General features: G+C 36.2%; 3 protein-coding genes and 1 long non-coding RNA gene across 8 annotated transcripts; 1 reads left to right on the top strand and 3 right to left on the bottom strand.

Moving 5' to 3' along the window:
• Positions 1 to 8,771: 8,771 nt before the first annotated feature.
• On the bottom strand, positions 8,772 to 12,333 carry LOC104883507 (uncharacterized). Its single transcript, XM_057393358.1, has 5 exons — positions 12,133 to 12,333; positions 10,578 to 12,009; positions 10,227 to 10,482; positions 8,951 to 9,275; positions 8,772 to 8,843 (listed from the first exon to the last, which is right to left on the bottom strand). The coding sequence occupies exons 1-5, from the start codon at positions 12,331 to 12,333 to the stop codon at positions 8,772 to 8,774; spliced, it is 2,286 nt and encodes a 761-aa protein (XP_057249341.1).
• A 54,959-nt stretch (positions 12,334 to 67,292) lies between these two features.
• LOC125495879 (uncharacterized) lies at positions 67,293 to 68,584 on the bottom strand. 2 transcript variants are annotated; one of them, XM_057393261.1, is made up of 2 exons: positions 68,474 to 68,584; positions 67,293 to 68,353 (listed from the first exon to the last, which is right to left on the bottom strand). In XM_057393261.1, exons 1-2 carry the CDS (start codon positions 68,508 to 68,510, stop codon positions 67,446 to 67,448), a joined length of 945 nt encoding a protein of 314 aa, XP_057249244.1. In that variant the 5' UTR covers positions 68,511 to 68,584; the 3' UTR covers positions 67,293 to 67,445. The 2 variants fall into 2 exon arrangements, with proteins under 2 accessions (XP_057249244.1, XP_048496628.2); XM_048640671.2 differs by having other exon boundaries at positions 67,293 to 68,054; positions 68,154 to 68,533.
• Positions 68,585 to 69,346: 762 nt separating this feature from the next.
• On the bottom strand, positions 69,347 to 69,594 carry LOC125495878 (uncharacterized). The gene is made up of 2 exons (XR_007272281.2): positions 69,548 to 69,594; positions 69,347 to 69,465 (listed from the first exon to the last, which is right to left on the bottom strand). It is a non-coding gene; the product is annotated as an uncharacterized LOC125495878 (long non-coding RNA).
• Positions 69,595 to 74,209: 4,615 nt separating this feature from the next.
• Positions 74,210 to 114,595, top strand: LOC104883497 (sugar transporter ERD6-like 16). Of its 4 annotated transcripts, XR_788569.4 has the most exons (18): positions 74,210 to 74,603; positions 75,327 to 75,389; positions 75,487 to 75,576; positions 75,960 to 76,019; positions 99,862 to 99,927; positions 100,084 to 100,149; positions 100,275 to 100,350; positions 100,464 to 100,528; positions 100,623 to 100,715; positions 100,829 to 100,909; positions 100,992 to 101,186; positions 101,289 to 101,348; positions 101,443 to 101,496; positions 105,941 to 106,000; positions 107,771 to 107,885; positions 107,973 to 108,157; positions 113,502 to 113,569; positions 114,319 to 114,595. XR_788569.4 is itself a non-coding variant. In XM_010668027.4 (16 exons), exons 1-16 carry the CDS (start codon positions 74,394 to 74,396, stop codon positions 108,104 to 108,106), a joined length of 1,488 nt encoding a protein of 495 aa, XP_010666329.2. In that variant the 5' UTR covers positions 74,210 to 74,393; the 3' UTR covers positions 108,107 to 108,388. The 4 variants fall into 4 exon arrangements, 1 of the variants encoding a protein (XP_010666329.2); XR_002038844.3 differs by lacking the exon at positions 105,941 to 106,000; XR_788570.4 differs by lacking the exon at positions 113,502 to 113,569.
• Positions 114,596 to 142,500: the final 27,905 nt, after the last annotated feature.

Genomic DNA, 142,500 nt, shown 5'->3' with positions numbered 1-142,500 from the left:
AATAAGAAAGCTAAAACACTCGAATCACTAGTAGACAAAGGACGATTTTGCGTCCCCTCAAGTGCGTCTCACAAAAAGGGAAACGACTCAGAAAAGCGATTTGAGTCGCATGTGGGAAGTTGTACGATGCAAGTCACAGCATTCTCTCCACCTGGTGCACGCTATATGCGTCGCACCCTCCTCACATATGGGTATCACGTTGGGAGGGTGGATGTATATAGCATGCACCTGGTGGAAAGAATGTTGGACCAATGTGCGTCGCACACTATAAAGCATGCGTTGCAAATGACTAATGTGCGTCGGACCCCCTTTTCCCGTCCGACGCAAATCACTTCTAAATGTCTTTAGTATATTTCCTAACGGAGTTCTTTTTTCGAGCCCTAACTCAAAACAAACCCCTACTCTCCCTTTCTCTTTCCTGCGATGCTCACACTCGCTCATTCACTCACCGGCGCTCCTTCTTCTCACTTCTCTGTCGACTTTCATTATTGCAGATTCGCACCCTCTCTGTCTCTCATTCACGGTACTTCTCCGCCCCAACTCTCATGATTGTCATATCTTGATGCAACGTTTATTACCTGTTGCAATACGAGGAATTTTGCCTTCCCAAGTAAGATATACGATAACAAAGTTGTGTTTCTTCTTCAGAACTATCTCTAGCAAGGTGATTGATCCTAACACTCTAGATAATTTGCAAGCCGATGTAATAGAGAATATGTGCCGATTCGAAATGTACTTTCCACCATCGTTCTTTGACATGTAAGTCAGTATTTAGCACGTGCACAAGCAATTGGTTTGCCAAAATCTTGACATGAAGGAAGGCTTGATGCGCTACTACATAAATGCATAAAGAGACCCCCTAAAAAACACGTTAGAGACCAATTTAGAGGTGGTCTCTAGCTCAGTGGTCTCTCAGGATAAAAGACCACTTATTATAGGTGGTTTGTTATATTGAAAGAAGATACCACTTTTTTTAAATAAGTGGTTTTTTTATGTATCGTAGTAGGAAAAAATAAGAAGGATAAGGAACCACATAAAAAACAAAGGTGGTCCCTTTCATCGTACTAAAAACCCACTTATATTTTATAGGTGGTCTCTTTATCTTTCTCAAAAAAATCACTTAGATAGAAAGGTGGTCTCTTTCGTCTACCTAAGTACTATATTTCATTTGATATGAGAGGCCATACATTAGAACAAATGGTGTCTTTGCCTCAATTTTTTCACGACAAAATTCTAGCTTGTGGCTTTATTTAATTTACCTATAATTTTTATTTGATATATATTTCCTACAAAATCGCGGGCCACTTGACAAAATTCGAATTATTATATAACTTCACGAAAATATAACTTGACAAAAATTTCATTGATGCAATACCATAATTCATTACAAAATAATATCAATATATGAAGATTCAAAAAATCAACTTATCAAAAGATACCTAAAGTAGCCATTATTTCTTTCAACTGATATGCAGAGTAAATTAATCAACTCATTGTTCTAACTAATTACCTATCTAATCCCGCTTAACACCTAATCAAAATCGACACTTTCTTCAGATTCCTCTTCTTCCGCTTGTTTATATTCCTCCACGTATTTGATCCATAAGTCTCTCAACTCGTCAAGTTTATGTTGAGGAAATTCAGTTGTAACTCCGCCAAAGTACTACAAAGCATTAATAAAATTATTTAAAGATAATTTTTGATATGAAATATGTTGTTAATTGATATGAGAAATAAGCAAGTGAATGGTGTTTGAAAGAATTGATACCTTATCAGGAATCACTTGTCGCCTTTTCTCTATAGTCTCGAGCATATATCGACATATATAATATCCCCAGTCCAGAGATTCTTGGGATTGACGAGGACACTTGTTCATAAAGGTAATTATACAATTAGTCATATTTCATATTAATTTTAATAAGCATCAATATAAATGCATCAAAAGAATAAAAAATTAGAATAACATACCTCAGGTTTTTTCCACTTGATTGTCGGATTCTTTTTCATTTTCTTAATGTCCTTTCGATATACGAGACTAAATTTTATGATTCCCTTAAAAAATTGTCAAGTAAAAATTAGATGATTACTTCAATATTATGAGTTGAATATATAATGTACTTTGTATACATACTCATTTATGGTCCTTTGAGCAAATTCAGGAATATCATTTTCCGCTCTAGTAGGATCAAGCCAAAACACCACTCCATTCCACGGACTAATGACCGCTAGCATCCAATGTCGACTGCACATCCGCAAATGTTAGTGTGTGCATAGCAGTTAACATCTTCCCATCCTTTTAATAATTAATTTAATAATTCATACTTACTTCTCATAATAAGGTGCAAAGAATAGTTGATTAACATTATTCACTTCATTTTGGCCAAAGATACGAGCTAGATAGTCGACTTGCTCTTCTTTATTGGTTTGTGTCATAGGAGATAAATAATTTGAGTCACAGAATCCATACATCCCACATACACCACCTTGTTGTCACTTTTCGCTCATGTATCTTGCACATTAATTTGGATATATATATATATATATAATAAGTTCTATAGTGTAATGAAATTAGGAAAGAACAACTAAAAACACAATTGAACTTAACTTACTTCATGAAAATGGACAAGTGAGTCACTCCGATCTCTCTTTGGAAGCACCAATCAAGCATCGCTTCATAATCAAGGGTAAGTGTCTCCTCATGACCATACACAGTTGCCGGTATTCTAATTGATATGCATGCACCACTTGATTTCATTCCCATGGCTTGATTCTTGAAAGTTCGCAATGAAGTAGTTGTCAACTTGGCAAGATCCTTATCATTGATCACATATTTTCGATTGTTTGATGCTTGTGATGACGGCATTTGTGGGGATGGAGCAGCCAATGATTTTGTTGCTTGTGCATCGGCCTTTATAATGAGATGGCTCAAAATCAACATTCAAACAAACAAAAAAAATTATCAAGCAATTAATTCAATTTAGTTGTTTTAGGTCGGAAAGAAGGGCCCAAGTAATAAAATACAAAAGAAATATACATGAACAAATAATTCTTATTCTTATGAAATATTCCTTATTCATGATTCTCTCTTCCCAAAATTTCTTATAATTCAAGTGACCATATTCTATTAGGAAAACTGTTTTTGGAATTTACATTTTTGATCAAATTGTTTTGCATCCCCTCAAAAGATTTACGAGTATTTTAAAGAAAAGGGTACTGAAGGATGGAAATGGGAAGCATTTGTTCACATATAAAATGGTTGAAGTAGGCTATCTAAGGTGATAAATGAATTTAGGGTATTTTTTTTTCAACTGAATTTGACTGATATGGACTTCCTTATTAACATAACACACCCTTAGGAGCACAAGAATATCTATAATAGATCATCTGATATAAGGCACTGAATCAAATTGTTTTGAAGACTGTCATTGTTTGCATGGAAGTATGGGATGCTTCATATGATTTTTGTTATTCAATGTAAGTTTCTCAGGTAATGTACCACTATTACCAAACAGTTATTTTTCCTTCTTCATTTTCGATATTACAAGACGTCGATTGCATTCTCCAACAAATGCTTCCTGATTTAAAAAGTTTTCAGCAAGTTTTCCATTAATTTTGTTGTGGAATATATCATATCACTGTATGTGCAATTATGTATATTGAGATAAGATGACTATCAGGAGGACTCGAGAAGTAAATTATAGAAGACTAGTTCTTTCTCTGTGTTTGTTGGACTTAGGCATAGCCCATCCTAATGATTGATACTCATATTTTTCACAATAGAATGAAAGGAAAAAGAGAGAGGTTCAAGGACTTGGCATCTGAATCGAATTTTCCTGCAAGCAGTGGATTACCATCTGATGCAAGAGATGATCTTCCAATGTATGCCCTTCAGAAAGAAAAAATTACCAGACACTAGCTGACTCAGTCATACTCATATATACAATGATTGTACGAAGAGCTAAGTTGCCTCTATTTTACAAACACTATTAGATTACTTGGTGTGTGAGGCTCCAAAATGACGGTATACATGATCTAATTGCTTAACCCCCAGACATTGAAGAAATTATTAAAATATTGAAATGGAGAAGAAATTATTTATGTTACCTTTGCTTTTGGAAAAATCAAGTGAACTGGCCATGGAGCAAAACTATGCTTAGCCTGACAAAAGTAAGCGAATTCATCCGTAGTACATGACAAGGGTGCAGAGGGAACTAAATCTTGAAGAACCTTAACTCGTCGAAGATCATTCGTCAAACGAACATTATGTACGCGTATCACTTCTGATGCATCTGCTACCTCAACCTCTCCAATTGCAACAATTTCGACTCCTTTGTTCTTTTCAATTGCCAAAGAACATTCACTCCAACCCTAATCGGATACATGCAAAGAGTTAACATCAGCATGCATAACAATAGAAAATAAAGCTACTAAGATGCATCCAGTACGTACCTTGGGAAAAGTATAATCATGATTGTTAGGCTCAAGCTGTGTGTTAGGAAAATGATCACAATTTATCTCGGGGATTTGAACATGGTTAGGATGGAATTGCTGAGGCCAAGGAACATGGTATGGTTTTATCTCCTCATGAGATGGCTCAGAATCAACATTCAAACAAACACCTCCCTTCCTAAGGCCAGTGGAAGTAGGAAAGTTATTACCACCAAACTCATGGCCACTAGATGCACCATTTTTGCCACTACTTCGACTTAAATTGCCACGGGAACCACCAAGCTCTTCATCAAAAGCACTCAACTGGGCACCAACAGAACCTTCGACACCATTACCACAAAGAAGTTGAGTGAAACTATTAAATGGGCCATTTCCTATCCCTTGACCACCAATTTGTATGTCAACCCCACCACGTTGTGTACTAAAATCGCCAAATTTGGCACCAGCGCCTAACCCTTGACTAATAGGACCACTCAATTGGGCACCAACACCAAACCCTTGATTAATAGGACCACTCAATTGGGGACCACCTGAGGGTTGACTAATAGGACCACTAAACTGGCTACCACCTCACATAATAAAAGACATCATTATAGTTTGGTTGTTTCTCATGTTTTCCATCTCTAATTTCATACGAACAATTTCTGCACGGAATTGGTTAGGAGGCGTTGGTTGATTGAACCCAAAGTACTCCTTGTTAGTAACCCCCGATCCAACACCCCGAACACGACCACCTTGCTCAGATTTGTTTATTACTTTTGCCAGTATATCATACCGATCATTGGCTATAATTTCACCTCTTTTGGGATTGAGCATCCAACACTTTCTGACAACAAATAAGAAGGCAATGTAATAAACAGATATGGAAAAAGAATAAATTGTGTTTACATGGCTTATAATTCATAAAGTAAAAATTAAGATGGCTTCTTATACTCACACTTTAAGAGAGCAAAACACACAATAAGTCAATAACTAGCAAATGTTGATGTCAATGTAAAGTTTCAAGTTAATTGTTTATATAAGCTATGTTAAACAACTATCATGCACAAAGGCCAATTTCGGTACAATGTAGATGGTCCACATGACCTTCGTTTAAAATGACAATAGGAGTAGTAATAATAGTGCATGTCTATTTTCTAAATGAAGGTCCAAAATAAGTTCCATCATATCTGTCTCTGAGGAAATGACCACATTTGTCATTGTGTTTTCCACTGTGCTACTGTTTGCTTCTATTTAATTGCCTTTGAAGATCACAACTTTCAATAACTGAGCAGATAGTGTGAACAAGATTCCCCCTAGCATGAATCTACTACAGAATCTTGCTACTTAACACATGCATCTCTGAAACATCCATACACAAAGAATTGGATGTTGAAAAGATGGCATTAGACAGAAGGATAAACAAGGCTAGAGTAGACAACAATAACGAGAGAAAATGAAGGGGGGAGTTCTAGACTTCTGGAACTAGTTTCAGCAATACCTATATGTTGCTTAGTAAAATTAACTAGTATCAGCAACACCTAAATTTAACACAGCCATACTAAGTAATGCACACATTGTTCATCTAGTAGTGAAGTTCTGAAGTCTAGACCATGCCCTGAATGATGCGGTGAAAAGTTTGCAGTAGAAATAATTCAAAAGATGCCAAGCTCTCTGAACAAAGTATTGAAACAATATGCAAATACAAAATACCATACACACATCTCTAAGCATTGAACATGTAGATATGAAAGGAAAAAGGTCAATGTTCAGCAATTTTGCATCTACATGTCATTCCTTGAAAAACAGAATAGTCGACTGCACTTATCATTGAAGAACTCTACAACAAGTATACCTTGATTGGAATGATAGCTTCATACAGCAATAGAACATCCCTTGCAGCATGATAGAATTCCAGTTCTACTCGTGGGGACGACAAACAAACATCCTAAATGAGTGTAACTAAGTGTAAAATGTAAGAGTATGGAGAATTACATAGAAGGGGGACTAAAATCTAAACAAAAGAATGAGTCCAAGGTGGCCTATAACAAAGATTTCTCACCTTGCAGAGGCAAAAAAAAGTATGAGTTTTACAATGGCCAAATATGTGAATCCAAACATCTTTACCACCAAATTCACAGAGACTCTGCACGCAATTCAGAAAAGCAGACCAACCAATACAAGCAAGTAGATAACATAAACAAACTAGTTTCATCCCCATACAAACAAAAGGCTAATCTCCTAAAAGCATCTAATCTTAATGTTAAAGGCTACATATGCTAATCGCCAAATTCATTTTCAGGTGATACATCACAGTATCAAGGAAAAGAGTGCCAAGAGGCTAATTACTAAGGTTGTCCAACAGAGACACAATCATCAAAATACTTCTATGCCATCTTGCTTGATATATGGATATGTGACCTGGAGCCAGCTCTAGGGAACTACTAGTTGTCTGTCAAGTTAATTTACTGCAGCACATTTTGACTAACACTCTATTAATTTATTCTAAAGGCTAAGAAGTTAAGAAGAGTGTAGATTCTTACAATTGCTTCTGCGATTTCCAAATCGGCGGGATTCTCAAACATCATCGCTCATTCCTTTTCGGTTGAATGAGCTCTTAGCCAAACTAAATGTCGAGGCACCTGAGTCACATGAATCCCCTGCTTTTGAAGTTACTTTGTCTGAAATTATACCATGCAAAAATATTACAAGCCAGTGTTATATAGTTATAAATGTAATTAGTAGTTACTCTAAGTCAATTTATCAAAACTTACAATCTCTTCCTCAAAGTATATGTATCCTCGTCGGCCTCCTCGATAGCTTGTGTTCTTTTTCAATGACCTTTCTCGATTCTTTTTACTTTGCTCCTACATATATTAAATTTCTCTTTCTTAGAAAACACAAATATTGTTATTAAAAAAATAACCAAAACAATGAAATACCACCTCAAACTCGGGACTAGTACAATAGTTTGTGAAACTGTCCAAATCTACTTGAGTTATCCAATTATATTTCCAATGTTTTGTTTGCCTTATCTTTCCAGATGATCTGTACAACCACACCTTTCTCAATCTTGTCTTGAAAGCCCTCCACCGATTGGAGGCTCTACCTAAGACCCATGCTTTACGTTTCTCTGGCACTTCAAACCCTTTCTGCATATATTTATTTGGATTAGTACAACATATATTGAAAGTGCAAGTGACACTCAAGAGGGGGGGTGAATTGAGTGTTTGTCCGAATGTTGTAGATTTTTCGATTATAGTAAGAATAGTAAAGGAACAGTTCTCTAGCAGCGGAAATAAAAGCAATGAATAAACAACACCGGGATTTAACGAGGTTCGACTTCTAATAAGTCTACGTCCTCCACTCACTCTTTTATTAATCAACTCAGAATAACAAAAAAATTACACTCAAGCACTTATGCACCTATGCACAAGATGATTCCCCAACTTCCACCTATGGAAGTTCGACCCAACCACCAACTATGATGGTTCAAATGAAGTTGATCCCCGATCAACTTCCCCAGCAAACTGAACTCACAGAATGCACAAATACAACCAGTTTTTCTCTCAGAAACAAACAACCTAAATACGCTTAGAATGTGAGTAGTTTAAGATCTATGTGGTATTAGGGTTTATGCTAGGTTTGAGAGCTTGAGAGGGAATGCTTTTGCTTAGAGTATTCTGAAAATATGCGTGCAAAAGCCCCCACGTTTGTGTGCTAGTAGAACTCCTTAAATAAGCCTTTGGTAAGTAAATGTTACATAATATTATGAGAGTATATTTTCCTCGGAAATATGGAAATTATTCCAAGGAAAATATACTCACTGATTTTATTTGATATCAAATAAAATCAATATAATATCATATAACACACTTACCATACTTAAGAAATCTTGGTCACACAACAAACCATGCATCCATGTATTTTGAAAATCAATTTTACGCGGAAAGAAAACTTTCCTAAAATACGAATGCATGAAATAAACCCTAGAGGATTGGTTCAGATCTGTTCCCAGACTGTTCCAATCAACCAAGTTTACTTGTAGTTGTGTATGACAAGTAACCGAGGTTTCTTGTCATCCACAACTAACTCATCTCTCTAGTTTCAAACCTTTATAGTGCATCAACACCTTTATACCACTTACATTGCATCTAAGACCTAAATGTGCTACAACATGATCTTGGTCTTCATGCAATTCTTCAAGACTTGGCTTCACAAGCTTCGTCTTTCTATCCATTGAACTCGTACTTTGGCACCTACACATGCAAACAGAAACATGCATGCAATATAATAGTTCAATGTGGTTTGTCATCACTCAAAACATGGAACTCAACATATATTTACTTTAGCATATATTCAGAATTCCAAAGTAACAAATTCACTGCATAAAGTTGCATCAAACTAATGCCAACCTTTTTGTTTCACTATCCCAAATGTTCAGCCAAATAGACACTGGGAGAGTAGTGCGATATATATAACCTTGCTACAATTTATAATAGTTATATTAAAATTTACTTACCATGATGAATTCGCACACCTCATTCTTCATTTCTTTTGGAACATCACTCCATTTCTTATAATTTATGCTTACACGTTCCCGAACAATTACACCAATGTAAGTGGAAAGAGTAATGCGATTATCCCCTCTTGGTACATTACGTGTCGGGTGCCATTCCACCGGGATTTTGGTTCCACTGTGAATCGCCTTTCCCACCTTTGCAAGTACAGTGTGACCTCTCTCATCTTCACGTCTAATCTTTTTAGCATCGAATGCCTCATCTTCTGGATCAGAGGCTAAGTTGTCTTCCGATTGGCTTCTTTGCTTTCTTTTTTTAGCCATTAACCTACAAAAGGGAAGAGCAAAGCATCATCAACACCCACCTTTCAGAGAATTACAGCAGATTAACAATCAAAAGATGCATTCCTATGCTATACTATAATGAATTCAGCAGCTAGCAATAAGTAATTTTGATGGAATCAAGAGAAAATAGAACAATGATAAGGAAAGAGAGATATAATATTAATGGAGGTAAAACCTTGATAAGAAAAAGAAAAGCAAAAAGCTTTCAAGTGGCCTTCACTTTCCTACTGCAGCTTAACAATCCAAAAGTTCTAAATGAATTTTTTATTCTCCCAGTGTTGTACTTATACTACTAGATAATACTATTTTTCTCTCTACTAGAAAATACTAAATGTTAAAGGTTGATAATTTGTAAATTGGGAATTAGTTATGATTATGTTTTCTAGTTTAGATTAGTCTAAGTTTGGTTATTGATTATTGATGTTATTGTGAGGTGGTTGTTGGAGGATGGCTATATAGACATATATAATTCAAGATGATATGGGAAATCAAGTTATGATGCTTGGAGGATGGCTAAATGTTATGATGCTTGCAGCTTAACAATCCAAAAGTCCTAAATGAATTTTTTATTCTCCCAGTGTTGTACTTATACTACTAGATAATACTATTTTTCTCTCTACAAGTTTATTTCTCTCTCTCTTTTGTGCTACTGTCAACATTTTGTTGCACTGTCATCTAATGATGTGTCACTGGTGTGCTTCCATTTACTGCCTCAGCAATTATCATCACCCAATCATTACCAAATCAGGTGAGATTACCTGTTTACCTTGTAGAAGGAATAGCGAGTAAGTAAATGTATAGGGGATGCAAAATCAAAGATAAAATTTCTGTATTCTAAACATATTTGACAAAAACACACCTCATTTATGTCAAAGTCTTTGATTTACGACGACGCTTGCGCGGTTTCCCCTCACGAATATATTCATCCACATACATCCCTTCACCATGGTCATTTCGTACATAAGTAGAAGATTCATCATTATCATCAATCTCGAGTTGTACCTTTCTTATAAGAGACTCTTCCTCCATCGCAATATCTCCTTCATGATCATCAATTATATGGCGAGAACCTGGTGATATAACTACAGACATTCTCTTATCAGATGGGTCAGTCACATAAAACACTTGTTTAGCTTGACTAGCCAATATGAAAGGATCTTTCTTATGGCCAATTTTGTTAAGATTGACCACTGTAAATCGTAAGTCATCAATGGAAACACCGGTGTTGTTGTCAACCCATTTGCAACCAAAACAGGAACTGAGAAATCATGATAATGCAACTCACATGTCTCTTCAATGACACCATAATAATGCATTTTACAGTAAACAGGATGCTTATCTTTAGCACTAGCAAAATGCAAAGCTTCGGCTTCCAAAGTTACTCCACTATTATGCATAGTACTATGTTCATCTTGCTCCCTTGTGTAAAATGTACAACCATTAATGACAAATCCCGAGTATAAGGAGGCACTGAAATTTGGTCCATAGGACAAGCTCTTAAGTCGATCAGAAATGCATTTTGATGCATCTTTGAGATCTTCCATCACTTGTTTTTTAAACCAAGTACTGAATGTCTTATTATGTTCATTTGCTAGTGACTTTTCATGGGCCTTCCGATTATTCTTCCTTAAGTAAGTCATGTGTTGCTTGACATAAGGTGCAACTTCTTCCTGATTATGAAGAATATAGGTGTGGGCCAAAATCCACTTGTCATAAGACAAGTTAACTACTTTATGACCAATGGTGCCCTTCCCGTCCATTCTATCACTGTGACGAGATGTGGGAAGCCCTATCATCTTCACATTTCCAAGGTACTCACTACAAAATGACATAACATTCTCATACAATACTCGTTCCGCTATACAACCTTCAGGCCGCCTATGATTCTTCACATACCCCTTGTAAGTTTTCATTTGCCTCTCGAAAGGGTATTGATTTCTCAAATACATAGGCCCATAATATCTTGCCTCTCTCACCAAATGTACTGTCAAATGGATCATGACATCAAAAAATGATGGAGGGAAGTACATTTCCAATTGGCACAAAATCACAACAATTTCACTTTCTAAATCATCCAAGTCTTTTGGATCAATGACTTTGTTGTAGATTGCATGAAAAAAAGAACACAATCTTGTAATGGAAACTCTGACATTTTTAGGCAAAATACCACGAAGAGCCACTGGTAACAGGTGTTGCATTAGAACATGGCAATCATGAGACTTAAGACCCACAAGCTTTAGGTTTTCCATAGAAACAAGGCTATGAATGTTCGAAGAGTAACCCTGCGGCACTTTCACTCCGGCCAAACACTCACAAAACTGTTTTTTCTCCTTTCTTGACAATGTATAAGCAGCCGGAGGCAAAAAATTTCTATCTTCTTTCTTTACGGGATGAAGTTCGGTTCTGATTTTCATTTGCTTGAGGTCATCTCTAGCATTAGGGTCGTCCTTTGTCTTTCCAGGGATATTCAACAATGTACCAATAAGACTATCACACACATTCTTCTCGATATGCATTATATCCAAAGAATGTCTAACAAACAAGAGTCTCCAATAAGGCAACCTCCACAAATTAGAACACTTTTTATAGCCTTGTGTAGGAAGATCTTTTTTGTTTCTTTTCCCAAATGTGATTTGAAAATCTTTTATCTTTGCAAACACCTCTTCACCCGTTGAGATTTTTGGATGTCTTTCAAACACTTGCTCCCCATCAAAGGCCTTCTTTCGCCAACGACATAAATGATCACTTGGCAAAAAAGGACGATGTCCAAAAAGAACATTCTTTTTTTATGCTTTTAATCTTCTTCCCCTGAAACCATCCTCGCATAAGGGACAAGGTGCCTTCCCTTTCACTGTATACCCTGAAAGATTTCCATATGCTGGATAATCTTGGATTGTGCAGAACAACATTGCCCTCAAATTGAACTTTTCTTGGCGATGTGCATCAAAAACCTCAACACCTTTTTCCCACATAATCTTCAAGTCATCAATAAGAGGTTGCAAATAAATGTCAATGTCATTTCCATGTGGTTGTGGTACCATTGGGAGAAAAATATTGTGTCTTGATGGAGAGTTGAAAAGAAAAGCAGAATTGATTATGTTATAAAATCTGAAACAAGTTCATCCTTACTTAGATGAGCACATGATTGTGCTTAGCATTCAGTATCCATTGAAGAATGAACGTGAGTTGATGGTTGAGCATGATCAGACGTTAGTTGAATGGTTTAAAGAACGAGTTATGAACCAATTATCTGATACTCCTAACAATGTATCGAATACGTTAAAATCGTTGGCATATGGGTTAAAGATGCAAGTACTTTTCTATAAAGGGTATGACATCAATGGTTATACATTTTACACTAAGCGACAATATGACAAATCCACAATGCAAAACAGTGGTGTTATGATGGGGGCTTTGTCATCAGAGTATAATAGTAAAAGAAATAGAACGATTATTAAGACAATGAAGTCTTACTATGGGTTCATTGAAGAGATGTTAGAACTTGACTATGTTGACTTCAAAAATCCGCTCTTCGAATGCAAGTGGGTTGATATTCGTCATGGTGTAAAGAAGGATGAACCTGACTTTTTTTCATTAGTCAATTTCAGCCGGTTAGGACATCATGAAGATAACTTGTAACAGCCCGATTCCTGAGCTTCTAGCTAAACACACTTAAGATTCACTAATCACAATCAATGCTAAATAAGCCTCGAATTAAATATTTACTCGCAGTGGAAACATAACCTATAAAACGATCTTGAACCTGTGGGTTATTTGCCAACAAAACATAATCCTTTATAAAAGACTTCAATTACACCAATAACTCCACCATAATTCCCAAAAGTTATATACAAAAGAACAATAAATAATTATTCTCAAATACACTATCTCGAAACAAACTCAATCCAGAAGCTATGACGATATCTTTATCTTGCTCCACTTCCAATTCCGAGCTCACAATACCAAACCTGCAACAATGTTTGACTCTGCCACCCGCCAAGTGATAGGCCATAAAAATGACAACACTATCAGCAAAGCTGAGTACACATTGTGTAGTAGAAAATACAAGTTTAGGTGTATTTTGAAAACTAAGACATAACTATAATAACAAATAATCACATCCAACTTAGTTAATATAGTTTCACAAGATCAAATCGTTTGGCATGAACGCGAATGGAGAAGGGTACCACGCAATACCAACTGTCTCCAAACTATGGAGGGTCGTCACCCCACCTTTTACTGTTCTGCTTGCAAGACTTAACCGGACATGTCTTATAACGCCAGGAATTTGCCCTTCCTGGAAGGCAACAGTTACGGACTCTACGCGTCCTAACTTAGGTGCATGTTTATGCCTCACTTTCATATTTATAATATAAGATATTTAATGATTCATACTTTAATCCTCAATACTCATAACATAACACAATATTCGACCTTATCTGGTCTTAACTCATATCTGAATCATTTCCTCATTATCATACCAAATCATATTTTAAGAAACATAGTATTTTCGAATGATTCCGATAATTGAGCAAAAAGTTACTTTTATAACAATCCAATAGCAATGCACAACTAACTCATAAAGATGCATCTCTAATCATGGCCATTACAATAAATGATATATGATATCTAAAATTCAATATAATGCACACAGAGCATTTAAATATATTTTGCTGAACATAAAGGTTACCTTAACTCTATAATAATTATATGAAACCTCCAAGCATCATAACTTGATTTCCCATATCATCTTGAATTGTATACATCTATATAGCCATCCTCCAACAACCACCTCACAATAACATCAATAATCAATAACCAAACTTAGACTAATCTAAACTAGAAAACATAATCATAACTAATTCCCAATTTACAAATTATCAACCTTTAACATTCTAATTTCCTTAATCCTTAATTAATATTTATAACTTCTATGATATTAGCTACATCAACTAGCATCCCAATTCATAATCATAATTCTAAATTATATAACTAAACCAACTAAACATAACTCACAACCTTACCTAAATCAAGAACATAATTTGGCTACCAACAAATATATTGGGAATATAAAGCTAACTCAACACATAAATAAACCTCAATAAACTGATTTCTATCTTGCACTCAAATCCTTAACCAACCGAATGACAATTCCAACAATACAACCTCCTTCATAATTCCGAATGATACTCCATTCCAGAATCATCCTCCAATAATCACCTCATAACAATAACAATAATCAACAACCAATCTTAACTATTCTAATTAGCTTATTCTAGCGCAACCACCATGCTAATCAAACTAAATCCCACAAATAGAAATTAACAAAGTCAATCCCATAACTCATAACTCGACTTCATACATATCAACTCCAACTACAATAATTATAACAGACTCCCAATTCTAAGACCATGACTTCCCTCGCATCATTAATAACGACTATCCAATAAGAACGATACAACAACAACAACAACAACAACAACAAATAGTAGTTACAAACCCCCCAAGAAGAACTGGATAATATCACCAACAACATCAACCACCACAACGACAACCACCACAACAACGCATCAACACCACCAACAATCCCAAACAACAACAACAATACAACAACGACAACAACATAATAACAACAGCACAACAACAATAATACCACCTCCACCACCAACAATAACACCAACACCAACAACACAACATTAAGCACAATAACATAACAACAACAACAACAATACAACAGCACAACCAACAAAAACCACCACAAAAGCAACCACCATAACAATAGTATAACAACAACCAACAGGAATAACAACAACGACCAGCAACCACAAAGCATCATCAATAATAGCGCATCACCACCACCACTAAAACGACACAACAACAAAAACAACAACGTAACAATGACAACAACAACCCAACAACATCCACCATAACCACCACAACAGTTCTACAACATCCAATAACAACAAACAATAACAACATCAACAACGAACAAACAATAGTAATAAACAGTAACAACAACAATAAATAACAACTTGGGGCTTGGATCACTAATTCCATAATCTGAAATCTTAAGAAAAAAAGGTAAGAGGTGTGTACCTCTGCTCTATTTGAGCAGGGACGAAACAAATCACAGAAGGGGAGCTGAGCTCCGGCGGTTCGTCGCGGCAAAGGACAGCAGCAACACAGCAGCGACGACGACGACACTTCGCTCGTGGTAGGAAACAAAGAAGGGGAAAGCGTGGCGGGATCTCCGGCAACCTCAGAAACGCCGGCGAGGAGCGATGCAGGAGAGCGAGAGAAACCGAAGGTTCACGGGGAGGAGAGAGAGAAACAAGGCTGCAACAAACACCAGCGGTGTGGTGGCTTGCGAGCAGCACCACACGCACAGCAAGAACACCGGCGAGGCAATCGGATTCCGACGAGACCAAAAGTAGGGGATGAGAGAGAGGAATTTGAGGATTTGGGGTAACTCACTGGAAGAGAGAGAGAATGAGGGATGGGTTTGGGGTCTTTTTTGAGTTTTATTTGCTTAGTGGACCGACATAAGGAGTGTTGGGGTTTTTGGGTTTATCCAACCAAGCAAGGAAAATGGGGAGGTAAATTGCTTTTGGTATTTTGCACAATAACCGACAAAGGGTTTTGGGTTTTGGTTTCTATTTTAGGCAAATACAACTCAACTAGTTGCACATAGAACTCAAATATTTTTTATAATAATAATAACCTCGTAAAATTAAACAAATAAATATATTACAAACACGACAAATATAAATCATATTCCACAAATCTAATAAAATAAGAATTTTTGAAACATAATTAACTTAATAAATATATTTAACGTTTAAATAAAGGTTCTTAAATCAGGGCTATTACATAACTTAATATTGGTATCACAAGCAAAACAAGTATTCTACATGGTTGACCCTGCCGATTCAAAATGGTTTGTTGTAATCGAAGGAAAAAGGAGAATACATGGAATTGATGATGTACACGCGATCAAGAAGATTATGATGCACAATTCAATGAAGTCATTGCTTCGTCATTATTTATTCCAAGTACATTAGGGGAAGATCTAGACACAAATTACATTCGTCGATACCACAATGAGGGATTTTACATTCGCAAAGAAATAGCTGATTAATAGGTAAATTATGTAATATTAATACAAGTACTAATGTTTATAGTCTTTGATTATTTATTTTCTGGTTTGCATGTTGAAATAATTGTGTATTACTTTATTTATTATAACATGTACATGGTTTCAAGGTAGTGATGGAAGGTGAGATAATGCATGATGCATCTGATGAGCCCCAAATTACTAATGGAGCTGCTAGGAAGAAGAAAGTGATGGCGACCCAGCCCCATCATTGCTCATTAACGAAGCTCATGATCTCATTGCCTTAGTAAGTGAAGCCATGTTCGAGTACAAGTCCATGTCCATGAATCATTCGAAGGAGATAGATGCTATTGTTAGTATAGTTTCTAATTAGTGTTGAATGTATTTCCCTTTGATTCATTTACTTCGATTAAATCTTGAGTAAGTTTGTTTTGAGTTGTATTTTCAATTCCCTAAAATTTTACTACTAAGTATCATTGAGTTGTAATGAGCTTAAGTTACGTACAAAGAGTCTTAGTGTCCTTAGGACTATGCCATTGAGTGTGCCATTGAGCTTATAAGAGTCCTAGTGTTAGTAGGAGTTATTTGGAGTACTACATGTGCGAGTGATGCTGATGATTTATGGACGTTGCAAATGCTGAAGGTTGTTAGAGAGAGTGAGGCGTGAAGATGCTTAAAAATAGGAAGTTACTAACCACTCCAAGTCGGCGTTAAACATGAAGCGAGGAAGGAGGAAGTTAGTTCCACAAATCAAGGCTTTTCGCCTTAGTGGTGTTGTTACACGACTATCCCCACTATGTTACAATGAAGACATCCAAGCACGATTCCCATGTTCAAGTTTATGGATTTAGTTGTTATTTTCTTTATTTTTTTATTTTAGAAAATTAGAAAACTAGAACATGACTCTTGTATTAATATTGACAGATTATCATTGAGAAGGATAGGAAGTTTTATGCCTAATCAACCGAGTTTATCTCATTATTGAATTATTCTTGTTTCTTGGATTTGGAAACTTAGAGTGATTTTCCTTTGCTTAATTAGTCCAGCGAGACTAATTTATGATCTTAGGAAACTTTAATTAACTAAGGTTGTGTGACTGTATCCTTAGAAGATTAAAGGTAGCTAAATTATCCTTAAACACCATGCCAAGGCACAATGCTATTCTCTGTGCTGTTGTTGTTCGGATTTTGAAACTTGTATACTTCGAGTATTACTCCAAGTCTACAACATCTTGGTATCAGAGCTGGAGGTTGAAGAAGACACCTTTAACCAATCCTAAAACCCCCAAACACACGTCTCAAATACAATCCACAACCCACCCAAAAACCACAAACCAAAAACCGCCTAAGTATGGAGTTTGGTGAACCTTCTGATCCACCAATCAATTGGAGAGCAACCATGAAGTTGTTGGAAGATGAAAGGAAGGAGAATGAGGATATAATACAGCTATTAAAAGTGCAAGTGAGGCAATAGACATTAAGGTTGCAAACACAAAGAGGAGATAGAGAAGGAGACGATCACTCTGAGCGAGAGAGTGATGAGACCTTCATGGCCTCCACAACAATCCCAACGCCATAACAATGATGTTAAGGTTGATATCCCTGATTATGATGGCAAGTTGGATGCTGATGAATTCATAGAATGGATGAGAACAGTGGAGATAGTATTTGATTACAAGCAAATACCCAATAAGAACAAACGAGAAAAGTTAGTAGCTCTTAAGTTGATGAAGTACGCCTCTACTTGGTGGGCTAGTGTGTGTGCTAAAAGGGAGAGAGCTGGAAAAAGAAAAGGTGCGTACTTGGGAGAAGATGATAAAGTTACTCAAGCATAAGTTCTTACCAACTACTATGTACAAGAGAACTTTGCTAAGCTCCATAATATTCAACAATGCTCGAGGAGTGTTGAAGAGTATGCAAGGGAGTTCGAGTCTGTAACAGCCCAAACCTCCACTAATCTTAATCAACATCGTTTAATCACAACGGAAGCGTTATCACACTAAGATTTGGACTATTACCATGACATTCTCAAATTATAAGGAAGAGAATATCGAATTACCTCAAAAACATACTTTATACATTACTTAATGCATACAAAGCTGTCCTCATAAGAGCTCTTAGGTTACATACACCAAAAACTAACTAAAGTTCAGTAGTCTATCACTTGCTTAACTATGTAAACATATGTATATAGAGTCATTACTTAATTTACATTATTGAAAGTCTATTACAAAAGTAAACACCTTCATCACATATCCTCGTACCAACCTGCATCAAAATCAAACTCTGCCACCCACCGAGTGACAGGCCACAGAAATGACAAAACAATCAGCAAAGCTGAGTACACACTGTATAATAGAAAATACAAGTTTAGGTGTATTTTGAAAACTAACACATAGTTATAATAACAGATAATCACCCTTAACTTAGTTACTATGGTTTCACAAAATCAATCGTTTGGCATGAACGCGAGTGGAGAGGGGTACCACGCAGTACCAGCTGTCTCCAAACTAGTGAGGGTCGTCACCCAGCCTTTTATTGTTATGCTTGCAAGACTTACCCGGACATGTCCTATAACGCCAGGATTAGCCCCTCCTGGAAGGCAACAGCTAGGGACTCTACCCGCCCTAACTCGGGGTGCCTATTCATGCCTCACTTTCATATTTATAAAATAAGATATTTAATGGTTTATACTTTAAACCTCAATACTCAAAATCCTATCAACTCATCCTAATATCAGAACTCTTATCAACTCCTTTCAATTACCCTTACTTTGATAGTTGAGAAGATTTAGGGTTTTCATACTTAAAACTAGTTTTTAACATAATAACTTTGATAGAACTTAACCAATTATGTCTTAGGGACTTAAATAATACTCAACATCTATTTCATCAAGAGATTACCAATTATCAATTACTATATAAGTTCATGTACTAAGCACATCCCATTTAGAAGCATAATCGTAATGACTTAGTGTATAAGTGTTGTTTAAGTCAATTGAAACATCTCTAATGAACCTTAGCATGTTATACTTATGTAATATACTCAATATACACATAATAATACACATATCATACATAAATTCATTTCATAAACATCTTTACACAAGAAAGAAACAATCACTTAACTATAAGAGTGGAAAATCTCTAGGTTAAACCAAACTAAGTGTGTACCTTAGCTAAGGATGCTTAAAGCTCACGAAATTCCTTAATTCACTTGGTTATCTACTCCTACAGCTTCCCCTGAATGTATAAAATGCTAAAGATTAGTTTCAACAAGCTTATAGATATGAAAAACTAAGCTTAAATACAAGAGATGTAAACTGTTGAACTTACAGCAACTTATGTGATCTTTGAACAAGGTTTTCTATATGATTTTATGGTCTAAAGGTTGGAAACAAAGGTTGTACAACTCTGTATGGATGTTTAGAAGAGTTCTATGTAGAGAAAAGTGGGTGTCAAAGAGGAGAAAATATGAGAAAGGAGACGAAAACCCAGAACAGCCTTTTATAGCCTGTTCTGGCGGTACCCAAGGAGGAGGGAAAAGTGATCTGGGCAACGTCGGTTTCTTGGAGTTTCTGGGTGATTCTTGCTTGAGGTGTTAGCCTTTGGTGTTGGCTATCATGCATTCAAAGGGCTTTGAGAGATCGACACTTGAGTAGCTGCTAAGCAGCTTTCTTTGAGGATAGGTCTGAGCTGTAATTCCAGCTGGCCAGGTTTTACTATGTAAGCAATTTACCTTATTAAGCCACGTAATTCTTGGGCTTAAATGACCATTTTAACCTTAAGACATCTTAAGCATGTCATATCAAGTTTGGTTAGGTTTTAGCTCGATTCAATCCCGAAAGGCTCTTTAACTGGAAGGTCATCGTTACCCGATAAAAAATCTCCATACGATTTTCACAATCTTAATGTTTAAGGCTCTCAAGGACTTTTCAACTTATCTATTGGTTTCCAAAGTCTTCTTATCCAATAAGAATGGTAGATCTTACCTACTTTTGCCCTCGTATGGTGTTGGAGAGTATTCTAATCTACTTTAAGCACTACAACCAATGAAACTTAGCATAACTGATAGTTTCAAGTAACTAACTTCCACCTAGAACCTTAAAATCCTATAACTTTATATGAAGTAGTCAATTAACTTACGTAAAACATATAAGTTAACTAATTAAACATAATATCCTAGGAAATACATAGTTAGACTGCTCTGTAGTTACTTTAATACGATCTCATGCTTTAGCACATAATCAGGGTTTTGAGTTAGGGCTTCTTAGGGCTATTACAGAGTCTTTCTTGATAAAATGTGAATTACAAGAGGATGGAACTCAAACTCTTGATAGATTCCTGGGAGGATTAGATTCTAAGTTTGCTAATGTAGTGGAACTCCACCATTACTCAACTCTCGAAGAACTTGTCATCTTGGCTCACAAGGTGGATAAGCAACAAAAGACCAAGGATAAATGGGATTCATCTCGACTCTTTGCTACAACCACACCCTATACTAAGCCGAACACATTCACCCCTAAGCTTAACCCCACGAACACTTCTAAAACACCCTTCAAAAACCCGAGAACAACACAATATAAACCAAGGCTCCTAGAAGATGTTTTAGGTGCCAAGGATTAGGACACTTTGCATCTGAGTGCCCTAATATGAAAGTGGTGACCTTAATGGAGTATGAAGCTTTAGAAGAAGAACATGAAGTGGAAGAGTATGAAGAAGAAGGTGAGGAGGAGGAAAAAGTACTCGGCCGTGATGAAGGGGAGTGCTTGGTTATTCGAAGAGCTCTTAGTGGTATGGTTGTCCAAGAGGAGCAGCTACGAAGGGAATCCATATTTCACACCCGTTGCACTATTAAAGCTATGTACTTTGATAATTGATGGTGGAAGTTGTAATAATGTCGCCTCTCAAACCCTCATAACCAAGCTTAACCTAAACACAACCCCACAGCCTAAACCTTAAGTCATTCAATGGTTAAATCAAGGTAAAGGAATACATGTGTGTAATCGTGTATTGCTTAACTTTAGCATTGGGAAAATATATGAAGAGGAGATTTGGTGTGATGTAATTCCCATGAATGCGTGCCATGTGTTGCTTGGGAGACCTTGGATGTTTGATAGGAGAGTAATCCGTGATGGATACAAAAACACTTATACTTTCATGAAGATCCACAAAAAAGATTGTCCTTGCTCCCCTTATACCCAAGTCGGAAGAAAACCAAAACCTTCAATCCAAAAGGAAGATAACATTAACCACATTGATGAAAGCCGAATACCATGAATATACACCAATCAAGGAACTAATTCTTAGTGGCCTTGATGACTCCCCACCTCCACAAAACAACCAATATCCTTTACTCACTCCTTTGCTTGAGAAATATGTTCACACTTTTCCACAAGAAATACCCTCCGGCTTACCCGCTAAGCGTGACATACAACACAAAATAGACCTCATACCTAGAGCTAGCCTACCTAACAAGCCTCCTTATCGTACTAACCTTAGAGAAACCGAAGAAATAAGAAGGCAAGTTGAGGAGTTGAAGTCTAAAGGGCTAATCAGAGAGTCCTAAGTCCATGTGCAGTACATACACTGTTGGTGTCAAAGAAGAATGGTGAGTGGCGTATGTGTGTTGATAGTAGAGCCATCAACAAGATCACCATAAAATATCGATTTCCCATCCCTAGATTGAATGATCTCCTTGATGATTTTCATGGTTCTAAAGTCTTCTCTAAGATTGATCTTAGGAGTGGCTATCACCAAATTAGAATCCATGAGGGGGATGAGTGGAAAACTGTCTTCAAGACAAAGGAGGGATTGTACGAATGGCTTGTCATGCTATTTGGTTTGTCGAATTCACCCAGCACATTCATTAGGCTTATGAACCAAACACTTCGACCCTTGAAAGATTTGTTGTAGTTTATTTTCATGACATTCTTGTTTATAGCAAGGATGAGGAGGAACATGCTTCATATTTAGAGCAAGTGTTCGAAGTATTGGAAAAGGAAATGCTCTATGCAAACCTAGAAAAGTGTCACTTCTTCTCTAATCAAGTGATCTTTCTCCGATTCCTAGTCTCTAATGAAGATATCAAGGTTGATAATAAGAAGGTACAAGCAATAAGAGATTGGCCTACCCCTACATCCATCCAACAAATCCGAAGTTTCCATGCCCTAGCTTCATTCTATAGGCGTTTTGTGAGAGACTTTAGCACCCTCATGGTACCCCTAACTGAACTCACCAAGCTTAAACACTTCCAATGGAACCCCCAAGCCCAATTAGCCTTCGAAGAAGTGAAGAGGAGACTAACCACAACCCCCATCCTAGCCCTACCTAGCTTCGAAGAAGTATTTGAAGTGGAATGTGATGCATCTGGTGTGGGAATAGGTGTTGCCCTTTCTCAAAATGGTCTTCCCTTGGCCTATTTTAGTGAGAAGCTCAATGAAGCTAAGCGTAAGTACTCAACATATGTAAAAGAGTTTTATGCTTTGGTTCGTTCATTGGATCATTGGCGCCATTATCCCATTGCTAAGGAGTTTATCCTACATTCTGACCATGAGGCTTGGAAGTATTTGGAAAGCCAACAAAAGTTGAAATCGACGCATGCTAAGTGGGTTGAATTCCTACAAGCTTTTCACTTTGTTATCAAGCACAAATCCGACAAAATGAATAAAGGGGCAAATGCTTTCTCAAGGCAGTATGTTTTGTTGAACTCATTAAGAAGTCAAGTCATTGGACTTGAAATATTGAAGGAGAACCACAAAGATGATCCGGATTTTGATGATATGTTCATACAGTGCCACGCTCATGCTCAAGGGGAATATCATCTCTTCGATGGTTTCCTTTTCAAAAAAACCAACTATGTGTACCTAGGCACAGTGTACGAGAGTTCCTCATCAAAGAATTTCATGAAGGAGGATTAGCTGGTCATTTTGGGATAGAGAAAACTACAAGCATGGTAAGTGACTACTTTTATTGGCCGAGATTAAAGAGAGATGTGGAGTACTTGATCAAGCGTTGCAATGCGTGTCAAAAGGCAAAAGATCACTCCGTACCTCAAGGCCTTCACATGCCTTTGCCTACGCCACAAGCCCCATGGGAGGATGTGAGTCTTGACTTCATTACTGGATTACCACGCTCAACACCATAAGGATGCTATAATGGTTGTTGTTGATCGATTCTCAAAGATGGCCCACTTCGTTGCAAGCAACACCACTCATGATGTTGTCCAAACTGCCTTATTGTACTTCAAAGAGGTAGTTAAATTACATGATGTTCCAAGGTCCATGGTCAGTGATCGAGATTCTAACTTTTTGAGTCACTTTTGGCTCACTTTGTGGAAGAAAATGGGAACAAAGCTGAAGTTTAGCACCTCTAGCCATCCACAAACCGACGGCCAAACTGAAGTTTTGAGTAGAACTTTAGGCACCTTGCTTACAGCTCTAGCAACCAAGGGTCCGAGACAATGGGAAGAGATGCTTCCTCATGCTGAGTTCGCCTACGATCGTGTCCCTCATACGGTAATTGGCCTAAGTCCTTTCGAGATTGTCTATGATCTTAATCCATGTATCCCTCTTAATCTTGCACCCCTTCCAATCCAAAGCAAGTTTAGTATGGAAGCTGATGAAAGAGCACAAGACATCAAGAAGTTACATGAACTTGTTCGAGCTAGAATCATGAAAGCTAATGAAAAACCCAAGCTACACCTAGACAAAAAGAAAAGAGATGTTCAATTTATACCGAGAGATCTAGTATGGATCCATTGGAGGAAGGAACGTTTCCTTTCCCAGAGACGTTCTAAGTTGAGTCCAAGGTAAAATGGATCATTCAAGGTACTTGAACAAATCAATCCTAATGCATATAAGATCGAACGTTCAGGAGATTATGGAGTTTCAGCTACGTTTAATGTTTCGGATCATAGTCCTTTTCATGAGGATTTTGGTGCTATTTGAAGTTTGAGGGAAAACTCTTCTCAACAAGGGCATGATGATGGTGACCCATCCCCATCATTGCTCATTAACAAAGCTCATGATCTCATTCCTTAGTAAGTGAAGCCATGTTCGAGTACAAGTCCATGTCCATGAATCATTCGAAGGAGTTAGATGCTATTATTAGTATAGTTTCTAATAAGTGTCGAATGTATTTGCCTTTGATTCATTTACTTCGCTTAAATCTTGTGTTAGTTTGTTTTTAGTTTGTATTTTCAATTCCCAAAGATTATACTACTAAGTATCATTGAGTTGTAATGATCTTAAGTTACATACAAAGAGTCTTAGTGTCCTTAGGACTGTGCCATTGAGTATGCCATTGAGCACTTAAGAGTCCTAGTGTTAGTAGGAGTTATTTGGAGTACTACATATGTGAGTCATGCTGATGATTTATGGACGTTGCAAATGCTGAAGGTTGTTAGAGAGAGTGAGGCGTGAAGATGCATAAAAATAGGAAGTTACTAACCACTCCAAGTCGGCGTCAAACATGAAGCAAGGAAGGAGGAAGTTAGTTCCACAAATCAAGGCTTCTAGCCTTAGTGGTGTTGTTACACAGCTATCCCCACTATGCTACAATGAAGACATGTCCAAGCACGATTCCCATGTTCAAGTTTATGGATTTAGTTGTTATTTTCTTTATTTTTTTAAAAAAATTAGAAAATCATAATACTAGGACATAACTCTTGTGTAAATATGGACGGATTATCAATGAGAAGGATAAGAAGTTTTATGTTTAATCAACCGAGTTTATCTTATTATCGAATTATTCTTGTTTCTTGGATTTGGAAACTTAGAGTGATTTTCCTTTGCTTAATTAGTCTAGCTAGGCTAATTTGTGATCTTAGGGAATTTTAGTTAACTAAGGTGGTGTGACTGTATCCTTAAAAGATTAAAGATAGCTAAATTATATATCCTTAAACACCCGTCAAGGCACAATGATATTCTCTATGCTGTTGTTGTTCGAATTTTGAAACTTGTATACTTCGAGTGTTACTCCAAGTCTACAACAGAAAGGGAGCAGGCCAAGAGGTCCTACAAAAGGGATACGTTCCAAACCCGGCTTTCAAAGAGTTCTTCTGTGGGGTGAGTTGATACATCCGATTGGGGAATTTGTTGGTGCGTACAAGACATATTGCGGGGAAATCAGTAGAAGTCATGTGTCTATATCGTAAGAAAGTTGGGAAGATGTTCCAGAAGCCATAAAAGAGACTTTGTGGGAAGATGTTAAAGTAAGTAACCTTATTCTTTTAATACACTAATTGAGATTATGTTTATTATACTAATTATGTATTATTAATTGGTTTATTTTTGTATATTGAAGAGAGATCTAATTATACACAATTAGTTGATAAGTCATATTTATATATAGTTTTTAGGTGCATTTAGGTTACATTTTAGAGCATTTAGTTTCATATTTAGGTTCATTATTGCATTATATTCTTAAGTTAATTTTTCTACTCCTATTCGGTATGTTTTCTTGTTTTTGATGAATTTCAGGCATTGAGGACATATTTGGAGTATGATTAATTAAGCTTGAGGATTAGGAGCACTTGGAAAGGAACTACAATGCATAAGGATCGTCATAGATATTTTATAGTACGAATTTGAGCGAAAACGAAGCGGAAAATCATTAGAAGAAATGTGAAAAAGGAGTCAGTTACTCTTCTGATCATAACTTTATGTGCTTTTAGAATCGAGTAATTCCACAGATTTGGAAACTAGACTTGAAGATCTTTCCAACGATAGGTGGCACGCCCCGAGGAGACTTTAGTCAAGGAGTTATGCCTTTGGAAGATTGCACTGATTCTGCTGGAATCTGCCACGCGTACGCGCGGATCACTAATCCGCTATTAATGATTTATTTAAGATTTTCTTATCTTGTAAATTACTTTCCAAGTCATATTAGGTTATTGAATATTTATTTAGATAGGTTTTCATTTTTTTCTCTCTCCTCCTCCCTCTCACGTTATTCTTTTGAGTTTTAGGTTTTAGTTCTCCTCTCTTTTCTCTCTAGTTTTTAGTGTAAACCCTAGTTTTTATTCTTTTTCATTAATTCATGAGTTCTATTAGTTTCTTTCATTGATTTCTTTATTATGTTTTCTTTATAGTTTTAGATTTCATTATTTATTTCATGATAGAGTAGTTTCTTTTATCTATGGTTAAGTTAACACCCTAGTATGATTTAATTCATGATTGTTTCTTTAAATTCTCATATTAATTGTTAATTGTTCTTGCTTAATTGATTGTGCATATTCCAATACTAGATTAGGGATAACTAGTATTGTTATGATTCCATTGTCTTGATCACAACGGGAGTTGGATTTTGACGGATTTGAGTATTTCAATTAAGGCATGAAGTTCTCCACGGGAGTAGGTAGAATGGATTGTTAGGAAGTTAAAGTGTCGTGTTTAATGTCTTTAATTTGCATGATTCCACGGGAGTAGGCTTGAATGCATATTAGAGAAGCCATAGATACTCGGGAGAGGTTTATGGTACTTTATAGGGTGTACTTTTCCTTGTGAACATTTAATTTATTAGTTTGGGGTAGAAATTATTTTGTATTATTTCGTGCTAGTGGGGATACTTAACTGTAGAGTCTTTTATTTATATATTGATTAGTATAGTTAATTCACCATTATTCTTGATATTAATCTTCCTTAGTCTTACCATTATTTAAGGACTAATCATAGAACAACTTTCTCTGTGTGGGATCGACCTTGACTTACCCTACTACATAGTTAGGAGGATTAGTTAGGTTATTTATTTTTGTTAGGTGCGCGACACGCCTATCAAATTTTGGCGCCGTTGCCGGGGAGACGGTATTGTTTTATTTAGTTTTTATTGTTGGTGAGACTAAATTGTATATATTTTTTCCCCTTTTTGTGAGTATTTTTTATTTATTTTTATTTAATTTTTTTTTTGTATCATGGAGTCATGCTATTTTGATGATATGGATAATTATTTTGCTAGGCAACATAGTAATAATTTTTGGAATTCTCATGTTTACAGTTTTGATGCATCATATCAAAATCCTCCAATTTTTCATGAGTTCTCCTGAATTACCTCATATGTTATGTGAATCCCATGTATATGCTAGTAATTCTAGAGCAATTTTTTCTTTTCCTCAATATGAGAATGAATTGTTTTGGAAATACTATCACAGACTTGGTGATTTTATAGGTCCTAATCATGGAATTGAATTATGGGATATGTGCCTAGTGATTTATGAGGGTTAAATGAAGAAACTAGGATGGTGGGAATCTACGTGTGATGGAGGATTTCTATTCCAATCGCCTGATTATTGTTGGGATTTAATTGAGTGGTTGGCTAGAGATACTTATGAGTGGGAGATGTCTTCATCTGCTCTTTCACCCCAAACTTACATGTCACCACCCCTTATTGTCTAATTGTCAGTCTACTTCTCATGATTTTTCTTCTTGTATGTGACATTAATAGATGGTTTCGACCCCTCTTCCCAATTTGAATGTCAATCTGCTCAGAATTCTAGCCCCATCCGTTTATTTATGATGATAATGAGGGGTGGATAATAAATGAGAGCTATTGGGATGATGAAAAGATTGAAAGAACGACTAATGTGATGGATGTTTTGCAGGAGGAAGAAGCCATGGTTGAAATTTCCTCTTTGGAGGAAAGTCAAGTTGAGCGTGAGGTGATTTATGAGTCTTTATCGGTACCACCTACTGTTTTTGAGTCTCATGTTCCATTCTCTAGAAACTTGATATTATATCTTCTTCCCCTATATTATATCCTCCATTGTTCCTTCTTTCTCCCTTTTTGAATGACTTTCATGGTAATGTAAATAATGTACACTTCGTTTCTTTTCCTTCTTTTGAGTCATGTAAAAAGACTAACGATTTTTCTTTTTCTTCTTGTAAATATAATCTTTCGTTTGATTTTTCTTTTTGTAGTTTTAATAATTTTTAGTATAATTTTTTCATTTTTCCTTTTCACTGTTATATAATATGCTCTGAGATGTTTGCAGGAACATATGATAAGCTTCTTCGAGCATTGAACTATTATGCATGGTCTACTAATCTTAAACGGTCATGCAAGACCTTAAATTTGCGCTTTTCGGGAGGCAACCAAGTTTTAACTTAGTTTATTTTTTCTTTTCTTTCTTTTTTATTTTTTATTTTTTTTTTCATTCTTTGTGTGTGAAATTTGGTGTGTTGTTGGTTCTTGTGATTGTAGGTGGAAATTGAAAAGAATTTTAAAGAAAACAAAAAAAAAAAAAAATTCTCAGCAGATTGCCCAGCACGCAATTCTTGTTTCTCAGGCACCCCGCCATCACCGTCACCTTTACCGGCGCACTACCACCGGACTTATCGCCGGCGTCCATACCACACACGACCCTTCTCTTTTCGAGCCCCTCTTCCCCTGTTTTACTCCGTCGTCCTCCCTGCTTCAGTCAACACCAACCCTTCATCTTCTCCACCATCCCCGACCACCACTGCCAGACCACCGGCCTTTCTCCTATCCGCGTATCGCCACCACCAACGAGTCTCCCTCCTTTCTCGTCTTCTCCCAATACCAACCCCTGCGTCCTGTCTCCTCTTCACAACCCACCACGGCCCTACAACCGACCACCACATCGCAACGACAGTCCTACCGCCCTTCTGCTATCCACCGGCCGACACCCCCCACGCTCCCACCTCCCTCGCATCTCCTGCCCGCACAGCCGTACCCTATCTCCGCGCAGCATCGCCGTCGGCCTACCACCCTCCATACGGCCTGTCTTCTCATGGCACTGCCGCACCTTCTTTTTTTTTTTTTTTTTTATCAGGAGAGAAAGCTAGGAGGTGTCTACAACAAGAGACACCCCCTAAAACATCCCGAAGGATGGTTACAAGGAACAACGTTACAAACATCAAGGTAAACAAGAAGAAGAAAAAGGAGCACAAAGGAACACTTGTGGAAGCTCCGCCGCGACTAACACCTTCACCCAGGGTCCAATAGTGAAACCCGTCACGGGGGGCGAGACAAACACCACAACAGTTGAGAAAGCTCCAAAACCTTCACAAAGTGACCACCATACCTTGAAACGTCGCCAACCACGGAGACCGGCGACGTGAAAACTCAAGAACCACCACGAACGAACTGCACCCACACCACAAACAACCATTTCCAAATCGACTGATTTTAGAAATGGCGAAAGCAAAGAAAGAGGCTAGAAAACCAAGAGTCCGACTGAGGACAAAAAAAAATTGGGCTAGTAGACAAAGCTAAGCCATAACAATGACTATATCTAGGAGGAAGAGAAGAAAGAGGAGGCTAGGGTTTCAAATTCTAAAGAAATTGATTTGGGGGTTAGGGTTTTTAAGGTTTTCTTTTGGGAAGCTAAGGGGTTTTTTCTAGAGAGAAGGCAGAGCCTCTCTCTCTAGAAAAAACTGTACTCCTTTCCCACTGCCACACCTTCTTATTTCTCCTTTCTTTCTTTCTTTCTTTCATCTTCTTATTCTGTTCTTTTGTAAATCATTTAATCTGTTTCTTTTTTTTTTTCTTTTCTTCCTTTCTTTTCTTTTCAATTTTCTTTAATTATTACTTTTCTCCCATGAGTTTCTAATTTTTTGTTTTTATCAATGATTGTTATAGGATTCTATTCAAACGGCTCCAAATTGATTCAAGTTCACCTTCGTGAAGCATTACGACATAATTTTTGAGAATATGTGAGTCTTCTCCCAATTAATTGGGTCGTACGCATCTTTTCTCACCTATAATTGTTGTTAATGTTCATCTCAGATTTTTGCTTGGATTTTTGTTTTGATGCCATCTTGTTGAGAATCTTGTACATTAATTAATTTTTAGTTTGCCAGATTTTCGGGGCTTGTGTGTGATCTTGGTGGTGTGTTGTGGCTTTTGGTGGGCGTTTTTGGTGATTTGGTGATCTAGGGGTTGGTTTTCGTTCCTTTTCTGAACTGGTTTATGCAGTGAGGACACTGCAAATTCTAGCTTGGGGGAGGAATATTCTATCTTTTACTGCTTTTTAGTGTAGATTTTATTGCTTTTGTAGGATGTTGCACGATTTGTACTGCTTATTAGGAGTGGGAGTTTACGTGTAACCAAAAAAATTGTACTGCTTTCTTAGTTGCATTAGCATATTTCATCTCATATTAAATTTCATCTCATATTAGATTTCATCTCATTTTAGTTGCATCTATGGGACTACTACTAAAACTTGTTGAGAACCTTGTTGATATTTTACTACATTTGTTGAGTGTCACTCATCTTGTTCATGATACTTCATAGCACGATTGTTTCGCAACTGATTGTTTGTGGTAAGATTGATTGATCTCTTTCTGGCTCGATTTAACATTACTATGCAGACACCTTAACCTAAGTGAGCTTCTGTGCCTATAAACTGACTTATCTGTGTCAGTTATGTTCTTTCATGTGTGATTAGTTCCTCGTTGTTGCATTGATCTTGACTTTGACTTGGTACTCCTTGATATTTGATAGTGCATACATTTTGATATGATTGAGGCGTTTCATTTGATGATCTTAGCTCCAGAGTTATTCTTGTTTTCATATTATCCTTCTTTTAGCCCCACTGAGCCTTTTCCGACTTTGTTTGATTGTTAACTACATTATAAACCTTGGCCTCATTTGATTCTTGTCCCAAGGCTAGCTTGGGGGAGCGAGTATTAGTTTTGGTTTAGTTTATATTGAATTGAAGTGCTCGATTTGCGGTTTAGAAGGATGGAAAAGTATGTTTAGTGAGCTTTGAAATTGAATTGAAAGTGTGAAAAAAAAAAATGTGAAAAATGAAATGAAAAAAAGAAGTGAAAAAGAGTTTTGAATAAAGTGAAATAAAAAAGGGTTATGATTGAATTTCTTGAGTGAAAAAGGTGGTTGCTTATATTTGGAGATTGCTGGTTGTTGCACGGAGTTGTTGTGATCATTTATGGTCATGTTTTCAGTTATATGATGCTCCCCTTCTTTGTTTTTCCACCACAATTCCCAAATTATTTCCATACCTTTAACCTCAGCCCCATTACAACCCCTAAAAGTCCTCTTGATCGTTATGTATTGTATTGTTGAGTATTAAGTGACTCAAAAAGTCAAAGTTAAAGAGTATTTGCTTCATCTGAGTCGACTTGTTTAGGTTGAGAGTCATTGTTTAACCCTTAAACACATGAGAGATTTGAGTGCACATAACTATAGTGAGGTCTGTCAGGTTTGGTTAAATCCAGTTTGGGAGAGATGGTTTGTGGTTTGATTGGAGAGTCGATTGCGATACATGACATGCTATGCGGCTTTGTTCGAGCTTGTTTCGATGCTTGGCTTATGTAGTGATTATATCTCTTGTGTTTTCAATTGAGTGTTTCGCCCTGTTGTAGTCCTATATTGTAGGTTGTCTAACTTTTCCGATTTCTATGTCTTATTGCTTGAGGACAAGCAATGGTTTAGCTCGGGGGAGTTTGATAAGTCATATTTATATATAGTTTTTAGGTGCATTTAGGTTACATTTTAGAGCATTTAGTTTCATATTTAGGTTCATTATTGCATTATATTCTTAAGTTAAATTTTTCTACTCCTATTCGGTATGTTTTCTTGTTTTTGATGAATATCAGGCATTGAGGACATATTTGGAGTATGATTAATTAAGTTTGAGGATTAGGAGCACTTGAAAGGAAACTACAATGCATAAGGATCGTCATAGATATTTTATAGTACGAATTTGAGCGAAAACGAAGCGGAAAATCATTAGAAGAAATGTGAAAAAGGAGTCACGTATACTCTTCTGATCATAACTTCTAATGTGCTTATTAGAATCGAGTAATTCCACCAGATTTGGAAACTAGACTTGAAGATCTTTCCAACGATAGGTGGCACGCCCCGAGGAGACTTCTATCAGAAGTTATGCCTTTTGAAGATTGCACTGTTTCTGCTGGAATCTGCACGCGTACGCGCGGATCACTAATCCGCCTATTAATGATTTATTTAAGACTTTCCTTATCTTGTAAATTACTTTCCAAGTCATATTAGGTTATTGAATATTTATTTAGATAGGTTTTCATTTTTTTCTCTCTCCTCCTCCCTCTCACGTTATTCTTTTTAGGTTTACGTTTTAGTTCTCCTCTCTTTTCTCTCTAGTTTTTAGTGTAAACCCTAGTTTTTATTCTTTTTCATTAATTCATGAGTTCTATTAGTTTCTTTTATTGATTTCTTTAATTATGTTTTCTTTCATAGTTTTAGATTTCATTATTTATTTCATGATAGAGTAGTTTCTTTTATCTATGGTTAAGTTAAACCCTAGTATGATTTAATTCATGATTGTTTCTTTAAATTCTCATATTAATTGTTAATTGTTCTTCTTAATTGATTGTGCATATTCCAATACTAGATTAGGGATAACTAGTATTGTTATGATTCCATTGTCTTGATCACAACGGGAGTTGGATTTTGACGGATTTGAGTATTTCAATTAAGGCATGAAGTTCTCCACGGGAGTAGGTAGAATGGATTGTTAGGAAGTTAAAGTGCCTGTTTAATGTCTTTAATTTGCATGATTCCACGGGAGTAGGCTTGAATGCATATTAGAGAAGCCATAGATACTCGGGAGAGGTTTATGGTACTTTATAGGGTGACTTTCCTTGTGAACATTTAATTTATTAGTTTGGGGTAGAAATTATTTTGTATTATTTCGTGCTAGTGGGGATACTTAACTGTAGAGTTTTTATTTATATATTATTAGTATAGTTTAATTCCACATTATTCTTGATATTAATCTCCCTTAGTCTTACCATTATTTAAGGACTAATCATAGAACAACTTTCTCTCTGTGGGATCGACCTTGACTTACCCTACTACATAGTTAGGAGGATTAGTTAGGTTATTTATTGTTATTAGGTGCGCGACACGCCTATCATTAGTATAATAAACCAAGATAAATGATTGAATGACCCCCTTGTGTACTGTTTCTCTTTCATCTCTCATATGCTGAAGGCCTACAGCCTAAACCCGACCTGACTGACCAATCTGCCATGTCGAATATCATTCTTTACGCCCATTCAAAGTTTCTTGTTCAAACTCTTTTCTCTCTCTTGGATAATATCATACTCTTATCCGTGCTCAACTTTTATTGGCTGGCCTGGGTGAGGTAAATGAAATATGTGTTTAACTGTATTCTGAGAAGAATTCTCATCTTATGGTTCATGTTATATATTCTTTGACTCATAGAAGTTGTAAATGAGGTTGGCTAATATTGATCATGGTGTCGCAAAAGGGGATTGAGGTTATGATAGGAGTGCAGCTGACAGCATGGTGTGGTGATGGTGATGGTGGAGATGAGAATATGAATGTGGACTATTGAAGATTAGAGATCTAGAGGGTAGTATCAAGTATCAAGATGGACTACATGAACTTAAAAAATACTACTAATTGAATAAACTGCAGATTTTCATTGCTCTGGTAGTTTGTCTTCAAGAAGATCTTTTCTCTCTTTCCTTATATACCGACACAACTACTTTAGATTTCCTTATGTATTCATAAATCACAGCAAAGTAATATGCTGACTTGCTTAGAACACACTACTTTGAATTGATAGCTGTCTGTGACTGACTCTCTGAGACACTCAAATTTCGTATATTCATACAGCATTGTGTACATGTGTCTTTTATAAACAGGAAAAGAAATGAAGCTGTTAAACTGCTCTGACTGAATAGTCATTTCAGCATAATTAATTGTCTTTTCCTGGATATTCCCCTCAAATGAATTCTCCTAAAAGTAGAACCTGTCGAATTACTTTTTTTGATTGCATCATATCTTTTTACACATGTAAAGTACATATTCTCATTGCCTTTAATTTTCTCTTCACTCTTACAGCAGCATCAGTAATGATTTCATAGAAAGAAATCTTGCCGTCTGTTAGGGAGATTCAAATGTTTGCAATTGTAGGCCTACCCAAATTTGAGTAAAGAAGAAGCTGTTTATTATACTAGTGGAAAAAACTGCTTTTGCTACTTATCAAATGCTCCGGTTGACTAATCAACCCAAGCATTTGTAAAAATTTTAATTAAAAAAAATTCACAAATGCTCGGGTTGATTAATCCTGTAATAGCCCTGTTCTTAAGAACCTTATTTAAAAGCTAAAAGTGGATAAGACCATCATTCTTAATGGTTAAGAAAGCTTGTGGATAAGCATTATCATTCTTAATGGTTAAGAAAGCTTGTGGATAAGCATCATCATTCTTAATGGTTAAGAAAGCTTGTGGATAAGCATCATCATTCTTAATGGTTAAGAAAGCTTGTGGATAAGCATCATCATTCTTAATGGTTAAGAAAGCTTGTGGATAAGCATTATCATTCTTAAGGGTTAAGAAAGCTTGTGGATAAGTACTATCTTTCTTAATGGTTAAGAAAGGTCAAAGAGGATAAGAACCATCATTCTTAGTAGCTAAGAAGGCTTTGGAAACCAATAGATAAGTTAGAAATTCCTTGAGAGCCTTAAACATTAAGATTATGAAAATCGTTTGGAGATTGTTTTATCGGGTCGCGATGAACTTCTAGTTAAAGAGCCTTTCGAGGTTGAATCCGAGCTCAGAACCTAACCAAACTTGATATAGGACATGCTTGGGATGTCTTAAGGTTAAAATGGTCATTTATCCCCAAGAATTACGTGGCTCAATAAGGTAAATTGCTTACATAGTAAAACCTGGCCAGCTGAAATTACAGCTCAGACCTATCCTCAAAGAAAGCTGCTTAGCAGCTCTTAAGTGTCGATCTCTCAAAGCCTTTTTATGCATGAAAGCAACACCTTAGGCTAACACCTCAAGCAAGAATCACCCAAAAACTCCAAGAAACCGACCTTGCCCAGAAGAGGTTTCCCTCCCCTGGGGGTACCGCCAGAACAGACTATAAAAGCCTGTTCTGGATTTTCGTCTCTTTTCTTATTTCTTCCTCTTGGACACCCATTTTTCCTTACATATAACTCTTCTAGACATCCATACAAAGTAGTTCAAGCTTTGGTTCCAATCTTTAGACCTTAAACTCATATAGAAAACCTTGCTGAAAGATCACATAAGTTGCTGTAAGTTCAACAGTTTACACCTCTTGTATTTAAGCTTAGTTTTTCATATCTATAAGCTTGTTGAAACTAATCTTTAGCATTTTATACATTCAGGGGAAGCTGTAGGAGTAGTTAACCAAGTGGATTAAGGAATTTCGTGGCTTTAAGCATCCTTAGTTAAGGTACACACTTAGTTTGGTTTTACCCTAGAGATTTCCATACCTATAGTTAGGTGATTGTTTCTTTCTAGTGTAAAGCATGTCTATGAAATGAATTTACTTATGATGTGTATTTTATTATGTGTATATTGAGTATATTACATGAGTATAACATGCTAAGGTTCATTAGAGATGTTTTATTTGACCTAAACAACACTTATACACTAAGTGATTACGATTATGCTTCTTAATGGAATGTGTTTAGTACATGGACTTGTGGAGTAATTATGATGATATTAAGGTGGAGTTGTTATGTTATTGTTGTTGAGTTGTTGTGGTGGTTGTGGTGAAGTTGTTGTGGAGTTGCTATTGTTGTTGTTGCTCTGTTGTAGTAGTGTTGTTGGGTTATTGTTGTTCTGTCATTGTGGTTGTGGTGGAGTTGTTGTTAAGCTGTTGTTGTATCGCTCTTATTGGATAGTCGTTGTTGATGATGCGAGGGAAGTCCTAATCTTAGAATTGGGAAACTGTTATAATTATTGTAGTTGGAGTTGATATGTATGAAGTCGAGTTATGAGTTATGGGAATGACTTCATTAATTTATTTGCGGGATTCAGTTTTATTAGCATAATGGTTGCGTTAGAAGAAGATAATTAGAATAGTTAAGATTGGTTGTTGATTATTGTTATTGTTATGAGGTGATTATTGGAGATGATTTTGGAATGGAGTATCATTCGGAATTATGAAGGAGATTATAATGTTGGAATTGATATATTGGTTAAGGATTTGAGTGCAACATAGAAATCAGTTTATTGAGGTTTATTTACGAGTCGAGCTAGCTTTATATTCTCAATATAATTGTTGGTAGCACAATTAGGTGCTTGATTTAGGTACAGTTGTGAGTTATGTTTAGTTTGTTTAGTTATATAATTTGGAATTATGATTATGAATTGGGATGCAAGTCGATGTAGCTAATATCATGAAGTTATAGATATTAATTAAGGAGTAAGGAAATTAGAATGTTAAAGGTTGATAATTTGTAAATTGGGAATTAGTTTAAGTTTGGTTATTGATTATTGATGTTATCGTGAGATGGTTGTTGGAGAATGGCTATGTAGACGTATATAATTCAAGATGATATGGGAAATCAAGTTATGATGCTTGGAGGTTTCGTATAATTGTTATAGAGTTGAGGTAACCTTTGGGTTCAGCAAAATATATTTAAATGCTCCCGTGGGCGTTATATTGAATTTTGGATATCATATATGTTTTGTGGTAATGGCCATGATTATAGATACATCTCTGTGAGTTAGTTGTGAATTGCTATTGGATTGTTATAAAAGTATCATTTTGTTCAATTATCGAAATCGTTCGAAAATACTATATTTCTCAAAATATGATTTGGTATGATAATGAGGAAATGATTCAGATATGAGTTAAGACCAGATAAGGTCGAATATGGTGTTATGTTATGAGTATTGAGGATTCAAGTATGAATCATTAAATATCTTATTTTATAAATATGAAAGTGAGGCATGAATAGGCACCCCGAGTTAGGGCGGTTAGAGTCCCTAGCTGTTGCCTTCCAGGAGGGGCGAATTCCTGGCGTTATAGGACATGTCCGGGTAAGTCTTGCAAGCATAACAATAAAAGGCTGGGTGACGACCCTCAATAGTTTGGAGACAGCTGGTACTGCGTGGTACCCCTCTCCACTCGCGTTCATGCCGAACGATCTGATTTTGTGAAAATATATCAACTAATTTGAGTGTGATTATCTGCTACTATAACTACGTGTTAGTTTTCAAAATACACCTAAACTTGTATTTTCTATTACACAGTGTGTACTCAGCTTTGCTAATGGTGTTGTCATTTCTGTGGCCTGTAACTTGGTGGGTGGCAGAGTCAAACATTGTTGCAGGTTTGGTGTTGTAAGCTCAGGATTCTGAAGTGAAGCAATATAAAGATGTCGTCGTAGCTTATGAATTGAGTTTGTATTTTAGATAGTCAATTATGGAATAGTCTCTGATATATTTCATTGTATATAATATTTGGGAATATTAGTCGAGATATCGTGTAATTGAAGGCTTATATAAAGGATTTTGTTTTGTGGGCCAATAACCCACAGGTTCAGGATTGTTTTGTAGGTTATGTTTCCGCTCCGAGTAAATGTTTAATTCGAGGTTTATTGAGCATTAATTGTGATTAGTGAATCTTAAGTGTGTTTACCTAGTAGCTCGGGAAAACGGGCTGTTACAAGTCCACCGGAGCATTCTATGTCAAATGCTCCGGTGGACTAATCAACCCGAGCATTTGGAAAAAAGGGCTCCGGTTGCCTAAAACGAGCATTTGGTTGTTTTCCCTCGTAATTAGAACCCCCTCAAAAAAAAACCTCCTCATTTTCTCTCATTTTCCCTCTCCTCTCTCGTACTCAACCTGCACCTCATGTCCTTCGATCGCATTTCCTTTCATTCTCTCTCCTTTCTTGCTTACAACTCTTATCTGATGCTTCTCTCTCTTGTCCGTCTCTCCTACTCTGATCCCTCTTTTCTATCTATGGAAAGCATAACTTATATTTCCTTGTCCTTAATTCCTCTTCTTGATTTGATTTTAGGGTTTTGAATTTCGACTATTTGTTTTTGTTTAATCTCGTGTGTTTGCTTGATTTTGTTCTTAATTGTTCTTCGGTCCAGGTACGTATCATTAGAGCTTCCGATCTTGAATTGTTTTATGAAAGTTTATCTTGTTGTTGAACCCTAATTTCTTCTAAAGGTAACACATTTCTTCATTTTCTTGTGCTTAATTTCGCCGCATTTTTTGTTGTCTCGTGCTTTCTTTAATTCCTTAATGAATTTGGCTGGTTTTATGTTCATTTTGCATATTAAATTAGGGTTTTATGTTCATACATTTTGGAAAATCTACAACACAATTGAGTTTTAATTCCATTAATGAATGTAGCCAATGGAGGTTCTCTTATCTACCTATTATATGCTCTCTATCTTATATGTGTATATTTATTTTTTCGCTAATAGAAAACATGTCGTGATTGGTTCTAAACTTGTAAGTGCTCATGTTCTCGCAATAAGAGATTAAATATGTTGGCTCACTAACTTGTGAACTTTGTTTTGGAATACATTCATCATGGCTTCCTGCCCGTTTCACCTACAGCAGGACGGTATCAAAGTAATTGTTAATATGGGCATCTTCTAGGAGATTAATTATGTTATTTGTGCTGATAGATTTGATGAGTCATGAGTAGCTTGCTATATAGACTTATAGAGAGAGAGAGGTAAATTGCTGAGGTGTAAGAAGGGCATCTTTCTGTTGAAAGATAGCTTTATAAATAGTGGATTAGCTGTATGTATGAAGGCAACCAGAAATTAGCCAAGTCCTTTGTATTTGGAGAGAAGTCTGCCTCTGAAATGCAGATAGTTATCCTCACCCATTTTAAGATTATCAATGTACTGCTGTTATAAGCTTTCCCCTATTTTTCTTATTACTTACATTGATCAGTAGGTGGGTTCACCACATTTTAAGTATAATAATTTCTCTTTCCTATCTTATTACTAGTCCAGGTTTCTCGTATAGCCGTAGCAGTTGTTTGTCTTCTTTGGATCTTATCTCTCAAAAATTGTGGTATTGACGTTTTGATACAAGTCATCCTGTGTCAAATTAGTTTTGTATAACAAATTGGCTTTTGTTTTCGACTTTTCCCCATTTCTTGTCTATAATCACTATATATTGACCTCACCAATAGAAATTGCTGACTTTTTTTTAACATAAAGGATCTAGTCATGCCTCTAGTTATCTGAATTGAAAAAGTGATGAGCTTATATGCCATGAATAACAGCGGACGCGGTTAGTGGTGTCAAAACAGGTTAGTAAACAGGTTCTGGGTATACCCACGGCGAACCAGGTCATACCCGGACAGGTCAGGATTCTGATTGTCAGTGCCCCAGGTCATGACTGGTCAGGTTTTGTTCAACTGGGTCGAACACATTTGAATCATTGGATTCCCTGGTGCCGGACAGGTCTGAACGTTCCGTTTACAAGTCGATCCATTCTCGGGTATAATTGCCCTTTGACATTTTTTAAGCCGGGTTTGCGAATATCGTATTTAGGTTCCATGTGCGGTTGAGTTAAGTGAAATGTACTCGGGTTGAATTAGTAATGATCTTACTCATCTTAGTTCGATTATTGTGAAACATCGGGTCCATTCGCTGTTGAACGCCAATTCAACTTCGGGTAACTCCTGATCGGGTCATCTTGATTTTGTTATGTATTTTGTAAATATCATATTAATAAAAGTATTAAGATCGATATATAATATATATATTATACAATATGTGTGTGGCGATAAATATAAGGATGACAACGAAAAATCAATAAAAACACTATATTGATTACCGTGATGTTTAATGTAGTCTTTTAGTCAACTCTTATTTATCAACTGCGTAAAACGACTCTAATGAGTAAAGGAGTAGAACGACTATTCGTATGTTTTAATATTATATATTATAACCAACAACAATAATAACGAGTATACGATCAATTCCAAACTTTATATAAATGATTTATTATTATAAGCATTATGATTGATATATAAGTTTGTAAATAGCTATGATGGTAATGAGAACAATACTACAAATAAACATCAAATGAAAATGATAATAGTTAATCATAAGAACATGTAACAAGTAACAACCATAAGTTAAGTAAAATAGTTAATCATAACTTATTAAACAAGTAATATATTGTTTAATACTAGTATAAGATTAACAACAATAACACTCCCTTGTCTTTATAAGCTATAATATTATTTAAGTTAATTGTTTTTATGTTATACTATAGTTTAATACACTAGTAGAAAAATGACGATTTGCGTCCCCTGATTTGCGTCGCACAGAAACGGAAATGACGCAAAAGGGTCATTTGCGTCGCACGTGAAGAAGAGTGCGACGCACATCATATGTAAGTGAGCACCAGTATGAGCTATATGCGTCGCATATACCATAGGAGCGTTGCAAGAACCCAATGTGCGTCGGACCTGCAGGCACATTCGACGCAAATCGAGAACCTAATGTGCGTCGCATGTTACTTTAGCGCGTTGCAAAAGCCCAATTTGCGTCGGACATCATGACCCGTCCGACGCAGATCAGCGACCCATTACCGCGTGTTTCGCCACTCTCACTCACTACCTATTAAACCTAAAATCAGCCGTTTCTTTCATTTATCAATTAACCCTAAATCCCTCCTCCTCTCTCTCTCTCTCTCTCTCTCCCCCACCCCCTCACTCACTCCATTTCTTTCATTTATCAGCCGCGGCTCTCTCTCTTCTCTCCCTCCCTCACTCACTCCATTTCTTTCATTTATTTCGTTAAATTTCGTTCATTCGCACTGCAAGACTACTGATTTCGTTCATTCGCACTGCAAGAGTACTGATTTCGTTCATTTCCTTCGTTCGTTCGTGAATTGCAATCGTTTTTGTTTTATGAGTCTACTGATTTCGTTCTTCGCACTAGACTAAGGTAACTTGTTTATTTTTCCTTTTTTCTTCTTTTTTGCATGTCTTAATTTTTAGTTATTTGACATTTTTTTCAGATCTGTTTGAAGACCGTATTTTTTTCGACATTTCTTCGCTTTTCCAGTTCGAATTTCCAGAAATTTCACAAAGAACAACTGCGGAAGAGCCATAAATTCCAGAAATTTCGTGACTTCCAGTTCGAACATTTCTTCGTTTGTTTAGATCTGATTTTGTTGATTTTTAGGTTCAATTTTTTATCTTAGTTTTGGAATTTTTAGATCTGACAAAGAACAAAATTGAAGAAGGATAATATTTTATTTTCGTTCAATTTTTAGATTCAATTTAGTTTTATTTTTGTTCAATTTTTAGATCTAGTTGGTGTTTTATTTAGATCTTATGTTTTATTTTTGTTTAGTTTTATTTTCGTTCAGTTTTATTTTCGTTCGTATGTTGCTTTTATTTTCGTTCGTATGTTGTTTTATTTTCGTTCATATGTTGTTTTATTTTCGTTCAGTTTTATTTTCTTCATGAACATTTCGTGATCTGGTGGTGAAAATAAAGTTTTAGAATCACTACCTATTAAAACTGAACATTTCGTGATCTGGTGGTGAAATAAATTTTTGTTTTTTTTTTTTATAATTGAGCCATTTGCGTCGGATGTGGCCCTCCATCCGACGCAAAGCCTAATTTTTTTTTTAAAAGATGAGGCATATGCGTCGCACATGGCCAATGGTGCGACGCAGATGCTTGCTTGATTTGGGCTGGGATTGATAATGTGCGTCGCACCGTATATAGGTGCGACGCAAATAGCGCAACTATTTGCGTCGCTCGTCATACGACGCAAATCATGTCTGGGCTATCTGCGTCGAGCCCTTTGGCGTCGGACCAATGTGCGACGCAAATAGGCGCCTCATATCCGACGCAAATTGCCCTTTCTGTACTAGTGATACTAGTATAATATTTGTGGTCTTTTCTTAACTTTGTATATATATGTAAACGAATCGTATTAATAAAAGTATTAAGATCAACATATACATACATATGTGTGTGTGCGATTAATATGTGGATAATAACGAAAAACCAATAAAAACACTATATTGATTATCGTGATGTTAGTGTATTCTCTTAGTCAACTCTTATTTCGACTAATCAACTGTGTAAAACCACCCTAATGAGTAAAGGAGTAGAGGCGACTCTTCATATGTTTTAATATTATATATCATAATTCATAACCAACGACAATAATAACGAGTACAAGATCAGTTTCAAATTTCATATAAAGGATTTATTATTATAGTAATACAAATACGAAGAGGAATAATAACAATAACAATAACAATAACAATAACAATAACAATAACAATAACAATAACAATAACAATAACAATAACAATAACAATAACAATAACAATAACAATAACAATAACAATAACAATAACAATAACAATAACAATAACAATAACAATAACAATAACAATAACAATAACAATAACAATAAAAATAAAAATAACAATAACAATAACAATAACAATAACAATAACAATAATAATAACAATAACAATAACAATAACAATAACAATAACAATAACAATAACAATAACAATAACAATAACAATAAATAGTATAACAAATGATAATCATACATTCATAGATTTACAACGACGGTTCATATGACTATATGAGGTCTACCGCCTACGTGATTATAACGCGGGTTCATATGTTGCACAATACTAATAATAGTAAATTATATCCCTATATCATTACCCCATATAAAAGCTAAACACTATATTGATTATCATGATGTTTAGTGTATTCTCTTAGACTCTTAGTCAACTCTTATTTCGAATAATCAACTCCATAAAACCACTCTAATGAGTGAAGGGGTAGAACGACTCTTCATATGTTTTAATATTATATATTATAACCAAAGACAATAATAACGAGTAGACGATTAATTCCAAACTTTATATAAATGATTTATTATTATAAGCATTATGATTGATATTTAAGTTTGAAAATAACTATTATAAGCATTATGATTTTCATAGGTAGAGTATGTTTACATGATGACTGATTGTGCTAATGAAGCTTCAATCAACTTATTCAACTACAAACTTAATTACACAAAATTTTGCATTATGATCTTAATTACACAAACTTATTCAATCATAGGTAGAGTAATTAAGTTTGTAGTTGAACGTCAATTCAACTTCGGGTAACTCATGCTCGGGCCATCTTGATTTTGTTATGGATTTTGAAAACAAAACATATTAATAAGAGTATTAAGATCGACATATATATACATATGTGTGTGTTCGATAAATATATGGATGACAACGAAAAACCAATAAAAACACTATATTGATTACCGTGATGTTTAGTGTATTCTCTTAGTCAAATCTTATTTCGAATAATCAACTGCAGTAAAACCACTCTAATGAGTAGAGGAGTAGAACGACTCTTCATATGTTTATTAAATATTATAACAAATGACAATAATAACGAGTAGACAATCATAACTTTATATACATGATTTATTATTATAAGCATTATGATTTATATATAAGTTTGTAAATAGTTATGATGGTAATGAGAATAATTATACTAATAAACTTGTTCCTCGATAGTTGAAGAAGTTGTCACTATATAAGATTAATGAATGTATCAATATAGATTATAAGCTAATTCAAGAGAATAGTACACTATTTTATCTAATTAAGATAATAATATATTTTAGATAGTAGTCTTCATGTTAAATGCATTTTGAAACTAAAAAGATAATAGTACATATTTTAGATATTAGTCTTATGTTAAATTTAGAAATAATTATTCTAATTAAATAATAATAATAATAATATGCTAATTAATAAATGATAGTTATAGCTTAAATACTAATCATAATAATTTCAATAAAAATAACCAAAATTTCAAATTAAAGTTAATAAGTTACTAAACCAAGACAATAATTAGAAAGATTATAACTTATAATTAAATAAAAATTAAACTAATATAATAATTTCAATAAAAATAATTAAACTAAAAATAATAATTTCAATAAAAATAACCAAAATTTCAAATTAATAAAATAATTGACTAATTATTAAAGTTTGAAGTTACTAAACCAAGACAAGAATTAGTAAGAATATAAAAAATATAAGATTGTGACAAGTCATCAATCCATGTGCTAATCATTCTCTTTTCCTATTAGCCAAAGATTAATGTCATGGATCATAAATTATAACCCTTGATTTTGAAAAGTATCAAATCTAACCATCAATCTCTCCAACACTCAAACTCAACTCCCATCTCTTTTTCATCTCTCCTTTCTAAAACCCTAATCCCCATCCCTCTCTCATCCAACCACCCTTTATTCCTTCTGTCATTCTCTCTCCTCAGCCTGCCACCCTCTCAACCACCCCACGGCACTACCTCCTCCCACTCCTCGTCGCCGGTCTTCGCTCCTCGTCGCCGGTCTTCGTTCGTCATCGCCTGTCTTCGCTCGGCGTCCCTGTCTTCGCTCGTCGCCGTCGCTCGTCGTCGTCTTCGCCTGTCTTCGCTCGTCGTCGCCTGTCTTCGCTCGTCGTCGCCGGTCGTCGTCGTTGCCTGTCGTCGTCGTCGTCTTCGCTCATCGTCGTCGCTCGGTCCGGCCAGATCTAGTTCTGTTCAAGATTTTTTTTTTTCCATTTTTTATAGTTTAATTTGTTAACTTTTGTGTTGATTAATTTTGTTTTTGTGTAATATCGTTCAATATTATCCCCAGATTTATTGACTTTTGTGTAATTTCATATAATTTCATATTTATATAATTTCACATTTATTCTTTTTGTGTGATTTTTATGTAATTTCACTAAATTTTGGTTTTTTTTGTATAATTTATTATAATTGCAGATTTATTATAGCATCATATGTTGTTGTTTAGTATAGTGTTATGAGTATTTGAGGTATTATTTGGTAGAATATTAAAATATGGATAATTTTGTAGAAAAAATGAGGAAAATTAGTAGAATATTAAATTGGGATAATAAATTTGGAGTATAAGATTTAATAAGATATTTTTTAATATTATTTGAGAATGGGACATTATATAATTATAGAAAATATAAACAAGTAAATGATATTTCAAGTTTAACTCTTAAATTAAATTAAATTTATTTTTTTATTTAATTAATTATTAAATATAAGAAAATTTATAAATTTAAATGATTTTATAGATATAAAAAAATAATTAAATTTTAGTAATATCTAGTTAAGTACGGTCGAGTTTGAGTTTTGATGCAGGTCTGTCTGAACAGGTCAGGATATAATCCTGCCAGGTGCCGGTCAGGTCTGGGTAATCACAGGTCAGGTTTCGGTCAGGTTTGGGGACTGACCCTCACAGGTCGAACTAGGTTCAAGTCAAGTCAGAATCAGGTTGACCCAACGGTCAGATCTGTTTCTGACACCACTAGACGCGGTGACATTCATGGTAGTGGTAGGGTAGTCCAAAATGTTAATAGTCATACCTATTCTTTATACTTGAAGCATCTGAAATTCAGGGGTTGTGTAGTCCAGTTCCAAGTTTTTGAGGCTCCTCTTGGGAATGATGATAAAAATAATTAGAAATTAGGACTATTGACATGTATAGGTTTGGTCATATTCTAGGAAGCTCAGACTCAGCCAGTCACCCGTGTTCTGTGTCGACATGACACGACCCGGTGCCGACACGGAATCCAGATTTGATGCGTGGAAGAAAAAGTGGACGCAGCATTTTCTGAGCATAGAGTGTCAGTCGAGCTTTTGTTAGCCATGGAGTGGTTATTGAAGAGCTCGATAGTGGGAAAGCAGGGATGCAAGTAAAAAGGGGATGGAGGGGTTGTATTATAAAGTTATGTTTATTTGTCTAGGTATGACAGATATAAATGGAGATATGGAAAGTGTATCTGTGTATGTGCAGACGTTCGTGAAGAACTAGCCCATGTCTATTTTCCTGAAGTAAATAACATAATGTCTGTTGGTATCATATGTTATAAATCACATCAGATTGCAGTCTAAATATTTTGTTTGGACTATCCTTTGCTGACATTGCCTAACTGTATCTTCTTGATTCATAACTCAAATTTTGCAGGTTATTGCTGAAAACCTTTTTGAGGAGGAGATTGCTGGCCTAAAATAAATGTTTAAAATGATTGACGCTGATAATAGTGGACATATCACCCTTGAGGAGCTAAATAAGGGCTTAGAAAAAGTTGGTGCCAATCTCAAGGATTCTGAAATTGTTGGGTTGATGCAAGCAGTAAGTTGTGATAACTCCATATTTTATATAGATGCAGCTCTTGTAGTGCTTTTCCTTCTTTACTCATTCTTGTTGGTGCTGTTATGTAAAGATTTCCATTTTCTGCTACAACTGTTTTCTATGGCAGCTATTATCCTTATTCATTGCATTCCCTTATGCATATAAACTAAAGGCTATTATAGCAAGTTGAAATAGCATTTAAGGGAAACTTATAAGTTACATATAACAAATCACTTATGTGACTGAGAAATGCTTTTTAATTAGTAATTTGCAAGTAGGGTTCTGTTTGTGAATGTCATGCAGGGTTAAAGTCTATTTGGAGGTATGTGGTTGAAACTGACCTTTTGCATTGAGCGTTTATCACATCACCTACCAAGTCCTCATTGATCCCACTAGCAAAGCTTTTTAAAAATCTTGAAATAGTTATTCTACAATAAGGCACATATCTCTTGGTTTATTTGACAATTGACATAAGTCAAGATGTTATAAAAAAATTAACATCAGTGACAAGACACGTTTTCATCTTTATAGTTCAGCAACACGTATAAATATATTGACATGAAAGAAAGTTGAATTAGTATTTGTGTTTTTTTGCCAAGATAAATGATTGAATGACCCCCTTGTGTACTGTTTCTCTTTCATCTCTCATCTGCTGAAGACCTACAGCCTAAACCCGACCTGACTGACCAATGTGCCATGTCGAATATCATTCTTTACGCCCATTCAAAGTTTCTTGTTTAAACTCTTTTCTCTCTCTTGGATAATATCATACTCTTATCCGTGCTCAACTTTTATTAGATGGCCTGGGTGAGGTAAATGAAATATGTGTTTAACTGTATTATGAGAATAATTCTCATCTTATGGTTCATGTTATATATTCTTTGACTCATAGAAGTTGTAAATGAGGTTGGCTAATATTGATCATGGTATCGCAAAAGGGGATTGAGGTTATGATAGGAATGCAGCTGACAGCATGGTGTGGTGATGGTGATGGTGGAGATGAGAATATGACTGTGGACTATTGAAGATTAGAGATCTAGAGGGTAGTATCAAGTATCAAGATGGACTACATGAACTTAAAAAATACTACTAATTGAATAAACTGCAGATTTTCATTGCTCTAGTAGTTTGTCTTCAGGAAGATCTTTTCTCTCTTTCCTTATATACTGGCACAACTACTTTAGATTTCCTTATGTATTCATAAATCACAGCAAAGTAATATGCTGACTTGTAACACACTACTTTGAATTGATAGTTGTCTGTGACTGACTCTCTTAGACACTCAAATTTCGTATATTCATACAGCATTGTGTACATGTGTCTTTTATAAACAGGAAAAGAAATGAAGCTGTTAAACTGCTCTGACTGAATAGTCATTTAAGCATAATTAATTGTCTTTCCCTCGATATTCCCCTCAAATGAATTCTCCTAAAAGTAGAACCTGTCGAATTACTTTTTTTGACTGTATCATATCTTTTTACACATGTAAAGTACATATTCTCATTGCCTTTAATTTTCTCTTCACTCTTACAGCAGCATCAGTAATGATTTCATAGAAAGAAATCTTGCCATCTGTTAGGGAGATTCAAATGTTTGCAATTGTAGGCCTACCCAAATTTGAGTAAAGAAGAAGCTGTTTAGTAATTTGACATGTTTTACTTTCTTGTGCCGCCGTTCATGCTACGACTGTATTCAGAAAAATGTTGGTTTATTGAAGTTCATAGACGTAACTTTTAGTTGGATGCTCTTTCATATTCTGGATGACTAAATTTAGATTGAGGTTAGTGTACGTTCTCATATGTTGATGTTTAAGGTACCTGTTTATGCTTGTGTAAGTAATACTAAATACTTGACCTTTATAGGTGCGATGATGTTGTTGCTGCTGTTGATATTGACATCTCCAATCAGTTGATACCTGCTTTGGTCTTGAAGGAAATTAGGTGAAACAGAATGCTATGTTTGTCTTCAGACCAAGCTCATTTATACAGTGTGAGTCTGTGAGAAGAATATAAAGTGGTTACATTGTTTTATTTTCTCCAAGAAAGCTTGGTTGTGAGTTGTGAGTTGTGACTAGTTTCACTGATTATTAAGTTTTGGTGCATGGGATTCTAGAAAATCTGATGTCCTTATAACATTTATTTGTACTATATCTTGTAGTTTACCTTATGTTAATTGTTATTTATTTGTACTATATCTTGTATTTATGAACAAAAATATTAGAAATGAAACTTTTATCTACATGTAAATGATTGTCCATCAATTTAGGATAAAAAAAGGCCAAAAAAATTTATGTTTTTTAAAAATTTTTAGGGGCTCAAATGCTCCGGTTGTATCTTAAAAACCGGAGCATTTGTAACATAAATGCTCCGGTTTTTAAGATTAAACCGGAGCATTTGTGTTACAAATGCTCCTGTTACAACCGGAGCATTTGTAAAAGTCTCAAATGCTCGGGCGACGTCTGCTACGCGTCAAATATGGAGCATTTGTGGCTTAAAAACCAGAGCATTTGAGGTTTATTATACTATATAAGCGATGGAGAGATTTCAAGTCAAGATTGGTGACTAGATGGATCACGGAAACGAGGAAGGGGCCTAACAATGATAGGCCACCGTGCGTGTTGTATCCTTTCATCACACGAGAGATCTGGGACAAGTTTGTAGAAAAATGAAGCTTTAAGGAGTTTCAGGTATGTAATATATACGTTACAATCATATGAAATAATATTATCATTAGATTCTTCAATATTGACTATTTACTAAATCTTATATTAGGCTAAAAGTGAAAAAGCAAGAATCTCTCAGGCTACTAACAAGCATCCTCATTTTTTGGGTCAAAAATCATATGCGGAGATGATTCCCATTTGGAAATGCAAAGGGTATATCCCTTCATCCTCTAAAGCATCATCTGTTGACTCCTCTACATCATCAGTGATTTCCACCCTGCGGATCGAACATTGCCATGGCTTCTCGCGAGATCGAAAAAAGATAAGGATGGAAATTTCTTCTTCCCTAATGAAGAAACACAAAAGATAAAAGAGTCCATTGTAAGCATTGTTCAAAGTTTATAACATTTTCTTGTCTAATTACTCGTATTCTACTAATAATATGATTTTTTTTAACTTGGACGCATGATGATTGGAAAAGGAAAGAAATTGAAGGAGAGTTGGTTCCAAGTCGGATGGATGATGCTTTATCACGTGCTCTGCAGAGGAAAGACCGACCTAGGCGTGTGTTAACAGTGTCGCGTAGCATTGGAATTACATCTGTTTGGGGAGATCCTGATCGGAGTAGTACTGCTCGCAAGGGTAGGGGCATGGATGATGAGGAGATGCAGGCGTTAGAGGCTAGAGTGAGCCAAAGAGTTAGAGACTAGACGATGGAAGAGATGAACTCGAAGATAGAATCAATAGTTCAAGAAAGGTTGATGGCTTTTGCGGCGCACTTAGGTTTTCAAGTACCAACTCCTCACACTCCAGTCGCTCCTAGTAGCTGTCAATCGGGGAGCAATGATCCATTTGTGAACTTGCAGGTATATTTCAATTTTATATATGTTCTAATTATTATATTATGATTCTAAAACACTTAATTGTTGACATTCTCTCTCATTGGATGTTAAGAGTCAAGTTCCATGTCGTTTGGCAATAACGAATGTCTCGGGACCGATCATTGTAGCTGAGGGTACCGTTCATCCACGACATGAGTCATCATCACATTCTACGACCACCGTGAAAGTGACTGTTGATGATTTTTATGCGGATTATGCAGATGCTTCAGTTCCACTCCCTACTCCATTCATCACGAAACTCAGTCAAGCTGAGGGTTTTGTCATAGAATGACCGAAAGAGTTGGTATTTTTAATCTAAGATAATCAGATAACTTATGTTTAGTATTATGATTTAATATAATAAGAAATCTAAATGTATATACTTAGAAATCTTGATTTATATATATACCAAATAATCTTTATTTTATAGATAATATGAATTAAAAAGAAGTCGATTTGAATTAGGAACATATACCTAAAGAAGGTGTGACGAACAAGAAGAAAAAGAAATTAGCTGCTAATGATCATTGCACCGATGAGTCTGCACATAGAAACGTAGATCCATTGATTGACTTGTCACTTGAGGATATGTCTGATATTGTCAAGGACATGCATCAAATATTTTGCAAAAAACCCGCAGATGAGCCTTTTAGTATCGAAGTTAGTTGGGGTTCCTACTTCGACTATACTACTGATCAGATTATCATTCTCTCCCGACAAGATGTTTTCCAATTTCTGACGGGAGAATAGCTTAATGCATCCATTTTGCAAGTATTTATGATGTGAGATTTCTCAAACTCTAAACTAATTAAAATTAATATTTATTATTATTATTGTTTATCTAACTATAAGTTTATGGAGTGTAGGTACTTGTCAGATGAGAATGAGGTGAATGGAGATGCAAATATTGGTTTCATGTGTCCTAGTTTGATTTCGGAGACCATGCCACGTAATGAACCAGATGACGTGACCAACTACATGGCAAGGTCAATGAAAGTGAATCGACAAATGAGATACATCATATGTCCATACATTAAAGAGTATGTTAGTTAAACTAATTTTTACTTTGTTTTATCTTTATATATAAACTTGTAGTTAAAGTATATGTTGAACATCACATTTTGTTGCATGCTTTAGGGAACATTGGCTTCTTCTCGTCCTTTCTCTATAAAAAACAAACCGTATATGTATTTGATTCGCTTAGGAGAGATAGATCCTTAGCTATCAAGACCCCAATGCATACGTAAGTTAATAATTCTTATAATTAATACATGTATTTTATGATATTTTAAATAATTTATAAAAGGTTGTAGTAATCCTTTTTATTGTTAAAATTTTTTTGTACTTAGTGCCTTGAGGTTCCAAAATGCAACAAAATTGTCTTGGATACATATGCGGGTAAATCTCTAATGGTTTTGTATTTGATATACATTTTATAATTCTATTTAATATTCTTTTTCGATTCTAATATATGTATTAAATTTGGTGTAGTGTGCTCAACAAACGGGAGGAGATGAATGCGGTTATTTCGTGATGAGATACATATTATTAATCGTCCACTTTCTCTTTGAGTCAAATGATTTGAATGAGGTATATATATGTTGCAAATTCGTTAATTACTTATTAAAGTTTATTACCTAAGTTAACATTTTATAGGATTTTCCTTCAAGCACTGAGCCATAGTCCATAGATGATATGAACGAACTCAAAGACAATTTTGTGCTATACTTTGTGATACGGCTCAAATAAAGAAGAAAGGGTCAAGTAACTTGTTAGTGTTTGTAGTAGTTGTACATTATTGGTTGAATTGGTTGAGTATTGCAACATTGGTTGCTGGCTTGAGATGGTTTGAGATATATTGAAACAGGTTTTGTTTATTATATATATATAACTTTTTCCCAACGATTTCTTGGGTTATCCAAATTACAAAGGAGACTCTGCCGAATTTTTCGCTCACAATTGTTAATATAAATGCTTGTTCAGTTATCAATCATCAGATTAAGTAATATGTAAACAAACCAACAAAAAAAGCTGAAAAAAACGAAAAAAAAAACCCAACATTTGCGTCGCACATGGCAAAGGGTGCGACATAGATGATAGGCAATGTGTGTCGCATATAGCCCAAGGTGCGACGCAGATCGATGATTTGCGTCGCACCATGGGCTATGTGCGACGCACATTGCCCTCCCCAGCCTCAGCCCCATCCTGGATAGCAGGGACTGTGCGTCGCACATAGTCCATATTGCGAGGCAAGTCATCAATCTGCGTCACACCTTGGGCTATGTGCGACGCACATTGCCATGGGGCTGGGGAGGGAATTGTGGGTCACACAATATTAAACTTGCGACGCAAATGCTTCATCTTCGATGGGCTGTGCGGAGCCATCTGCGTCGCACCGTATACAACGTGCGACGCAAATAGCTAAACAATATGCGTTGTTTCCGCCTACGACGCTGATCAATTTTAGGTCATCTGCGTCGAGACCTGTGCCGTCGAACCCAAGTCCGACGCAAATAGGGGTCCAGGATCCGACGCAAATCGCCTTTTTCTAGTAGTTAATCTCGCGTGTAATTGTTCAAAGATTTGAACTTTATATGAAATAGGGCATAAAGATTGATTCTTTTTATTGGATAGGTTGTATTGTTCCCTCGAAAACTATAGGATCTCTCACTAACCTCGATTAGGAGATGCACACAAACTGCAATTTGTATGTTCTTGGTACGACAAAAAATGATTCGATGCAACGCACTCGAATTATCAAATTAAAACACACACACACCGCATTTTTATTACTGATAAAACGTGCATATATATGTATTACACAACTGATATGATTGCGCGAACGGAATCCGCTTAGCTTCGAATAACCTTCACTCAGTTCATCTCCACTAAGGGTTATGATTCACTTTTAGGGCTTCACTCACCTTAAACTTGAATTAGGAAAGGATTTGAGATTCATTTATTAGCTTCACTCACTAACTCACGAAAATCTCGCTTAGTTTTAGGTTTCACTCGCCTAAATCTAATGTTCTTGTATTTAGATTCACTCTCTAAAATCAATGAAATCTTGGAATTAAGTACGTCTAAAATCAGTCATAAACTTACATTTACTCTTAAACAATAAAAACAACTCTCTTTATTCATATGGCCAAAATCTTATATATATAGTACAAGACTCCTAAACCTATTAAAACTAGTAAAGCTTAAAGGATAAAGATAAATAACAACTACAAACTTATCTATCTTTGTCTTAAAGGATAAAGATAAATAGCTAACTAACTTATCTACTAACAAACTTATCTATCTTTATCTTAAATGAGAAAGATAAATAACAAACTAACTAATCTATCTATCCACACGCCTAGGATAAGAATTACTACACTTAGGATAAGAATTACCATATTCTAGCTTATTTAGACTCCTCACAAGACTCAATGACAAGGAATTAGACTCCTAAATATAATAGGATTCCTTCATCACTTAAATACCTAAAAAAAAGACTTATATGTAAATAAAATACATAGTCTCCTAACAGAACAAGGATACTACTTCCGAATCCGAACAGAACTAGGACTCCTGGACAGTGGCTAAAACAATCTTGCTAACAGTGACCCTCACTATCTTGTAGACCATCTCCCATGTATATCATCCTCTCCCTCTTGAAAACGAACTTTTCCTCAAGTTCCATAGTCATAACATGGAACCAAATCAGCAGCACTCAAGGATGCACACACGCCATCCCAAAGCAAGACTTGGAACGTATCATAATTCTCCCTATGCACAACCTTGAACGGACCTTCTTCAATAGGCTCGGTTTTCCCCTTTGCCATGCTTGCAACACATGCTGCTCCTTTTCTTTTCCTTGCGTTGCTTGCGGTTCATGCCTTTCATAGTGATAATGGCTTCAAATTCACCCGTTTTCCCTCATGCTTCACCGAAACCACATTCTTTTTAGCCAAGTAAACCATGTAACGATCAAACTACCATGGTCTCCCAAGTAAGATAACACACGCATGCATAGGCACCACATCACACCAAACCTCATCCTTAAACTCGCCAATAGAAAAATTAACGAGAGCTTGCTTAGCAACCGCCACTCCTTCATTGTTGGTCAACCAATTCAGTTTGTAGGGATGAGCTTGTGGTCGTGTTTCTAAAGCTAATGTATCCACCATCTTCTTTGAGCACACATTTGTAACAGCCGGTAAATAATGAGGGTTTAGTATGTGATTAAGTAATTTAAGTCATGGAATTTAAATGTGATCGTACGTAGATAATACGTATGATAAGTTGTATGTGAAAAAAATTGTGCTTACGTGTAATTATTGCATAGAAGAAATTTTATAATAATAATAATATCATTAGCTAAATGAGAATATGAATAATGTTTATCTGGGTGCTAGGACCGACATATTATTTCAAGAAGTTGAAATTGTGAGAGTTGATAATTATAGAAAGATAGGAATTATGTTTCAACTATTAAGCAAATTAACGGGTATGCTTAATAGAATGGACTTTGGAGTTCTTTTTAATAAATGGGCTTAGGTAAATCAAGGAAATCGATGTTAAGGATATTTGGGGTGCAATAATCATCTTGTGGGAAGTTAGACCACTATCATGTAATATAATATAAAATTAAGGATTAGGTTAATGCAAAAGAAGAGCAGAAAATTTCTGTAAAGGATCAAGTATGAATAGAGACCCCATTTAACTTATTGGAGGGCAAATCACGTGAAATAAAAACCTCCAAACAAAGTTCACATGTAACCTGTAATACTCCGTATTTTGGAGTTAATTCCTTAGAATTAAGAAAGTATAAAGAAGATAATTAAAAGGGTATTTTAGTATTATTTACAGAATAATAATAATAGAATAATAATATGGTTAGGTTTAGTTCATTTTGGAATTTTAAAAGACTAAACCGAGTTTATTTATACCTAGTTATGCTATACTACAAATAGAAGAGAAAAAAAATTCAAAAACCCTAATCTTCTCTCTCAGCCGTCACTCCTAATTCCTCTCTCTCAGTCGTTTCTCTCTAACCCCCTCTTTCCTTTCTTCGTCTCCCTCGTCGTGTTCCTTCTCAGAACCTCGTTGAGGTGTGCGAGTGGCGCTGCAGTGTGTGCGAGTGAGAGTACAGGCTGCACGAGACGAGCGATGGGTGGTGCGAGTGTGTGTGCAAGTCGAGTGTTGTGCGTTTTGTGCGAGGATCGTGTGCGAAACGAGCGAGTGACGGACGACGAGTTGTGCGTGCTGTTGGTGCGAGAGGGCTGGTGCGATTGTGTGTGCGATGGTGCGAAGCAGCGACGCGAGTGCAGGGCGTCAGTGTGTGGGAGGGCGAAACCTCGAGTGTGGGGTGCGAAATGTTCGACGTGGTGGTTCGTTGCAAGGGCTGTGCGCGAGCGTGCGAAGTCGCGAGCGGTTGAGTGTTGTGGTCGCGCGAGTAGGCGACGTGAGGTGTGCGTCGTCGCCGGCGAAATTCAGTGGTATAAAACCTAATATGTATATAATATTATATTAATTTAATATTATTTTCTGTTTTTATAATTATGTTAAGTTGAAATTAATTAATTTGTACTTCAAGTTAATTAGCAACTAATTAGGCTGTATAATTACTTTAATTTATTAAGCTGATTTAAGTTGTGAATCTGGTTTAGGATTGTAATTAAGTAAGATGGGAAGTAGAAAAAATTATATTACTGTTATTAGTTGGAAGTATAATCTTAATATGCGAAACTGACTTTTGGACATAAGACTTGGTTGGACATAAGACTGGATTGGACATAAGACTGGATTGGACATAAGACTTGTTCGGACATAAGACTTGGTTGGACACATAACTTGATTGGTTTGGTAAAGGTGGTGGACTATTACACTAACTAAGATCAGTTTGCTCACTAACTTTGACTCCTAAAAAACGCTAAACTCATTAGAATAGAAAAGAAACGGAAGTTCATGAACAATGAGTTTAGCTATCGTTTATTTCGAATTACTAGATCGTTATAGTTTTAGTTACGTATTAGTTGATAATGTTATCAAGGATGTAGCACTAAAGTATTTACTTAACCGTTTAGGTCTGATATTTCATAGAGAGCTTGCATGTCAAAAGTAAGATGGAAGTACATGTTGCTTAAGATTCTGATAACCAGACAGTAAATCATGCATAAAGATATTGCCATTTGTCCGCTCGTCCAGCAGTACCATGCTTGCAACAACAGCTCGAACATGGCTGAGACACAAGAAGTCATATGAAATGGCTGATTCTCACAAACATAAACCAAATCATGTCTTGCTTATGCTAGAAGATTACCTATTTAGACTCTCTAAAACTGCTTCCCCTGCTTCTGCCACAGCATTTCAGAGTTTAGACTTCGAAATAGATACTTAGCAACTGTCAAATTCTGCTCGAGTATTAATCAGGTCAAATAATTTCTCATCCTCAAGCTTACATATTTTACACCAGACTTCATTCTATTGCTTGTAATCTCGTTTCATATTAGACTAGATATATATATTGAGAAGCAAGGGTTCAAAGATGTTAAAGGCATTGAAATTGAAGAAGTCATTGGCACTAAAATTCCCATAACAATTGAAATTGAAAACATACCTTTTGAAGCTCGACTGATAATCCGAATTTTGGCCTCTTTGCTTGGGTTTTCTTGAATAATTTCACATATCTGCTGCATTGAAGACTTGAATTTTGCAGATATTCGTGGGTTATGGAAGAATTTCGAAATAATATTGAAAGAAATCATGAACATACCTTTTCCTCTTCATGAAATCTAAATTCTTCCTCTTCCTTTGTTTTGCAGATACTCGTGAATTTAGGAATTCATGAACATACCTTTTGAATTGTAATATTAAGAATCTCGTGAATTCCTAAATTCCTCTTCCTCTTAGTAGATAATCACAATTCTCATACCTTAAACAGTTGAGAGATTTGGGAAATTGGAAAATTTTCAAGTAGATATTCTTAGGATTTCTTAGTACTTCGATCAGTTACAGTGTGAATGGTTTTTTTCCCTTGTTTTACGAAAATTTAAGGTATTAAATTAGAAGTCTGTTTTTGTAAAGGTTTTGAAATTTCGTGAAAAAAAGAGAGGGAAAGATCATTGTTGCCAGAATTAATATCTTATGCGACAACCTTTAATTATGTTGATGTATAATTCCATCTAATGCAACGACAATAAGCAAGTCGCTGCGATAGATATACCTAATGCAACATTCATTATGAAGCCGTTGCAGTAGCTCAATCCATGAATCTAAATTGAAATGGACCGTTGCAATAGATGCTCCTACTGTAACGGTGTAAAAAACAATCGTCGCATTAGCTAATTTTAGCCATTGCTTTTGATTAAAAATGTAGTTGTGAAAATAAACTCAAAGCAAGAACAAACACTAAGAGAATGAAATAAAAAATGAAACTTCAAATTAAATTCAATGAAAAGTACCTTCAATGTTAACGGAATCACAAACTATGATTAATGATCTCAATTCTCAATCAAAACTCAAGTGTTTTCTATCTAGTATAAACCCTAAAATACTCTCTAAAAAAACTAGAATAAAGCATCCTCAAAACATCAAACAAAACCCTCATTTTTAACCAGCCTCGAGTAATTTTCTTTTTCGGATTCGAGTGGTGCGGGCGAACCAGAACCTTCTGATCTGATCGGATAGTTCAACTTAAAACGAGCATAACTTCTTTGTTTTATATTCAAATCAAGCTTATGACCAGTCGTTGGAAATATATCGAAACGAGCTTTCGCCTCCAACTAGATTTACCTTCATTAGATTTGTGGTTTGAAAGTTGTGTCCATTATTTGAAATTCGACATACAAGATTTTAAGGCATTATGTGCTCCTTTGTGCTAGCGGACATGGGGCACGGTGCAAGCACACCATTTCTCAACGCGTGCTCTATTTTAATTGCTTCATTTTGCAAACTCTATAACTCATATCCATCTTAGGTAGTTCCACCTATATTTAGAATATAAAACAGGGTGAAAGCAAATGTACTATAAAGTCGGTCAAAAATAACTGAAAATCTAGCAAAATATCACTATGACCAAGAATGATCAAAAGAATGAAATAGAAGGGGAAATGGAGAAGAAAGATGGAAGAATTGGGAGAAAGAGGGTCAAAATGAGCTAAAAAAAGTCCATAAAGTGCGTTAAAAACGCACTTATCATATATCTTTATAAAATAATGTATGAGTATACTTTTTATCAAATTCTTATATTATCGTATGTAAAACTAAATTTAATATGTATTATCCAATGGGTTTTCGATGATTATTTATTCAAGTTTATAATCTATATAAACATTCTCCTTTTTACCATAAATGGCACAGTTTTGAAATTGAATCACACTCATTTTAAATGTTCAATATTTTACTCAAAAATTGTAAGTACTACTAATATGGTAATATAATTTTCCAAATTTCTAAAGAACGCGATCCTTGGAGCTCAGAAAGAATGATTTTCAAGAGTAAGTAAATTGGAACATTATACAGCGATTGAGGTAACAACTACTGCTAGTATGCTCAATTCCTTGGAATGTGTTTATGAAACTATAATATATATGAAATGATAGACATTTTATGAATTTATGTTTATGACTTGCAGGATTATTATTACTATGGTTTATATATGATTTGATTAAGTATTATGAGAGTTATAAGATGAAACATGATAATCGCTGATCACTGAAAATGATACTATCTTTTGAGATATTAATAAAAGACTGAAAGTTACTAAATAACTAAAGTAGACTTATCACTATTCAAGTAAAAGAACCGTAACATGATAAGTTAAAGTTGTTGGATGTATTTAAAGACTGGCCGAATGTCATGCATGTATCGTATTGGTAGTAGGAAACTATCCCATTACTATTTATAGGGGCACTCGCCCACTACTATATACTAGTGTAGGTCGGGTAATGCCTGGGGTTCAACCATTGTATGGTAATGCATTTGCATACTAAGAGACATCTTAACACCGACTGATGTGCAACAACTATAGTAAAAACTGATAAATTGAAATCATAGGTTATTAAAGTGAATATGAATAAATGTTATGTTCTGTAAATGTTTGATTATTCTTTCTCATTGTCTGCAACTAAACTAAAATGAAATAAATTGATGTTAATGGAGTAGTTTGAAAATGAGTCTCGACTCTACGTTTTGCTTTCCTGGTTTAGGTATGATCATCTTATTGCAACACCACTATTAAAGGGATTTCGCTAATGAATGTTAGGTAATATCGGTTATCGTAAGTATTGAGAGTTATACGACACTTTTAGGAATGTCCCTATTACTCGAGAAGTGTTAAATTGATCTTCTTAACGTAAGTAAGAGACGGATTCAAGAGGAATTCTGTAGATGGATCTTGTTTAATGTATTTCGCATTTTGGAGGCAAAAAAGATTATCATTATGGCCATTATTCGTAAGTGATATGAATTTGTATAATCTAAAGGACTATTCAAGACTATTATTAGTGGACCCGTAACCTGCATGTTTAAGATGAGTTTCCGCTGTCATTTAAGGGTAATTAAGATTATGAATTTTTGGAGCGTTACATTTTGTGAGGAAAGATATATCGGTTTACCGCAATCAGTTATTGCATACTAGAATGCTTGGTTATTTAGTCAATTTGTATCTTCTTATATTACTCTATGCCTTCCAAAACCTTCTAAATATTGATGTAGATAAGAAGTGTTAGTTATGTAGAATTCTAGTTTTATTAGAATTTTATGTAATTTAGGGTTTTAATTTCTGGTTTGTTAAGTATTTCATTTGCATTAGGATTTTATTTTAATTAGAGTTGGATTTTGTGTTAGGAGTGATAATCACATTAGGTGTGTGGATTTATGCATAGCCGTGTAATTTAGATAAGTATGTTAGTTTGTTATTTTTAGTTATCCTTTATGCTTTACTAGTTCTAATAAGTTTAGGTTTCTTTGTAACCTATAAATGTTGCCATTCGGCCATAATAAGAAAGGAAGTTGTGTTTTAAGTTAATTCATGTGAATTATAAGTGTTGTAGCCTAAAAAATCAACGGCTCTGGTACTGACACGTGGCCTCATCTGAGCCCTACATGTGGCATATATGCAGGGGAATAAAAGTACAAAAGGGCCTGAAGGTGACAGGCCTAAAAGTACGTTTCTCTGAAAGCGTACTAAAAAGACCTTCTTCTGGCCCCAAAAATTGTACTTAGGCCCAGTAAGTATGATTTACACCTTTATATGAAAGTGAGGTGTACTGACCAATTAACAGCTGCCACGTGTCCCAAAACTTTGATTAGCCAATCAGATGCTCCAAATTAGGGTGACATCAAGGCACAGCAGTCATTTCAAACAGTATAAATAGTCCTTGATTTCAGGGTGAAAGGTACGTTTTTCAGAGCATAGTACTGTTACTCTGTCATAAATTCTTCTCTCTCTCTCTCTACTTTCTCTCTCTAAAAGTTCCTTTACATCCCTGATATCTGACTTAGATCGGAGGGGGAAATACCACCCAAACCTCCAGGGTGGGTCCCTTTTTTGCAGGTTGCTGGTCAGGAGTTTGCTTCGGGATTTGAACCAATCATTGTTGCACAAGTCTCCAGTTCTTAGAACCCATCTTTGGGAGTTGTGATATAAATTGCTAGTGTCACTCTACATAACATTTGGCGCCGTCTGTGGGGAGACGCAACAATGACGGACTGTCACTCTTCGAATGTGGCAAGGAACAGAAGTTTTAGAGTTCAGGTGGATGATACCGTTGATGACGAGAGGCCACCTCGAGGCAGGGATCAGGGCCATGCTGCCGTTCACCTCGAGGGTAGGACTGTAACTCCAGTCATCCAAGAAAATCTTGACCGTCCAGTGACTGCTGGTCATTTGGAAAAGTGTATTAAATGACTTCCAGGCCAGGATGGCCGCTGTTATGGAAGAGCAGATTAAGAACAACATGCTATTTTTTCAGATGAGTCCGAGAGAAGAGGCAGCTGCGCCACTTAAAGGGCGATCCCAAGAGGGTCGTCCAGGACCTAGTCGGCCACCTCGGCCAGAATTGACTAAGCCGCTTCCAAAGGAAAGCAGCCGGCAGTCAGTGATTCTAGGAGGAAGATGGACTGGAAGCTGGTGGTCCGTCCAGCAGATAATATCCCTCCTACTGGTCACATGATGGAGACTGATGCCCGGGAGTACTTGGAGGCCAAGAGGGCGGCAGCACAGCAGCGTTCAGCCTCTGGCTCCACGCCATATATGAAGGATCCGTCCTTAAGGCTCCCGTCCAGAACAGTGGTGCGAAGCCGTGGTCCATCCGCTTTCCAGCCCAGGCAAGAGAAGACAGTTTTGCAGCCTATGGTGTACAGGCGTCAGCCTTAGCTAACACCTCATCTAATCCGGTTTTAAAAGAGTACCGTCAGGAGCACATACCCATTGAGGGGCAGGTGGCGGCACTCCAGATCAATTGGCCCACTCCTTTCTCGGTCAGGATCATGGAGTCCCCTCCTTTCCCAAAGGTTAAGCTCCCAACCATTGATCCTTTTGACGGAACTACTGATCCGGACGATCACCTATCAGCTTACAAGCATCAGATGTATGTCCAAGGGGTGGACGATGCTACTTGGTGTAAGAATTTCCCAGCTACTTTGAAAGGAGTAGCGCAAAAATGGTTCAACAACTTGCCGCCTAATTCAGTGAATAATTTTACTGAACTTAGTATTCTATTCACCAGTCACTTTGTGGCTAATCGGCAAGAACAGAAAACAAGCATGCACCTGGGTAAAGTCATCCAAGGTCCTAAGGAAGCCTTGAGAGGTTATGTGAAGAGGTTTAATCTGGAGGCGTTGCAGATCCAAGATCTGAATGCGGGTGTGGCGTTTGACGCCTTCATCAGAGGTCTAAGACCAGGAAGTTTTAAGTTTGATTTGGTGAAGAAGAAAATCACTACTTTGACGGAAGCACTGAGGGAGGCTGAAGCATTCATTCATGCCACAGAGGTCTGTGCTGAAGCAAAACAGCCAGAAGTGAAGAAAGTTGAAGAAGCTGTTCAGCCAAAAAAGAATCCGCCCAAGAAGGCTGAGACTTGGGCCATGACTTCTATGACCACTTCGTCCAAGAGAAGTAGGCGGTCAGAGCCGGCGGCCTCAGTTGAACCAATAGAGTTCAACAAAGATCAATATTCCATTTTGATGGAAATAAAAGATCAGCATGAACTAAAGGCGCCGGCCGAGATGAAGACGCCTTACCTAACAGGGACAAGAGCAAGTATTGTCACTTTCACAAAGATTGTGGACATGAAACCAATGAATGCAAGCATTTGAAGCGAGCACTAGAAGAGTTGGCTCGAAAAGGAAAGATGAACAATTACCTACCCTCGTCAGGAAGGAAGTTTCAGAAAAGGGATAACCGTCAAGGAAGAAAGATGGACGGAGATAGCACGGATGATGATGTGTGATGGTCATCTCAGGAGGATTTGCAGCTGGAGGTCCGACAAATCGCGGCCACAAAAATATTTGAGGGAACTCAGCCAGGTTATGCTCACCAACCAGGCCGAGTCTGATCCTTTTCCAAAAATAGTGGTCAGCGAGTTGGACCGGGGAATATTAGGACGCCTCATGATGATCCGCTGGTTGTGGAAATGAAGATTGCCAATCTAAGGGTTAGGCGAATTTTGATTGATACTGGAAGCTCAACTGACATCATCAGTGCTGATTGTTTGTCTCGTTTAAAGTTTGACAAAAACGATTTGATGCCGGTCAATCATCCTATAATTGGTTTTGGCGGCGGGGTCATACACCCTATGGGAACCGTCACCTTGCCCGTCAGAGTTGGAGAAAAAGATGCGGCCAGGACGCTTTTTGTGAAATTTTTGGTAGTACGAGACTTGACAGCTTATAACTCATTCTCGGGCGACCTACCTTAAATCACATCAAGGCCTCATTGTGACCCATTTAATGCTGATGAAGTTTGAATGTGATGGTGGGAAGATTGGATCTCTTTATGGAGACCAGCAAGCTGCCAGAGAATGCTATCTCACCACACTCAAACCATCATCTTGGAAGGAAAAAGCAGAGTGTCCAAGGGCACAAGGAGATGATTCGGCCAAAAAAGTTAAAGGCCAGATTGGTGAGCTTAAGGAGGAAATTGAGAAGGTTCAGGAGTCGCCTCTTCCTGAAAGCAATCCGTCCATGCTTTTGCCTAGCAAGAAGAGAAAGTGTTTGGCTATTAAGGAAGAAAAGCATTCATCTGAGATAATGGCTATAATGAGTCTGGGACTAGAACGTCCAGAACCTGTGGAAAGTCCAGTAGAGATTGCTTGAATCCAGAGCGTCCGGAAAGGACATTGAAAATTGGATCAGTTTTGAGATCGGAAATTCAGGACGCCTTAGTTGCGTTGCTGCGAGAATTTGAAGATGTGTTTGCCTATGCTGTAGAAGAGATGCCTGGGATAGACCCTGAGGTGGCCGTCCATAAGCTCAACATTGAGCCGGGGCAAAAGCCTATTCGGCAGAAGAAGAGGCATCTGGGGCCGGCCAGAAATAAGGCCGTTGATGAGGAAGTTCAAAAGCTGCTTAAATCTAAATTCATCCGGGAAACATACTACCCAGATTGGGTAGCAAATGTTGTGATGGTTCCAAAGCCGAATGGCACTTGGAGGATGTGTGTTGATTATACAGATTTGAACAAGGCTTGTCCTAAGGACAGCTTCCCGTTGCCAAAAATAGATCGTCTGGTTGATTCTACGGCCGGCCATGCCCTGCTGAGCTTTATGGATGCCTACTCTGGCTTCCATCAGATTCCTATGTGGCCGGATGATCAAGATAAGACTTCCTTCGTTACTGAGAAAGGGCTGTATGGATGGCTCAGGATGCCTTTCGGCCTAAGAAATGCTCCGGCTACATTTCAGAGGCTCATTAATACAGTATTTCAGCCGCAGCTCGGCCGAAATATGGAAGCTTATATAGACGACATGATCGTCAAGAGTAAAGAGGAGAAAGATCATCTGGACGATCTGAGGGAAACCTTCCTCACCTTGAGAAAATTCAAGTTGAAGCTTAATCCGCAAAAATGTGTGTTCGGCGTAGTTGCTGGGAAATTTCTGGGATTTTTGGTTGATCAGAGAGGGATTGAGGCAAATCCCGACAAAATTCAGGCTATTATGAATATGTCTTCGCCGTCCAAAGTCAAAGAAGTTCAGAGGTTGACGGGCTGTTTGGCTGCTCTTGGACGGTTTCTCTCAAAATCAGGAGACAAATGTCACCATTTCTTTGTCTATCAAAAAGAATGCCAAGTTTGAGTGGTCGGAAGAAGCTGAGTTGGCACTTCAGCAAGTCAAAGACCATCTTCGGCAGCTGCCTAGGTTGATCAGTCCGGCCGAAGGTGAAAAGTTGTATGTATACCTGGCTGTATCACCTTTGCAGTCAGTGCAGTCCTCTTGGCTGAAAGAGACGCGGTGCAAATACCCGTCTATTTTGTGAGCCATGTGCTGAAAGATGCTGAGAACAGATATTCCACCATCGAGAAATTCGGCCTGGCCTTGTTGATGGCTAGCCGGAAGTTAAGACCTTACTTCTTAGCTCACAGCATCCTTGTATATACAGATCAGCACTTAGCAAGTGTTGCATAAGATGGATGCCTCTGGCCGAATGTTAAAATGGGCTGTTGAGCTGAATATGTTTGATTTAACATTTGAGCCTAGAAAGGCAATCAAGGGCCAAGCTTTGGCTGATTTCATCGTAGAGCTTACTCGGCCTACGATAGAAAGCGTCCAGGATCCAGCAGCAGGAAGGCGTCATTGGACCCTTATGGTGGACGGATCCTCAACTGCCAACGGATGTGGGGCAGGAATCATTTTTCAATCTCCAGAAGGGGATAAGTTTGAATATGCTATGAAATTCAAGTTCCAGGCGTCCAATAATGAAGCAGAGTATGAAGCTCTCTTAGCCGGCATAAAAATGTGTAAAGCGGCTGGGGCCTTGGAAATCGAAGCTAAAACTGACTCTCTGCTGGTTGTCAGTCAGGTCAATGGTGAGTTTGAATGCAAGGAAGCGTCCATGAGCAAGTATATGAATTTGGTCAAGGACGAGATCAAGTCTTTAAAGAGGTTCGTCCTAGATCAGGTGCCCAGATCAGAAAACCATCAAGCTGATGCCCTCTCTAAACTGGCCAGCTCGGCCGAAGGTGACGTTCCTAGAACAGTCTTTTGGGAGGTGAAGGCGGCCAAGAGCATTGAGGCCGGAGAAGTGCTGTTTCTCAGCCGAGATGATGAGTGGATGAGTCCAATCATTGAGTTCAAGAAAACCGGCCGTCTGCCTCTTGATCCCATTAAGGCCAAGTATGTGAGAGCTAGGGACAAGTGGTTTGAATTTGGAATGAGACCTTATACAAAAAATCCTATAATCGGCCTCTTCTCAAGTGCATCAGCCGAAAGGAAGGTCTGGACGTTTTGAAGGAGTTGCATGAGGGAGCTTGTGCTTCTCACATTGGAGGAAGAGCTTTGGCAGAAAGGGCTCTCAGGACGGGCTACTTTTGGCCGTCCTTAAAAGAAGATGCACTCCTCTATGCCAAGAAGTGTGATAGTTGCCAAAAGCATGGTAATATCCTCAAAAGCCGTCCAATTCTTGACGCCCATTCTCTTTCCTCTTCCCTTTGCTAAATGGGGATGGAATTCTTGGGCCTTTTCCTATTGCTGCCGGCCAGAAGAAATTTGTAATAGTAGCTGTAGACTACTTTACAAAATGGGTTGAAGCTGAAGCATTAAGAGGATCACCACCAATGATGTCAAAGGGTTCATCTGGAAGAACTTATTACAAGGTTTGGCATGCCCCAGTCGATCGTCTTTGATAATGGGCCACAATTTGAAACACCCAAACTTCGTCAATGGTTGGCCGACCAAGAATTAAGCTCACTTTGCAGCAGTAGCTCATCCACAGGCTAATGGGCAAGTGGAGGCTTTAACAAGATCCTTTCGGCCGGAATAAAAAAGAAGTTAGACAATGCAAAGGGGCTTTGGGTAGAAGAATTGCAGCTGGTCTTATGGTCAATTAGGACGACGGCCAAGAATTCCACAGGAGAGACTCCCTTTATGATGGTTTATGGCTCTGAGGCTGTCCTTCCTATTGAAGTTGAGGAACCCACCTTAAGAGTAATGATGTACTCAGAAGATGCTAACTGGGCAGCTCTTAGGACGGCTTTGGACTTAGTTCCTGAAGTCAGGGGCAATGCTCTGCTGAGGATGCAACTATATAAGTTAAGAATGGCAAGAGACTTCAACAAAAGAGTTGCTAGACGTCCATTAAAGATGGGAGTCTCGTCCTAAGAAAATGGAAGCGGTCGGCCGAGCCAAAGAGTTAGGCAAGCTTACTCCTAACTGGGAAGGACCCTATAAGATAATCGAAGTCGTTCAGAATGGTACCTTTCGTCTTGAAGGATTGGACGGACGTCCTATTCCTAGGACGTGGAATTCTGACACTTTGAAGAAATACTTTGTTTAGAGCACCAGCTAAATTGTAATCTTTTCCTAATGCATTACAATGAAAAAGTAGAATGTAGACATGTACCTTGACTATCCGTCAAGCAAACTTCATATAATACAATTCTACTTCTCTATGACTTTGTTTTAATTGTTTGCTTAAGTTACATACTAACGTCAAAAGCTAACTAATTTTACAAAGCAAAAAGACAATGCACCTTTCATTAGGAGTTCGGCTGAACATGTTATCATTCTTAAACGGATAAAACATGTCAGATTTGGCCGGTTGTTTACTTAAAGAGTTAAACATCTCCTGAACAAGGTCGGCTGGAAATAAGACGCCTTAGTAAAGGTATCTTACTGTCCGTCCAAAAGCCACAAAACTTCGAAATAACAACCTTAGTAAAGGAACAAGTTATTTCATGATTCACAGAGAGGACGAGTTTTTTCAAAGAATCAGTTCGTCCAACTATCATTCAGACGAGTTGCTCTCCAAAGAAGCAGCCCGTCAGAATATTAGCTTGGACGAGTTGCTTCTCGCATAAACCACTTGTCCTAGTTGTTTAAAAATTATCTTCTCAACTCCTTCTTGAACAGGAAAAAGTTATAAAAACTCTTCGTCCAAGAAGGGGGCATATAGGGGCATAATTTATAAACTAACTAAGTCTTTGTCCAAGGACGAACGGAACCCGGGCTCTGGCCGAGCAAACTTCTATACTTGGAAATTTAAAAATTACAAGTATGCTTGAGCATCTGGTTGAACGTCCAGAAAAGAGCTACTGGGTCAGATCAGAATGATTGACGAGATACTTTATACTTGGCCTTGATAATAGTAATGGATGAGATCGGCCAAAATAGTTGATTAGACCAGCCAAATATTATGACGGGTTATTTTTGTACTTGTAATAGATATGAGGTTGTAAGGTAATATGTCAAAAACAGTAAAGCATAGAACAAGAGAGATTGAAAAAGATAGCTTTTCATAAATGTAAAAAAGATGATTACAACCTAAATTCATCTAAGTACAAAAGGAGGAAAATTACAAATGGCTCACGGCCAAGATACAACAAAGGAACTAAGCGGCAGGAGGATCATTGTCCTCTTCATCCTGGGCCTCAGCATCGTCCTCCCCCTCTTCATCTTCAGAAGATTCTTCAAAAACGGGAGGGTCGGCTCCGGATATAGTCGCCTTATGCAAAGCCTCCTGGAACGCCAGCCGACGAGCATATCTGGGGATATCCTCTTCTTCGGCCATCATGCCAAAAGCTTGCACTGCCCATTCCTTTGAGGTATCTATGACGGTGTTCATAGCCTCTTTGGCGCCAGCAATGGTCTCGGCCACCTCAGTACGAAGGGCTTGGTTCTTGACCTTAAGGACGAGGTTCTCCTTGAAAAAATCAGCAGCCATCGTCATGACTGAGTTCCTCTCGTCCGTCAGGACACGTTCCAATGAAGCCCGTTCGTCCAGCATCTCCGTCAACCGAAGAAGGTAGACTTTGATCTGAGACTCTAGCTCGGCAGACCGTTTTTCCAACGCAACCTTGGTCTGCTGATGCAGCACCTCTTGCTGGGCCATAGCAAACTGGGCATGATCAGCAGCCGCCGTCACATCGTGGACGAGCTTCTTATTCTCTTTTCTGAGCTCCTTTGCCCAGTCCTCTGTTATCATGCTGCGAGCAAAAAGCTGAACACATGAAAGGATAAGGCATGTCAGGACGGATGAAAAAAGAAGAAAATAAATGTCAAGTATAAAACATAAGCGTCTAGAAAAAGAAAGACGTACCTCGGCAGCAAGCTGAGACATGTAACCTACATGCCCAGACGATGCTCCCCTTAACCCCTTGATATAAGGTTCGGGAAAGCACTTAAACAGCTCCGTCTTGAGCTTCTCACGATCGGACGAAGACATCTTTCCAAAAGCTGGAGAAGATTCATCGTCAGAGAGGCTAGGGGAGCCGTCAACAGCTGGACCCTTCCCTTTATCTGAAAGGTTAGACTCGTCAGTACACCTGATGGGAATAACCACGGTCTGTTTGTTGGACGGACTCATCGGACGCCCGCCAACCCGTAGTGTTCTAACTACGTTGGAATAGTAAGACTCACCAGAGGAACGGGAAGCCGTCCTATACGCAGCCGGCATCTGGCCTACGAGTTGGGCCACAGGCCCAGAAAAGGCGGACCGTCCACAGCCGTGTCCGGCTGAGAAGATTGTCCAGCATCCTCCAATATGACAACCTCGTCAGGTTTGAAGGTGTGGGCTGCTCGGCCGGACCAGTATAGGCCACGAGGGCCCGGGAGTCGGCTTCAGCCGGCTCTTCTTTGGCCTCCTCCTTGGCCGGTAGCTCGATGACGACCTTGGGAACCGGCCGTGTGGTCTTCCTCTTCTTAGCAGTAAAGCCCTTGGCCTTTTTTGAGGAGGAGCCTCACTGGTGCCGGCCGGCCGTTTCTTTGCTGCGGCTTTCTCGGCCAAAGCTTTAGAAGTTGGGGCATTTTTCTGAAAAAGGAAAAGATTAGAATGCACGTCAAGATATCAACCAGGACGAATTGCTCCTCAAATAAGCAACTCGTCCAAAGCTATTCTAGACGGACTGCCCCTCAAGAGGCAAACCGTCAGGTGTCAACCAGGACGAATTACTCCTCAAATGAGTAACTCGTCCAAAGCTATTCTAGACGGACTGCCCCTCGAAGAGGCAAACCGTCAAGATATCAACCAGGACGGGTTGCTATTCAGATGAGTAACTCGTCCTATGCTACTCCAGACGGACTGTCCCCTAAGAGGCAAGCCGTCAAGAAATCAATCTAGACGAGTTGCTTCTTGAGAAGTTAGCTCGTCCTGTGTTTCTCTGGACGAATTGCCCCATGGGTAGACAAGTCGTCCAGGCACCATCTTGACGGTTACCCTCCAAAGTAGCAGACCGGCAGCTAAAAAAAAAAAAAAAAAAAAAAAAAAAAATGTATACATATACAATAGCTTACCAGAGTGTCGGCCCTCTTTTCGGCACCTGACTTACTGTACTCCTTCCATAGAGTATCCGCAAATCTGGACGAGCTCATGTCTCCAATCCAAGACTTCCTTAGTTTGCTCCTGGCTGAATCTGAAAAGGGAATAAAACAAGTGTTGGATGAATGATAAGCAAGTCTAGAAATTTTTACTTGGAAGATTCTTAGTTGATATACCTCTGTCCTCGTCCTGCCGTAAGCCGGCAGCGACTAGGAAGTTGTCATGGTAAAACATTTCCTTAAAAGGAATCCAATTGACGGACCCTTGAAAGAAACATCTTCCATAGTATACTCCGAAACCCGGAAGTACTCCACCATCTCTTCGGCAGAGTTACTCTCCAGTTCCAGGTATGAGGCCATCCGTCCAGTATTTGTGGTTGTCCGGCTAAAATACCAAGACGGTTTGCCACCGCTTTATTGGGCGCCTGGACAAAGAGGAACTCGCCCTTCCATGAGTGCATCTTGGAAGTCTTATCCCAAGACGTCAAGAATCCTTGACGGTTGCACACGCTCAGCCGCTTCCTTCAATGGTCCTAGGGACCTTGGCAACGTAGTGAATATGGGTGAAAGCGGCCAGAGAAGGGTCCTTTCCCTTTAAGTTGCAGACGGCCAGAAAGGTAAGGATGTTTTGCCAAGAATTAGGGGCAAGCTGATTATGTCCTATGCCGTAATACTGAAGAAGTTGGCTGATGAAAGGGTGAAGGGGAAAGCGCAGGCCGGCATCTAATGCCAGCCGATAAACTGCAAAATGGCCGGGAGGAGCACTGAAAATAGTGTCCTCTCGGCCGGGAAGGACAAAGTGGTAGCCAGGCATGGGCATAACCACTGAAAAAGGTCTAAGGTCCGAGCCTAATCGTCCCAGCCATGTGTTATCGGCCAGGATGAACCTAGGGTCAGAAAGGGGACCTAGCCGCCGTCTTATTTCAGACGAAGTGGTTGATGGCTCCTCTGAGCCACTAGCAGGGTCAGAAGAGCTAGCCGTCCTCGGCTCATCTGAGATCGTCCTATGCATGGACGGGCTGACCTCTGGAAGCCCCTGATTTCTGGTTCCTCCTCGGCATGTTCAGGAGAAGGAGTTTGGTAGGCAGGACGAGCGCTTTGGGTCTCTCGTTCTCCTTCGGCCGGAATTCGCCCAGTGGATTCCTCCCTTTCAGAGCTAGAGGCCGGCATGGTTACCCCTCTTCTGATGCGAGCTGTTTGCTTGACGCACGCCAGATTACCCTGCACAGGTAAAGACTGGGTCGTCTGACTTTGCCGTCCATGGCTAAAGATAAAGAATGCATGTCCGGCCAAGATAGGACCAACTCTAGAAGATGCCGAGGAAGTTAGGCCCTCTGTTCTAGGGTTAGCACCAACCCTTGAGCGGCCGAAATTGTTCGAGGAAGAGGACGAATCCATTTTCTTAAAATATGTGTGCAATCAAGGAAAAGAGTTGAGAATAACCTGTAGAAGAAAGTTCGGACGAATGTTGAAGATGACTTGAAATCTCGGACGAGCAAAACAACAATTGCAAGAGCTTGGACGGGAGTTGTTTTCTCTCTAAAAAGTTCAGTAAAAATTTGCAGAGTCTCTCTCTCTAGAAAATTTCTCAGCAATGTTAAAATGATTCCAGGAGCGACTAAGGCACATATTTATAGAGGGGTGAAAATGACCCCCTCATCCGGTAAAAGTAACCGTTGTTCATAGGAGTTGACCTGTGGAGACCGGCAAAATGGCGCCTCTTTTTTGAAAAAGAGAAGAGCAGTTCCAGGTCGGTTAAAAGAGGAAGATTAACCGTCTTGGCGCCCAAAAATAATAACTCCCTCTTTTAAGGGGCAAATGTTGTAGCCTAAAAAATCAACGGCTCTGGTACTGACACGTGGCCTCATCTGAGCCCTACATGTGGCATATATGCAGGGGAATAAAAGTACAAAAGGGCCTGAAGGTGACAGGCCTAAAAGTACGTTTCTCTGAAAGCGTACTAAAAAGACCTTCTTCTGGCCCCAAAAATTGTACTTAGGCCCAGTAAGTATGATTTACACCTTTATATGAAAGTGAGGTGTACTGACCAATTAACAGCTGCCACGTGTCCCAAAACTTTGATTAGCCAATCAGATGCTTCCAAATTAGGGTGCATCAAGGCACAGCAGTCATTTCAAACAGTATAAATAGTCCTTGATTTCAGGGTGAAAGGTACGTTTTTCAGAGCATAGTACTGTTACTCTGTCATAAATTCTTCTCTCTCTCTCTACTTTCTCTCTCTAAAAGTTCCTTTACATCCCTGATACCTGACTTAAGCATCGGAGGGGGAAATACCACCCAAACCTCCAGGGTGGGTCCCTTTTTTGCAGGTTGCTGGTCAGGAGTTTGCTTCGGGATTTGAACCAATCATTGTTGCACAAGTCTCCAGTTCTTAGAACCCATCTTTGGGAGTTGTGATATAAATTGCTAGTGTCACTCTACATAACAATAAGTTTAAGGAGAGAATCCAAATCCCTAGTTGAATTTTGAGTCGAAATACATCAAAATTCTTCATATCCTTGTTACCATTTAAGTTGTTGAGTCGAAATATAATAAATAAACTTGATTCTTGCAATAGTTTTCATTAAAGATCCAATCTTTAAATTCAATAAAGTTAAAGAAAGCCACTAAACTACTACTCCCTCCGTCCCAAAATATAGTTCCCATTTTTATTTTAGGAGTAAAATTTTAAAAACTTTGACCAAATATTCTTACTAATGTATACAAAAAAACATATTCATGAGGGGTCTTGTTAGACTCATCTCAATGTATAAATTCGTAATATCAACTTTTTATATTTTTTTTACTAATAAAAAATAGAAGATATCGTAAGTCAAAGGTACGTCTTGAAGACTGTGCAAAATGAAATGGGAACTATATTTTGGGACGGAGGGAGTATTATATTTTTATTAAATTTTGCATCATAGTTTCAATACATCTAAATACTTTTTTTTTTAAGTGCAATGCACTGACCTTTATCGTATTATATGCTCACTATAATAGTATTTTATGGCTAATATATAAATATAAAAGTTATCATAAGTTTATCTTAATGAATATTCTCATAATATGAACTTTGAATAATTTATTACTACATAAATAAAAACATTAATAGTTAAAAGTTTACGTAGGAAATTCTAAAAATAAAAAATATTACACTTATTTTTAAACATATGAAGTAACTTTATATTAGTCGAAATAAGCTAAAACGTTGAATGTTTATGTTATACTCCCTCTGTCCCAAAATATAGTTTGACATTTTCCTTTTTTCACGGTAATTTATGCAAGTAGAATCGAAAAGGGATAGTAAAGATTTTTTGTTTATTTAATAAAAAATATTGTATGGAAAAAGATGATTTTAGGAGAGAGAATGGAGAATAATTGGTGAAAGAGCATTAATTGTAATATTTTTGTTGAATAAACAAAGGCAAAAACAAAATTCAAGAAGCAAATAAATGATAGGACATGGTTAGTCTGGTCAAATTACGGAAAAATGTGGAACTAAATATGAAAATGGGAATTATATTTTGAGATACCCAAAATCAAAATACTCCCTCTGTTTCAAAATATAAGGCATTCACGCTTTACGAATATTTACTTTGACCACAAATATCTCTCAAATACTATAAATAAAAATTATAAAAATTTTCTATCAACATAAATTGAGAGTAATTAACGGTCAAAATCCGACCTCAAACATCGTGTGTGCCTTATATTGTGAAACGGAGGGTGTAAAAATTATATTTTGGGACGGAGAGAGTAGATGAAAGTCTAAACATAGCGGTATAGATGTGATTTGATTATATATTCATATCAGATCTTGAGTACTGATTAGATGTAACTCACCCCAGATGCTACTATAGATAAGTAGTGAAGTGAAGCCGTAAAGGAGTCCTCAAAAGTAATTAATTGGAGGCATTATGAGTTTATGACTAAATCCTAAATACTACTCATAAATAAATCACAATCATTGAAAAGAGACAAAAATTGTCGTCAACGTCGGATCCACGATTGCCCTTGCATCATTATTTATCTCCAATTGATGCTTTCACTTGCCAGTTGCAAAATGTGAGACATATTCGACAAAAATGTTCGCGCACCCATTTTCCACCAATACGCCCAATGTGATAATCTAACCGCGATTCCATTCATTCATGAAAATCATGATTCGTTTCATAGAGATGACTTATGTCTTGAATCGTCAGATCGGATAAAATTTCGTCGATTACGAAAATCAAAGTCTTCTAAAAGATTAGAGAGGTTTAGCTATTCCATGATGGAAAACAGTCAGAGTTCACAAGGGACAGCTAATATTCACATGCAAAACTAGTTAAATCAACTGATACTACTATGTATTATTGTGCTATTATACTATGGCTATGTTTAGTTCACCTGAAATTTTCTGATCTGAACTTATTTGAACTTATTTTTTCTGATCTGATCTAAACTGATCTGATTACATGATCTTATCTTTTAGATTTTTCTCAATATATAAGGAAAAATATAGTCATGTGGGGTCTTGTTTGATTCGTCTCAATGAGTACTTTATTAATATTCAATTATTATAATTTTTCCTAATTTGTAATGAAAGATATGATGATTTTTAAATATAAGCATAATCTGAACTGATCTGATCTGAACTTATTTTTTCTGATCTGATCTGATCTGATTAGATCTGAAATAAGCAAAAATAAAGTGAACTGAACATAGCCTATATATGACCTAACAAGATTTTTTTTGATTATTTTAAAATATCTTGTTTAAATTCAAAAACTTTTAAAAAATATCTTATTACCCAACACTCTAATTACCTGACCCTATAAATACCTCTAAATGAACCTTCACTATTTGTCAAAACCCCCCTATTATTTTCGTTTCTTCTTTAAACCTAGTAAACTATTTCCATTTTAATTTTTAGGATTAGTTTTTCGTTTTAGATTGTTTTGAATTTATTTTATTTAGTCTTATCTCCTACAGAAATAAAAGGATAAAGAAAAGCTCATAATTTAGGATAAGAGTGAACATGTCAATTGAAAATTGTCACGAGAATACGCAAAATATCCAACATAATGGGCTTCAAGAGTTAAAATCACCATTGGTGAAAGGACAATGCAAGGATGTTGATTATGAAGATGATGAATATGGGAGTGAAACTCGTGATGATAGCTCCATTACTATGGTCTTGTTTAGTACTTGTGTGGCTGTTTGTGGCTCTTTTATCTTTGGAACATGTGTAAGTACTTGCTCTTATTTCGTTTCCTCATTATTAAATATGGAATATCTATTCTACAGCGGATTAATGTACCAAATATATCAGGATATCTTGACCTATTGGTTAAGATTGAGGTGTTGTGAACGATAGATTATAGCTTTGAATTCCTCGTTCATTCTTTATACATATTTTCTCATTATATATTTTATAGAGAATGATTTTTCAAATAGCGGAACTTATAGACATGCGTGACAGCGTGAGGTCATTTCACTAAATTTAAACTACTTAAATTTTTAATTCTTATAAGTTTACTAGGTACTTTTATAAGTGTACTTTATATGGGGCGTACATCTTTTTTTTAGTGCATGTAATGTAAAAGTTTAAAGTTAGGTAAATAACCCATTTACAAAAGATTGGTAGCTATTAAAAAATCAAAATTATATCACAGTAATCATAAAATTTAGACAAATAGAGTTGATTGTTTTTTTTGTTGAACACTAATTATTGTAAAAACCTAAGAGGTACACATGATTTATTTTCTTTGATATGAAATTATAGGAATTTTTATTTGAGGTAATTGTCTGTAGAAAATTTGAGAACTTGAAAGTTGAAAGCAGTTCTAACTTTTTCATTGTGTATAGAAAATCCAATAAAGTAGGGAAAATAAAATGGAGTATGTAAATCTAATATAAACATGCAGTGGTATGTATTTATTTGTAATAGCTAAGGTTGAGTGATTTGCAGGTTGGATACTCAGCGCCCACTCAATCAGCAATTAGGGCAGATCTGAATCTATCTCTTGCACAGGTGTTTAATTTGATAAATTATTTTGGTTTTCTTTTTAAAAAAACATATTAGTTAATTGACAATTCTAGAATATTTTGGTTGTTCATGCATGATGCAGTACTCTACTTTCGGCTCAATATTAACAATTGGTGCAATGGTTGGTGCTGTATCAAGTGGTCGAATTGCAGATTTTAGTGGTAGAAAACAGGTATATATATATTGTTATAAAAAAAAGATTTTTCTAACCTATGTTCCAACTTCCAAGACATAAGTTAAGAATAACAAAAATCACATATAAAATATGATTGTATAGAAAGTTTTTATTTTAAAATCCAACTAAACTAAAACATTATTGCATGATTATTACTATCTTAATTATCTATTCTTATGTAATATCCCTAAAAAAAATCTTGTTGCATTGTATTATATTTTTCTAATCTTTAAAACTTTAACCTATGTTAGACATAGGTTACAAAAATTCATAAAAGAAAACATATATAGTAGTACATTATAAAATTTAGACTGGTGTTTATGCTATAGCATTCCTCACAAAGGGTTTGATTTTCTAAACATGATTTGTTGCTAAAACAGGCTATGAGAATGTCAGCGTGTTTCTGTATCATGGGGTGGCTTGCAATCTATTTTGCCACGGTACGCCAATATCTGTCACTTTCTCTACTTCTTTTTATTTTTTAATTTTTTTTTAAAAAAATGACAAATGCTACGTTAAGCTAGTAAAAAAAACATACAATAAAAACATATCCGTTTTACTAATTGTAGCGGTTGGGGGTAGCTGCTAGTTGTTTACTAATAGCTATTAACAATTAATATATAGAGTAATCGTTTAATTAGAAGTGTTTGGCAAAAGTAGGTATTGAGATTGTAAAATAAATGACATTTATTTAGATATGAAATAAATTATAACAATTCCATTAGTTAGCTCCATAATTATATTCAATATTTATTTTTCAAATAACTTGCACAGATTAACCTTGAAAAAATGTATAAATTTCATATAATATTTAATCCTTAAAAAATTTATATTACCAATTTTAACTAAAATTCTTGTGGAATTTGAGAATAATATATTGTAAAATATTAATTATATTTTCTCTTTAAAATAAATATTTAATTCACATACTTGTTATTGTAAAGGAAAAATAATGAATTGCCATAAAATAAAGTAATTAATAAACAAAAAAAGGGAAAAAGAATTTTGAAATATTGTTTTACCTTAATCTACTATATAGTGTTTATTCGCTACACCGCTATATAAAAATCTCACACGTTACTTGGAGTTCTACAATCATTACTCATAATATACTCCAACCGAACTGTTATTACAACCATTACCTTACCAAAAACTCATAATTTTCTTAAATAGTGTTTTATCTTGTCCAACAGCTACCCACTACCTAAAACGCTAGAAAACAAAGGAAATTTTCAATGATAACAAGAGAAATTCTCATGGTAACCCTAAGTTTTGGCTTTTTCTCTTTGATAATGAAATTTATTTTTAGTTCTCAATGTTAACCCCGTGTTTATGGTTTAACATGAAAAGTGGTATCATTAACAATTTTTGTTATACAATTGCTACAATGGTTGCTTTTAAACGAAGTAAGGTTTCAGTCTCTAGATAAACATAAATACATTTAAAAACTTATTTTCAACGAGAGACAAACAAAATGTTTTTTTTTTTGCGAAACTTATGTAGCCCTTGACCCCTTGACGAAATCGATTATATAGTCTCCAATGCGTATATGAGGACAACAACTGTACTCAATAACCAACATAAGTTGATCCGACGCATTTTTTCAATACTCATAAATTCTCATAAATACGTTTAACTTTGGAGTAACCTACGGTATGAGCTCCCTAAACAAAAGATACATTTTGTTAATATGAGTGGTACATTAGATTCTTGTAAAACAATCATGTGAAGTATGTATTACAACTTATGCCATACGAGTTTAGAAAAACCTTCATTAGTTTATAAACAACTAACCTTTTTGCTAATTGTTTATAATGAAAAGTAGTTATTAATGTCACATCATCAAGTGTCATAAAAAACATAGGGTTACCATTGATATAAAAATTAAGTTTGGTTACCAAAAAAAATCTAAAACAATACAAGGCTATAGGCCTTTTTCTTAAAAATATATCGAGAATAGCATACTTGCCTCAAGCCCTCAATTATAAATTTACTAGCTTTTAATGCACGCGATGCGTGCGACGACATTCACCCCAAATTAAATCACTACTCTCCCAATTACCATATTCATACTTCTAAATTTTACGTAATATTTTTTCTCTCTCTATTCAATTGAACATCATCTTTATCAATTTCCCCCAATTCAAAACACACACTCGATTTGAATTTCAACAATCTTCGAATTACATTTTAAATAAACTGTCATTTAAGGTTTTTTTTTTTTTGGAAAAAAATATAATACAACACATATTCGTAAGAGTTACTATATTAGTTTGAGTTTAGTTTCACTCGAACACACAGTACATATTTTTAAGATTTACTGAACATAGAACAACACACATAATTTTATTTTCAAACGAACTGCGTACTTGAATAATGGTAAAGAAGCGGCAAATTTTAGAATTCCGTATTTGAGAATGTCGTGAAGCTACAATCTATATATGAATAGAACTAGTTTTTTATTGTTTGAAGCTTGCGTTTTGAATTGAGTTTGTGTTATGGAAAAATTGAATTGAGAGGATATGGCGTGTAATTTTTTGTTATTGTATTTTGTAGTATTAATGTTTGGTAAGTTCTTGATTATGAATCTTTTTGATTGAATTTTTTTATTGGCAAGTTTATATGATTGAATCTTATATGAGTTGATTGGGTCTAAATTTGATTTGATTGATATTTTCGTTTTGGCAAGTTTATGCCTGGAATTGAGGTTGATTAAGTGGTCAAAGAGGAATTTAAGTAAATTCCAAGGGAGACAGCATTGCTCCCCCTAGCTTATATAATAGAGATAATGGAGACCCTTACAATTAAAGGAAAAAAGGGTATTCAAAAAATAAAAAAAATGTCATATTTTTGTTACTCAAACCTTCTCCTACTTATTATTCTACTAGAAATAAAGAATAAAAGATATTTTGATGAGAATAATCTCACATTTCGGCGATCTTTCCAAAACAGTCCCACTTTTTTAAAATTTTGGGAATAATCCAACCTTTAATATATGTTTGCATAAAAAGGGTTGTTACATGTTGGTAACCTGTAATTGCAAGTTTAATTTAATTTCCTAATTACATGATTAACAACAAATTTGATATATTTTAATTTCAAATTAACTAAATTTATTTTAGAGCTTCTCCCTTCCCTTGTACCACAACAACCAAATGACAAATGCCTTCACCCACCACCACACCCCAATTCACCCCTCGACACCGCAACTTCTATCTCCTCCCCTCAAACCACCGTCGAAGACTACTATAACACCCTGATAATTCTCTCTTTTCAAATATACATTTTCAATATAAAACATAGAGAATTACCAAAGCATTATCGCCTGTGTGATAACGTATCAACTTATTCAAAATTTTGCAGCGGAAAACATATAACTAAACTTCATACTTTTAATATAATAAATAAATAAGTACTTAGAAACCAAACACACTATAAATGTCTACTTCAAAACCAAACTTAATATGTTCCTACTAATGTAATTGATATAACCATTTGTTACACAAGCTCTCCATTCCTAGATTCTTATGATGCAATATTTGCAAACCTGCAAATGTCAATACTCTAAAGAATCTGCTCACCAAAATGGGTCATCACAAGATCAATAAGGTGAAGTCGTGATCAACAATCACTAATAAAGCACGTAATCAGCAAAGCTGAGTACTACATAATAATGCATAACCATTCCTAACATGATACTTATAAATAATAAGCATCGATAAATAATAACAAAACAATATAACATTCTGCAGATAACTTTTACTAAACTAAACTTTGATATTACTTTAACGGAATAGTTAGTGGACCGAGTTGTCTAACTAAACTTGCCTTCACCTAGGAAGACGAAATACGGGTGACACTCTGTATTCCAGAATGACCTGTGATATCGAGGAACCTTTGAAAAATAGGAACGATGATCAATCCGTTTCTCAGAAGAAAAAAACCATGGGCTACCACCATGTACTCCAACTCCTGATTGTCCACTTCAGACGTGCACCAGTCTAAAATTTACTACTATCCAGTTACACTTTACGTGATTTACAATTTATTACTTGTTATGACACACAAGTAACACAGGCATATATAATCACACATTCACAACTAAAATCCTTTTTATCTTAGGATTAAATAAGTGATCACACAACTTACAATCCAAGATTAATTTCTTCCATAACTATTTCTTATTTGTTGAACATAGTCAACAACCAATCTTATCTTTCAAAGGCATAACTTATCAACTTACCAAATAAGGCTCGCAGTCCTCATAAAGTAATGAACATAATACTATAAGGGAACACATGATTCAACACGATTCAATCTCTACAATATATTAATTCCCCCATGTGATTTAATAGCTAAAGTTTCCAACCACATGCTTACATCAATATTCCATAAAAACATGATAATCAACTCATAATCAAATCTCATAATCAACATATTTGCACACAGGCATAAAACATGTAAAATCATATCATGCTAGAAATCACATATGAACTTCCAAAGTTCTTATACATGATATTACAACTTTTCTTAAATCATGATACTATATCAGATAACACATAGGTATGTACGTACTTTGTGTAAACAAACGGATAAGCCACCTTTAATCACTTTCAAAGTCACAACTGAATAAGCTCCGCCTAAAACAACCAATATAATTCAGAGTCAATACTCTAAATAAAATCCAACAACTTTAAAATACTTCAAATCCTCTTTAAAAGTATTTAAAAGTTCTTTTACCATTAAAACTTAAATTACTTATAATATCTAACATAGTATTACTATACTAGTAATAAAAATCCATAAAACTCCATTATTTATGCCCTTTCTAAAATTCCACCAACTTATAAAACTATAAAACTCTATTTAAACATATACTTAAACATGCTTAAATTCATATTTAAATCAATCTCATAGTTTGTAACATGCTACTATGATTTTCAAATATTTAACACCCTAAAAATTCATGCTTTGATAATTAAAAACTCAATCTAAAAATAATAATCAAATCTAAAATTATTCTTTTGATACATAATATATATAATCCAAGATTAATCATTAAAATAGTAAATTACAGTTATTAATCATGATTAGTACTAAAATAAAGCATAAAAACATGATCTTTAATTAAAACTTGAGGAGGAAGAAAAGAATTTAACCAACGAATCAAAGAAACAAGGAGAACAAGGCGCCGAAAACAGGACAGCGGTACCGACGAAAATAAGTAGGCGGCAACAAAGGAGAGGTTTGTGTTTGTGACGTTTCTTGGCAAAGAAGAGAGTATTACATGAAGAAGAAGAAAGAAAAATTGGAAGAACACAACACGTGAAAGAGAGAGAAGGAGGAAGGGGGCCGGCAATTTGGAATTGTAAGGAAATAATTTTTTTTTTGTGTGGTATTTATAAGTAGGCTTTTCCTTTTGGGCTTAGGAAAACGAGATTGGGTTTAAATAAAGTTTGATGATGAATAGGATTAATGAATTAGAAGTCCTAACATCAATAGAAATCCTTTTCCTAATCCACTTAGAATTTGGATTCCTTAAGCCCATTTAAACTTCTTTTCCAACTTCAATTAGTATTTCAAACATTTTTCAAAGCATGCCTTAACAAAAATAATTTAACTTCCTTAAATCCTTAAAATAATTTCTTTGACTTTCAAAATGGTCAACCTTCCTTAAATAAATAAATCATTTCATACTAAATTATGTTTAAATATAAATATATAAATACTAAAATATATTTATAAAATCCATAAAATTACGGGGCATTAAAACCACCACCACTACGTCACAAACCCCTCACACCTTTCTCCCACTACTTCATAAATGAGCTATTGCAACCTTTGAGAGGTGTTTCAACAGAGCCAAATAACGTTGCAATAGAGCTATTGCAAAGGCCCAACGACCGTTGTTGTCGATGGCGTTGCATTAGACCTAACACAACGGTCTTTTGGGCCTATTGCAACGCCCTTTAGCAAACTTCAAAACTCGTTGCATTAGCTGCAAAGAAACAACCTTTTTGTAGTAACGCAATGCCCCTTGAACATCATCCAAGGTCGATGCATTAGCCTAGTGCAATGCTTATTTGCACCTAATGAAACGATTAATAAGCTGTTGTAATACAGTAGTCCAGATATATGTCTAGGAATCTATTGCAATGGTGTATCATGTATAAATATATTTCCTAATCATTTAATATTGACAATAAGCTAATATAATAAAACAAGCCAACAATGTTAAGTTATCATTTTGATTAAAAAATCTGTAGTGATCATGAATTTAAGAACATATCCTATCGTTCAACAAATTACAAAATAAAGTACATAAGTAGTAGTTGTAGCAAACCAGAAGATACAATATTTTTCCTTTGCCTGAGATCATGAATATATTCACTAAACCATTCCAAACAATAGAAGAACACTAACTAGCCATGTAATTCTAAAAACCTACACACTTAGAAGTGAACTGTACCATGAAAAGTTGGCATTTGTGATGTCTCCTTGCCTAATTTGGTTTGTTCGTACCTACATATATAAACAATCAAATTATAGTTAGTAAGCACTGTGTTCAATTTGTATGAATACAATCATTTGTAGCAACTCAATCTACCATATTTTCAAGACACTAAGGAGTTATTCACTCCAATAGCACTTAAGAGATGTTTGATGTCTTTTGTTCTCTCTATCCACATTATCCCAATGCCACAACAACTGCACAAGATCTAAATTGTCCTCATGCCACCTACAATGATCTTATTTGAGATCCTAAAACAATCTTTGTTTAAAAACTCTAAAGTATAATATCAGGTCTATAATGTATCAGTTACCATGTAAGGTTACTAGTTAGTATAAACGGCAACTACATACGTCACTCCAAACTAAAAAAAAAAAGGTTTAATTGATTTTCCCACTTGTTAAACACATTCTTTTAGACCACTTTCAAGGATTAAAACAATACAAAGGAAAATTTTGATTAGAAATAATAGGTCAATACTCTACATTCACTACTTATTTAGTTACATGTGATCTTGAGCATAGGAGCGTTGAATTGTACGGCAATCAACGAAAGAGATCGTCGATTGTTGAAGGAACTCATCACGAGCGGCAGGGTGCACCAGCAAAACTGTTGGGCGCGGCAAAGTAGGAGTTTGGCTCTGTGAGCCGCTGGGGTGCCGCCAGATCAGTTTCAATCTGCTTATGAATGTGTTGAGCCGCTAGGCGCGACAAATGTCGATCTACAGCATGCACCAATGCTCGAGGGGTTTAAAAGCCCTATTTCTTATTTCTTATTGCCTTCTTACTCATGTATTATTAGCCTACATATAAATACTCTACTTGTAGGTTAATAAGTTTATCATCGAAACACAAGAGAGAGAAACAATAGAAAAGTTCTAAGAGAGAGAGAGCTTTGAGAGATTCATTGAAGAAAGTATCGAAGTGATTCTCTTGCCTATTCGCTTCCATTGCAAAAAACTTGGTACTAGATTTTGAGACTAAAGTTACATAAGGGATCCGAGAAGATGAATACGATGAACTCAAAGATCGAAAGTTTACGGGGAGGAATGATTTCGGGTATGGCAGATAAATATGCGTGCTTTATTAAAGCAATAAGGCATCTGGAAACCTTTTGTCAAAAAGGATGATAAAATCAAAGCTGCAGACGGACCTGGTGAGGCCAAATTGGAGGTGATGGAGGAGAAGGCTCACTCCACATTTTGCTATGTTTGCATACGATGTGGTCAAGGAAGTTGCAGACGAAACGACTGCTGCCGGTCTGTGGGCGAAGTTGGAGAGTCCTACATGACAAAGTCACTCACCAACAAAATGCTTTTGAAGCAATGTTTGTTTGCATTCCGTATGCACGGAGGTACTTCTCTCTAAGAGATCATCTAGATAAACTTAATACTATTTTACTTGATCTGCGTAATATAGATGTTAAGATTGAGGATGAACATGCTGCTTTGATTTTGCTTGTTTCACTACCAAATATATATGAAAACTTTGTTGAATCATTTGTTGTTAGGAGAGTGACTATGGTTCTAGAAAAAGTGAAGTCGACACTATTTACTAGATGGTTGTCCTAGAAGGCGGAACGATAGGAAGTGGAGGAGATTCAAGGCTGGGTTAGTGCTGGACTCAACTAAGGGGAAGGGTCCTAAGAAGAAAAAAAATCTAAGGATAAAGGGGCCAATCCTAGGAATGTCTGTCACATCTGTTAAGAACCTGGCCATTGGAGACATCAATGCCCTAAGAACATAAAATTTCCAATGCTAACATTGTTCAATAGGGTATAAAATATGACTCTAAGGAGGACTTAGCACTAGATGTTGTTTATGTGTTTAGTCCATCTAACCATAGAGTTCTAGATTCGGGGTGCTCTTACCATATGTTTCCAAGTTAAGAGGCGCCTAGCCTTGCTCAGGAGCGTCCTATGAGGACGAATTTCACAAAACCCCCCAAACATGTATGGTTTTGAAGATATGGTGGCTCATGCACTACATGTTGTTGAGGAGGTGGATGTCTATGAGCCATCTACCTACAGGAAGGTAGTTCCATGTACGAAGTCTAGTCATTGGCTTGCTGCAATGGGAGATTAGATGTAGTCACTTCATAAGAACGAGACTTAGGAGCCTGTGCGTAAGTCCCAGGGAGGAAAATTGTTACTTGTAAATGGGTTTTCAATAAAAAAAGAGGGGATGACATCTGCAGAGGGGGATATGTATAAGTCTTGACTAGTTGCAAGAGGGTTAACACAAAGAGAGTGAGTAGACTATAATGAGATTTTTTCACTTGTGTCAGACATACTTCTATTAGGGTGCTACTAACAATAGTTGCACATAAGGAATTTGAGCTTGATCAACTAGATGTAAAAAAAACTTTTCTACATGGAGAGTTAGAAGAGGAGATGTATATGGCTCAACCAGATGGTTCTAGTTTCCAGGGAAGGAAACTTTTGTTTGCAAGTTGAAGAAGTCCTTATATGGGATAAAGAAGTTTCCGATGAAGTGATACAAGAGATTTGATAGCCACATGATTGAGTTAGGCTACAATAGGAGTTCATATGATTGCTATGTGTATCACAACAAGGCTGATAGATCACAGATGGATATTTCATCTACATAGTGTTGTATGTAGATGATATGTTGATAGCAGCTAGGAACAAGTCGAATGTTCAGAAGTTGTGAAAATGAAGGATTTGGGTGCAGCTCGAAAAATTTTGGGTATGGAGATTTATAGGGAGATAGCTTAGAAGAAGCTCTTCTTTTCATAGAAAGGCTACATGGACAATGTATTGTCAAGGTTTGGCATTTGACATGTCAACTGTTAAGCCTATAAATACTCCAAGTGCAACCAATAGTGATTTGTCCGTTGCATTTGCGCCTAAGCCTGCTTAGTAGAAGGAGTACATGAGTCGGGTTCTGTATGCTAGTGCACTATGGAGGTCGATTATGCAATGGTTTGCTCTAGGCCGGATCATTCACATTCATTCAGTGTTGTTAGTAGGTTCACAGGTGATCCTGGTAAGGAGCATTGGCAGGTAGTCAAGAGGATCTTTCGGTATCTTTGAGGTGCGTCAAATATTGGTATTATCTATGGAGGTGATGTGACATGTTTAGTTACATGTTTCTCTGATTCTGATTATGCCGGGGATGTGGGCAGTAGAAGATTTGTAACTGGTTATGTGTTCACTATTGGTGTTTCTGTTGTGAGTTGGAAAGTTACTTCACAGCCTATAGTGACTTTGTCTACTACTGAAGTAGAGTATATGACCTTAACAGAAGTAGCTAAGGGGGGAATCTGGTTAAAGGGGCTAGTCAGCGATTTGGGTCTACATCATGACCAGACGATAATGTATTGTGACAACTTGAGTGCGATATGCTTGGCCAAGGATCAAGTTATTCATCAAAGGACTAAACATATTGATGTTAGGTATCAATTTTTAAGAAGTGAGACAAGAATTAAGGTGAAGAAGGTAGGTATAGGTGATAATCGTGGTGATATGTTCACCAAATCGGTTCCACAGAGTAAGTTTCAACATTGTCTGGGAACTTGCTCAATGTTCGAGGTTGTTAATTGCCCTTTGGGGTAAGTCTCAGGTCTTTAGAGGTTAATCTGGTGTCTTTAAGGGACAAATCTGGTCTGGTTGTCTATCGAATCAAATTTGATTGGGAGGATTTGGGCATTATGTTCAATGCATCTACTATCTTGTTATCTGGTTTGTTGTGAGAGGATTGAAGTCAAAGTGAAGATTTGTAGCGAATATGCCTTGAATCTGGTGAAAGCGTGAAGAATTGAGCAAGTTCAAGTGCTTGAACCGTCAACCGGGTAGGCTCTCCTGCCTAGGTGATTTTGGCCCGGGCGGTCGGGCAAGTGAGCTGGCCGTGTTTCGCAAAGTAGCTTGCGCTCCCGACCAGGTGGCCAATCAGGCGGTTTGGCCCGGGCAAATGGGGGGGGGGGTGTGTTCGATGCGGGTTTGGCGATTATCTGGTTATACATATGCTTAACCTAATTCGTTGAAAAGGCGTTATTTTAGTGTTACACACATCTGTAATCTGAAATTCCAAGATCAATAAAACATTTCTTACTCTATGCCCGTGGACCCAACACATCTTTCTTGAAAAGCATAAATCTGTGTGTTTTAATTGTTGTTTTGCATTCAATATTTGTTTTCTCACATCCATTATAACACTAGCAATAACACTTTCCAAAATAACACAACATAGAGAACAGACAATCAAATATGATACTACGACTTTATCATATAAAAAAAAAAAGACAATCAAGTGAGCAAGTTTTTGGGATAAATGTGATCAATAAGGTTGATAATAATCGAAGGTTTGCATAGAACTTTGGACATGAAGAATGAAACAAATAGTTTTTTGTTCCATTTTTAAAAAGAACACAAATTTAAACTTTTGTTTGTCAATTCATGTTGGGACAACGTAAATTTAAACAATAAGTATGGTTATGGCACTTACATTTTATATAGTACACATCGATGTGGGACATTTGATATTTTACATAAAATATCATTTTTAATAATCTTTCAGTTTGCTCACGAGCTTTCAAGTCGAGCCAAGGGTAGTATTCGTTAAAATCTTGTGCTCGACTACTTAACCATTACCTAAAGACAAACTATCATTATGTCTACCATGAATATATTTTCTCGTGAGCTTTTCGAGTCAAGTAGGTAGTAGCTTAGCTCGACTCATTATTCATCTAGTCAAGCTCGAGTTCGACTCGTGCCTACATGACTCGAGTTTTGACCGCATTTTGAGCGATTCGATCTCAAATAGCTTACGAGTTGTCTCATCTCATTTACGAGTAGGTAGTAGCTCAACTCGACTGATTACTCATCTAGTCGAGCTCGAGATGAGCTCGTGCCTACATGACTCGAGTTTTGACCGTATTTTGAGCGAATCGATTTGAAATAGCTCACGAGTTGTCTTGTCTTATTAACAAAGTTGCTTAGAACCATTAGATTGTGTCGAATAGATGATTTGGAGCCATGTTGTGGGGTAAGGGAGGATAATATATATAGAGTAAAAATCTTTACAAAATTGAAACCATAGTGGGAAACAAGTACATATGCATAAAACATTGAAGCTTTATCTTAATGAAAAAGGCATAGTTCATACTTCATACTGTGCTAATGTATATACAATATTTGTGTATAGAATGCAATTAGAAGCACGTTCGAATTTTTTTCTCCTAACGATTAGGACATAGGCAGAGCTCGAAAAGAAAGGGTTGACTGTAGGAATTTATAAGTACTATAAAGAGAAATTTCATGAATCTAATTCATAAGCACTTAAAACAGGATCACATGCATATACAATTAGGGATCACAACATATAAGTTTAGAAATAACCTTTGTAGCGTGAACTCCACAAAGCTTGAGTAATCCAGATAAAGAACCTCAGATGCGATTCCTCTACTTGGTCCACCAACCTGGATCAACACTCCACCAATGCTAGTTGGAAAGGAAGAAAACTTCTTTCTTGTTTTTGGAGTTTTACGTGACCTTTTGAAAGAGAGAGAATAGGAGAGAGAAAATAATAAGAGATATCTGATCATTTTTCTTTTCCGCCTAACCCAAATATATAAATATTTAGGTCAGAATTCTCTCTCCTTTTCCCATCACTTGGCCGGCCACCCTAGGGCCCTCTCTTGGGCTCTAGGCTTATTTCGTTGATCCAAATTTAATGTGTGACCTTGTAGGATCCGTTATATTGAGCTTCGGGTTTATTATTTACTAATCCGAAATTCTATAGCTTTCTCTAGCAAGACGTATAGACGACCCAATATAAAGAATTATTATCTCCATAATACGATCCAATATATATTAGTCATTGCATTTAAGTTGAGGACATAAATCCTTCAATCTCCTACTTGTCCGAGACGAGTGTGCAATGTTTTTTATTCCTCAAGTCTCTTAATGTCTTAATTTGATAGTATGATCATATTTCTGTATCATCCATACTAGCTTTCAAATTATTCCTTGAAATCCGAGTTTAAATTGTCAAATAAATGATCATCGAATGATCCATTTGAGCACGACCATGCATTTTCAATTTTTCACTCTTCAGGGGGCCAAGACACCTATCCTATCTCATATAGGAGGACTTTTCCAATCTTGTAGTAACCAATACTCCCACTCAACTTTTAGCACAACCTGAATGCTGCCTTTATAGTCCCCTTTTACGGCATGACGTTTGACAGTATCAAAGTTATACCAATCATTGGGCTAAGTAATGTTCTACTCATGTCTCAGGAATCTACTAATATAATTTCGAAGTTACAAAATGTAACAGCCTGGATTTCCCCGACCAGCTTATAGAGGATTAAGCACAGCGAAAGAGACTCTGGTCGAGATAACCCGAACTATTACCATCACACTCACCGAACTACATTAGAGAGTGTGGAACTCAATTCCCAACTCTATTCAAATTAGTTAACTATTACAACTACGCTTTGATTCCCAGACTTTGTACCAATTACTCCTATAGAAAATCCGGTAAAGTTTCCTTTGAAAATAGGACAACGCTAAAGCGAGAAATAAAATGAACCTGTTATAATTTCAATAAATAAAACATTTTCAAATCCCAAAGCTCATCAAGCTCAACGCTTTCGCGGAGCAACAACCAACAGAGAATCAGGAACACTAACGACTCTTAAATGAAGAAATAGATTATAGAAAATAAACGATTAACTATTACAAGTGGAGCGTCCTCACTTCAATAACATATATAATACTGCACCATCTCATATCCGCTTCAGCTTGCAAAAGAATAACTCACGGCTTCAACCTGAAACATATAACTGCCACCCACCAAGTGACAGGCCACAGAAATGACAAAACAACGTACACACATCAGCAAAGCTGAGTACTAACCCATAAATAAGCTTAACACATGCTTTGGTGGCTTTTACTTAAAACGACTCAGCAGTCAACATAATCACATTGTCATAACATGCATCACATCAACTCATGTTGACAACATACTTATACATCTTTATCTGATTGTTCCTTTTCTACTACATCATCATTCACATAACAGCAAACCCAATAACATGACTTGAAACAATCTTGTAATTGATACATATCTTATATAGAAACTAATTAGTTAACCTTTCAACATATCACGATCCCTTATGAGGAATCTGGGTTTATCAACTTTGATATAAACAATATACTTTTTCTTCCTTTAATTGATTTCTTATCAGAAATCCAAACTTACGTTTTCATACTCTATCAATCATTTCCTTATACTGTCCTACATAAACCCTTATCAAGCAATAAATGACATAACACCTTTCATCATAACGATTCCTTATCGGGAATCCAATAACAAGATACGATTCCTTATCGGGGATCCACATAACAAGATACGATTCCTTATCAGGAATCTAACGTTAGTATCACTTACCATGAAATGCCTCCTTATCAAGAAACCAATATCGATATTTATATTCATATACTGAATAAACATTCATTACTTACCTGATATGATTCCTTATCGGGAATCCGATATCAACACAACTTACCACGATACGATTCCTTATCGGGAATCCATTATCGATATAACTTTCATACTTTGAAATGACATTCCTTTTAACGAGGGGAAAAGAGAACGCGACGGAGGAGACAAAGCTTACACTCCGACAGTGGGGGTCGTTACTCAACCATTCGTTTTACTTTTGGCCAATAACCGCGACTAGTCCGGAGTACATTTTTCCGCTGATTTCATCAGCCATCCACATGTTTCACATTACCTGATATATCACCCGATTATCACCACACAGAGCAATGGGCAGGTTTCCCTGTGGGGCCCCCCCAAGGTTCACAGTCCATGGGACGCTGTTCATGTCACCTCATCCGTCGACTCAGACGAGGCTACTTTCCCCTTTTAGATTCCTTTCGATTATCGTTCATAACTCAATCGTCATTCTTAGAACTATTCCATAGTTATCGTAATCCTTGACAATCATTGAACAACAAGCAAGGCTTCTTCTTAGAGAGTTATAATCGCTTAAGTATTTCGAGGCCAATATAGTTATGCATTTCGATTCAACTCAATTACAATTACAAAACATACTTACCACACCAGTAACTAATCATATTCTGTAAAATACCCAACCATAGTGACAATAAGTCTCTCAGCTAGAATTAACTAGCGAGAGTTACTAACCCGATTCCACACATCACATACTTTTGCATATAGATAGTTCATATTCTTTTTTACTTCACCGATATCTATGTAGACTCATCTCAATAATGATAATAACCGTTATCAAACACCATCAACAATTACAATAAGTCTCTCTCTTAGAATTAACTAAGGAGAGTTAGCGTAGATTCCACAACTCGAGATTCATGAAATAGAGGTCGATTAGACCTAGTCAATTATGGGCCATGTTATCTCGTAAGTTCGATTCCAATACCATTATAAATGTCAAAAATTAATGGATCATATTTTTACTTAGTATAGCGAGTCAACCTCCTTTCTAATTAGAAGTCATTTAATTACAACTCAAACTACTTTAAAGTAATACACAAACTTACACTTAAACAATCTCATGTATTAACTTGGCTTTGTGAATATCCATAAACATACTTTATTAAATTACTCCATTTTATAGTCATTGAACTCAGATCCTTTATTGAACACATCCCCAATAATCAATTCATAAATAACTAAATGAACCGACAATAGTCTCTATATTATTAATACTAATAATTAGTTAAACCTTCCTCCAACTTTCATTTGAGCTTATTAATTAGGTTGAACTATTTAACCCATCTACTCAGACTATTCCTCCACTTGGCATCACATGATAACTCTAGTTAAGCTATATTTTCTTTTAGAACTATTCATTCCTTAATAAACCTCAATATATACTTTCTTCTAATCAATCATCTTCACATAGTTATACTCAAACAATTCTAGAAAGATTATTCTAGTTATAACAAAAACATTACTGTAAGCTTGCCGACTTAATTCACATATAATCTGGACCTTGAGAACTACCAAACCATACTATGATTCTTACTTTACTCTAAATATGTCACATTTCCAAGGTTGACAACAATTATCATTCCATCAACCAATGTTTGTCTTTAGAACAAGAGACGTAGCATTACTACAAAGGACTACACTAATACATCATATCATAACTCACACACCAAGTCTATAACATAATTCCAATCTAATCAACAACCCAATGTTGCAATTGCGATGTCTTTAGAGTTATTAGCAACTTATGTAAAACATACTAATTTAGACCCACATACTCGCTTGTTTTAATGAATATAAACCGTCAATCCACATTTAGAATAACAAACTATTTAAAAGATGCTTTATGATCACATAATCTCGAATCTGTTTCCACATAAAGTAACATTAATCTAGCCATAAGTAATTGTATAATCGTATTTCTTACTTACTTTACTGAATTAATAACATAATGACAAATCCCTTTTTAATGAGTAATAACCATCTAAAAGTTGCAACACTACTAATTAACCTTATTAATCGAATTCTAATAATAGTCCAACATGATTATAAAGAGAACTCCAAGTATGGTAAAACTTTAAGTAAACCTTCTATTTTATAAATGTTAACAATTTTCATTTCAACTTGATAAAACAAACTTACTAATTTAGTTCATAGCATTTAACTAATTTGTTAGCTCTTCATTAATTATCAATCTCACTACACTAACAATATTAAAACCAACAAACGACTACCATCAGTATCAATCAGCTAAACTACTTCAATGATTTGATTTTTTAAACCAACAATTAACTATAATTATCACAACACATTTACCCACGCATTCCTCGAACTAAACCAATATAACACCATTTATTCAATCAAACCACACAATCAACAATTAACATCAACAATTCAAATTCCAATTGTTAATCTCCACTCAAAATCAGATGGAATAGCATAAAAAAACAAAGGAAAGAACAAAGGAAGGTCTAGTACCTTCAAAGAGGGAGAAGGAGATGCGATTACAACCACCAGCGGCTGCACCGCAGCACAATAAGATCAGCACCCTTAGCGCACAACAAGGACAACAACAACAATGACACTAGCAGCAGCGCGAGCCGAGGAGGGAAGCTCCGGCGAAGCTGCGGTCGTGGTACGACGCGGCGCACGAGGAGCAGCAACGCAGGGCGACGCCCACGAACAACACTAGCAGCAACGAAACAGAGGAAAACAGAGTGGTGCAGATTTCCGACAGCCTCGGAAAACGCCGGCGAGGCGCGACGCAGGCGAGCGTGAGAGAAACGAAGGGTTCACGGGGAGGAGAGAGAGTGTGAGGTTTCGGGTTCGGGGTTTTCACTTTTAAGGGTTGGGGATTTTTCTTTTGGAATTTGTTTCACGGGAGAGACAGAGAAAGGTTTAAGGGGTGGGTTTGGGTTTATCACCAAACCGACAACTAAAAAGGGATTTTTATGGAGTTTCCAAATAAAGCAACCGGATAGGAATGAAGATGTATACTGAATTTGTGTTTCGTTATGGCCAAATACACCCAACTAAAATTTAATTGCTTAATTTCAAAATATATACAATAAGAATGATTTCGTAAAATTTAAACTAATAAATATATTACAAATACGACAACTAAAGTGTCACATTCTGAATCAAATAAAATATGAAAATCTAGAACATAATTAACTTAATAATTATAATAAGTATCTAATAAATCTTTTATTTAAAAACCAGCCTGTTACACAAAACTTCTAAGTAGGTCTAGTTCGACTATGTATCAACTATACATATCCATATGATTGATTAAACATCTCTATGTTTCCATAGCCCATGAAACGACGTTATCAATCAATCTTATATGCTAATCTCTTTAATAAGTAATTTATGTCCAGTTTAATGACTTAGATTAGGAACTTTCATATTCTATGAATTCTGTTCACTTATGGTGTTTCATTCATCAAATCACATATTTGACAAAACCATAGAATTCAAGATATATTTTGGACATTTTATTTAATAGCAAACCAAAATTAAATAAGACAAAATTTATTATCATAAACATAAATAGCAAAACCATGTCTTTACATTGTAATAAGTTTCTCTAAACCTAGTACAATCTAAAGCCACTCTAACATTTGCTTCAAGCCTATAGCCCTAGCATGACACTCATGCTTGGGTTGAGGTAATGGTTTAGTTAGCGGATCAGCCACGTTCTCATCCGTATGAACTTTGCTTTGAGCTCTTCCAGCTCTCTATTATTCCATTTAGACGAAGGAAATACCCTGACTGAGAGCGGTAGTCATCTTTGTCGATTTGGAAGCTTGTATTAATATAACCTTCAACAACCAACTCACTTTGTCCCCCATATACTAAGAACATGCCTTTAGTCCTCCTCAAGTACTTAAGGATGCTCTTAGCTGCAGTCCAGTGTGCTTCTCCTGGATTTGCTTGGAACCTGCTGCACATGCTCAAGGCATATGCAACATCAGGTCGAGTACTTATCATGGATACATGATGATCTATAGCCAAAGCATAAGGAATGCTACTCATTCGCCTTAACTCATCAACCTCAGTGGGCACTGACTCTTGCTAAGCGATATGCCATGTGACATGGGAACGAAACCTCTTTTCAAGTTTTCCATGTTGAACCTTGTAAGAACCTTATCAATATAAGTTTCTTGACTTAGCCCAATCATCCTTCGAGACCTATCTCTATGGATTTTGATTCCCAGTATGTACTCAGCTTCTCCAAGGTCCTTCATAGAGAAACAACTCTTTAACCATTCCTTGACTGACTCAAGCATTGGTATGTCGTTTCCCATGATTAGTATGTCATCTACATACAGAACCAAGAAGACTAAGCTGCTCCACTAAACTTCTTGTAAACACAAGATCTTCTTCGCTTTTGATGAAACCAAATTGTTTGTTTGCCTCATCAAACTGAAGATTCTAGCTCCGAGATGCCTACTTCAATCCATAAATATATCTCTGAAGCTTGCAAACCCTTTTAGGATTTTCTGGATCTTCAAAACCTTCAGGTTGTGTCATGTACACATCCTCATTCAAGAACCCATTCAAGAATGCGGTTTTGACATCCATCTGCCAAATTTCGTAATCGAAAATGCAGCAATCGCTAAAAGTATCCGAATTGATTTAAGCATTGCTACTGGAGAAAAGGTCTCATCATAGTCTATACCATGAACTTGTCTGAATCCTTTTGCAACCAGTCTTGCTTTGTAGACATAGACATTTCCATCTTTGTCTGTTTTCAATTTGAACACCCACTTGCATCCAATAGGGTTAACCCCATCAGGCAAGTCAACTAGTGTCCAAACTTTATTCTCAGACATGGAGTCTAACTCGGATTTCATGGCCTCAAGCCATTTCTCAGAGTCTGGGCTCGTCAAAGCTTGTTTGTAGGTAGTAGGTTCTGAATTTTCCAAAATCATAATTTCAGAATTTTCAGTCATTAGGAAATCAACCAACCTTTTGTTTGGAATCCTTGGTCTACTAGACCTACGCGGGGCCTGAGCATCAAGAGAAACGTTCTCTTCAACAGTTTGAAGATTTTCGCTTGAATCAACTTCGAATGGGACGGTAGGAGGTTCACGCGTTGAATACGTCATCTCCTTAACATGACTTTCGTCTTGTTGTGCCGTCTCTGACATGGTTGAGCCACGTCCAGTTGTTGCTCATCTCGAATTTCTTCGAGTGTTATTTTACTCCCACTTGTCTTTCTAGAAACAAATTCCTTTTCAAGAAAGACACCATCACGAGCAACAAACACTTTGTTCTCTTGACGGTTATAGAAGTAATAACCCCTTGTCTCTTTTGGATACCCACAAAAAGACATTTATCTGACTTGGGTGCGAGTTTGTCTGATAGTAACCGCTTTACATAGACCTCGCATCCCCAGATTTTAAGAAAAGACAAGTTTGGAGGTTTTCCATTCCATAACTCATATGGAGTCTTTTCTACAACCTTTGACGGGCTCCTATTTAGTGTGTGTGCAGCAGTTTCGAGAGCGTATCCCCAAAAGAAATCGGAGAGATCAGCAAGACTCATCATAGATCGAACCATATCTAGTAATGTTCGATTCCTCCTTTCAGATACACCATTTAACTGTGGTGTTCCTGGTGGAGTTAATTGTGAAAGAATTCCACAATCCTTTAGATGATCATCAAACTCTTGGCTCAAATATTCACCACCACGATCGGATCGTAGTGCTTTTATTGTCTTACCAAGTTGATTCTGTACTTCATTTTGGAACTCTTTAAACCTATCAAAAGATTCCGACTTATGTTTCATCAAGTAAATATAGCCATATCTACTCAAATCATCAGTGAAGGTGATGAAGTAATTAAACCCTCCCCTTGCCTTTGTGCTCATAGGACCACATACATCTGTATGTATGAGTCCTAAAAGATCGCTGGCCCTTTCACCTTTTCCAGTAAATGGTGATTTTGTCATCTTACCCATTAAGCATGATTCACATACATCAAATGATTCGAAATCAAATGATGGAATTATACCGTCCTTTTGTAACTTGTGAATGCGCTTTTGGTTATATGACCCATTCGGCAATGCCAAATATAGGTTAGGTTAGAATCATTTGATTTCTTTCTTGCTATCTATGTTATAGACTTGTAATGATTTATCAAGCACATATAAACCATTTATCAAATTAGCTCTGGCATAGAACATATTATTGTAAGAAATGGAACAACATTGTTCTTTATTTCAAACAAAAACCTTCAGAATCCAAAACTGAAACCGAAATTATGTTCTTAGTTATTTAGGAACGAAATAACAATTATTTAATTCTAAAATAAGCCCAGATGGCAAGTGTAGACTATAGCTCCCGACGGCAAGTGCAGCAACTCGTGCTCCATTTCCAACGCGTAGCTCTACCTCGCCTTTTGCCAACTTCCTACTTCTTTTTAGTCCCTGCACATCATTAACTATGTGAGAACCACAACCGGTATCAAATACCCATAAAGAAGTAGAAGTCAAATTGATTTCTATAACATATATACCTGAAGTGAAGCCCCAGACTTCTTTATTTCCTCCAAGTATATCGGGCAGTTCCTCTTCCAGTGTCCAATCTTGTGACAGTGGAAGCACTTGCTTTCCGCAGCAACCTTGGCTTGGCGGTTGGCTTAGGTTTTTCAGCGACAGTGGCAACTTGCTTGCCTTTGTCCTTCTTTCCTGCCCATTTCTTTTTGAAACCCTTTCCCTTTTGAACCAACAGAACCTCTTTCTTTGGTTCAACCTTAGGGATGTTCCTTTCAGCATTGACCAACAATCCATGCAGCTCTTGCAAAGTCTTTTCAGACTCATTCATATTGTAGGTCATTCTGAACTGATTAAACTATCAGGAGTGAGTGGAGAATAATGTCAGTAGCCAACTCGAGCCTATAAGGAACCCAAGTCTTTCCATGTTTTCGAAAAGACCCATCATTTCGAACACATGGGGGCCAACAGCTTGACCCGGCTTCAAGTGACATTCAAGATCTCCCTTTAGTCTCATACCGCTCAACTCGGCCTGAGTTTTAAACATGGCCCGCAGCTCTTGCATGATCGTGTAGGCATCCTTGGTTTCGAACCTCTTTTGGAGGTTCGGCTCCATGGCTGCTACCATCAAACAAGTGATTGGTATAGACTTATCACTAGCCTGTTTTGCACGACGTTTTTCAGGTCAGTTGATTCATCAGTTATTACAGGAAGCGGGGTATCTAAGACGTCCTCTCGACCCTCAAACCTCAGAACGAGTCTTAAGGTCCTTTCCCAATTAAGGAAATTTTCACCATTCAGTCTGTCCTTTTCCAGAAAAGGACGAATGTTGAAGACGGAGTTGTTGTTGTTGTTGTTGTTATTAGACATGATATCTATAAACAGAAAAATAATGCAAAGTTCAATTTTATGTTTATAAAGCAACCTAAAACATGTAAAAGTTTCTAGGTTGACCACCTATTCAAAATTAAAGTCCCCTATGAATAAGTGTTTTACAAGATCCTATCAACATGTAACACTAAGCAGACGGAGCCTTATCTTAACGTTACATTATCAAGGTAAGTAAACTCTTTTACTAATTATAAACATTTATAACTCTTGTTTAGATGGATAAACATCGCATGTTTAACTATCTCTTGCTTCAAAATTCAAAACGCTTTTGATAATTTTGTTAAGGACAACCAAACTAAGTTGTAAAATTCGCAATTTTACCTTATTCCCAAAATTAATGATAACACCCTGCGGAGGCATGACCTATTACTATTAATTAAGGGTTTATAAGTACTTTATGTTTGGAAAAGCAAACCTTAATATTTACGGGGCCTAAGTTTATTATGTTGTTATGAATTAGTGAACTCTAGCGCATCAATAAACAACATACAATAAACTTATAAGCATTTTAAAGAATAATAAAATGCGAAAATAAAAAGATCTAGTATGGCCCCTAATCCTAAGAACTAAGCATCAACGGCTCCATCTTGGACTCTTCATGGATCTCCATCCACTTTTCCATGGGCCTTCTCTTGATGTGCTCTTCTTTGGATTACATAAGTATTAAAAATAATTTAAATAAGAACTAAATTAAATAAATTACAAAAATACTTAACGATACGCAGATCATATTTAACATTATAAGAATACATCACGATACGTAGATCGTATTTTCTATCTTAATTTGGGTCATACTAGTCATACATAGCAAATATATCATAATATAAAAGCCACATAATAATATCAAATATTATACTTGCCAATCAATTAAAGTATCAAATATTCTTAATTAAAGCAAGAGAATAAAATTTTAACTAATAACTAATCACCTAAAGATTCTATCCCTTAAAACTAGCCTAATTAATTTTAATTAGATTAAAAAATCAGATTATGGATTGAAATTTATGACCAAGTCAATAATTAACATAATTGAAATTTACTTATCTTTCTTAGAATCTGTTTTCAAAATAAAACTTCCAAAATGATAAAATAAAAAAAAAAATCTGCTGTCCAGAGTTTTAGGCACGTTTTCTTTAACAAATTTTTTTTTCTTTTTTTTTAATTTTAAAATCGAAAACTAACGCGTGAAACTGCAGCAAGGCTGCATTCCACGCAACCGGAGCTAACCAAAACTAGGCGACCTTTGCAGGCCACCTCGCCGGCATACTTGCCGGTCTTTTTGATTCGCGACCCTACGCTGGTCGTTTTACCGGTGAGCCGACGCCGGCAGATAGACCACCAACGCCAGCCAACGACCTACCGAAAAACGCAGCGAACAACACTGCTCGCACGTCTAATGTGTGTCGCCTGCCGCCACGTCCCCTATCCGACGCGACTGCTCGCCGGCAGACCACCGGACTCCGAAGCAGCCATTGCTCCTTATCTTTCCTCCTTCAATTTTTCTGTTTTTCAAATCTTTTCTTTTCTTTTCTTGAAGGATATTAAAATTACAACCTCTTGTAAATTTAATTAGGCGATCTTGATTAAATTAAACATAACTTTTTATGCTTAATACAGAAAATTAAATTTTAAAATCCCTATTTTAATTAATTTTCAGATTATTCATATAATTAGTCACTAATTCGTACAAAACACCTTTTATATGAATTTATTTTCATACATAAATGATTTAAACATGAAAATTAGATTAACAACATGAATTTATTTTTCGAAATTTAGATTTTTAAAATCAGATTTTAAAATTTCGAAAAATAGGGTTTTTAGGGTGAATTTTCGGCTAATATAGATTAAGAAAGCAAGTTATTAAAACTCTTTTTAATCAATTTCAATTAATTATTCAATCTATAATTTAATTCTTCCCCTTAATCAAATTAAAATTAATCATACATAAACTAAACTTTATGACCAAAATTCTATATGCAAGAGGCTAAAACTGATACCACTGTAGGAATTATAAGTACTATAAAGGGAATTTCATGAATCTAATTCATAAGCATTTAAACAGGATCACATGCATATACAATTAAGGATCACATATAAGTTTAGAAATAACCTTTGTAGCGTGAATCCACAAAGCTTGAGTAATCCAGATAATATAAGTCAGATGCATTCCTCTACTTGGTCCACCAACCCGGATCAACACTCCACCAATGCTAGTTGGAAAGGAAGAAAACTTCTTTCTTGTTTTTGAAGTTTTACGTGACCTTTTGAAAGAGAGAAAATAGGAGAGAGAAAATAATAAGAGATATCTGATCATTTTTCTTTTCTACCTAACCCAAATATATAAATATTTAGGTTAGAATTCTCTCTCCCTTTCCCATCACTTGGCTGGCCACCCTAGGGCCCTCTCTTGGGCTCTAGGCTTATTTCGTTGATTCAAATTTAATGTGTGACCTTGTAGGATCCGTTATATTGGGCTTTGGGTTTATTATTTACTAATCCGAAGTTCTATTGCTTTCTCTAGCAAGACGTATACACGACCCAATATAAAGAATTATTATCTCCATAATACGATCCAATATATATTAGTAATTGCATTTAAGTCGAGGACATAAATCCTTCATTGACAAGACATACTAATTAATAAAGTTAAAACTTGTATTAGTAGTAGTTTATATTCGAACTTATTTGGGTAATAGTTCAGCTCGGAATAACATCATTTAAATAAGTTTCATCCTATAATTCTTTATACTGTTTCACATTAGCTGCCCTCTTCAAAGAATGTTTTTTTTTTTTTTTTTTCTTATTATATATTTCTATAATCTTTGTAAAATACAAATCTAATTCGTGCTTCTATTTTGATTGTTATAAACAGGGAGCACGGTCACTTGAAATAGGCAGGCTATTCAGTGGATATGGCATCGGAGTCCTATCTTATGTGGTAAAAATTAGTACTACTTATTAGCTGAAACCATAATTTTATTTCCTCTTATAATAGGTAATAAAATAAACAAGGCTTCTATGAACATTTGTTTGTGCTATATTTTGTGCTCTTTTTCTATTGAGATTTAAAGTACATGTTACTTGAATTACATAGGTTCCTATATTTATTGCTGAAATATCACCAAAAGGATTAAGAGGAGGGCTCACCACTCTAAATCAGGTATCAACCTACTCTTTTTGGTTCCTCATATTTTTATATTCATTATTTTTCAATTTTTGTTGGGTTTAATTAGGCTTATAAATATAGTTTGTGATAATCTTAATCTCACTTTAATCATTACGCAGCTTATGATAGTTACTGGATCCTCGGTCTCATTTTTGGTAGGATCAATCATCTGCTGGAGAGCTTTAGCATTAACTGGTAAAATTTTAAATCCGTATTCCAAATATTAATCATTAGTATATGTAGTTATATATCAAAATATACCCATAATGAATTAATGATAATAACTTTGGTTGCTTTACTGAATGAAGGTTTGGTGCCATGCATAACACTGCTTTCAGGTCTGTTCCTTGTTCCAGAGTCGCCTAGATGGTTGGTGAGAATCTATAGGCTATAGCTAAAGTCCATTTTCCTTCGAGTTATTTTTGGGGAAATACTATTTTTGATAGTTGGTGATGGTTCATTTTTAGGCAAAAGCCGGTCGCAAGAAAGAGTTTATGGCGGCCTTGAGGATCCTTCGTGGCCAAAATGCTGATATATCTCGTGAAGCAGCTGAAATTGAGGTATACCTAAGTATTAAGCAACGTCCTTTACTAACACAACGTAGCAAATCTTTATTAGTGTCATTTTACATAACAATGCAAGGAAACTTATATTTGCTTGGATATTTTCCTAGGATTATCTTATGATTCTTGAAACCTTACCTAAAGGCAGCTTCCTAGATTTGTTTCAGAGCAAATATATTCGAGCAGTTATTGTAAGCAACAGACTTCTTTTATTTCTATAATCATTTTTCACCCTAGTTTACAAACACTGATTTGTTTTCGGTCAATATGTAGATTGGAATTGGTCTAATGGTGTTTCAACAATGTGTTGGAATAAATGGAGTTGGTTTTTATGTGAGCCAAACCTTCGTCGAGGCAGGGCTTTCTTCGGGAAAGCTAGGAACCATAGCTTATGCTACTATACAAGTGCCAATAACCCTTATTGGAGCAATACTAATGGATAGATCTGGTAGAAGACCACTCATCATGGTACGTATGCATACCTTTAACCTACTAGATGAAGCGAGTTTTCGAATAAAAAACTTCCAACTATCTTGGAGGTGCTAATATAATTTTGTTGTAATTACAAAGATTTCTGCCATGGGAACATTTTTTGGTTGTTTCATCATAGCCACCGGATTCTTTCTCAAGGTGATTTCTCTATACGCTAAACTGTTTCTACTTTAGCTTTTGTGTATCTCTTTAGTCTTTAATCTAATCGTATCAAAAATGATGCGTGTTGCAGAGCTATGGGCTCCTTGTCGAATGGGTACCCACTTTAGCAGTTGGAGGTGTCCTGGTAAGCTAAGTTTTTGTTAAGTTTGGTTAATTTGTTGTTTTTCCCTTCTCATTCATTAATCACACATATATATACATCCTTCATCTAGAGTCCTATTAGGAATAACAAACCTATTCCTAATATCTATCTTAAATAGACAATGTTTATCTGAAATAATAGATAGATTTCTAACACCCTCCCTCAAGTGGGAGCGTGCAAATCACGAATGACCAACTTGGACAACAAAAATTCAAATTGAGTCCTACCAAGTGCCTTTGTAAAAATATCTGCCAGCTGAAACTTAGTAGGGACATATGACAGACTCATAAGACCTTCAGTCACAGCATCACGAACAAAATGACAATCAGCCTAAATGTGTTTAGTACGTCCATGGAGCACCAGATTCTTGGCAATATATAAGGCAGATTGACTATTACAATATAATCGCATTCCTACAGGATACTGAACTCCAAGATCACCCAGTAACTGCTTCAACCACTTTAGCTCACACACAACATCAGCAATAGAACGATATTTTGCCTCTTCAGATGACCGAGATTCTGTAGGCTGCTTCTTAGTCTTCCAGGAAATAGGACAGTAGCCCAACAATACAAACCACCCACTCAAGGATCTCCGAGTAATAGGACAACTAGCCTAATCCGAATCACACAATCCCTCAAGGCGGAGATCACTATCTGAACGGAATAATATGCCCTGTCTTGGATTTTTCTTCAAATATCGAACCACTCTCAAAGCGGCCTCCCATTGATACACCTTAGGAACCTGCATAAACTGCGACAAAATCTGTACAGAATATGCCACATCATGCCTCGTAACAACAAGGTAAATCAAGCTGCCCATCAGTCTGCGTATACTTCCGTTGGCTCATAAAAATTCCCTGCGGCCCCCTCGCAATCTCGAGGCCAAGGAAATATTTCAAAGCACCTTAATTTTTCATTTTGAAACATTTTCCAAGGTAAGCTTTGAAGTTCAGTAAAACTTCCTGATCATTTCCTGCAATAATCATATCATCGACCTAGATGAGAACATTCAGCTGAACGTTATTTTTGGTGAAAGTAAACAAGGAATAGCCGGAGTAAGACTGCTTAAACCCATATGCTTTCAAAGCATTTACTAATTTGGAAAACCAACATCTAGGTGCCTGCTTTAACCCATATGCTTTCAAAGCAGTTGCTAATTTGGCAAACCAACATCTAGGTGCCTGCTTCAACCCATAAAATGATTTTTTCATCCTGCACACTAGATTAGTATTGTTCCCCCGAAAACCAGGTGGAATTTTCATGTACCCTTCTTCCTCCAAATCACCATGTAAGAATGCATTGTGGACATCCATCTGATGAATATCCCACTTCTTTACTGCTGCAATTGCTAGGAAAGTACGTACTGTAGTCATTTTTGGTACCGAGGCAACTGTTTTGTTATAATCAATTCCTTCCACCTGATGATGCCCGAATATAACTAATCTAGCCTTCAACCGCTGAAGATTTCATTTCTCATCATAGTTTTCCGTATACACCCACTTGCTCCCCAAGGCCTTCTTGGCGGGAGGAAAAGGTTGCAATTCCCATGTGCCTTGATCTTCCAGAGCTTGTATCTCAGCTCCCATGACGTCACGCAACCCGTCATGTTTCATGGCCTCTTTAAATGATTTGAGAGGGCGCCCTATAGTTATAGCTGCTAGAAACCTGCAATGTTTAGCAGAAAACTCTTCACAACTAACATAATGTGTAATAGGATAGAGAGTACCTGAGGACGACGTCGAAACAGGTGCCTGAGTTGATGAACTTTTCTTTTTCACTACAGTATGAGTCACAAAATCTTGCATCTTTTTATTTTGGATTTTGGTTCGTTTCCCTCTTCCCAACACCTCAACATTCTCCTCGCTACACCCTCCCTGCGGTGGCGCTCCACTACGGAGCACCCCACGAGCTGCAGGTGGGCCATCCTCACGACCCATCGAAACATCCACCTCCGGCGCCCCTCCTACCAAATCACCAAGGCGTCCGTCAACCGGCACGGGGATTTCAACCAGGGGCATATGCATCTCCTCCTCACAGTAGTCCACACTATCATTTACATCAGGCGACACTGGCAATGATGCAGACTCACCAAAGGAGTACGTATGTTCAATAAACTTCACATCCCGGTAAACAAGGTATTTCTTAGTCTCTAAATCATATAGTTTCCAGCCCTTTTGAGTATAAGAATATCCAAGAAACACACACCGTCTGCTCTTAGTAGCAAATTTATCACCCCCATGAGAAATATTATAGGCATAACACAAGCATCCGAAAATCTTTATATATGTCATGGCAGGTGGCTTACCATACAAGCACTCATATGGGGTTTTATAATCAAGGACAACCGAGGGGGTTTGATTTATCAAATGGCAAGCTGCCTGCACACAATCCCCCAAAAATTTCATGGGAAGGTGAGCCTGAAACCTCAAAGCACGTGCAACATTTCAAATATGGCCATGTTTTCGCTCTACTCTACCATTCTGTTGTGGGGTTTTAACACAAGAAGTTTCAAAAATAATCCTTTGTTGCAAAAAATAAGGCTTAAGGCAATTAAATTCAGTACCATTATCACTGCGCACACATTTAATTTTTTGATCAAATTGACGATCAATCAAAGCCATAAAATGCAAAAACATAGTCTCAATCTCCAAATTATTATATAGCAAATATGTCCAAACAGAACGGGAAAAATCATCAACTAGTGTCAAAAAATATGAAGCCCCACAAGTAGACTTAGTTCTATAGGGTCCCCATAAATCACAATGAACTAATTCAAAAATCCGACTAGCTCTACTATTGCTCTTACAAAAACTAGTTCTAGGTTGATGAGCATGAAAACATACATCGCACCCATCTTTATTGCAACTAAGAATACTAGAGGGACTTACACACGGTAAATGCCGCAAAAGTTTCTCCAAAGGGTGACCCAACCTCTTATGCCAGATATCAATAGATTCCATGCCATCCACAACATTAATCTTCACCTTGGAAACGCCTTGGAAAAAGAAAAGTCCATCTTCCCGCTCACCCGCTCCAATCAGCGTCCTCATCCTGCGGTCCTATAAGACACATAATGTTTTAGTGAACTGAACGATACAATTTTCAGAATCTACTAAATGCGGGATGGAAATCAAATTACAATCAAGATTAGGCACAAATAAAGCATTATGGAGCTTAAGATTTCTAGGAAGAATGACATCTCCCTCATGAGTAGCTTCGGCAGAACTACCATCTGGAAAACTGACTTGACATCCAAGAATTTTACATGCTGCACACAACTGCGAAAACTTGCCTGTCACATGATGTGTAGCACCCGTATCAATTATCCATAAACACTCACCAGTCATACGATCTTTTGGTTTACACATGTTCAGCAAATCCAAGAGGTTCTGCCACTATTCAGTTGTGATGCCTGCCCATCTTGCGCTTGCAGGGTCACGACGCGCCTAGCACCACGTGAGTATGTGCGAAGTGGAGAAGCAATTATGAAGGAGCAAAGAAATCGAAATTGTGAGGAAACGATGAAGGAAGAGAATCGAAAAAAAAATTCTGAGATGTTGTTTTCCGGTTTTTGTCAGGTTCTGGGGTTCGGTTTTTCTAGTTTGTTATTCAAGTTGGTCAGGTTCTTCGAATTCTCAGGTGCTGTTTTCCGGTTGTTTCAGGTTTTGGGTTTTGGTTTTTCCCGTCTGTGTTACGAGTTGGTCAAGTTCTGGTGTGCGTTTTTTTTTCTCGATGATATGTTTCGGTTTTTCGGTTCTTGGGTGGAGAGGAATATTTTAATCTCTGGCTCTTGATAGCATGTTAAGTTTGGCTAATTTCCTGTTTTTCCCTTCTCATTCATTTATCACATATATATATATATATATATATATATATATATATATATATATATATATATACATCCTTCATCTAGAGTCCTATTAGGAATAACAAACCTATTCCTAATATCTATCTTAAATAGAAAATACTTACCTGAAATAATAGATTCCTAACAGTTTTTAATTAAACAACTAGTATTTGGGCCCGGGCGATGCCCAAGGTTTTCTCTATACTACAATTTAGTAGTAGTTAAATAAGACATTTCATACTCATTTAAAAAAGTCATCTCATTCATTATATGAATTTCAAAAGTTTTCCATTCATATATCATCATTAATTTTGATTGAAAAAACATTAATGGTATGGTGGAGTAAGGGTTGGATCTATTTCTTTCATATTTGAGGTTGTGGGTTCAAATCTTCATGTCAACAATTTTTTTTTTTTTTTTACTATATGAGAAAGACGTGGATAAAATACTATAGAATGAGGGATGGTGACACGTGGTGCATAAACATTATTATACACACCTTTTAATATATTTGTATAGATGCATCATATACTCAACCAATTACTCGGCGTTTCTGATGTATCTTGTATTCTGACAGACCTATATATCAGCATTTTCCATCGGCTTTGGTGGTGTTCCTTGGGTTATAATGTCCGAGGTAGATACTTCAGCTAGCTCTTACTTTTCCCTCATACATCATGTTGTCCAAGTTTAACTTGACATAAAATATTCCATAAAGATTAATTTTTATTAGTAACAATCATTTACATCTGTAGAAACCAATATGTATATAGGTAAAGCTTAGTTTTAACAAGTGAAAATAACAGCAGTTCATTATCAAGTAGGTAAATGGAACAGTTCAGAAGTCTTAGTTTCCTAGGTCATATACTATTATACCTCGCTCCGTTTCCTAAAGATCTTCTTTGTTACTGTTCCTACAGATAACAAGGAGGATCTATTTATGTGGGGTATGGTGTGGGTAAAGTAGGAAATAGAAAGAGGTTAAGATAAATAAACAAATAAAAAAGGGTTAAAGTAGGAGAGAGAAACGGAGTAAAATTGAATTAATAATGTAATGGTGGACCATATGATAGAGACATGAGAGGATAAAAAGGGGAAAAAAATTCTAAATAAGGAATAAAGTAAAAAGGAAAGATCTATTGGAAACGCACTTAAACGGAAAGAGAGAAGATCTTTAGCAAACGGAGAGAGTAATCAATAACACTATCATTATACATCTTTTATAATAATGGACCCAAATTTATTTTTAATTGCACATTGTCACCTACTAATATCTATTATACAAGTCAAATAGAGATATATGGTACCCCTTATGAAAAGACTGTATAACCTTTAATTCAACAAAAATTATAACCTATTAAGATTTTTATCAATTATAACCCTTGTTAATTTAAAATATGTATATCAAATGAAGTTCAAAGTTGCTATAATAAACTGTTACAAAAATATGTATAGTATGAGGAAAAGCTTATGATTGAAGAACAAATTAACATACTAAAAAAATTTCAAATCAATTCCAAAACCCAATACATATAATTTTAGTTATAACTGAACTTTTATATGCAACAACATTACCAATATTCATTAACAAGTCATAAAATAACGAGAAAAAAGAGAGGATAATCTTATCTTTTTAATTCACGGGGATCCATAATTGTTGAGTGTGTTCTTTAATTATTATAATTTGTCCTTTAATTTTTTTGGCAATTGTAATTTCTATTTGTGTCAGTTAAGATAATCTTATCATTTTACTTCTTAGAAGAATTATGTACTAACTATGAAAAAAAAGCTCATCTCTAGTATATCAGCCAAAACAGGTGTAGATGCTGTTTACTTAAAATTACATTAATACTATAACCTCCAGTATATTTATTACTAATAATAAATGGCAAGGTCAATTATGTCAATTTTAATGCCATTTGTGCATCCTATCATGTGTGATCTTTTTAATCCATCACATAGTAATATGCAATCAAAACAGAAGTTATGGAAAATTTCTCACAAATTAAGTATTGACAAAACAACTTGACATAAAAACTTTCAAAGAAATTTTGACATAAAGAACAAAATAATCAATCAAACAAATAAAAAACCTCACAAATTTGATTTGACAATAGAACATTACATTTAAATTCGCATCACAATTTTTAAATACTAAATACAATCTTCTTTGCTTTTCTATTGAAACAACTTCTTCATCAAAAAAATTTTATATTTTGTATTTATACAACATAGCAATTTATTAATGAATACTAATTGATTATAATTTACATCCTTCAAACTTACATTTAAATGAAATTTAAGAATAATTGCCAAAATAATTCATGCATGCTTTGCGTGCATATAAGACTAGTGCATTTGAAATAAAATCAGAAGACTTACAGTTTGTTTCATTTCTTTCTACAAGATATTTCCAATAAATGTGAAGGGTGTTGCTGGAAGTTTAGTAGTCCTTGTGAACTGGTCTGGAGCCTGGCTAATTTCTTACACATACAACTTCATGATGAGATGGAGCACATTTGGTAAGCAGAGTTTGAAAGCTACTTGTATTATATTTTTTCGCTAATGAATTGGCTAATTATTTAACATTGTCTTGTCTATCCTTTTAGGTACTTTTTATATATATGCTGCATTTTGTGTATTGACGATCCTATTCGTAGCGAAATTTGTGCCTGAAACAAAGGGGAAGACCCTTGAAGAAATACAGGAGTCTATCAGGTCAAAAAGTGAAATCTTGGAATAAGTGTTCCTTAACTTGTCCATAGACGATGGCTGTAAGGAAAGATTAGGCAAGGTACGTGCCTATCATTTGGAATTCATGAATAATCATTTATGTTTTTCATTATAATGCTAGCACAAATATGTAATTGAGTAGAGAATTCTGATGAACAATATAGACTATAGACACACTTGTCTAAATTGGGGGGCTGATCATTATTATTGATATATACTGTTTTGATGTCTCAAAAAACACTAGACTTGTGGTTAGAATTGAAGGTGTGAATTCAGTTCAACAGTTCAGTTATAGTTATATCTAAATAATTTAGTACATACCAGTTCTGTTTACGTACAATAGTTAGATTTATTAACACTTAAGTTCAGTTTAGTTAACAAAATTTTCAATTCAGTTTAATTCAGTTATTTTTCTTTCCAGGTTCAGTTTAGCTGTATTTTAAACCAGTTTTATTCGAACAGTTAAATCAACAGTTGAACTTGAATTTGTAGCAATTAAAACACGTTGTAGTTATTTTCAGTTATTGACAATAATCACATAAGTTCGACAATAATCGCATTGATTCGGGTAGACGTTAGTCACATTCTTGTATTTGTTTTGAAAAAATGGAACTTCGTGTCGGATTTTGGCCAAATGTTTTCCCGGATTCGGTTAAAATTAACGTGGCAAATAAGTGTATTGTGACACTTGGCTGGAAAAAACCCGATTGTACTTCACAAAAAGGTGTATGAAAGTGACATCGATATATGTGTACAAGACCGATATATTCGACAATTCAGAATAAGACAATTTTATATAAGTCAATATAGAAACTTTATTTGTATGCAAATTACATCATTTTTGGTTAAAAAGGACGTCTCATATTTATATCAATTCTTATAAACTTCCTCGAAAGATGAGTTATTTTTTTTTTAAAACGTCGATTAGATCAATGTCTTACTCTGACTATATTCAATCAATGGATTAATATGACTATATTAGTCATTAAGCTCTATGCATTTAATTTGAAAACTGAAAACATAGAATCGTAAAATAAGTTAATAGTGGATTAGCTCAAGGTATCTATGTGAATCGATAAGTTAAATCAAGATAACAATACTCTATTTAAAGTTAATCTTTAACAAGTTATATTCAATTTGAAACTCATGTATCTTAGCCAAAGTAAACTGAAAGAAATTGATATTAGGTTAGATGACTGTATCATCGTAAGTCGGTAAAGTAATTGAAAATCAAAACATTTACTTCAATTGAAACATGTTACTGGAATGAGTGTATCAATGTAAGTCGATGAACTAATTCAAGATAATAATAGTACTCAACTTAAGCTAGTCACCATTAACTTAAATTCATTTCGGAAATGAAAGCATCTAATTCAGTTGCAACAAATGTAGAACAATGTAACTCGGTAGATTGATTCAATATAACAATATATAGTCCATTAAAGTTGATCGTCTCTAAGTGAAATTCATATTGAAACTCAAAACATCTACTTTACCTGTAATAACCTTATTTTTAAAAGTATTTATTAAATGCTAATTATAATTATTAACTTAATTATATGTTGAATATTCTTATTTTATTTAAGTTAATGTATTAATTGGATGACATATATTTAGTAATAAGAAGTTTACTTTTTGATTTAAATATACTTATGAAATCTGAATTTGTTGCTTTGTAATTTATTTATATTGTAATGCTTACACATATTTTGAGTTTAAGTTATTTCAAATTAGTTGAGTAGTATTTGTTTTTCTAAAAATGCAAATCACAATCGCTAACCCTATTGTCGGTCTATTAAATAGCTAAATGCCCCCTTTCTCAGTTTAATTTGGCTTATCCCAACCCAAACCTTTCAAAACCTTTCTCTCTCCCATGAAACCTCAAAACCCCAAATACATCACCCCTGTTTTTCTCTCTCGTAGTGGTTTGTCTCTCTCCCTTCGGACCTCTCTCGCTAGCGTTTCCTCGGCTCACTGGAGCCTCTTCTCGTCTAACCGCTTCAAACAAGCGGGGTTGCTTGTACCATTTTTCTCTATCACCTGCTTCGTTGCTGCCATTGTTGTTGTGGATACCAGTATTGTTGCACCAACTTCCCTCTTAGCTTGGTGGTAGTGGTACCACCGTTATTCTTCGTCGGTCGGAGTTGTTGTGCCGCTCCTTCCCTTCATGAGTTCAAGTCCCTCTCCTTTGCTGAGTGTTGTTGTCGAGGTTGTACATTTGTGCACGACTAGTGATGCCGCCACATGCTATTCTCCTCCCGCCTCTTTTGTTAGATATCGGTTCAGCGAGTTGGTAAACCAAGGTTCTAAGCTTGTATGGTTACAAAACAACCAAGGGAGTTACAATAAGGCTGCTAGTGAGAACTACAGCTAGAATAAGGCTCAAGGTAAGCGGTTGTGATGAGTCGCAACGAAGTTGAAAGATTTGCCAACGTAGTTTCTGGTACTTTTTCTATTAACTCCGTTCCTGTTAAAACGTTGTTTGATTAAGGGGCGACCTATTTTTTTGTTTCATCGTCTGTCCATAAGAGCCTAGGGTTAGTAGAGTTTGAAGTAATATATCTTTCTATTAGTATACCTACTAGAGATATCATAAGGTGTATCCAATTGTTTAATAATTTACCTCTGGATAGGAAACTGTGTATTTCATTAAGATTTTGGCCAAATGTTTTCCTGGATTCATTTAAATTAACGTGGCAAATAAGTGTATTGTGACACTTGGCTGGAAAAAACTCGGTTGTACTTCACAAAAAGGTGTATGTAAGTGACATCAATATATGTGTAAAAGACTAATATATTCGACAATTCAGAATAGGACAATTTTATATAAGTCAATATTCAAACTTTATTTGTATGCAAATTACATCATGTTTGGTTAAAAAGGACATCTCATATTAGTATAAATTCTTATAAACTTCCTCGAAAGACGAGTTAAACATTTTTTAAAACATCCATTAGATCATTGTCTTACTCCGACTATATTAAATCAATGGATTAATATGACTATATTAGTCATTAAGCTCTATGCATTTAATTTGAGAACTGAAAACATAGAATCGACGTAAAACAAGTTAATAGTGGGTTAGCTCAAGGTATCTATGTGAATCGATAAGTTAAATCAAGATAACAATGCTCCATTTAAGTTAATCTTTAACAAGTTATATTCAATTTGTAACTCATGTATCTTAGCCAAAGTAAACTGAAAGAAATTGATATTAGATTAGATGATTGTATCATCGTAAGTCGGTAAAGTAATAGAAAATCAAAACATTTACTTCAATTGAAACATGTTATTGGAATGAGTGTATCAATGTAAGTCTATGAACTAATTCAAGATAATAATAGTACTTAACTTAAGTTAGTCATCATTAGCTTAAATTCATTTCGGAAATGAAAGCATCTAATTCAGTTGCAACAAATGTAGAACAATGTAACTCGGTAGATTGCTCCAATATAACAATATATAGTCCATGAAAGTTAATCGTCTCTAAGTGAAATTCATATTGAAATTCAAAACATCTACTTTACCTGTAATAGCCTTATTTTTAAAAGTGTTTATTAAATGCTAATTATAATTATAAACTTAATTATATATTGAATATTCTTATTTTATTTAAGTTAATGTATTAATTGGATGACATATATTTAGTAATAAGAAGTTTACTTTTTGATTTAAATATACTTATGAAATCTGAATTTGTTGTGTTGTAATTTATTTATATTGTAATGCTTACACATATTTTGAGGTTAAGTTATGTCAAATTAGTTGAGTAGTATTTGTTTTTCTAAAAATGCAAGTCACAATCGCTAACCCTATTATCGGTCTATTAAATAGCTAAATGCCCCCTTTCTCAGTTTAATTTGGTTGATCCCAACCCAAACCTCTCAAAACCTTTCTCTCTCCAGTAAAAACCTCAAAACCCCAGATACATCACCCCTGTTTTTCTCTCTCGTAGTGGTTTGTCTCTCTCCCTTCGCACCTCTCTCGCTAGAGTTTCCTCAGCTTTCTGGAGCCTCTTTTCCTCTCGCCGCTTCCAACAAGCGGGGTTGCTTGTACCATTTTTCTCTATCATCTGATTCGTTGCTGCCATTGTTGTTGTGGGTACTAGTGTTGCTGCACCGACTCCCCTCTTAGCTTGGTGGTAGTGATACCACTGTTATTCTTTGTTGCTCGGAGTTGTTGTGCTGCTCCTTCCCTTCCCAGCTCGCGTCTTTGTCTCTTTCTCCTTTGCTGAGTGTAACACCCCGTATCTTTTTACCTGTTTAGTAATTAGTTATATTATTTTAGTTTATAAAAAAATATTTAAAATGTTCTTTTATTAAATATATGTTATTTCTCACTTATTAACCTTATCTTAGAAGAGCCAAAAGTTATTCCCTAAATTTCCTCAATTTCCTAGGTTAGGTTAGAAGCCAAAATCTGTCATATTAGTGTTATAGGGACAAATAAAATTGGAAATAGAAAAGAAAGAAAAAGAAAGCAAAAGAAAAAAAACAACAAAAAAAAGAAGAAAAAAAGAAAGTTAGAAGAGGGGAGTAGAACTGCAGAAGAAACCACGACCCTTTTTATTTTCCCTCTATACTCCATCTTCCTTTCTTTCTTTTTCTCCAACCTTCAACTCCATTAAAACTACTAATTTCTTTATCAACCATCATCACTTCAATTGTTGTTCATCTTTATTCAATATTTTCTCAGTTTTTGTGGGTATTTCGAAGAGAGAGAATTGGGTTTTAATACTTGCAATTTTCGGGTCATAAATTGGATCGAAGTGGAGATTTTCGGGTTCTCTTATAGTGTAATTTTTCTCTCATTACTTACCCCAATCAAGTAAGATTCCTTGTCATATTTTAATTTCAGTTTTGGCTTAATTTCGAATTGGAGTTTTGTTAATTAGGGTTCATGAGCTAAATTGAATTGGGGGTTTTTTATTATGAATGTTGGGTGTATCTTGATTGAAAGGAATTTTGCTTTTTAATAATAAGTTTATCAACAAGACCCGTGACTCGTAGGAATTACAAGTCATATTCATAATTTGTGTTTTTCATCAGTTTATGTGCGTTTTTAGCCAAAATTGTATTTCACAAAAGATGTTCCTATCGAAATTTCACCCAAGATAGGCTCAAGAAACGTTTCATTTGGACTTCATAGGAGAAATTTATCTCGATTTTAAGTTTCCGCTAAAATTAAATACAATGCATGTTATTTTCATGTAGTTAGTAGTATTTACAGTTTGACTTTGTTGACCGGTTTGACTTTTGTTGACTTTGGTGTATTTTTTTTGGATTAAATTTATAGTGAGTTGTTTTTAAAGGTAGTCAAGGCTCATTAACTAGGTTATGTCGTTTATTTGTAAACTATGTAAAGTATAGTCATGTGATTTATACCATATTATATTATATTGTAGATCGCGGGTTTGTAGAAGAACCCTTTTGACTTGTAATTGAGATTGGTTGACAATGGTTTGCTAATAAGGTAATATTTCATACTAAGCTTGTACAGATTATTACAGAAAGTATTTCATATTGATTTGTGATTTATATTGAGTTTGCAATCATTTTTACGATGCTATTTATTGAGCTTTTAAATTTTTTTGACTATGTTTATATCAAAATAATTTATGAGATTATTTAAGATATTATTAAAAGGAGGAAGTTCTTCGCGAGACAAGTTTGAGTTTGTTAAAAGAAGGAAGTTCCTCGTGAGACAAATTTGAGATTATTAAAAGGAGGAAGTTTCTCATTGTTATTAAGTTTGTATAAATTATGGGGTTGCCGGTAAGTGCTATTCCTCGAGTATGGAAGTATGTTGAGTATACAGTGTCTCAACAGTTTATTTTAGTAGTTGAGAGTATATTGATCAATACTTTTGCCATTCATCTTCCTTCTTGATACGTTATCAAGTTAGGGGTATGCAAACTAGGGACTTTGCTGTTTACCTTATCTAGTGAGCCTAACTAGCTCATTGGATTTTTATTACTTCCTACTCACATATTTCAAAGGAGTTATAATTGAAAGTTTCCCAGAATGGTTTAGAAAGAAAGTAAAGTAGATTTGAATTATTTGAGGTTGTCTATTATATTCAAGTTGAATGTTGTACAAGTGAAATGATTTTTGTGGAATACTATATATGTATTCCACCTGCACATTGGATAGTTCAAAGTCGTTATTGGTATGAAATCTTGCTCAACCTTTTGGCTGATATTACATGTCTTCAATGTGCAGGGCTTAATGGCGACTAGCTTATGTTGGGGTGAGAGCGTTGACTTAACCTATATGTAGATTTTTTAAAGTTAAGACATCCGCTGCAATAGTTTAGAATTATAGTTTGTTATAGGAGTGTATTAACTAATTACATTTTCTTTTAGTTGTAATAGTTAATAATTAATTTATGTATTAGTAGTAGTACCTTTTGCCTTGTTGTTATTAAATGTTTAATAACCGCGACATAACAACCCTTGAATTGTCCATGCTTTGTAATCTAATATGTTTTCTAAAGAAAGTGGAAATTCAGTATTGTTACAATGAGTGTTATTGTTGAGGTTGTACATTTGTTCACGACTAGTGATGTCGCTGCATGCTATTCTCCTCTCGCCTCTTTTGTCAGATCTGGGTTTAGCGAGTTGGTACACCAAGGTTCTAAGCATGTATGGTTACAGAACAACCAAGAGAATTACAATAAGCTTGCTAGTGAGAACTACAACTAGAATAAGGCTCCAGGTAAGCGGTTTGTGATGAGTCGCAATGAAGTTGAAAGATTTGCCGACGTAGTTTCTGGTACTTTTTCTATTAACTCTGTTCCTGTTAAAACGTTGTTTGATTTAGGGGTGACCTATTCTTTTATTTCATCGTCTATCCATAAGAGCCTAGGGTTAGTAGATTTTGAAGTAATTGATTTGCCTATTAGTATACCTACTAGAGATATCATAAGGTGTCCAATTGTTTAAAAATTTACCTCTGAAGATAGGAGACTGTGTATTTCATTCAGATTTTATAGAACTCAATTTGGAAGACCTAAATGTTATTCTTGGGATGAACTGTTAGGTTTCTACAAGGCCAAGATAGACTATGAAATTTAGAATGTAGTTTTGAGAAACCCTCTGGGGAAATTGACCTCATATAGACGTTTTGGGAAGCCTAAGAACTTTGGGGTTATTCCTACGATGCAAGTGAGGAAATTAATGAAGAAGGGGTGTGAGCTATTTCTCTGTAGTGTGCACGATGTGAGTAAAGAGGTTGGGGTGAATATTGAGGATGTCCTAATTGTGAATGAGTTTATGGATGTATTTCTGAGTGAAATTTTGAGTATGCCGCCTGTTGGAGCTATTGAGTTCACCATAAACTAAGTTCCTGGAACTGCACCTATATCAAAGGCACCTTATAGAATGGAACCACCTGAGATGAGTGAGTTGAAGATGCAATTGCAAGAGTTGCTAAATAAGGGTTATATTAGGCCTAGTGTGTCACCATGGGGAGCTCTTGTACTTTATGCGAAAAAGAAGGATGGGAGTATGAGGTTGTATATCGATTATACAGAACTAAACAATGTAACCATCAAGAACAAGGATTTATTGCCTAGGATAGATGACCATTCGATTAGTTAAATCGATCGAGCGTGTTCTCGAAGATTGATTTGCCTTCGGGGCATCACCAGTTGAGGGTAGCTGATAAGGATGTACCTAAGACTGCATTTAGGATGCGTTATGGTCATTATGAGTTCACTGTAATACCATTTGGGTTAACTAATGCTCCTGCCATATTTATGGATTTGATGAATAGGATTTTCCATGAGTTGTTAGATAAGTCCGTGGTGCTATTCATTGATGATATTCTAATATATTCGACGAATGAGGTAGAGCACGATGAGCACTTGAGGATTATAGTGGAGATGCTTAGGAAGAATCAACTGTATGCCAAGTTCTCTAAGTGTGAGTTCGTTTGGAGAAAGTAGCATTTTTGGGTCACTATGTGTCAAAAGAAGGAGTCTTTGTAGATCGTGCTAAGATTTAAGCTGTAATTGAGTGGCCAACTCTAAAGAATGTGTCAGACATTAGAAGTTTCCTAGGTCTAGCTGGGTACTATAGGAGATTTGTGAGAGATTTCTTGAAGATAGCGAGGCCAATGACCAATTTGATGAAGAAAGAGTCGAAGTTTGAGTGGAGTGACAAGTGTGAAGAAGCTTTACAGATTTTGAAAGAACGTGATGCTTCAAAGAATGGTTTGGGATGCGTGTTACAGCAGAATAGGAAGGTGTAACACCCGGATAATTTTCTCTTTTCAGAAATACCTTTATAATATACAAGTAGAGAATTACCCAACGTATCAGGTTATTCAGAATTTTGCAGCGGAAAACAATTAACTAATTGATGTGATTTCCGTGGTTGTTTCAAACTCTTTTTATGGCTTTGTGATTTATGAACGAACTAACTATGAAACTAAAGGGATATTACTCTTAAGTCGCGGTTAAGAGCATAGACAAACAATTCTCGATTGTTTGTTTTGGTTTACTACTTGGAAACCAATTTGTTAGCTTACGCTCAACATATGCAATTACACAATTTCTTTTACTCAAGAAAAAAACATTTTTTTATTATGGCCGAAATCTTGGTTATATAATACACGATTACGAATCCTAATAAAACTAGTAAGCTTAAAAGATAAACAAAAATAACTAACAAACTTATCGACTAACAAACTTATCTACTAACAAACTTATCTACTAACAAACTTATCTATCTTTATCTTAAAGGATAAAGATAAAAACCTAACTAATCTATTTATAACCACGCGCCTACTTTAGGATAAACATAATGATTAGACTCCTAATTGGACTTAATGACAAAGGAATTAAACTCCTAAGTGTAATAGGATTCCTTTATCACTCAAACAACTGAAATTAAAGACTTATAAAGTAATTAAAATACATAGTCTCCTAACAGAACTAAGACACTACATACGAATTCTAATAGAACTAGGACTCCTAGACAGTGGTTAGAACAGTCCGGCTAACAGTGACCTACACTGTCTTGGTGACCATCTCCCATCCGTATCATCCTCTATAACAGCCCGAATTCTCATGACCAGCTTACAGAGGATTAAGCACAGCGAAAGAGACTCTAGTCAAGATAACCCGAACTATTACCATCACACTCACCGAACTACATCGGAGAGTGTGGAACTTATTTCCCAATTCTATTCAAATTAATTAACTACTACAACTACGCCCTGATTCTCAGACTTTTGTAGCAATGAATCTTATAGAAAATTCGGCAAAATTTCCTTTGAAAATAGGACAACGCTAAAGCGAAAAATAATTTAAATCTGTTACAATTTCAATAAACAAAATATTTTCAAATCCCAAAGCTCATCAACCTCAACGCTTTCGCGGAGCAACAACCAACAGAGAACCAGGAGCACTAACGACTCTTAAATATAAAGAATTAAAACAAAAATTTGATAACAAACTATTACAAGTTAAGCGTCCTCACTTTGGTAACAACTACGATATTACACCATCTCGTATCAGCTTCAACTTGCAAAAGATTAACTCATGGCTTCAACCTGAAACATTTAGGGAAACTGCCACCCACCAAGTGACAGGCCACAAAAATGACAAAACAACATGCACACATCAGCAAAACTGAGTACTAAACCCGTAAATAAGAGTAACACATGCTTTGGTGGCTTTTACTTGAAAACAACTCTCACGTAATCAACATAAGTTCAATAATCATATCCATCATACCATGCCTAGTAGCAATAATCTTGTTGAACATACATATTATATTTTATCCAATTCCTTGTTTCACAATACATCATCAATCACATAGTAATAAACACAATAAGGTGACTCTCAACATTAACATGTTTCTATATTCTCCTTTAGTTGACCTTTCAACTTACCACGATTCCATAATAGGAATTTGAGGTCACCAACTTTGATATAAGCAATATACTTTACTTTCTTTAATTGATTTCTTATCAGAATCCAAACTTATGCTTTTATACTTTATCAATCACTTTCTTATATTCTATAACAACCTCTTATCGGGCAATAAATATCATAATTTTCACTACAACGATTTCTTATCGGGAATCCACATAACAAGATACGATTCCTTATCGGGAATCCAATATTAGTATAACTTACCATGATCTGCTTCCTTATCAGGAAACCAATATCAATATTCATCTTCATATACTGAATAAACATTCATTACTTACCTGATATGATTCCTTATCGGGAATTCGATATCCAAACAACTTACCACGATACGATTCCTTATCGGGAATCCATTATCGATATAACTTTCATACTTTGAGATAACATTCATTTTAACCAGGGGGAAAGAGAATGCGGCGGAGGAGACAAAGCTTACACTCCGACAGTGGGGGTCATCACCCAACCATTCACTTTACTTTTGGCCAATAACCGCGACTAGTCTGGAGTACATTTTTCTGTTGATTTCATCAGCCATCCACAGGTTTCACAATACCTGATATAGCGCCCGATTATTGCCCCACAGAGCAATGGGCAGGTTTCCCTGTGGGGCCCCCAAGGTTCACAGTCCATAGGGCACTGTTCGTGTCACCTCATCCGTCAACTGAGACGAGGCTACTTTCCCCTTTTAGATTCCTTTCGATTATAGTTCATAACACAATCAGCTAATTCTTGCAACTCATCCATACTTATAATAATTGCTACAAATCTTTGAATAACAAACTAAACAAGATGACTTCTCCTTAGAGAATTGTAATTGCATCACATAAGATCTTTAGAAGCAAGCATTTCAAACTAATACTAATATGCTTTTATATGAAATCCGATTTCATTCATAGGACTTATGAACTCAACGATTAACAAATAATCATGCTCGATAACTATCAACAATAATGATAGATGATCTCTCAGCTAAAATTAATTAACGAGAGTTACTAACTCAATTCTACACATCCCATACTTTTGCGTATAGATAGTTCATATTCTTTTTCACTTCACCAATATCTATGTAGACTCATCTCAATAGTGATAATAACCATTAACAAACACCATCAACAATTACAATAAGTCTCTCTCTTAGAATTAACTAAGGAGAGTTAGCGTAGATTCCACAACTCGAGATTCATGAAACAAAGGTTGATTAGACCTAATCAATTATGAGCCATGTTATCCCATAAGTTAGATTCCAATACTATTATAAATGTCAACCATTAATGGATCATATTCTTACGTAGTATAGCGAGTTAACCTCCCTTCTAATTAGAAGTCATTTAATTATAAAACTCAAACTACTTTAAAGTAATGCACAAACTAGCACTTAAGTAATCTCATAAACCAGCTTAGTCCTCCGAATTCTAATCAATCAACATCACTTTATTATATTATTCTATTTATAGTTATCCAATTAAAATACTTTATTAATCATATCTTCACTAATCTAATCCATACTTAAGTAACCCAACTTCCATACTCTTCTTATTATTAGTAGTAATTAGTTAGTCCTTTCTCCGACTTAATGTGAGGTTATTAATTAGGTTTAACCATTTAAACAGTCTATTCAAACTATTATTCCACATAGCATCATTGATAACTCTAGTCAGATTCCGTAATCTTTACCTCATTGCAAACTTTCATCTAATTAGTCTTCTTTATAGACTCATACCCAACCAATTCTAGAATATTTAGCTATAAGTAGAACACTATCACACACTTACAACATCAGTCCACTTATTAATATAGTACATACTTTGACAAAATGATAATCTACAATTAGAAATCTTATTATATATTAGGTATGCCACCTTTCACAATTCAGTGAACTTCCAACAACAACATAGAAACAACTTTCATATATCACATAAACAAAACCAATAACATGAGTTCATTACTATATTAATCTGTTACTCAAGTCGCCTTCAAACGCTAATAAAGATCATTTAAGCCAAAAATCAGGACTTCTATATCATAATTAACAATGAACTCGAACAACTATTCTAATTGTTAACAACAATATTATTTAAGGTTTAACAAATCCCTATTAACATTCGAGTCATGAAACATAGATGGTCTCTTGTTAACTCATAATATTCTCATTCTTTAACTAATAACTAATTCAAAGTATTTCTTATCTATCTTCATTATATAAAACTAATTTAATCACCTTTCTTAAATAAGAATGCCTCACAAGTCTAATTACAATTCTTTGATGAGGAGACACTAACACTAATGTACTCAATTCTATACTAATAACCTTCTAAGAATGATCATCGCTCCCCACGTAATTCTTTGACTCCATAACATGATTCCACCTCAATGATATCAGGTTACTTCATAACCATTTCTCATTACTCTTAGCATAAATCATTAAACTAAATAAAAATCTCTAATCCAAAGGTAATCATTAAATTAGGTTCTTGCTATTGAACATGGCTGATTAGACTTCCTTTAGTCAAACTAAACTAACATAATATACTAAACTAATTTGAGAATTTATAATCACAAATCTTTTCCAAGAACAACACTAGACCAATTTAATTTCTCACCTAAATAGAGGGGCTTCTGTCATCTCAATTTACCACCAACAATTCACAACACTTCACAACAGTTCAATAGTACCCTCTTTATAGAATCAACTTACATAAATGCAAGTCAATTTCAATATATTAATACATAATCCACATTAATTCAGTATCATCAACAACAAACCACTAGTAATCACATTTCACCATCAATAGTTCATAAATCAGCTTATAATCAACATTTAAATTCCAAAAGACCCTAATCAGGATCAAGAAAGGAGCAAAGAGAGGTGTAGTACCTTTTGGTACTTCGCACAACCAGCAAACATCACCGCATAACAACAACACTACCACGCGGCAGAGTAGTGGCGGCAAGTAGAGAAACCACCGTCAGCGGCTCGCGACAAAGGACAACAGCAACACAACAGCGGCGACAACAACGAGACTTCGCTCGCGGTAGCAACACGAACAGAGGAGAGAGACGCGAGCAGTGAGACACGGAACTCCGGTGAGAAATCAGACGAACATAAGAGAGAGAGGGAATGAGAACAGGGGCGTCGCTTGCTTGCGGCGGCAAGACGAGACGAAGATCCGGCGAGGGAGGGGCGGTGGAGAGAATCAGAGGTGAGAGAAAGATTCAGGCAGGAGAAGAATGTTGGGGTTTGGAGTCTGTTTTCACGAGAGAAAGAAAAAACTACGGGGTGGGCTTGTTTTTCATTAAACCGACCAGGAGTGGGTGTCAAATAAACCGACGGATAATTATGAAAATGGGAATCGACTGTAGTTGGGAACTTTCAACAAATATCACTTAAATAATTTTAAACAACTAAAATACAAACACATAATATAAATAACTTCATAAAATTAAATAAATAAGTATATTACAAATACAACAAAAATAAATATCCATACTCCAACTCAAATGTAATAAAAATTTTCGGAACATAATTAACTTAATAAATATAATTAGCTTCTAAATAAACGCTATTAAAATTAGGGCTATTACATCCTCTCCCTCTTGAAAACGATCCTTGTCCTTAAGGGTCTTCTAAGCATGGTACAAGATCAGCACTCCCAAGTGTAACGCACCCCACTTTGCCCAACAATACTTTGTACGTTGCATAGCCAAGCTTGTTCACAATCTTGAACGGTCCCTCATACATAGGCTCATCGTTCTTGTGATCTAAATGTAGTTTTTGAGCAATAAGGGATAGCCAAACATACTCTCTCTCACTCATACGTGGATCTTGACGAAGGTGCAGCAACTTAGCTCGTCGTTCCTTTTTATTGCTTGCGGCATCTAGCTCATCATCCCTACACGAACTTATGCATACATGGCCGACACTCTCATCTACCTTGGTCACAACTTTAGCAGCTTTAGGCCCCATCTTACGCTTAGAAGGTAAAGGTTTAAGACCAAAACGTTCTCCATCTTTCACCACCGATTAGATATTATCTCGAGCATGATGTAACACATGGCGATCTGATTGCCATGGATGCCCAAGCAATGAATCAGAAGCACTCATAGGGACAACATCAAACCAGAACTGGTCCATGTACGTGCCTACCCTAAAGCCTATTAATGCTCGTTTTTTAACCAGCAAACCACCATCGTCATTTAACCAACTCAACTTGTAAGGTCTCGGGTGTATTTGCGTAGGTATCTTTAATGAATTCACCACAGATTGAGCAACAACATTAGTGCAAGAACCTGAATCAATAATAAAATCGTACGTCTTACCATTGATCATGCACCTGGATTGAAATACGTTTTGACGTTGCTCATGCTCATCATCCTTGACAGATTGCACCACCAACGCACGCCTAAGGATCATGCTTTTTCTCTCGTCCCTCTCCTCTTCCGGATGCACTAAGTTGGTACTAAACAAGGCAGCCTCCATCTCCTCAAAAAATAATTAGAAGCCTTGTTACCAGCCAATAATCTCTTTTCCTCCTCTTGTTGCTCCCTTAAAAGTGCGTGATGCTCCTCCATCGAAACAAGAACCGTGTTCGGACATTGTCGAGCTATGTGGCCATGCCCTTGGCACTTAAAACACTGCTTACCCTTCATGATCACCTGCCCTGGTGTCAAAGTTGGAGCCTTCTTTATGCCTTGAATGCCGGAGTTGCAACAACATCCTCACTACTAGCCCTAGATGTAACATCCCCCATCTTGGTGCTCTCCACCCTTAGCGCCACTACTCCACTTCCTTCCCTAGACTTAGGTTTTTGCTGCCTTTCGACCTTCTTGGCCAACAAGCACAAGTCATCAACGACTAATATGGATGGAGTTCCACGAAATCAGTAACCTTGTTATTGAGACCAATGAGGAACTTAGCGGATTTTTGCTCATCCTCATCCTTGCAATCACACGCAAGCCATAACCTTTTAAACTCCGAAATATAGGAGTCCACACTCAACTGATTTTGCTGTAAAGATTTCAACTTAATGTAGAGTTCTTGCTTATATGTCCTATGTACAAAACGCTTCCTCATCTTTGCACGCAAGTCGGTTCAAGTGGCTAACTCCTCCTTCCCTTCTCTCCTACGCCTATTTTGATAACTATCAAGCCAATCACTAGCATATTCCGTCAACCTCAAGATAGCATGAGCAAAACGCTTGTAATCACCCATGTTCTTATGATCAAATAGACGACTCATACACCTCTCCCAATTCAAGAACGAATCTAGACATTTTAGGCCATTAAACTCGAGAAAATCGCCACGTTTGATGCCCTCCTCTCTTGGTTAACGTGGCTCATCCCCTTTCTTCTTCTTAAACACCTTAATGTAAATTGAGTGAGCATGTCTTGCAAGGTTTCGTTTTGCTTTGCAAGAGCTTCCAACATAGCATCCCTTCTTTGATCCGCTCCACTGTCTCCCATAACAACGTCCGATTGTATGGCTCGCTGCGACTTTGTTACTAATCGAAATGGGCTGAAATTTTGGCACAACGTAGCCCATTTTGTCACGCGCCACCACAGTGACCCTTGCTCTGATACCACTTGATGTGATTTTCGTGGTTGTTTCAAACTTTATTTATGGTTTTGTGATTTATGAACGAACTAACTATGAAACTAAAGTGATATTACTCTTAAGTCGCGGTTAAGAGCATGGACAAACAAGTCTCGGTTGTTTGTTTTGGTTTACAACTCGAAAACCAATTTGTTAGCTTACGCGCAACATATGCAATTATACACTTTCTTTTACTCAACAAAAAAAACTTTTTTTATTATGGCCGAAATCTTGGTTATATAATACAAGATTATGAATCCTAATTAAATTAGTAAGCTTAAAAGATAAACAAAAATAACTAACAAACTTATCTACTAACAAACTTATATATCTTTATCTTAAAGGATAAAGATAAAAACCTAACTAGTCTATCTATAACCACACACCTACTTTAGGATAAACATAATAATTAGACTCCTAATTAGACTTAATAACAAAGGAATTAGACTCTTAAGTGTAATAAGATTCCTTTATCACTCAAACAATTGAAATTAAAGACTTATAAAGCAATTAAAATCCATAGTCTGCTAACAGAAACTAGGACACTACATACGAATCCTAACAGAACTAGGAAACCAAGACAGTGGTTAGCACAGTCCGGCTAACAGTGACCTACACTGTCTTGGTGACCATATCCCATCCATATCACTAATCTTTAAACTTTATTGTAAATAAATAAATAACTAAGTATATAGAAATCAAATACTCTAAATAAGTTTACTCAAACGAACTTAATAACTTATGTTCTTATAAATGTAGAAACCTAAAATATTCTAGTTACACATTCTCTCCATTCCAGATTCCCAATGATGCACATCTGCGAATGTAATGTCAATGCTATACTGAATCTTCTCACCAAAATGGATCATCACAGGATCAATAAGGCAAAACCATGATCACACACACAAACAAAGCACGTAACCAACAAAGCTGAGTACTACATACTAAAATATAAGCAATCCTAACATGATACTATCAAATAACATGCAGGGATAAATAATAATATAAACATATAATATTCTGCCGATAACTTTAACTGAACTAAACTCTAAACAACTTTTTATTACTTTAATGGAATACTTATTGAAACTGAGTTGTTTTATCTACTAATGCCTTCATCTACAAAGACGAAATAGGGGTTCTACTAGGCACTACAACGCATTTTAGATTGACCTGCTATATCGAGGAACTTTTTCTAACTGAAAAAGGAATGGTGATCAATCCATCTCCTGTAAAAAGCCATGGGCTACCACCATATACTCTAACTCTTAATGTCCAACTCTAGACGTGCACCATTCTAAAGTCTATAACTGTCCTTGTTATACTTTACGTTCTTTACAAGTGATTACTTGTTATGACACACATACAAGCAACCCATAATACAAAGCAAACATGCACAACTGAACTTCTTTTATCTTAGGATTTCATAAGTGATCACAACTTATAATCCAAGACTTACTTTCTTATAATCTCAACTTTCTTATTTGTTGAACCTAGCTAACAACAATCTTACCTTTAAAAAGGCATAACTTATCAACTTACCAAATAAGGCCCGCAGTCCTCATAGATAATACTTATCAGGGAATACACGAATAACATGATTCAATCTCTATAACATATATTAATTCCCGTGGAATTCCCTTTCATATGCTTGCATCAACAATTCCATACAAACATACAATCTATTTCTCATAATAAATCTCAAAGCACATGCTTGCACACATGCATAAAACATGTAATAATCAAATATTAGAAATCATATATAAACATATAAAGTTCCTATACATGATACTAAAATTGCTTTCTCCTTAAATCATGATACTAATCACATAGCACACAAGTATGTACGTACCTTGTGTAAACTAGTCGGCATACCACTTTTAACTTCTTAAAAGTCTCCTACAGAATATTCTCCGCCTAGAAATCAATATAAACTAAAAACAATACTCTTAAATAAAAATACAACTCTAAAATATTTAAAATCCCCTTTAAATATATTCAAAAGTTGATTTTACTATCAAAACTTCAATTACCTTTAATTCCTAGCATACTGCCACCATACTAGTAATTAAAATCCATAAAACTCCATAAATAAAATCCTTTATGAAATTCTAGCAACTTCTAAAATCATAAAGCCCTCTTAAAACAAAATCATAATGTGAACCAATCTCATAGTATATAACATGCTACTATGGTTTTCTATTAATTAAAACCCTAAAATCCATGCTTTAATGATTAAAACTTCAATCTAACAATAATAACTAAATCTGAATTTTATTCTTATAATATATAATATATATAAATCAAGATTATTTATTAAAATAGTAAATTAAAAACAATAATCATGATTAACATTAAAAGAAAACATAGTCTTTAATGAAATCTTGAGGAAGAGGAAAAGAAAACAACCAACAAGAAGAAGAACAAGGGAGGCGCCGAGAGTAAAGACCCACGCAGCAGCAGCGGCGTACCTAATCTTGGTGATTTTGAAGGCTTTGTGACGTTTCTTGTTGAAGAAGAAACGTTACTTGAAGAAGAAGATAAGATTTGAGAGAGAGAATTCGAAAATCGATGGGGAGGAAGAGACAGAAGGAGTGCCGTGAGATTGGGGTGAGAGGTGAGAGAAAATAATTCTTGAGTGGGGTAAATAATGGGGTATTAGGATATTTATAAGAAGCTTCGCTTTTGGGGTTAGGAAAAGGAGATTCGGCTCAATTAAAATTGATGATGAATAGGATAAACAAATTAGAACTTTTATCATCAATATGACTCATTTTCCTTATCCATTTAGGATTTTGGGTTCCTAAAGTCCATTAGACTTCTTTTCCAATGTAAATTAGTTTTCAAAACTTCTATCAAAGCATGCTTAATTAAAATATTTTTAACTTTCTTAAATCCTTAAAATAATTTCATTTGCCTTTTTAAAATAGTAAACCTTTTCGAATAGTCAAATCATTTTAAAACTAGATTATGTTTAAATATAAATATGTAAATACTAAAATATATTTATAAAATCCTTTAAAATTTTGGGGGATTACAGTCTACCCTCATCTTTTCAAAAGTTTAAAAAGAATTGTGCTACTTGTGCACACTTTTCTAACTTAAAACACTTGTGTTACTTATGAGCACACTTTATTATGCGGAGGATCTACTCCTTTAGCACTAACATGTGCAAATTGCCCAACATAGGCGTACATATGCATAAAAATCTCATAAAAATAGACAAAAAGCTCGCAATCTATCCCCCTTAAAGAAAACGAGTTACGCCCTCGTAACTCACCTCAAGGAATAAGTGTGGATACTTATTTCTCATATCATCTTCGGCTTCCCACATTGCCTCTTCAGACTCGTGGTTATACCAAATGACCTTTAACGATGTGGCTTGTTGCGTGTACTACGCACTTTCCTATCGAGAATCTTGACAGGTATTTCCTCATATGTGAGGCTACTATCGATCTGAACTCGTTCAGGGTCTAAGACATGATGCTCATCAGGGATATATCGCTTAAGTTGGAAAATATGGAACACATCATGCATCTTCTCCAACTCCATTGGTACTGCCAATCTGTAGGCTACTTTCCCAATTCGCTCCAAAATCTCATATGGGCCTACATACTTAGCACTGAACTTGCCCTTTTTCCCAAATCTCATGACGCCCTTAGTGGGTGATACTTCCAAGAACACCTTATCACCTATAGCAAACTCATCCTCGCATCGTTTCAAGTTAGCATAACTTTTCTGCCTATCTTGCGCAACTTGAATTCTAGCTTGAATTAGTCTGACATTTTTTAGGGTTTCCTCAATGAATTATGTCCCCAAGACTATATTTCACTAAAGTCATTCCAACAAATGAGACTCCTACATTTTCATCCATATAACGCCTCAAAAGGTGCCATCTTAATGCTCGCATGATAACTATTATTGTAGGAAAACTCAATCAGATCTAATTGATCCTCCCAACTACCTTGAAAGTCAATCACACATGCTCTCAACATGTCCTGCATAGTTTGGTTAGTCCTCTCAGTCTGACCATCAGTCGCAGGGTGAAAAGCTGTACTCATTTTCAATGTTGTCCCAAGATTTAATTGGACCTTTTTTCAAAATTTCGAAAGAAACCTAGAGTCACGGTCAGAAATGATATATTTTGGAACTCCATGTAGTCTCATCACATGCCTAATGTAAGTCTTAGCGAGCTGCTTCTTTTAACCTCCCTTTAAACCTTAGACTCCCACCATCATGAATCTTTAAATCAACTTCCTTACCTTGCTTCATTTTCTCCTTGATCTTATCTACGTTCTCATCTCCAACTTGACCCTCTATGATCTCATCGAAAACTGACAACCCCAAAGAATGAGTACTAAGTCTAGCCTCACTTTCCCTAGGATTTAAAATTTCTAAGCTCAACTTTTTCATATCTCTACACAACTCCTCAAGGACTATCAAGGCACTCACGCTATGGCTCGATTTTTTACTCAAGGCATCAACAACCACATTTGCTTTTCCCTCTTGATACTGGATATCTAGATCATAATCCTTAATTAACTCTAGCCATCTTCTTTGCCTCATATTCTGGTCTTTTTGGGTGAAGATATACTTGAAGCTCTTATTGTCTGTGAATATCTTACAAGTCGCTCCATAAAGTTAATCTCTCCAAACTTTCAATGCAAACACTATGGCAACTAACTCTAGGTCGTGGGGTATGATAATTAGCCTGATAAGGTTTCAATTGACGCGATGCATATGCAATACCTTCCCATTCTGCTGTATCACACATCCTAGGCCATTCTTCAAAGCATCACTATATACCTCAAATCCCTCATTCCCATCGGACAGGGTTAAAACAGGTGCAGAGGTTAAACGATCTTTCAAGATTTGAAAGGCTTCTTCACACTTTTCACTCCACTCAAAATTTGACTCCTTTTTCAACAAGTTGGTCATATGCCTCGCTATCTTCGAGAAATCTCTCACAAATCTCCTATAATAGCCAGTTTGACCTAAGAAACTTCTAATATCTGACACGCTCTTTGGAGTTGGCCATTCACTCACAGCTTGAATCTTAACAGGATCTAAAGAGACTCCTTTCTTAGACAGATAGTGACCCAAAAACGGTACTTTCTCCAAACGAACTGACACTTAGAGAACTTGGCATATAATTGGTTTTTCCTCAATGTCTTCAAAATAATCCTCAAGTGCTCATCATGCTCAGCTTCATTCCTCGAATATATTAGAATGTCATTAATAAAAACTACCACAAACTTATCTAGAAACTCATGAAAGATCCTACTCATTAAATCCATAAATGTAGCAGGAGCATTGGTTAACCCAAATGGAATTACAGTGAACTCATAGTGACCATAACACGTTCTAAAGGCAGTCTTAGGTACATCCTTATCAGCTACCCTCAATTGGTGATATCCTGAACGTAAATCAATCTTTGAGAACACACTCGCTCCATTCAACTGGTCGAATAGGTCATGTATTCTAGGCAAAGGATATTTGTTTTGATAGTTACATTATTCAACTCCTTATAATCAATACATAGCCTCATGTTTCCATCCTTTTTTTTCACAAATAACACAAGATCTCCCCAAGGTGATGCACTAGGCCGAATATAACCTTTATCTAATAGTTCTTGCAATTGCATTTTCAACTCACTCATTTCAGGAGGTGCCATTCTATAGGGTGCTTTAGATATAGGTGCAGTTCCAGGAACTAGGTCTATGGTGAACTCAACAGCTCTAGCAGGTGGCATACCTGAAATCTCACTTGGAAATACATCCATAAACTTGTTCACAATTGGGACATCCTCAAGCTTTACTTCAACTTCCTTACTTACATCCTGCACACTATAGAAAAATAGTTCACACCCTTTTCTCATCAATGTCCTCACTTGCATAGCAGAGATAACTCCAAACTTCTTAGGTTTTCCTAAACGTCTATAGGAGGTCAATTTTCCCAAAGCGTTTCTCAACACCACCTTTTGAATCTCACAATTGATATTGGCCTTGTAAAGACCTAACCAGTTCATTCCTAGAATCACATCTAGGTCTCCCAAATTAAATTCTATTAAGTCAGACGGAAAGACACAACCCCCTATCTTCAAAGGCAAATTTCTAAACAACTTGGTACACCTTATGATTTCTCCAGTAGGGATACTAATAGACAACTAAATTACTTCAAAATCTACTAACCCCAGAACATTTAGGACAGATGACGAGATAAAAGAATAAGTTGCCTCTGAATCAAATAATGTTTTAACAAGGACTGAGTTAATAGAAAAATTACCAGAAACTACGTCGGTAGATTTCTCAGCTTCCTTTCGACTCATCACATACATCTTTCCCGCAGGCTTATTCTGGTTGGGGTTCTCACCTGCAGGCTTACTATAGTTCCCCTGATTATTTTTGCTGTCCTCCAGCCTAAGGACCTTTGTTTCTAGACTAGTTGAACCATAATCTGACATGATTACCATTCCCTTGACCCTTCTGATCTTTACCATTTTTAGAGTAGCACTCATACTCCCTATGACCCTTCTTTTGGTAGTAGTTACAAATCACTAGCTCTCCCTTTACACTCTTTCCCACGTTGGTTTTTGTCACAAAACTTGCAGTGATGCACTCTCTCAAGTCTACCCTTGTTGCGGCTATCTTGGTTGTTTCTCCCTTGGATATTCCCATTACCATTTCGGTTTCTCTTGAAATTGCCTTGGTTTCCCCAGCATTAGAATCCTTCCTCTTTTCACCTACTACCCCATTTTTCTTATCTCTCCTTGACTGTAAACCATAAATATGAGATGCTCTCCCATACACAACATCTAGGTACGTAAAGGTCTCACCTCCTAATCCCAATTGTATATCCTTAGTCAAGCCTTGCTCAAACCTCTAGGCCCTAAGCTCCTTAGTGGCTACAACCTCAAGTGCAAATCTAGACAGGGCTATGAATTTGCCATAGTACTCAAAGATGGTCATACTACCCATCCTCAGGTTAATGAATTCTTGGGCTTTCTGCTTCCTCATAAAGGCAGGGTAAAATTCCCTCTCAAGGAAATCACAAATGCTTCGCAATTGAATCCTTCAACAACACTCAGTCTAGCCCCACTCGCTCTCCACCATAGGTTAGCCTCATCTTTCAAATATAGCACAACCTGACCCACTCTCATATCTCTAGGGTAATTCACGATCTCAAAGAGCTTCTCAAACTCCCTAATCCAATTCTCTAAGAAGGTTGGGTCAGATTGCCCCTTATAGTAGGGTGGCATAATCTTAGATAATCTTTCAAACATTTTCCCAGCAGTCTCAGGACGGTCAGCTCTCTACTGAGTCAATTTCTCCGCCAAGAGGCGAATAGTAGCAGATTGGTCAGTGTTGTTAGCCATTCTACTCTGGGACTTGAAAGTAATATAACTCTACTTTAGGTTCTAGTATAACTTACATGTCCATCTAAGAAGGCAACATTTGATTTGATCGTTAAAGATCGCATCAATTTCTCAACTAGTTTCAAGTTCACATGAATTGTTAGCGAATAAACATATAATCATTCATGTAAATTATATTCACAACAACATGTAACTAAAAACAAGCAAGCAAAAATATAATCACATAATAAAAATTAAATAATAAAAAATATTCCAATCACGTGCCCACAATAAATTGTTCCATAAAGGGTATTTAATAAAATGAATGTTACTATTAATATTTTCCTAAAAATAATGGTTCTGTAAAACTATTATATCACTGTTGGTCAGCTATCCAACATTATTTTAATAATACTAATATATTATATATTGTTAATCAGAGACATATAATAAATCTAAGGTACTACGTTGTTAGCCTTATCCTTAGCTTCCAGGTACATTTCAGGCATGAATGTCTCATCATCAGTTTCTTCTTCCCCATCCTCATCGTAGTCGATATACTTCCTCCGCCGCTTGGATATTCTAATAGGTCGAGTATCTTCATCTTCCTCAGGTTCAATATCAGTTTCATACCTGAAACATGCATGATAGATATCTTCTCTAGTGTTGCCTCTAACATGGTCAAGTTCTATAATGATCTCGTCATCACCAGGTATTCTTGACCTCAGAATTCTACGCATGGTCCATTCTAAGTCAGTGTATTCTATATCATCAATGGGCGCAACGTCTTCATTAATTTCATTGTCACTCAAGACAATGGGGTTATCATAGCTTCCTATTCTGGCAGACAGGTTTAGGGAGCTATAACACAAATTGACCATAAAAAATTAGTACTCTCCAAAACGCAATCCCAACAAGAATAATAAGGAGTAAGCACCACATCATAGGCAAGAAAATATAAACAACTAGCAGGGAAGAAAATATAAACAGATAGCAGGGAAGAAAATAATCATGCATCATTTGCAGGGAAGAAAAATAATAATGCAACATTAGCAGAGAAGAAAATAATAATGCATCATTAGCAGAGAAGAAAAATAATAATCATGCTGAACTAACTATTCAATGCTGGCATATAACATCTCTATTCTATATGCCCTTCCTATACTACCCATTCTCACAATGCAACAATTAAAAGATCAAAGACATGAAAAATAATGCAGACACTCTTTATAAAATAATAATAATTAAGTGTCACAAAAACAAATCTCAACTATATAAGCAAGAGTGAATTGGAGCATGTTAATCACTTACACCAAGTATGTGAAGTCTTGGAGAAAGAACAACTCTATGAAAACCGGGAGAAGTGTCATTTCTTCTCAAATCAGGTTGCATTATGTGGTTTCCTTGTATCATACAAGGGTATTGAAGTAGATGAAACGAAGGTGCAAGCTATTAGAGAATGGCCCATTCCATGTTCAATAAAACAAGTAAGAAGTTTCCATGGCCTAACTTCTTTCTATAGAAGATTTGTTTGAAATTTTAGTACTCTCGTGGCTCCTATCACTAAGATTACTAAGCTTAAGCAATTTGAATGGAGTCCTCAAGCACAAAAGACCTTTGAAGAGGTTAAGCTATGCCTAACTACAACCCCTATCTTAGCTTTGCCAAGCATCGAAGAGATCTTTGAGGTAGAATGTGATGCATCTAGGGTTGGCATTGGTGTGGTCCTTTCTCAAAATGGACGCCCCAGAGCTTACTTTAGTGAGAGAACCTAAACGATGCTAAAAGCAGGTATTCTACATACGATAAAGAGTTTTATGCTCTGGTGAGGTCCCTTGATCATTAGAGGCAATATTTGATTGCAAAAGAGTTTATTTTGCACTCGAATCATGAGGTCCTCAAGTATTTGCAAAGCCAACAAAAACTCCAGCCACGCCATGCTAATTGGGTTGAGTTTTTGCAAGCTTATCATTTTGTGATCAAGCACAAGTCCAGAAAGATGAGCAAGGGTGATGATGCCTTGTCAAGGAGATACTTGTTACTCACTGCTCTTAGGAATCGAGTCATTGGTTTGGAGGTATTGAAGGAGAGTTATGTTGATGATCTGAATTTTGGAAAGCTCTTTGCAAAGTGTCAAGTTCATGCTAATGGAGACTACCATGTTTTTGATGGCTTTCTATTCAAAAACAAGAGATTTTGCTTGCCAAAACATAGTGTAAGAGAGTCCTTGATTCGAGAGTTTCATGAAGGAGGCCTTGCTGGACACTTTGGTATTGAGAAGGCCTATAAATTGGTGAGTGACTATTTCTTTTGGCCTAGATTGATGAAGGATGTTGAGTACATGATGAGATTCCGCGGATGCTTCGAACCAAAATGATGCAACTAGTATTAAAGATCGAAACTTTGAAGGGATAAACTCTATATGTTCCCTCAAGAACTAGAGGATATCTACCTAACCTCGATTAGGAGATGCACATAAACCACGATTTATGTGTTCTTGGTACGACGACCAAAATCAATGCAAACACGCACTTGACAATATTTATTCAAAAGCAAACAACACCTAAATTTTATTAATGAGGCTCGTGCACTTATAAATACACGCCTAACAGACTTTAAATCGTCCTATCACACACCAGCAACTAATAAGAGAAACACAAACAAAAAAAGATAAACCATAAAACTTAATCACGCGCCTAAGATAAAACCTAGCCACGCCTAGGATAAGAATTACCATATCCTAGCTTACTTAGACTCCTAACAAGACTCAATGACAAAGGAATTCGACTCCTAAATTTAATAGGATTCCTTCATCACTCAAACACCTAAAATAGAGACTTATAAAGCAACTAAAATACAAAGTCTCGTAACAGAACTAGGATTGTGCCTTTTTTATGCTCCCCACATGTATCATCCTTTCCCCCTTAGAATCCAACTTGCCTCAAGTTGCGTCCAAGCATGGAACCAAGTCACTTGATTGAAATGTGGCGCAAATCCCATTCCCTAACAACACCTTGTACGTATCATAGCCCAATTTCTTCATCACCTTGAATGGCCCTTCATCCATAGGCTCGCCATGCTTATGGTTGATGTGCAACTTTTGTGCATCCAAAGACAACCACGCATAGTCACCCTCATCCAATGTCGAGCCTTGACGTAATTGGTGTACCTTGGCATGCCTTTTCTTCTTACTACTAGACACCTCCAAAACTTCCTCCCTACACGAATTCAAGCACACATGAGGCGTATCAACAACAGTCCTACTCGAAGTTTCACTCGTCACCCTTGTAGGAAGCAAAGGGTTCAAGGCAACCCTCTTCCTATCCTTCAAAACCGAGTAGATGTTGTCCCTTCCATGATGAATAACACTCCTATCTGACTGCCATGGACGTCCCAACAACAATGAACAAGTAGTCATATGCACCATGTAACATCATAGTTGATCCATGTGCCCACCAATGCGAAAAGAAACAAGTGCTTGTTTCTTCACCCACACACCACTCTTCTCATCCAATCAACTTAACTTAAAAGGCCTTGGATGTTCTTGTGTAGCTAGTTGCGCCTCTTAAACCATGGATAATGCACACACATTATCATAAGAACCACTATCAACAATCACAGAAAAAACTTACCACCAACAAGGCATCTAGTTTGAAACAAATTCTCCCTTTGTTCATGCTCGTGGATTTGATGTGGTGTAGCCATCAAAGCCTTGCGTAAAATCAATTTCTTAGGGACATGATCAGCTTCAAACAATGGAGTTTCTTGCCAAAATCCCTCGTCCACAACATCCTCCAACTAGAGATGGCAATATCCAGTGGACCACCCGGTCACCCGGTCCATCCGTCTTAATGGACGGGTGAAAAACCCGGTTTAAACGGATGGTTAACGGGTGACGGATTAACGGATGCGGGTGATGGATCGGATTCGGGTGGACAATTTTCATCCATCACCCGACCCGTTAATCCGACCCATCACCCGTTTATTAAAAAAAAACTTTTTTTAGGTCCAATCCTCAAGGCCCAACTAAATGTCCAAATCTAAAAGCCCAATGCCCAACCTAATTCTCCTAATATTTGTATGCGAAATACTGTGGTTTTGAACTTAAGTTGAATTGTGGTTGTGGATCTATGATTTTATCGGTTGAAACTTTATTTTTCTGAAATTTTATGGTTAGCATTATTTTGAGGTAATTTCACCCGATTATAACCCAATCCATCCATTCACCCGAAAGTAAATGGATGGACGGATTCGGGTAGTGATTTTTCCGGGTGATGGATGGATCGGGTGGTGCGAATGGTAGCGGGTGATGAATGCGGGTGATGCTCTACCCGCCCCGAACCCGATCCATTTACATCTCTACCTCCAACTTGTCCTCTTCCCTTTCGAACCTACACTTGAAACACATCTTCTCCTTCATAGTTTGCTTCCCTTGTGTCAAAGTTGGAGCCTTCTTTATGACTTGAGTGCCGAAGTTAGATGCAACAACATCCTCACTACTAATCCTAGATGCAACATCCCCCACCTTTGTGCTCACCACCCTTGGTGCCACTACTCCACTTCCTTCCCCGGAGTTATGTTCTTAATGCCTTTCAACCTTCTTGGCCAACAAGCACAAGTCATTAAACGTGTCATATGGATGAAGTTCCACTAAATCAGCAACCTTATTCTTGAGGCCAATGAGGAACTTAGCGGATTTTCACTCATCCTCATCCTTGCAATCACACGCAAGGCATAACCTTTCAAATCCTTGCAATCACACGCAAGGCATAACCTTTCAAACTCTGAAATATAGGACTCCACACTGAACTGATTTTGCTGTAAAGAGTTCAACTTGATGAAGAGTTCTTGCTTATATGTCCTAGGTACAAAACGCTTCCTCATCTTTGCACGCAAATCTGTGTAAGTGGCTAACTCCTCCTTCCCTTCTCTCCTACGCCTATTTTGATAACTATCAAGCCAATCACTAGCATATTCCATCAACCTCAAGATAGCATGATCAAAACACCTGTAATCACCAATGTTCTTATGATAAAATAGACGACTCATACACCTCTCCCAATTAAAAAACAAATCTAGACCTTTTAGGCCATTAAACTCGGGAAGATCTCCAAGCTTGATGCTCTCCTCTCTTGGTGAACGTGGCTCATCCCCTTTCTTCTTCTTAAATACCTCTAATGTCAATTGAATGAGCATGTCTTGCAAGGTTTCGTTCTGTTTGGAAGGGCTTCCAACATAGCATCCCTTCGTTGATCCGCTCCACTGTCTCTCATGACAACGTCCGATTGTTTGGCTCGCTGCGACTTCGTTACTGATCGGAGTGAGAATAAATTTTGACACAACATAGCCCTGTGTGTTTGTAACACCCCCAAAATCCATACACGTCTACTACTACGTCACATCGACTTTGGGAGTGTTACCGCCGCGATGAAACGCAAGGCATAATAAGAAAGAACGTTAACTCAAATCATTGTCTCAAAAACTGAAAAACAGCAACAATAAAAATGTAACTACAACTCAGGAATCATCAACGACCCCTTTCATTCAAACCACAAACCAATTCGTAAATCATAGAAATCTTATAATACTTAATTAAAAAACTTATAGGTTCAAACACTAAAGACTATCCCCCGTATGCTCGGTATCATGCAGTAGCACCAGTACACCTAGTCTGCTCCCCATTGTACCATCAATGGTTCATCACTGGTCAGCAAACATATAATAACAGACAATCAGCTATGCTGAGTACTTAATGAACCATTGTATGCATATAAACATAAACAAGGCAATAATGAACCATCATAATCATGATACTAGAACACGTTACATCCTTTACTCTTTATTTAGTTGGCATCGAACGGGCACTGTCATCTTACTAGAATCATACGGGCTACTGAATCCTTAATAGACAACTTGGTCCATTAAATCAAATGCAAATACGGTTTCGTTCCGTCTCACACCCATCACCTTAGTATGCATACCCCAAGATCGTACGGAACCTTCCGCCTACTTGAGTTATCAAAATTATAAGGACACTACTGTCGTCACAGTAGGCCTGCGTAGGAGTGTAGAATAAGTCCCACACTCCCCCATTGTTCATCACTTGTAGGGAGTCCAAGTATAAGCTATTGCCATAATTCACTTTTTAATACTGTCCATTCATTTTATAACAACATAGAATCATTTGATATGTTCTCCTGGTTACAGTACTCAAATCTTTTGTCTTGTAACACTCTTTTTTCAACTATGGATCAGATTAATATGAATGCAATGCTCATGTTCATAATACGATAGAATTACGCATTCCAATGCAACATATCGACTTCCAATCATAAACATGTTACCAAACAATCTCATAATCAAAACGTTCCTTATCATGCTTCTAGGTTCCAATAGAATAAATTGCAACCTAATCATGACACTAGTACTTGGGATTAAACTGTTACGCGTACGTAGCTTGTAACGGAGAATTTTCGCTATATTAACCGAACGTGCCGCTTATGAAATTGGGACCTAACGATTAAGTAAATACTTTAGTGCTACGTCCTTGACGACTTAGTAATTTGAAATATAAACGATAACTAGACTCATTGTTCATGATCTTCCGTTACTTTTCTAGTGTAATTAGTCCACTACCTTTACCAAACACAATCAAGTCATAAGTGCAATCTAGTCTTATGACCAATCAGGTCTTATGTCCAAAAGTCAGGTTCGCATAATAAGATTGTACCTCAAACTAATAACAGTAATGTAATTTGTTCTACTTCCCATCTTACTTAATTACAATCCTAAACCAGATTCGCAACTAAAATCAGAATAATGAATTAAACTAATTATACAGCCTAATTAGTTACTAATTAATTGGAATTACAATTTAATTAATTACAGCTTAACATAATTATAAAAATAGAATATAATATTAAACTAATATAATATTATATACATATTAGGTTTTATACCACTGAACTTGTCGGCGAAAATCACCGGCAATCAACTTCCGGCACCAACGCACCACTCTCCTCGCACCGCACTCGAGCCGTAGTCCACGCCGCTCGTCGCACCACCTTGCACAGCACTTCGTACCCTCGAACACACCACTCCGACGACGCACAAATCTCCGTGGTAACACACCCACTGTAATAGCCCTGTTTTTAAGAGCGTTTATTTAAAAGATGATTATATTCATTAAGTTAATTATGTTATGAAAATTCTTATTTTATATGAGTTATGGAGTATGAATTTAATTTATCGTTCTTGTAATATTCTCGTTATATTTATTTTTATGAAGTTATTATTATATTATTTTATATATTGCGTTTAATGAGCAATTTATTGATTCGTATTTACCCGATTAGGAAACCAAAGTCGGGTTCCCATCCTTTGTTGTTGTCGGTTATTTTTGAAAGATAAACCCAAAAGCTTTTTTTTTGTCGGTTAAGGAAAGAACTCAAACCTCATCACATTCCCTTCTCGTAGATTCTGAAATTTCAGAACCCAAAACCCAAGGGAAACCCGAAACCCGGTGAAACTCCTTCTCCTTGCGTCTCTCTCTCACACCCGCATTCGCTGCCCGTGCGCCGTCAGCCCTTGTTCGCCGGAGCCATGCTCTCTTTTCCCCTTCGTGTTTTTCTCTCTCCTCTGTTCTCTTCATCTTCGATACGTGTTTGTTGTGTGAGTTGTTGCTCGATGAACAGTCGCCGGAATCTTGTCGCGCTACTGTGGTTCGTGGCCGGTGGTGCTGTCGTCTTCGGTTATTGCTCGTTGGAATTCTCCTTTCTCTCTATTCGCGTCGTTGCTGTCAATGATGTTGCTGCTGCCCTGTTATCGTCCTCCTCTGCTCTTTTGTTGTTGTCGCTGTGGTCACCGTCATTGTGCATCAGGTAGTGTTCTTGTTCTTCCCTCTTCTGTTACTATTGTTGCGTTATTGTTCAACTACTGCTGCATATTCATGTTGTGCCTTATTTGTTCTTGATTTCAATTATTTCTTACTCTATTGTTGTTTCAAAGAAACCAAGCTTATGGGTTGAGGAAGTATATTATTATCAACCTTATTTTGTTATTTTATTTTTATTAATTGATTGTCTAAATATTAGTTCATGGGTTTTTAAAAGAAATTCAGTTAAGAGTTGTAATTTACTTTTGATGCTATAATTTTGATGGTGTTTAGGTGATGGTTTCATTTGAGATAAACTTAATTCTAAGTTTTGTGATTTTCGAAGCGTAGTTTCATTAGTTCATTTGGATGTATTAGGAGTCTTTGCTATTCGTGAAATTAAGTTGTTAGTTGAGTTAGGATGGTTTAGTTTGATAATTTAGAGTTGTAGATATGAAATGAAGATTAAGGAAATTCGAATATCTAAGTGGAGGATTGCTAGATTGGGATTTGGTTATGGATTCGCTTGGTAGTTTAGATTAGTTTAAGGATAGTTATTAATTATCGTTATTGTTATGAGGTAAATTGTTGGAGAACGATTATGGAGTTTGAGTCTCATTTGGACATGAAGATCAATGAAGGAGGTTGTATTTTCAGATTGGATCGCGTATGAGGTAACTTTTATGTTCAGTAAAATATTTCTATGCCCATGTGTGTGAATCTTTATGTTGTTTCGTAAATAACTTCGTACTATGGCCATAGATATGAATGTGATGATGAAATGTCATTGATTGATTATGAATACGAAATGTTTTGCTGGCTTAGTTTATGAACTGAAAATAGAAAGTGGGCAAGGTATGGGTGGAGGATGGTTACTCTTTTGACCTGATACGGTCGGCTACGCTCCATAACGAACCTTGGGGGTAGTATTGCTGGGCTCCATAACGAATCTTGGAGGCAGCGTTTGTCCTTTGTCCAAAGCCCGTACTTGCCACTGATTGTTTAAGAGAATGAGCTATGTCAGCGTTGTAATGAAAAGGAAATGATTTGAAAAATAAAATGTCTATAACGGGCTGAAGTAAAGGTTACGAGTTTTCCACTCATTTTGGAATTTTGTTTGTTTTGTATTTTCTCCCTGAATTTGCAGGTTTGATATTCAGAGCTCGAAATTCGAAGTGAAGCAAGATCAAGGTGTCGTCGTGGCTTACGGATTAAGTTTATATTCTAGATAGTTGTTTATATTTCGATGTATAATATTTGGGAATATTAGTCGAGCTATTGGTGTAATTAAGGTTATTTTTCCGCTGCGATTTTATTAATTAAGATTTAGATTCTAGTTTATGGTTGTTAAGTGTGTTTCGCTAGCAGCTCGGAAGAGCGGGCTGTTACAGATGGTATCAGAGCAACCTTGCGACCGTATGCCTAGTTGGCTACCTAGCGAGGGTAAAAGATTTTTGGGATAGTTTAAAATTGATTTGGGATTATTAGTGGTTGAAAATTGGTGATCAGAAATTAGGAATGTTGTAGCTTGAGTACCTATGATTGTTGCGCTTTAGCGTGTGCTATATGATTTCGTTTATGTAAAGGTGTAATTTCTTGTGTTGTCTATTATGGTGTGTATTTCAAGAAAACTTATATGATTTGGTTAAGTAAACGAATTTCAAACGAGATCTCTACGAATGAGATGATTGGAATCCTATGCTGAAATTTTGCCCCTTTTGTTTTCTTTGCTCCTCGATTCTGATATTGAGTTGAAGTGGAGATACAAAAGTTGATGGTAGAATTGAGGTTGGACGCCTGATATCTTATGAGTTTGAGATTTTGGTTTTATTTTCAAGTTTCGAGGATGAAACTTTAAATAAGGGTGGTAGTATGTAATATCCCTGTTTTTAAGAGCGTTTATTTAAAAGATGATTATATTCATTAAGTTAATTATGTTCCGAAAATTCTTATTTTATTTGAGTTGTGGAGTATGAATTTAATTTATTGTTCTTGTAATGTTCTCGTTATATTAATTTTTATGAAGTTATTATTATATTATTTTATATATTGCGTTTAACGAGCAATTTATTGATTCGTATTTACCCGATTTGGAAACCAAAGTCGGGTTCCCATCCTTTGTTGTTGTCGGTTATTTTTGAAAGATAAACCCAAAAGCTTTTTTTTTGTCGGTTAAGGAAAGAACTCAAACCTCATCACATTCCCTTCTCGTAGATTCTGAAATTTTAGAACCCAAAACCCCAAGGGAAACCCCAAACCCGGTGAAACTCCTTCTCCCTTGCGTCTCTCTCTCACAACCGCATCTCGCTGCTGCGCCGTCAGCCCTTGTTTGCCGAAGCCACGCTCTCTTTTCCCCTTCGTGTTTTCTCTCTCCTCTGTTCTCTTCATCTTCGCTACTGTTGTTGTTGTGAGTTGTTGCTCGATGAACAGTCGCCGGAATCTTGTCGCGCTACTGTGGTTCGTGGCCGGCGGTGCTGTCGTCTTCGGTTATTGCTCGTTGGAATTCTCCTTTCTCTCTATTCGCATCATTGCTGTCGATGATGTTGTTGCTGCCCTGTTATCGTCCTCCTCTGCTCTTTTGTTGTTGCCGCTGTGGCCACCGTCGTTGTGCATCAGGTAGTGTTCTTGTTCTTCCCTCTTCTGTTACTATTGTTGCGTTATTGTTCAACTACTGCTGCATATTCATGTTGTGCCTTATTTGTTCTTGATTTCAATTATTTCTTACTCTATTGTTGTTTCAAAAGAAACCAAGCTTATGGGTTGAGGAAGTATATTATTATCAACCTTATTTTGTTATTTTATTTTTATTAATTATTGTCTAAATATTAGTTCATGGGTTTTGAAAATAAATTCAGTTAAGAGTTGTAATTTACTTTTGATGTTATAATTTTGATGGTGTTTAGGTGATGGTTTCATTTGAGATAAACTTAATTCTGATTTTTTGTGGTTTTCGTAGCGTAGTTTCATTAGTTCATTTGGATGTATTAGGAGTCTTGGCTATACGTGAAATTAAGTTGTTGGTGGAGTTAGGATGGTTTAGTTTGATAATTTAGAGATGTAGATATCAAATGAGGATTAAGGAAATTCGAATATCTAAGTGGAGGATTGCTAGATTGGGAATTGGTTATGGATTCGCTTTGTAGTTTAGATTAGTTTAAGGATAGTTATTAATTATCGTTATTGTTATGAGGTAAATTGTTGGAGAACGGTTATGGAGTTTGAGTCTCATTTGGAGATGAAGATTAATGAAGGAGGTTGTATTATTCAGATGTGGATCGCGTATGAGGTAACTTTTATGTTCAGTAAAATAATTTACTCATGCCCTTGTGTGTGGATCTTTGTTCTGTTTCGTAAATAACTTCGTACTATGGCCATAGATATGAATGTGATGATGAATGTCATTGATTGATTATGAATACGCAAATGTTTTGCTGGCTTAGTTTATGAACTAAAAATAGAAAGTGGGCAAGGTATGGGTGGAGGATGGTTACTTCTTTTGACCTGAAACGGTCGGCTACGCTCCATAACGAACCTTGGGGGTAGTATTGCTGGGATCCATAACGAATCTTGGAGGCAGCGTTTGTCCTTTGTCCAAAGCCTGTACTTGCCACTGATTGTTTAAGAGAATGAGCTATGCCAGGCTCTTC

Source organism: Beta vulgaris, chromosome 3, assembly GCF_026745355.1.
Source record: "Beta vulgaris subsp. vulgaris cultivar EL10 chromosome 3, EL10.2, whole genome shotgun sequence".
NCBI classification, from domain to species: Eukaryota; Viridiplantae; Streptophyta; class Magnoliopsida; order Caryophyllales; family Amaranthaceae; genus Beta; species Beta vulgaris.
This window is presented reverse-complemented; position numbering and strand designations above follow the sequence as displayed.

Excerpts from the sequence above, each read along its gene's own strand:
- LOC104883507 (XM_057393358.1), bottom strand. The coding sequence starts at position 12,333 with ATGGTACCACAACCACATGGAAATGACATTGACATTTATTTGCAACCT. Across the intron at positions 9,276-10,226 it reads AATGACCATGGTGAAGGGAT|GTTAATGGCTAAAAAAAGAA; the intron begins GTATGTGGATGA and ends TCCCTTTTGTAG. Across the intron at positions 8,844-8,950 it reads AGGTGTGCGAATTCATCATG|GTTGGCATTAGTTTGATGCA; the intron begins GTAAGTAAATTT and ends TGAAACAAAAAG.
- LOC125495879 (XM_048640671.2), bottom strand. The coding sequence starts at position 68,510 with ATGCCGGCTGCGTATAGGACGGCTTCCCGTTCCTCTGGTGAGTCTTAC. Across the intron at positions 68,055-68,153 it reads TGTCTCAGCTTGCTGCCGAG|CTTTTTGCTCGCAGCATGAT; the intron begins GTACGTCTTTCT and ends TCATGTGTTCAG.
- LOC104883497 (XM_010668027.4), top strand. The coding sequence starts at position 74,394 with ATGTCAATTGAAAATTGTCACGAGAATACGCAAAATATCCAACATAAT. Across the intron at positions 100,150-100,274 it reads GGCTCACCACTCTAAATCAG|CTTATGATAGTTACTGGATC; the intron begins GTATCAACCTAC and ends ATCATTACGCAG. Across the intron at positions 106,001-107,770 it reads CTTGGGTTATAATGTCCGAG|ATATTTCCAATAAATGTGAA; the intron begins GTAGATACTTCA and ends TCTTTCTACAAG.